Below are 124970 nucleotides of genomic sequence, written 5' to 3'. Positions count from 1 at the left end.
CGGAGCTTGTGCTGCTAATAGGTTTTTTCAGGGTTCTGTACAGCTGAACAAAAGCAGCTCTCAGATTGACTGACAGACCGCTGTTATCAAGCCTTCAGTTTAAAGGCAGCATTTCACTGTTTTTTTTGGAGCATAGGGGGGAAAAAAAGTGTTACTGCTAAGTGCAGGCATTCAAAGGAGAAACCCTTTGTTCTATAGAATTTAAATATGGTTATGATGCATTAGAAGCTTTTCTACTGGTAAGTTAGGTAACTTTAAGAGGTGCTCTAGCCACGTGCACCCATACAGGTTCTGTGGTTTTTGGCGTTGTCCGGACCTTAAGGGACATCATAAAAATAAAACATACCATTGTCACGCATGCTAGGTGTATCGTTAAGTAGTTGTAAGGATAATGTAAGTTGGACGCAGTTATGACGTGTGGATGATGCTGTTGTGCGGTGCTCAAGTCGTTAGTAAAGTGCGGTGCGAGTGCTGGCCCCTTATTGAACCCGTGTGAATGCTGCTCTCACCAGGTTTGCACGTTACATGCAAGTTTCTGTATGACGGCCACACAATTTAAGAGGACCTGGCTGCAAACATCAACGTCCAGAACAGGAAGTCCTCGACTGGAAGCAGAAGTACCCCCATATTGCTGGAAGAAATATATTGTTTTCCTGTTTTAAGGTGTAATAAAAGTTTTTCTACAATTCAGAACACTTTTGGGTTACAGCAGACTGCCCATATCCAGCCATAGGGACAATTGTGACAAAGGCTTTAAGTATCACATGTCTGCTGAAATGACAAACATTGGTCGTCTTTCCCCACCTTCTAAGGGTTGTAGAAACCTTGCATCATGGGTTCTGGGTCATCTGGGAATCCTTGTTCTGCACTGTCGGGTCACCAAGACATCTACTGGGACAGAACAGCCCCAAGACTTTCACTTCCAGCTCTGCTATCGATGTACCAGCTATGCCAATCAAGCCAGATTGCATGCAAAAGTGCTCACTTCCCAACAGTCTCTGTTATTTGCAGTGGGTTTTGCTGATGAAGCTCCTCGGATTCTCCTGTCTATAATTGGAGGTTTTAATGAGGACACCATGGACTCCAGTAAATCCCTTCAGGAAAACAAGGAAAAAAATTGGGGCTCAGATATACCATCTCATTTAAAATGACAGCATGCAATAAAGTGCACTACCTTACTTTTTCAAGGGTAATAAATAGGACAGATTTGAAAGTTTTGTTGTTTTAAACTAGCAAAAACACAACTTCTTTAAAAAAAAATACAGCGAGCAATTACTGAAAAAGAGGCAAAATACAAAAGGTGTGAGTGGATAAACTAGAAAACATTGTGCTGCTACGATTGTAGTTATGAGTAATTTTACTTTTCCACAGCTCTGTTTGGTCCCCCAAATGTAATTATCCTGGCAAAAGCAGCATTTGCAGGTGTGAAAGCTCACCCAAAGTCAGAATGAAACTATGATCACTTGCAAGTAAAGGCTGATGCGCTTTGCTACAGTGCGTATACTGGACAAAGCAGCAGATCCAATGAAATTATGAGAATAGTACGAAGCTTTACCAAGTATTTATAGATAAAATACTTTAGCAAAATCGTGAATGTATTTTTGGCAAAAAGGGTGTCATATGGAGATGACAGATTAACTTACCCACATGAAAGTGATTTGACTAGTGGGTCTAGACTTTTTTCATCCTTGTGCTGTTGTTCTTTTTACTGATTAGAGCTTGTTTCAGATTAAACTAACGCTGAACAACAGCTGAAGGGCTTTATTTCTTCAAGAAGGCTGATGTTGTTTGCACATATTTGTGTCCGACCAGCAAAAAAGTGATGGAAATTCATGTTGACCACACGTAATACGTGCCCATTTCTGCATTGCATGCATGTATTTTAAGTGCGTCCAAGGTTGCATTTTGTTGTTGGCCGAATATATTAAAAATTAAAGTTAAAGTCCCCATTATCTGTCACGTACCTAGGTCCGTGAAATGTGTCTCCACATTTGATCCATTTTCTGGAGGAGCGGTGAGCTGCAAAAACAGCCATGCTCAGGGACCATTTGGTGGTTTAACCCTAACCCCAACCATTATCTTAACCTTAACCCTTCCTGTAAGTCCGTTTGGCCAAAAAAAAGTTCTGGGCTGACCGCACGTATTTCAAAAATTATGTGTGAATAGACGAATTAAGTTAGAAGCAGATTTATTGATGAACTTGGTGGAGGAAGAGTTGATGGCCTTAAGGACGCTAGAGGAGGATGTTATGAGAAGAAACTCTGGAGCATCCGGTGCAAGGTGGAGACAATGAAGCAAGGAGGGGTGTCCAATACTGGGGAAGAATAATCCAGAATCTTGATCTGTGGTCCAAACCAAGTCTGAATCCATAGATCTATTATGTAAAATCCAAGAGGGAGAGCCAGTGGGCAGAAAGGGAGTCAAAAAGAGTCACAGACAGATGGAGGGGGGGGGGGGGGGGGGGGGTCTAGGAGTCAAATTGAGTTCTGTATCATAAAGTCAGATAGAGATAATCAGAGCTGGAGCGTTGATGCAGAGCAGACAATCTGGCAGATAGCAGGGAGACAGAGCTGCTTCAATAGGCAGGTGAAAACAATGCAATTAAGTAGAGAGGTAAGACTAAACACATTGGGAGAGGTGAAACAGGAAGTTTTAGGGGTCAAAATTAAAGCCGGGACAGGAAGTAGTGCCCAAGCCAGAACAAATGTGATCTATCTAAGTCCTGTTCACTCTGGAAAGAGCAGTGTTTAAACCACAACAAAAAACTAAGCTGTCAAATCATGTGACTCCCTCCCATTCAAACCAAAGCAGAAATAAACAAAAATAAATTGACGGTTGCGTATAATGGTTCATCTACAAACCATGAATCAGGCAAATATTTAAGTTTTCATCAGCATTGTGTCAGATGTTGTCATCCATCTGTGTTTACCTCATTTTAATGCCAGTTTGTTGTTCCTGCATCCTGACAGACCAAACAATAGAATTTAAAGACGTTTGTTTGCATGGATGTTGGAAAGTGTCCATTGTTTCCTCGTGTGTCTGTCGTGTCATCTGATTTTTCTTTACAGAGAGCATAAACCCACATTTGTAAATTTTTACATACTTACGGTACTCGACCTTTTCCTCGACAGGTCAACATGCTGCTACAGAGAACAACGATAGGTGGTCAAAGTTAAAGTCCTATTAGTCCTATTTGCATTTGACCCATCCCCTGGAGGAGCGGTGACATAACCAACCATTTGGTGGTTTATCCCCCTAATCCAATCCCTTAATTGTCATTTTCCTATCATCTTTCTGTATTTTACTAGTTCCAAAGACTTTGATATCTTAAAAAATCAACGATTTTGAACAGTTTTGTTGTCAAAGCAGCAGTCTCATGTTTTAAAAAAACAAATCTGCAGGTTAAGAGGAAAACGTGAAAGTTCAAAAAGTAGACTTTATGTTTGCACGTTCACAAAACACGCCGTTGACACTGAAAGTTAGATGGCGCTGGGCTGACAAAAGGGGGAGGATCTTTCACAGTCAGTCTCAGTTTGGTTTTTGCTGAGCTTTGTTTCAAAACAGACAGAGGACTGAGGGAATCTTTGAGGTTTCCAACAAACGAGGCTGTATGGACAGATGTGTTTCGCTGGGGCTCGCAGCACCAACCGCACACCAAAGAAGTCAAAGCCAAAGTGTTAGAGCCTTCTTACCAAACCGAGAGGTGGATTATGTGCATTAAACATTAAGAGCTGAGTAAATCAAAAGCATGAAAGTACACATCCTCATCATCAGGCACAAGCTCTAAAGTGCCTTTTTTTGGATCTAGGTTGCCGCACACATCCACAGCAGCTCACATTAGGAATACAAGCACAGCAGCGATCATATTTTCTCTTGGGAGGAAGGATTATTCCCAAATTGGCACCTGTGAAGGTTTCCAAAGAAGAATTCCTGTCACTCACAACGCCATTAACCCTTTGAGAGTTTTTAAGCTTCCATGACGAGCTTAAGTTTCTGTTTTTACTCAGACTTTTGCCCGATCAGGATTGTTTCTGCAGAGGAGATCAAACATTTGAGCGCTCAGAAGATTAAAATGACACTTTGATCGCTGGACACAGATCAAAAAAAAAAAGACACCAAGAAAAGTAAGAATTCATTCATCTTCACTTATCAACATTTCAGCCCTCAGGCCTTCCTCAAGATTAGTGTGCCTCACACATCAACATCACAGCGGACTTTTCAATGCAGTAGCATAGAAAAAGAAAAAATTGTTCTTATTTCAAAAATATAAAATGGTCTCGTTGACTCTGTCATTTTAGGAATGGATCAGAACATGAACAAAACTGTTTGCAGCCAGAAAAAAATGAAACAGAAAGGGAAAATAATCACAGAGAGAGAAAAATGGAAATGGTTATAAAAAAGTAAAAAAACGTGGAAAAGGTCAAATGACATCAAAAATGACCCTGGAGACTAATCAAAGAACAAAGGCTTTAGAAGATGCAGAACAAACAAGAGATAATGAGGCAATAATGTCTTATAGAGAGCACAAGAAATGACTGAATACATTCATTTTCATTTCTGCTATTGTTATTTATGGTCAAAGAGCACAGAAAGAGACAAAACTATCTTCATGAATTTGACCAAAAAAAGTCTTTGTTGTAAAGACTAGAAGTGAAAAACACAGTGGAGACAAGAAGAATCTTACTGAAAAGTGAAATGTGCAGAGAAAACCACAGATAAAGAATACAATCCTTTTATTGTTACTGTCCACATGTACAAAAGATTAAAAACATCACCATGTTAATGCAAAAACAAAATGCAGTAATGTAGGTAATGTGCAAACCACATGTGGAATATGGTAATGAAATGACAAATGTCTATTGCAAACAAATAAATAAAAAAGAGAATAAAAGCCATTTTTTCATTAAAATAAAGATATTGAAGTAAAACAAAAGTCAGATGACTGAATTCATCCGAAAGTAGTTTACTCTCCAAAACGGATCCAATGATTGAAGATGAATGCTTTAAAAAAAGATGGATGTTGAACAACATCCAGACGAGAAAACTTACCAAAAAATAAGTAGTAATCCTGGACTTAGACCAAATGTGGACCAAACTATCTCCGAGTGATTGGAAGAACTCAACAGTTTAGCTGCTCCAAGCTCAACCCAAAACATCCACTTAAATGTACTGACATGTTCTTCTCTATCAACCCAAAGTGAGCTCCTGACATAGAGGTAACAACAACCACAGCTGATAAAAAAAGGCAGCATTAAAACAATAGCAATGATTTAAATTTTTAAAAAAACAGAAGGCCTGAAGAAGACTGAGGAAGACTTAGTTTTTCCTGTTAAAGATCCTGCTGTTGTCATCATGTTTTCTGTGTGGATTTGACTCTTCAGTTTGCTGATTCTAACACCTGCTAGTGATGTGACGGCGACAGGATAATTGCACTGATCCTTTATAAGGATTTACTATAACACGGTTCACCTTTCGCAGCCTTGCCGTTTTTCAGGTTTTTTTGGTCCAATTTTGCATGATTTCTTTTTTTCTATAAAGTTTGGCATTTTGAGAGTTTAAACAAGAAATAAAAGTGTGAAAATGTTCACATCCAACAAAGGTGTCTAAAGTGTGTTTTTTGACAGGTTTTACAGCCTTAAAATACCTATAATAATTGTAGCAGACCACTTTGCAGATTTCGTCTATTGTGGGTTATTTTTAGAACTTAACTCCAACGACAAACGAGGAACCGCCGTTTTGAAATTATTTAATTGAAGAGAGTGTTTGCACAAAGACTGTCAGCATGGAGCCACAAAGCTGGACTAACTTGACAGTGGTTAAGTCATCCTACATCACTTTACTGCATTTCATTTGCCCTCGAGTACAGCTCTTCTTCCCATCTGTCATCTGACTAAAATAACCATTAAATCTGAAACATCACTAAAGTAAAGGGTAATTCCACCGCAGCATATTTAAAAGACACAGCAGATGTGATATGGAACAGCAACTGTGTGAGACACGAGCTCGTGGCATCAGCATGTGATATGAAATCCCTCTAATGTGATCGTTCGCTGATTTCTGAGAACAAAGAAGGAACCGGTTGGACAGTTTCCGGCTGATTTTGAGCCGACGTACCTCTGGTTGTGCTGAAAGACAAAGTCAGGGCAGAGTCTGATGGAGCACACCAAATGTGTCTGACTGGGCCACCTAATCAGTTTGTAACCTTTCATCTCTTGTTTTGGTGAAGCCACTTCTGAACTGCTTAACATAACCTGCAGCGGAAGTTGAATTGTTTGATTTTTCTTAATTTTGCAACTTATTTAACCATAAGTTTCACACACCGTGTGTTCAAAAAACAAACAAAAAACAAAAGAAAAAATCAAACTTTTGTCAACGTTTGGAAAAACTGGTTTAGCCCCCAAAGCGGCAAACACCAAGCGGTCAGGCAGGGAAACCCTTGGCATAGCCACCTTTCTGACCCAGCTCTCCACATGGAGTAATATCTGTGTGAGCACTCTGAGGTGAGCTGAGTGCAGAGCTCATTTCGAGCTAGAAATCCCAGATGTGGGCACGCTCAGGCAGCACAGCAGGATTAGAACTCTTCATCAAATTGTCTTATGTAACACACTGTAATGCAGACAGCAGTGGCAGTTATGCAATCCATCGTTGACCTGGAAAGGAAGAGGGGATCCTGCACGTGTGCGCTCACACACACAATCGAGTGCATGAAAACAATAAAGAAACAAATCTTCTAAGTCAAATGACAGCAGAGTAAAGCTAAATTCCAGTCTTTATTGTGTGATTTTGAGCAGAGATTATTTCAGTTGGTGCATCATCTAATCGTGGGCTGTAAAGTCATCAAAGATGAGTTGACTTGGACGAGTCTGAAAAAAGTAGCTTTTCTTTTTTTTTTTAAAGAGAAACATTTATTTCGGTTACGTTAAACACACAAACTTAAAACATCAACATAAACATTGACACTAAACAATGTCAACATAAACATTGAACAAAATTAACCGAAAAAGGTGTCGGGTGAAGCCAAGGCTTATTTCCGGTGACCCTGATTATAAACATCTACCTACAAATTGATAGAACCTTTAAAAAAAAACAAAAAAAGAAAAGGAAAAACCAAACAAAAACACTTCTCAAAATTACCTCACAACCGCAAGAACAGCTCTCAGTCAAGACGATATTTTTGATGCGTTTTAAATTTACACATTTTCTTAAAGTGATACATGGAAGTTTAGGGAAATGTATATATTTTGGCTGCTTTAACTGCATAGAAACTAAAAGGACTGAAGGGGAAGGTCAAGGTTGGCCAGCACAACTACTCCTCACTCAGGTAAAGACAGCTGCCAGGCTTTCAGAAAAGTTAAGCAAGGATTTATCATGAAAAGCGGTCTTTTATGCCATAAATGTTTAAAAACGGTTGAGATCATCTGTGATCAATTGTTTAAAAAAAAAAAGGCGGGGGCACTGACTCAATTTTTTCCTTCAACCTGGAAGTAGTTGATGACCTTGACTGGAGATGGGTTGAAGGCATACCTAGTCTGCAACAAGACGTCAACGGCTGAAACCTCTGGATTGGTAAACTGGGTAAGTAAGTCTTCTATTTTGAAAAGAAAGATTACAGCTTAGTGGTACTTGTAGTAGAGTGTTGGACCTCAAATTGGGAGGATATGGGTTTGAATTCACAGTCTATTCATGCCAAAGACTCAAAAAGTGAGGAGAGGTGTTGTTCAATCAAAAAAAGAGCTGCTCTGCCAGGGAGTCGGTCAAGTGCATAAAACAAATTCAGTCACACTTGGTTGTGCTTCCGTCCATCTATTTTCCAAACCTGCTCAGTCACTTTTGGGGTCACTAGGTTGCTGGAGCCTATCCCAGGTACTGTTGGGTGAAGGTGGGCTACGTCCTGAATGGTTCACCAGTCCATTGCAGCGCAACACAGCCACACACGCTCACATATACACCAAGGCACAAGATGGATTCACCAATAGACCTACGGTGCAAATTTTTGAGGGGAGAAAACTCACTTATCCAAGGGGAGGAAATGCACACACACACACACAAACACACACACACTTGCATACAATATATGTGACAATAAAAAAGTTAATTTTTACATGATATGTTCCAACAACTGGGGAAATAATTCTACCTGATAAAGCATTTTCCAAAGGTACTGGAAAAGATTATCAACAATAATCAAACCTCATTTTCAGGAGGAACAATGTGGATTCTGTTCCATGGAACACTGGATCTGTTACCTGTCCTAACCAAGATCCTTGAAGGATCGTGGGAGTTTGTACATCTGTTTAACATATGTTTTACAGTCATTTTGAAGGTATTTAACTATATCTCGGTATCTTAGGATTTTTTATGTTGATATTCTGGGAGTTCAGCTTGGTAGTGGGGTCATTGTAATGCCCCTTTCAACAGTCCAGGACTAGCATGGCTAGCAGGAAGTCAGAATCATCTCAGGTTGGATTTAGCCAGAATTGCCCTTTGTAACCAGAATAGTTCAGAACTGTCATGAATGGAATTGGCAGATGCAGCCAAATTGTTTAGAAGCTCAGAATTCCACTTGAGCTGTTTGCAGATGATGTGGTCATATTCTTCAGCTTCAGCTGGAGGCGTTTGTAGCTTAGCATAAAGGTAAGATTTTGCACCTCCAAGTTTGAGACTAAAGTTCCAAGCCAGAGCAAGGATAAAAACAGGTAATGTTGTTCATTTTGAAAATTGATTAGTTTTGATGATGGCTTCCAGAAAATTCTTCATTTTTTCAATTGAAAAAAAGGAAAAAAAAGATTAACCTTTTGTTAACCAATTTGTTGTCTTGATCAAATACATTTTCCCAGCCTGAGTTGGGAGTTTACACTGTCATGTTTTAGTTCCTAACAATGAGGCTGTGATTGTTATGTAAAGACTCATGAGGCTCAGGAAAAAAACAATTATATTTAATGGTTTTCTATACTTCAGCTGCAATCTTTAAAATCTTTTCCACAAAACCCTTTAAGCTGAAGACGACTTCTTCTTAAACTCCAGACCTTTTTGTCTCATTATGTAACAAATCTTATTGTCTGACTGACTAAGACGTCCTTGTCACTATTGTCGTTCTGACCCTATGCAGACGTTATGAAAGACTCAGCTGGTGCAGTGTTAACTTTTCAGACAGCCTCCTCCTCTATTTCATTTTTTTTAACGTAACTGTTGTAGGAGCTTCTAGTGATATTGCATATACGTCTATCAGACCACAAAACTGTTTTCCCCAAAAAGGTTAAGTTACTTAAATGGAAGTACAGCATCGACAAATAACAGAAGTCTTCAATCAAAACTCACTGCTTTGGGTCAATTTTGAATTTTAATTTTATTTAGTAACTACCATAACAACATTGAATTATTTGAAATGATCATCTCTTGATTTTTCTCCTGGGTTTGGAGCAATCAGATAAAACTTGAGTGGTTCACTTGGGTGCTTCCAAATGACGTGAATCCCACTGATCTTCCTGTTTGTGCTTTTAAATATATTGTCTTTATTTATGTCTATTGAAATTCTTACATAAAAAATATGTGCATTGTTTCCAATTCTTCTGTATTTTGTGTATATTCAGGGTCCTTTTGTTGCAATTTTTTTTCTTTTAAAGTGAAGGCTTTGCTGTAGATTTTTTTTTATTTCACCTTAATTTAAAAGTCCCACTCTAATTAAGATGGTGTTTTTAGTGTTTTTAACACGTTCTTGTGGGATTTTACTCGTGACGGAGGACATATATTAAGGAAAATTAGGTTTTCTATTTCACAGCTCATAGCTTTGACATAGGAGCAACAATCGGCAGACCACAAGCTCCTTTTACCACTCCATTCGGATGCATCCACTTGCAGATTTACGCTCCTCCAACAGTCCTTTTGTAGAAATTCACCTCTCACAAGTAAGAGATGAATTTCTAATGAACTACTGCCGCTCTGCAGAAACCATGTCCCAGAAAACGACACAGGTTTTTTTTGATTTTGCCTAGAAACAGCATCATCCTAATTACAAGACAACTGGAAACACTTTGAAAATAGATCAAAAGAGGATCGGAGTGGTGCTTTAAAAAAACAAAAGTCCAAAATAGGGCAAACATTTTTTGGATCATCATTTTCAGTCCCAAATCCTTTAAAGCAAAGATCAAATCTGGCAACAGCACAAACCCCTTCAACTGTCTTCTCAAAACCCCATGAATCACCACTGAGTCACAAATGGTTTACCTTTCTGGTTGAAATAATTTTGTTTCCATGTGTTTTGAAGTGAATTTGCTGCACTTAAAAAAGTACCTGCTGTGACTAAGCTTTCCATGCAGACATCTATATACCAGCAGTATTTCTGAGTTTTTCTGTCTGAAGTTGCAATCATCACTGACATGCCAGCTGTTGATGATGAAAAGGAATTATCTTTTAATAAGATCAGAGCTTCACATCTGTGTTCATATCATGATAACCCCCACCACCACTTTTGTTCCTCGTTTAGCCCTGTTATGTTTAATGCTTCAGATTGGATCTGTAATACGCTGAAACAAAGTTTAGCACAGATTTCATACAAATATCAATCCCAACATTTTACGGGATACATTTGAGAGGAACTCAATCACGACCTGAGTTGTTTTTGCAGCTCTATCATTTTGCTATCTGAATGTTTCTTGAGCTTGACAGGTATTAAATTCTGCCTTCCTCACATCTCCTCTGCAGTCTGCATTTACTGATGGAGGCTTACATGAGCTCCCGCCCTCTGAGCTGATGCTTCACCACATCTGGCATCCTCCCTGCCCATCTTCAATCGCCGAGCGACCCGCCTGCTGCTGCGGCATCTTCTGACACACAAACGCTGGTTTTAAAGGCTTGCTGGACTTCAACCAAGAGCACCTTTTGGCTGCAGAAAGTTCCCCCAGGCTCCGTGGAGGTTCAGGTAAAAGACATTCCTCTGAGTTGTTTTAGACTCAGCTTCACCTGGTATTTTTTTTTAATAAAGAGGTCACTGGCAGAAACACTGGGGCCTTTAAATGTACTTTAGTTTCCTTTTGTAATACTTTTGTATCCTGACTGTTAAACTTTTCAAGTCAAACAGACCAATAATTTTTAAATGTTAGGATTTTACAGTTTGTCATAGAAAAACTGTCATCACGTGTTTCAAGAAATTGAAATTAGACTGATGTTTTCTTCTTAACAGGTGGTATTTTACACATTTGGAGGTTGAAGAGGTTGGCAGTGGAACTGCATTCAAACGTCAAGTTGAAGAAGGTGAACCTACTCGCTGTAACTCGCTTTTACTCCTGACTTCTCAAAAAATGTGGCCTAAAAGGAGGCTACTTTCAAAAAGCAAAATTTCTTTTTTTTAGTAATGCAGCAAAGCTTTTCCAAAAGGAGGGTCTTACCCACATTTTCAGTCAGTTTCGTGGCACATCAAACTCAAAGAACTTGTGAAAATATTTTATGTTAAAGGGGGCAACTACACAAACACACATTTTAGGAGGAAATGTAGCTCAAATTCAAACCACCATTATCCCTTTAAGTCTCCTCTCTTTTATCTTTCTACAGAAAGATATAAACATTGCCCTCCTAAAAGTTACAGAAAACACATATTATAGTTTTGCAAATAAAATAGCTAATCTCATCTATTCACCTGTCACCATGGCAACTCTAGAGGTTTTTTTTTTTAAAATCTATTTTATTCTAAGCCCCCCAAAAAGTCCATCAAAGGATATAATCCCAATAAATTAATACCTGGATAATATTTACAAAGGCAAAGAGGTATTTAACATTGATTATTATAGACCTATCCCACTGTCATCTTAACCCTTGTGCTATCTTAGGCACTTTAACGTTGGGAGTTGGGTCATCTAGACCCACTAGACAGTGCACTGAACCTTTTTGTCTTTAATAAATTGTGATCTTCACTGGTGTCCATGGATTACATGAAATCTTTCCACCTTTATCCACCTTTGTCATGGTAGGGAGAACACGTCAATGTAAGGGTGGGGTCATCTAAGATAGCACAAGGGTTAAGGTTGAAATACATGAAAACCTTGGCATTGGTTTAACAACATGAGGGTTTTAAAATCTTACTGTTGTTTGGTTTCTTCTGTTAGGAATCAATCAATGGCTCCCATTTTGAGGCAAATGAAGAAAGGAAAAAATGTAATATAGCATTCAAGTTCACCTTTCAGTCATTTAAAGGGAGAAGAATAAATTAGAGGATAAAGGTTGAGCAAAAACCAATGATGTAGTTCTGTTTTTACACAGAAACCGAGCCTCAGTTTGAAGAAAAATGTCTGTAAACTGTGTGCTGTGCATTTGTTGCGTCTCTCCTAATAGGAAACAATATCCTCCACATTTGAGGAACCAGAATCAGACTTCAGCCTGGCTCTACACAGCCCCCCCCCCCCCCCCCCCCCCCCCCCCCCCCCGGCCCACGCATCAGATCAAAATGAAATTGCACACATCAATCCGGAGTGCGTTAGAAAAAGCAGAAAACAGCAACACTCAGCGACAGCGAGAAGCAGCAGCACTGAGGGATTAGAGAGGACACAGCCCTGCATGTGCACATGCTTCATGTACATGACTGTTGTATCCACAATGTAGATTAAAGGCAGCCCCCCCCCCCCCCCCCCCCAACCATGAAGCATAATCTGACCATCTGAGCTAATGCAGCCATCTTTTATCTCACATGCTGTCCCAGCAGCTTTTATGAGCCTGAACTTGGAGACACCACCAGTGTATATAGATTGTCTTACAGCATGAGCTGAGTGTTACTTTTACCCTTTTAATGCTACCAGGTGCCACCATTCTGCAGGAGAACCAGAGAGATCTTCTGAAATGGAAAACTTTGTCTGCAAGGTCAGTCCATCTGATTCACAGCACATTAAAATGATCCCCTTCAAAAGGCAATGTGTTGAAATAACCTGTTTGCAAAGATATGAGTGAAAAGAAGCATTAATCAAACATGTAAATGAAAGAAAAATCAAATAAACAAATGCCTTTCAATCCAAATGGAATAAAATCTTTGATTGAAGGTCGTTTTTTTTCTTTTTTAAAGCTTTTCTTAAGGTCTTCAAATGCAATATTAATTTTGAAATCCAGGTTATAAAGATACACAGAAACACCATAATTAAAAGCACACCCTGAATGTTATCGCCTCACGTTTGTGTCATGAAAAGGCTTTAGGAATGTGTCCATAGCTTTTCTTTAGGTTGACGCTTTAACTTCCTTCTGTTAGGCGTCTGTTTCTTTTTTTTTATCCTGTCTAGCAATTCAATTCAATTCAATTCAATTTTATTTGTATAGCCCAAATCCAAAACAACAGTCGTCTCGATGGGCTTCGTATCGGTAATTGAAAAAGTAAAACATAAAATCAAAAGGAACATGAATGCATAGAATTCAATAGGAAAATACAAAATTGAACTAACAAACTGACTAAACTAAACTGGACATCCCTGCCCTTAGACCCCCCTTCGTGGTAAGGAAAAACTCCTAAAAAAACGGATTCCGGAAAAAACGAAGAAAACTCAGGGGTGCCCACATGAAGGAGGGATCCTCCCCCAGGACGGACAGGCGATTTACCAGAACTCACAGAGAAGAATTAACTTATCTAACTCTACAACTGCAAATGAACACACCGTTTCCAGCTGAGTGCCTCTTGTGATGAACATGTTTTGCTTTTTTTTTTTTTGATTGTTAGTCTTCGTGTGTTAATATAAACTACTTGTGTAACAGATGTGAACTTTCATGAGTTTGAGCCACTCTGACAGGACGGGGGGGTAGGGTTAGGCGTCTATTCTAAAACCAAATAAAGCAGATAAAAAAGTCTTTGCTTCTTTCTACAGCTTTTTCAGAGAAATACTTTAGATGCTGACATCTTTTTTTAGTCCTCTAATTATCTGCATGGGTGTAGATTATAAAGACTTGCTTACTCCAAGTTTAGAACCGCTGCAGGATCTGCAAGTCTGCATCAGCAATGTTGGTTACAAGTAGGAGGTTTATAGTGAACTTATTTAAACAAACTTATTTTAAAATGACTTTTTATCAGTTATTAATTTTCCAGATATTCAAAAAAGGTGAAGGACTTACATCATTAACTTGTAGGGGCTGCAGATAATTGCTAATGGCTGAGATTTGTCTCTCAGCTTTAAAAAAAGGAACAAATTTCAACAATTTGTAGAGACCCATTATTCTAAAACACAAAGGTTAGGGCTTTTTCCCCCCGTACATTATTTTAAAACAATGTTGTTACTTATCCTATATTAACAGGTTTGTTTGTAAAACATTTAAAATACGTTTAAATGTGTTGAACATGAATGACAAACGAACAATCGGAATCTGATTTTTTCACCTGTGTGTTTCTATTCCAAAATGTGAGGAAAAATTACATATTTGATCAAATTGACATAACAATGTGTGTCCTGCATCCACTGACTGTATATGAGAACTGGACATAGTGAGTGTGACATCACCGATAGAACTGGTTCCATTGGAAATTAAGTCAATTCAGTTGCCATGTTTTGGCGGTATGGATGGCGCCATGTTGGAGCCCGAAAGCAACGATTGGTCCAAAGTCTGTCAAACAGGCTCTGATTGGCCGGTTTACAACTTGAATAACTTGTACAGAACAAAAAAATATATAATGGAAATAAACTAGGATTAACAAGAACATGTTAAAAAATTAAATCTCAACCTTATTTTAAGAGAGCTTTTACTGTTACAGAACACCTCAAAGTGCCTTAGATTAAATAAAAACATCATAGTGAAATTAGTTGTCTTAATAAAAGCCCCTCAGCACACATACATATGTAAAGAAAACAGGGGAAAACAGTCCAGAAAATCTAAAACACAAGGAAATTTGAAAACTACTTAAAAGCTGAGCAAAAAAGATTCGTTTAAAGTTCGTCCTCCTTCGTCCCAGTTTTCCTTAGTTTGTTTAGTTTAGTTTAGTTTAGTTTAGCAATCAGCTATTGTATTTTATATATGTTATGTTATGTATGTTATGTTTTTTACAATTATCGGTAAGCCTGTTGAGACAACTGTCTTGTGATATTAGGCTATATAAATAAAATGAAATTGAATTGAATTGAAAAAACCCCACAGTGGATGAAGCCCTCACATCCTCAGGCAGACCTTTCCACAGGCGAGGAGGCCTGTAGAAGCAAGAATAATTATTCAGAAAAATATGACTGAGTAAAGGCCCGTACACACCGGGACGAATTTCGCGCGCGATTTTCGCCGACGTTTAACGCCTCGTGACTAAACAAAGGGCACCAATGAGAGTGTGCACACCGACGCGAAAAAACGGCACGCGTCAAAGCGTCAAAAAAAAAAACACGCCTCGGGTTCGTTTTTTTTTTTTTTGACGCTTCGCGTCGAAATCTATTCGACCAATGAGAACGGCGCTTTTGCACACATGTCTGGAGCCTCTGAAGTTACAGTACAACACAACTTGGGGGCGCTCAAACACAAAACTGCCTTGCTGAGCACACATACCAGCGAAGAAGATAGACGCCGAGCCGCGAAGAAATAATGACGGACATTCTAAAATATCCCCGAACCAAGCACCAGTTGCTCCAACTGGTGCTTGAAATATTCATGTTTTCTTTGTATGATTCTGACAAGCGCGTAAATACTTGCTCTCTTCTTCTGAGTGAAAAGCGACTTCAAGAAGCGTAAAGTTGCGCAGCGCCACCTTGTGTACAGGAGTATTTCTGTACATTAAGCGCCATCTAATGTCAGGGAATGAAATTGCATGTTCGCTCGGCTCATCGTCAGCAAAAATCGCCTGGGTGTGAACACAAAAAACGCTGGCGAAAAACGCTGGCGAATAACGCCTGGCGAATATTCATCCCGGTGTGTACGGGCCTTAACAGCTGTTTTATTCTTTAAGTCTGTGGGATTTTTTTTGGATTTTTTTTTTTGGAGCCAGTGGGGACTTCCTGTTTGGAACGCCAAGGAGGAGGGCCACTCAGTCCTGTTCTCATATACAGTCAAGACATGTGTCTCATGAATTACCCCAGTTTTTACATGCTCATCTGGATCTTTGGAAGGACCATGAAAAACTTTTCTTTTGTGGTTTTTCTTATCAAAAATCTCTCTAGTATTGTCAAATATTCTCTCAGAAGCTCACATTAGCCTTTACTGAAGGTAGCCGGTGGCTTTTAAATGTTTAAACATGTTTTATACCTGAAACATCTAAAGATCCTCAGATAATGAGCATTTGCCTGACCCTGTGTCTGCCTGTGTGCAGCAGGGTTCAGGTCTGCAGACGGCGCTTCACCGCGCCACCAAGGTGGGCAATGCTCAAGCCGTGGCCGCTCTCATTAATGGAGGCTGTGCTGTGGATCTGCAGGACAGGGTGAGCGCTCCCCCCAATCACTCGTACAGTTACTGTATAGAGCCTGGTGTGAGAGTAAAACTGTTTGAAGGACGGAAACACGGCACTCCACGAGGCATCCTGGCATGGATTCTCCCCCTGTGTCAAACAGCTCATCAAGGCCGGAGCTGATGTGAAAGTGAGGAACAAGGTCAGGCGGCTCTCCAAGAAAACATTCCACTGATTCCACAGCAGGATCACAACCAAACATGAGCTCAAACATGCTACTTGTTTAGAAGTGTTTGATTTTTTTTTTCATTCAGGTGGGGAACGTGGCACTTCACCTGGCATGTCTTAACGCACACACTCAGACAGCTCGCCTCCTGCTGCTTGGAGGATCTAGCCCAGACTCTCAAAACGCCGTGAGTCTGAGATCAAACCTCTCTGACTGAAGGCAAATCATCAAAAAGTGTTTCAGTGATGCTTCACTCACCTGCTGACCAAGTTAGGAACCAAACAAAGCTGCTTGATTGATAGCTTGATGTTTCTGCAAAACTTTATCTAAGTGAGAGAAAGTTTCCCAGTGGCTAGATGACAACACCTCTGCACAAACCGCACCTCTCTCAGTCGGCAGAAATCCTAGTTGTTTCTGGAATTTCCAAAAGTAGAATAGGAGCGAGAGCCTTCCACCATCACACTCCTCTCTTAAAGCAACGGACACACCAGGCATGGGGCGCGACTTCAAGAACCCTGCGTTTAGCACGTTCTTGAACGCACATTTAGCCCATGGTGTTCACACAGGACAAGCAGGAAAAGGCTTCTTCTTCTTTTTCTACTATCGACTGTCACGTTTGACAGTGACAAACATGGCGGGAAGTCCAAAATGCCCAAGCGGTGCAAATTTCACAAAACTGGCAACAGGAGTTTTCTTTCACAGCACAGTTCTATGAAAGACTTGGTGCCAGACATAAACTGCAATAACTAAATTCTCCATCCATACGTCACTACCAAATAGTCCTTGGTTGGTCAAAGTTCAGTTGGTTTAACTTGCAACATGCATTCAATGGCCACCCATTTTGTACATAGAGCCCAAAAACGGCCATAAAAACCTGCAAAGCTACATGTGAACACAACAGTTTTGAACGTGGAAACCCAAAACAAACATTTATATAGACTTTTACTTAGAATTTGCCTCATGAGCACGTGTTACCAGGGGTGGTGTGAACATAGCTTTGCTTTGCCTCATGAGTACTCCATGTTTGTCATCAAATCAAGCTTTGCTTTTTGATAAAACTCACAGTGAAAGTTGGCCTGGTTCACTCCATACCTTTAGATATTCCTTTAGATATTGCTTTAGATTGGTTGATCAAAAAAGACAAATGAAGGAAAGCAGCATTCTTAACCTGATAATGATCTGAAGTTCAAAAAGTGAGATTGCAGACGCAGAGTTGTTTGAAGGATGTGATGTAAGAGACGGTAACAAGCAATTTTGTGTGCATGTGTGTGTGTGTGTTTTATTGTAGAAAGGGGAAACGCCTCTTCATGTTGCTGCCGCTCTCAACCACAAGAAAACCGTCCAGATTTTGCTGGAGGCCGGTGCCGACAGAACAATCCAGAACCATGTGAGTGCCGCTCTGGATCCACAGAATTTTTAGTTTAAAATAAAAAAAAGGTTTGCTTTGATTGACTATAGCTGCTCTGCTCCAGGTGGGAAAAACAGCCCTAGACAAAGCCAGAAACAACCGGCATAAAGAGGTGGCTCTTCTTCTGACGGATGCCCCACAGGTTCCTGAAAAGAAACAAAGTCTTTCACTGTTTTCTGTTAACATGGTTACAATCCTGAGGGATCCTGGCCTACGAGGAGAGAAAAAACAGACTCATGAATCAGAAAATGTTTTTGGTTCTGTTGGTACCAAGTCACAGTTTCAGCCTGAAGCCTTAGTCACAACTACCCTTATGTGAGGACAAAGGGCTAAAAATGGGTAAACCTGTATGGGGCACGCAAGTGGGCTGTAGGAAATATCAAGGTTGTAGACTGCTCACTGAGCAATTAGAGTAAAAACATGACACACTTTTTCTTTTGTGATCATGCTGTGGATGACAGGTTAACATTTAAACATGGGTGATTACATACTTCACAATACACTTACCACACGCACAACAATGGTATGTTGCCTCTTTGTATGAGTCTCTGGGGAATTGCAAGATATACCTGCACTCTCCTTAAGATGCGGCTGCTCCTCTCTACGACCTTCCACTGGCCAAATACTAACAGCTCATAAATTAATCTCTAACATTAGCTTCAAGACTTCAAACAAATAGATGTGCATCCTGAAGTTCAGCTGTGTCTTAGCTTTGATTCACAAGAAGTAAAAATAGGAAAACTAAAGATGGAGTATATGTCTTTCTGAATGGCCAAGTGGCCATCGTGTTAAACTAGAAGCAAAGGTTGTCTGTATCCGAATGCAGCGCTGAAAACAGGAAACAATGTCATCATGTTGTTTCTACCTGTAGTCCGGCTGTCTGAGCAAAAAGAAACTCAAACTGAGACCTCAAAGTGGCCCATCTGTTTGCAGAGCAGAAACGCAACCAATCAAAGTAAGAAGACGAGATGTTCCTAAACAATGCTACCAGTTTTTCACTCCTTTTGTAAAAAGGTGCAGCCTTCATTTGATTCTAGGACAGAAGCTCTGCGGTAGAAGATTCGCCCAGCAGTGGATCGACTGACTCCAAGACAGACGTACAGGTAAATATTCACCATCAACAGAACCTTAGAGCAACCTCCGGTCTCTGAGAACCACCTTTCAATTTGATCTTTTAGGGTGATTTTAACATCTACCCAGGGACTGCAGATGAAAAATAGCCCTTTGGATAACTCTGTCATATTGACAGAAATGTGTATTAATATGCGTTGTCCCTATATTGAAAAAATAAATAAATAATAAAAAGGTTATGTGACAGACCAGCGGCTGTGCAACAAAAAAATTCACTTGTGCTTCTTAGCTCTTGGAACAGCTGTCTGTCATTATTAAACCCTTCAAATGGTTGAACCTGTAATGTTGCATCAATAATCAATCATTGCAAGTTACCTCTGTGTCTGCTGACAGTTTCCTGAACATAGATGTGCAGGTTTTCTATAACCATGTGATGCTTTTGTTCCTTCAAGAACAGAACAATGTTGACATCATATTTGGTTTCATGAGGATAGATTAATAAAAATAAAAATAAACTTTACCCCAAATAATTCTTTTAAAAACCCGCTCAGATCATCTTCGGAGCTATTTTTCAAAACGCAGTTCTTGCTGAATAGTTTATTAAGGACACCTATTATAAAGCGTTACCATATATTTTTTTTTGGACACAGTTTATGCAAAGCAACAGTAGATCCTTAGAAATCTACCTCAGAGTGGGCAGGACTGTTAATGTGGAAGTAAGCCTCCGCTCATTTCCCATCATTTACACACACTCCCAGTAAGCTTACAGCCCCACACACCATCGAATCAAATGTTACAGGTGCATCGAAAATGGCAAGCAATGTATGAGCTATCCAGTCTTACAGTTTTGAACCAGATTCCAGCTCAGAAGACAAAAACAAATACATGTATGTATCTATTTGTCTGCCAGTGGTTTGGTATTGTACAAATACATCTACCACTTATGTTTGTTTAAAATATGACAACCAATCTAAATTTTGCTACAGAGTGCTGCACTGAACAAAGTGACAAGTAAATTGCTGTTTAATCAGGGATCCAGAGGGTTGTCGCCTGTTTCACACCTGGAACATTCCATTAACATCCCAGAGGCTGCTGTGCTTTTTCATTTCTGATCCCAACAGACAGCAGAGAGCAGTTAAGAGTCTTCAGAATGATTCTCAGTTTTCCCATGAAACTCCTGGCTGAATGCAAACTTGTTCTAGACAAATATTTTCCCGAAATAGCCCATTTAGTTTTAATAAGTAGCTGTGAAAAAAGTTAGGATTTGTTTTTGTTTTTTTGTCCTTCTAGGTAAAATATATTTCATGGATTTCAAGTGAAATTTATTTTTACTAATACAGTTTCTTGCGTCATATCTGTAGGCTGTAAAAGAAAACGACTCACCTGAATATCGGCGCTCTGCCCAAGGCCAGAGAGATGCCCTCAGTGATGAAGAAGATGCTGGTTCTGCTCCGATAGGAAGAGCCTTCCAGCTGTATACGCTGTACAGAGACAAAGATGGCAGGATCCAGCAGGTGGGTTTAGCTTGGGGCAGCGTGGTCGTGTTTACCGTGGATGTTTGCTGAGGGGTTGTTTCTAAAGGCTCCAGCCAGCAAGTGTCAGTGCGGGCCGCAGCTGAAGAAGCTGGAGGAGCAGCTGAAAGCCACACAGGAGGAGACCAGACTGAGGATCCTGAAGGTGCAGGAGCAGGTCACCAGACGGCTGGACAGGATGGAGCGCAAAAGCAGACACCAGGTCAGTCTGTGGCTCGCAGAGATGTTTTGGCAAAGATTCAGACTGAGTCACAACATTCCTCTCTGAGCAGTTGAAAGTGTTGGACGCGATAAACCAGGACAGAGCAGCTGCAGAGAGGAACAGCTTGATGTCCAGGATGGAGCAGAGTGCAGCGAAGATCCGAGCTGAGGCCAGAATGGCTCAGGTATGAAAACACCTGAGCCAGGAAAGAAAATGAAGATCTGTTTTAGCTGTTCTTGAGGAAGACTCTCCATTGTAAAACGGGTGACAGCTCAGGGTTGGTCTCACAGGCAACAGTGAGGCAGGAGCTGAGGAGGTGGTGTTTCTCCTGGGTGGAGGGGGTCCCAGCTGAAGGCCAGTATCAAAAACTGCTGCTTTCTCCATCGGTGGAACCATCTGAAGCAGACCTGGAGTCAGCCCCTCTGCTGTCTGGAGACAGCAGCCTGGTGCTGGAGACCCCCGTCAGCAGCCTGAACTCCAGATCTGCAGACAGCCACACAGAGGAAGCGGAGGGGGGGACGTACTTTGAGATGAAGGTGGACCGAGATTCAGGTTTGTCCCTAAACAGAACAAGTTAAATTTCAGTTGTTATTTCAGAGTTCAACTTTAAAAGGTTTTGACTTTCCATCCTGACTTATCATAGATGCTGAGCAGAACTCTGCACTCCCTTCTCCCGCTGAACACTCTTCTCACTTCCCACTGGACTCCTCTGACCCCTGCTGGCTGTCTGCAGAACTGCAGGACAGCATTGAGGGCAGGTCCAGTGTGAACAGCAGGGAGCGCCCTGACAGCTCCACAGTCCTGGAATTCTTCTCAAGCCGACCCCCTGAGCCCACGTTCAGCCAGGAGAGGAACAATCTGCACGCCATGGAGGTGAGATGAATGCCATACCTGCCTGTACGTCCACTTAACACTGATATATGAAGAATTCAGGCATTAAAAAGAGAAATTACACTCCCAGATAGACCAGAACTATGTGTAATTAATGTAAATGTGAAATATGTTTAACATTTACAAAATCCTCTGTAGGTATAGTTGAATAAATAAAAACATGATTAAAAAATCAGTGTGGCAGCTTGGAAGTAAGTTAGAATTTATGTCTTGCAAGTGAAAAGCAGCAGTCTGTAGATGGTTCTACTTGAACAAAAAGAAGTTGCATCAGTTTTCGTGGAACAAAGAATATAGGATAAGATTGACAAAAGCCAGAAGCACTGCTGACCAAAGACAGACAGTACAGCACCATACGCCAACAGAGACCGAGCAGAACTCAGGGGATCTGAAGAGCTGTCTTTACCAGATTGCAAAATGTTTCAGTGTCCCCTCCGACTACCTTGCAAAACAGCTTGGAGGTGTAATAACAGCAGTCACTTATGGTGTAAATGCACTTGAAAAAGGAAATTCTAAACACTTCTTTGTTTTTCTTGAACAGAAATCAGGTTTGCTGCTGCTGATATTGTTTATTTGCAGAGAAACTTTTCATTTTTCAGAAGGGTGAGGTACACCCTAAACAGGTTGTCAGTCTGTTGCAGGGACACACACTTAGCTACAGAGGCAATTTAGAAATACCAATTAATCTAAGAAGCATGTTTTCCCAGAGAAAAGCCATACATGCAAGAGGAGACCATCTAAACTCCACACAGAAATGTCACAACCAGTATCTGAACCAGGACTTTCTAAGAGTGAAGCAAGAGCGCTACTACTGTATTAACCCTTGCGCTATCTTAGATGACCCCACCCTTACATTGACGTGTTCTCCCTAGGTTCAGAACTCTGTCTAGTGGGTCTAGATGACCCAACTCCCAACGTTAAAGTGCCTAGGATAGCACAAGGGTTAAGCTAATTGATGGCATCGCTGCAGGTGACTCAGCGATTCTTTGATACCGTCTCGGCTCAGTTGGAGCTCTGGTGCCACAGAAAGATTCTGGAGGTGGAGCAGCAGGCGGAACTCAGAGCACAGGTAGACACGAAGGAACTGCTGCAGCAAATCAGTACACTGGAGGCGGAGCTAAAGAAGCTTAAGGCCAGCGAGAATGGTAAGAACTACAACATCGGCAAAGCCCCAGTATCTAAGCGTAACTGGTATTAAACAAGAAGATGTCTTTTAGATTCCAGTGGAGAACAAAAGAAGGAAATGGGTTCGACTGATTAAAGCAGCAGCAAGTCGTCTGTTTGGTTACGTTTCGTGACTTGGCACACACCGTGATGCAGGCGAGGTCTACAGAAGAAAATGCTTTCACTATTATTGTTAGTTGATGTTCCTAACATTTCCATTAAGACAAGACCACCATGTAAAATATAAATTACAGCTATTGATCCAAAGTCATGCTTCAGTGTGATGGGGTTATAGAGACATTTCTGCAGTGTTGAGATCACTCAGAGCCTTTATCTACAAACGAAGGGAGTTTGGAACAGGTGAAACTCTTTCCCAGATGGATCAACCAACCAAACGGACTCCATGAAAAGACTGAATTATTACGCTAGTCTAAAAATGGGAGAATAACAATGTAGTGATGTGCTCCAAATGACACCTGGACAGACAAATAGCAACAGTCAAACATGGTGACAGGAGTGTGATGGTGTGGACATGAAATGTACAATTTATGTTATTTGGCACAGACATCATCCATTTATGAGTTCAGACTCCAAACTAACAACAGAGAAAACACCAGCAGCTGTTTTGTAATTGAACTGCATGTCCAAAATATTTCTAATTAGTGTTTCAATCTTTTTTTACATTGTCTTCTTGTGAAAAAAGTGAGGGAAAATTTGTGAAAAAGAAGAAGTGAGTTAAAACTTAACTATCAGTCTTTAGACTAAATCTATACTTTAAATAGTAGTATTTTCCATTGGAAAAGGGATTATATTACAGAAGCCAAATTTGATTTTTTGTTTTTTTGTTTTTGCTTGTCAAACATCAAATTTTCCAGTTCTGCAAGTTTGTTGACAAATTGTGCTTGAGTTGGGCGTATCCTTTTGGTGAGTTCATCCAGTGGGCGGAGCTCTGATGAAGCTTCTGGTTGTGTAACCCAATGATCCTGGTGTGACATCTGGCTCTCGGCCTCAGCGACCAGTGGTTGCGCGGCAGCTTCTGAAGGGAAAATCAAATCAATGTTCCATCGATTGTGCGAGGGTGCGATGGAAATCTAATTAAAGCCCCGCAGGCACAGCTGGTTATTTCACGCAGCCGAGCAGAACAGCTCTAAAGTCCAGCCAATGGCATTTGGTGATTCTCTGACAGATGAACATGACCGCGTGCAAACACGAGCAGGTTCGCAAAGATAACATTTAAAGATAAAATTCAATCAGCTAAAACAGGGACAAATTCTATTCTATTCGATGCCAATCAATAAAACACTGACTGAACACTTACTGACTTCTTTATACTGAGTATATACAAGACAGGGGGCAATAAGGAGAACAAAAGGTCAGGAAGAAATCTCCAACAGAACCGGTACCTGGTAGGAAGCTCACCCAACTGAACCGGTTAGAGGATGAGGAGAGTGACAAAACTATGGAAGATATCAGCTAAGAGCAAAAAAATATATGACACTAGGATAAAAAAAAGTGGACGGTAAAACCCAGTGCATTGGATGTGGTACTGCACACTTGGGTTATGCCCGAATTCCCTACTAAGTGCATCAAAATTCCAAAGTCCAGTGCCCTGGAAATGTCTTAGAAGTTTCTAAAAAATGGATGCATTGATGTTCACTAGAATGGCGCATATAGACCACAATGCAATGTGTTTGAACAATCTGTCATTAAAGAAAATGTATTTTTTATGAATAATCCAAGTTTTCATCACCAGAACTCAGTGAATTTCTAAATAGTCTTCATGAAATGTTCATATTTATCATGGTGTATACTTCGCCAAAAAGTGGTGAGCATGTGCCCGAAGTGCGTTAAAATCCAGGGCACTGTATAGTTCCACACTTCATAGTCTTTTAGGGGTTGGAGAGTAGTGAGTAAATTTGGACTAGAGTAGCCAGTTTGTCATTGTTGTAGTTGCTAACTAATCCTATTTTCTCTTGCTTTTTGTCTTCAGAGCTGTTTCTCTCTACTGTCTGATGAGTCGTATTTTTGCAGTTTTTACCCGAGGTTTTTTTTTAAAACAGCAATGAAAATTTAGTTTGAAAGTCACTGAACACCTGCCAACTGAATCTTAACAGCTCAGACGTTTGCATTTTTTTCCTTTGTTTTTCGATATTTGTTTCTATGTTTTGTTGTGTGTAAAGTCAGATAATCTTTTTATTAAACTGACTTGGAGGAAGAATCTCACAAAAATACTGGATGACTCATGTTTATTACACAATTTCCGGTATGGAGCCCATTGAGATATTAATTGTTGTAAATTTTGGGCTATATAAATAAAGTTGAATTGAATTGTCTTTACAGTGTCTTTACATTAACACAATTTATATTAATATTGTTTCTTTAATATGTCTCGATGGTGAAATACAACTGTGAATGGGGATAGATCTCAAAGGGGTGAAAGAATTGTAGTAAAACAGTTGAGATTTGCTCCCGTATCAATATACCACAACTCTTTGGTTGAAATGTAAATGTGTTTCTATTACAGATAGGGTGAGATCTATATTTCCTTTTTTTTTACTCTGTAATTGTGGGATTTTTTGAGTAAAGCTTTGTATCATCAACACAGTAAGAGAATGCTTTGTTATATCTAAAAATCCTACCTTCCTAAAACATCTATTAACAGAAGAGTAGAGGTGCAAGTACGGTGTCCTGTGGGACTCCAGAAATAATTTTTGTGTGAACCATGAAGCATCTCTCTCTGCTCGTCTCAGATGTTTATCACATCTTCAGGTTAGCAAACATGTCATCTGTCCAAGACCTTGAAAAGCCAGGAGTGTCTTCACAGAGTTATAACTTCAAGTTAATCTTTCTGGATTAGTTCAGTTGTAGGTCCACAAATCAAACACATCCGAGCTTTATTTCAATGCCCTTCGGGGACCAGTACTGTTCAAACAAGTCATCAAATAAAATGCCAAATAATGGCTTGAAAACTGGAATTTGTCTGCTTTTTAGACTGTCAAAACTTTCTCTTGCCAAAGAGGCTCTTATAAAAATGTTCAACTCTGGATGTGAGGCTGTGCAGACACTGAATTCAAACAGCATGGAGCCCTTGATCTCATGAACACACTAGTAACAACCGTTCGACGTGATAAAACTGCAGACCTGACAGCAGCATGCCAGAAGACAAACCTCAGATTTTCCCAGTTTCACCTTCACTCTGAGTTTCAGCGGCTCAGGCTCACTCGGGCCCCATATTGACGGTCCCAGCTGGAGTTGGCCTCCTGGCGTGGGGGAGGTGTAGCGGCGGGAGTGGATCAATGCTCACATCCTGTGAACCCTGCATGTAACATAGGGGAATGTTCCCATCACGGACACACGCAGCAGAAGGGATGGGAATCGGCACACAACACGGGAACATTCAAACCCCTTGATGGGGTCAAACCATCCGCATGCAGACAGGAATCTTCAACAGGATGGCGTGCAGCGCTGGGCCTGGAGGGAAAATGCAGCTGTGACAGGTAAGAGGAACACAGCGGAAGAGATACAGGAAGGAACTCCAACCGGAAAAACATTTCTCCACATTTCAGTAACTGTATCACCAGAAATATTGTAGTAATAGCCGAACCGAACCTGATCAGACAACACTACAGAACTTCTCCAATAGCCAGAAAAAACAGCTTTCAGATGAACTGAGATGTTTCAAAGATTACCTGAAATTGAACCTTTTCATGCAAAAATAGTGTTTTTAAAGTTACATTTAAAAAATGCGTTTTTTTTCTTTTATGGGTTGCTTTGATATGGGTTTGCGTTTCTCTCTTTGTCCAGTAAGCTGACAATTTTGTCTTTTATGCATTATCTCTTCTCTTTGCTTCACATCTGCTTTTCTAGTTTTGCACTGTCATTACATTTTGAGCGTAGGACGTCAATCTACTGTAAAATCAAGCTGTTCAATAAAAAATTCTATAACCTGTTTGCATTTAGATAGGAGATCATCATGTTTTTCCAGACGGTGTTTCCTTGGTAGCTTGGGCAGCATTTCAGAAGCTTCTCTCAAACAGGATGATCCACAATTTTGCCAAACTTCTTGTCTGAAGTGTCTTGAAAAAGATTTCTGATCAGAAGCTGAAAAATTGGGTGTTTAACAGAAAATGGCTTGGAAATTCTGCTCTGAGGACAAGAGTAACTACCTGAAAACAGATTTTACTATTTTTTTGGTTCTCATTGGGAGTTGGGTCATCTAGACCCACTAACAGTGCGCTGATCCGTTTTTCTTCAATGATTTGTGATCTTCACTGGTGTCCTTGGATTACATGAAATCTTTCCACCTTTATCCACCTTTGTCATGGTAGGAATAACACATCAAAGTAAGGGTGGGGTCATTGAAGACAGCACAAGGGTTAAGCTTATGTAACCTATGAAATGTGAACAAACTGAAGGAAAAACCTTTAACTTTTATGATCTCAGTCTGGTGCTTTTCTATGCAAAGTTTGGGTCCAATAATCTCCACCGAGGCAGGTCATTGCAGGTCAGTACAAGCGAGCCCCTTTTCTAAGCTTTCTCTTTGAAAAAAAACACAACATTCTTTCTGAAAACAACAGGAATGGCAGGATTGATTTAACCAGATCTACAGATTCATACAGCTGTCAGCTTTTAAGCTTAAAGTATTTTAGAAAAAGTCTCGAACGAGAGTTCAAGACAATTCTAGTGGAAAGACTGACATGTGAGAGGGGTCAGGAGCTCATAATGCCAGCCTATTCATTTTTTGTTAATATGTTTTAAATTGCAATATAAGAGCTTTTTGGTCACTTTTGTTTAGCTTTTGTAAAATTCTTGCTACCTTATCCCATTTTACAACATGACAGTGGACTTCACCTTTGTGTTTGGGTCAAAGTTCAAGAATCCTTCTTGAACTGTGGTAGCAGCACCGTTCAGGTCCAGGCAATAAAACCTGGTGATGTAAGGACACTTCAATTTCACTGATGTTGCAAAAAGGTATAAATGGCTCAAAATGTTTTATTAGTCTTTAGAAATTGTTTAATCATCAACCATAATTAATTTACTTTATAAATCTTCATTTGATGAGTTGAAGAATATCCTCAACATTGTGCTTCCAATGATTTGTCACGGGGGGTCAGGGTAAATTTTGGGGACTCCAGATTTAGCTACTCGGGCGATTTCCCTTTATGTGTACTGTCAAACTTTATATTATGATTATAAATTCACACATTGTGTTTTCAGATAAACTCCTTCCTGGAATTTACAGTAAAACAAAAGGAAGATTAATTGTATGGTAAATGCTTTTTGCCATATTTTAAACTACTACCATGGATAAACAAGTAGATTGATTGGTGGTTGAGCCAGAAAAAAAAGTAAAGAGATAGAGTTGTTGATTATTGGGACTTGTGGATGTATTGGCATGCTTCAGCTGTGGTATTGTCTGTAAGAAATTTAGCACATTGGTAATCTTAAACAAAATAATATGGAGGGCATCAAATGCATTGTTGGCAACGTGTTTTACCTTATATCTGCTTTCCTTTCTAGAGATCACGTCAGGAAAGTTATTTTATATTTGAATGAATTTACACCGAATGCCCCTCTTGATGCATCAGGATTGTAATCATAATCAAAGCTTAAAACAAGTCTCTGACCTGCTGGTTACCATTTTTAACTACTATTCATAAATCCCATGCAGGGGTCGAAAAAGTGCTTTAGTTTGCACGGAGTTGGCTAAAATTAAAATTGCAACCTTTTCCTTTAAGGTGTCCATGTGTTTTTTTTCCCCTCCTGCAAGTCTTATGATGTGCATTTGTGTGTCCTCAGTTTTAGCATGCGGCACTGAAATGGTAGGAAGTTGACCATGGGGGACTGGAACCTGCTGGGAAGCATCCTAGAAGAGGTCCACATTCATTCCACCATTGTGGGAAAGATCTGGCTCACCATCCTCTTCATTTTCCGCATGCTGATCCTGGGAGCAGCCGCCGAGGATGTGTGGGATGATGAGCAGTCCGAGTTTGTTTGCAACACGGACCAGCCTGGCTGCAAGACAGTCTGTTACGACAGAGCCTTCCCCATCTCCCTCATTCGATACTGGGTTCTGCAGGTCATCTTTGTGTCCGCACCTTCCCTGCTGTACATGGGCCACGCTCTGTACTGCATTCGAATGCTGGAGAAGGAGCGCATCAGGCGTCGCATACACCTGAAAGAGGAGCTGGACGATACAGATCTGGATATTAGCGAGCACAAACGCGTGGAAAGGGAGCTGAGAAGGCTGGAAGAGCACAAGAAGGTGAAGAGGGCTCCTCTTAGAGGCTCTCTTTTGAGAACATACATCATTCATATCCTTGCTCGCTCCGTGGTGGAGGTCTGCTTTATTCTTGGCCAATACATTCTTTATGGGATTCATCTGGAGCCTCTATATAAATGTGAGAGGTTGCCTTGCCCCAACAGCGTGGACTGTTACATCTCCAGGCCCACAGAGAAGACAATCTTCATGGTCTTCATGATTGCGATTGCTGGAGTGTCACTTTTCTTGAACATTCTGGAAATATCCCACCTGGGTGTTCGTAAAATAAAACAGACTCTGTACGGAGAGCGATACACGGAGGACGACAGTTTGATTTACAGGTCTAAGAAAAAGGCGTCCTTACCACAGCTGTGTGTTATGAGCAGCATGTCGCCTCATAATGGGCCTTTGACCCAGACCTTTAAAGTGATACCAGAGGAAGAGATGAAATCTGTTCATTACAGCAGTGGACTCAAAGTCAACCAGGAAGTGCCAAGACACAACAGTTTGGTTCATTTTGGTCCAACTGGCTACACTTGCCCCCAAACAAGGATGTTACCCCGGTCTGGACATACATGTCCAACTCACGAAGGTCAAGAAGTACACACAGTATTTATGGAACATCATCCAGCCTGGGGCTCCGTCATGTCCCCAGTGGAAATGAATGCAACAAAACTTGTTGACATCCACGAGGAAGAGCGTCCTCCCAGCCATCAGGAACATTTGCAGTCTGGAAGCACTTTAAGGTCTGGAATAATCCGTGATCACACTGAAGACAAGAGGCGGGAGTCCTCAGTCAGTGAGCTCCTGTTCACCAACCCCAGGAAGACCAGTGTCATGATGAGACCTGCATCTGAGAGCTTATCCTCCATCAGCAACTCCACTGCTCCTTCAACACACAGCTCAGAGGAGTCAGACGAACTGGGCTCTCTGCAGGGAGACATGCCCATGATGCCACCTGCAGGCGGTCGAAGAATGTCCATGGCAAGTATTGATCAAGATCAGTTTATGTTGATTAATCTCAAACAACATCCTAAAGCTACAGACACACCTGACACACGTTTAAGAATGCAGTAAAAGCAGGTTCTTGAATGTGCATTTAGTCAATGGTGTTCAATCTGCGGAAACAGGGAGGGGGTTCTATTTCCATTTTCTACTGTTTACTAGCGCACCTACAGGTGGAAGAGTCTTGTTGTGAGATCTTGCAAGTCTTGCTCCAGGCTTTTTCTTTCCCATCTCAATTCTGATATATAAAAGCCTTGGCGTCAAACAATTCCGGCCAGGGACAAACCATATTTATTATTTTCTCCTTCATGATCCATTTTCAAACGGTTGCCGTTAATTAAAAGGGACGCCATCCATAGGTCACTACCAAATCCGAATCAAAGTTCGACCCGTTTTAACTTTCAACCGATGTTCAATGGCTGAAGGCGAGGTAGAGCCAAAAGAAACTTGCATAGCTACGTGTGAACGCAAACGTTTTAAACACGGAAGCCCGAAACGTGCATTGACGTGCGTTTAGAAAGACTTTTCATTGGACGTGGCCACTTGAACACGTGTTGGCACACAATCAAAAATAATTTCAGGAAACCTCGATGTCAATTTTTGTTCAAATCGGGTTTCCTCGACATTCCTGTAATACTTTTCTGTTATAATTAAGCAATAAATGTGCTACTATGTCTATATTTTTGCAACTTTGTGTACCCGAGATGTTGAAAGACATTTATTGGTACACAAATCTCATATGATTCACATTAATACTGGAATTGTCTTTAGAAATTCAAATCACAAGATGAAAACTGACCTTTTTTGCCATAAAAAAAGGAATATGTCTATGAAGACTCTCATTCATCCAGGTTGGTTCAATTGTAGTAGGTTTAGGGGCTGTCATCTGTCATGTTTGACAGCCCCTAAACCTACTACGATAAAAGGAAGATTTTAGGTTTTTGTCCATTGAAAAGTAAAACAAACTGCTTTTGGTATCAACTGGCACTCTACTTTCCTTTAATAATGTATAAACCATGCAAGGTCTTCAGTTCCTCCATGAACTATGATCGAATCTGCATTAGAACCATGTTGGCATCATAAATGTTGATCAGGATATTAGTCTTATAAGAAACTGTTAAATTCAATGCATGTTTTGTGATTCTGATTACACATTACTGATCTATTCTTAAATCAGCTTTATGTAAGACATAACATTCATGTTTGTGTGTTACAGAGCATGTTTCTGGACATCTCGTCCATCATGAAGAAGTAAGCAGGCAAGGCAAACATGGTAGGAGTTGAAATCCACAGAAAAGACAGAAACGGATGTGTCCATTGTCAACGCCAATCAAACTGGGCCCAAACGAGTCTGCAAGGCATCAAACTTCCCCAGGAACCTTCTAGAATCTGCAAAAGGTCATCAAGCGAAGGCGTCCTCACCCTTCTGGAATTGTGATAAGACATGGAGACTCAACTCAGAGGAACTGTTAGCCTCTGAAACGTACAATTTTTTCTTCAACAGATTCATGTCTGTGTAGAGTCAATTCTATGGCATCACTTCAAGATCCTTTCCGTTATAGTCACATGAAATACAGTAAACATTCTGAAGCAAGTGATTGGAACCATAACAGCAACTTCCTGTGGAGTCTTCATGCTTTTATTTCTCTACCAAAACTGAGTGTTCAACCCTTTTTCTTATCAAATAAATAAGATGTGACGCATTGCACGATATTTACAAAATCCAAACAGCTTGTTTCAAAGTACAGAGATAACAAAATTACAAATGTTGATTTCTGTGTAAAACAATAACTCTGCAAATACACATAAAACCTAAAAAAAAAAATCTACAAATCTTAATCTGTGGAGAAGGAGAGCTGATTTAAGATTTGTCATTGGAAGCATATTAACCTGCATTTTCACGGACAGCGACAGTTGTTTCCCCGGGTCGATCAGTTCAGATAAAAAAAGGTCACTTCTTTCCTAACTTCAGTCAGTTTAAACCTTAAACTGAATTCTGGGGTTACCTTTAACAAGTCCACTGTAAATCCATGGTTTTTATTTCTCAGAGTCGCCTTGTAAGAAGCACGCATCAGTGCACAGGTGGACAACTTTTGCACTGATTTGTATCAAAAGGATAAAGTAGAAGCAAAAAAAAAAAAAAAAGGTGTGTTTTTTAGTAAAATTTTTATGCTGAATTTGTTGCTTTTGTGTCCCAACTTTACATAGGAGTTGTATGATTTGAGAAAAAAAATATTTACACTTATGCATGACAAATTCATTTGAATAAACGCTGGGGAATATCTAATAAATGATTAGAGGTGTTTTTATATACATCTTTGCTTCCTTTTGTTTGTTTGTAGTTAGTTCCTGCTTTTTTTTTTTCAGTCTTAAAGGCGGAAAGTTGTAGCTGCACTTATGTGAGTTTTAAACTGGACTTGGTTTTTTTATGAAAAATGTACACAAGGAGAATTGTTGGAAAGAGTAAAATTGTGTGCCCTTGTTCCATCAGGATGCTGGTCTGCTGGCATGATGCTGAAGAGCCTTTCCTGCTGAGATGCTGATCATCTTTGCTAGGACACATTACAGTAGGAAAGTGACGGATCAGCAGCTGCACTCTCTGCAGCCGCGTGACGCTGCATTGACTTTTCAGCACATGAATTTGGCATCTCAAAGATCAATAATGTGCCGGCGTGTTTATCTGGAGCTTCAGCATCAAACTATATGCCATTAGAGAAACTGATCTGTCAGTCTGAACTGATCATAACACTCCAGACAAATTTACTCAATTTGGGGGTGGAAGGTGGGGGGTAAAAGTTTAGTACCAGCTGGTTTGTTTAGGAGAAGAACCCATGCTGTGGTTCTGACGGTGCACGACGGTGTTCATGCACATTGCAATGGAAAAGATTGTTCTGACCTCAGAATGATGGATCTCTGACCCCCAGGTCAGAACTGAAGTCCGCTAACCCCAGGAGGACAGGGGCCACAAGAGGTCAGAGTTTAGGCAGAGGTCACATCATTGGTGCAATCTTTACATAACACCGTTCACACTGCTTTAGCTAGTCATTTAACTTAAAACTAATTAGCCCTCTACTTTCTATACTAAATAACTACAATGGATGTAATAATATCTATGAATGATGCATGATGGACTCGATTGTTTGGTTTTATCGTTTCTCAGAACTGCTTTAGTTTCCTGGAAGTGGGTGAGAACTGTTTGAGCCCGTAACCCCGTTTGACCGCAGCTGTGCATCCGGGCTGGATATGGATTTTTATTCCTGAATAACAGCAGGGAAATGAAATAAGAACAGCCCTGAAAGTGGAAATGCAGCGCGTGTTGGTGTGGCCCACTGGCTGTTCAGAGGAGGCTTTGGCACCAAAGGCTTCTGCACATGCTCAGTTGAGGGGGAAAAAAAACACCAAACATTGGCTTCACATTACTTGAGTTGATAAATGTGCAGAGATTTTCATATCTCTATTGACAGATAGATTTATACATGTTTTCACTTGTCATCTTTGGACTTTAAGGTTTTATTTGCTTCATGTGTTTTGATCTGTTATGTACATTAACTGTATAAGAGAACTGGACTTGAGTGACCATTCCAAATGTAGGTGGTGCCTGCCTGGTGGCCCTCACATCCAACATTTGATTGTGTAACTTTCATTTGTTAGAGATGTGGACTTTCAACAAGCTTACTTCTGATTGGTGGGAGTAGTTGCCATAGAAGCTCTAACTGATTCCAAACAATCACTACCTACTGACAACATAAGGCTAAAAGTAAACCATTTTCTATGGGGGACATCAAAATCCCTCAGTCCAGTTCTCAGATACAGTCAATGGTTACTGGTATATATGATTTGACTTTGACTAATCATCACATGTTTCTTTTTGTTTTGACCAATCACCACCTTATTAGATTAATTAATTTCCCAGGCTTTTCAACTCCAACAAGTCTGTAAAAAACTGTTTTAATGTAAACAGTTCGAAAAATAATTTTTGCAGTTCATAAATGATAAACAAAAGTTCCATCATTGAAACTATTGAAAGACTATTGTAGCTGAATTGAATTATGAGCTTATAACATTCAGTCTGAGCTTAGCATTTATGTTCACACGGTGCTTTTTAGGCAGACTTCCTTTTTTGCTACTGGAAATACGCAGATCACTCATCATTTACTCTTCTGCAAGTGAATTCAGACCCCTGATCTCAAGTTGACCTCAGTTTGCCTGATCCACCCCAAAGGTCAGATGAGCGGTCACTCTTGCCAAACACAGCGCACCAATAAACCATGATGCAAATCCAACCTGCTGGTGTGAATGTGTCTTTAGAGACATAAAAAAAGTCAGGTGGCACCATGATGTAGATGTGGTACCATGAACAATCTGACCTGATCCTGTTTGTCAGATACATGTCCAAGAGGCAAATATAAATGTAAACACACCGTAATTGCCCCCATGTGTCAAGTTGTCAAATTCAAATCTCCATCTCTGCATTTTAGACAGCAGGTTGGTGTTTTGATGGAAACATTAAGGCTCTGGCCTCAGCGCTAAATAGGAAAGAAGTCTTCTTTCATGACTCTACCATAGACACAACTCTTTTCCAGTAGAATTGTACTGCAGGACAAAGGCTTCCTTTCATGAAAATGTTCTACTTAGAAAATTTCTTTTTGTCTGCTGAAATTAGTAAGCGATAAGACTGTGCATGCCATGAACTCAGGAGCATGAGACCCCACATTGTTTCGGCATAACATGTAAAAAAAAAACACCTGTAAACATCAGTGAAGTGTTGTAAACAGTAGTTAGCCTTGTAAACTAAGCCTGGGCTAAAGTTCAGGGCTTAGTGAGCTGCAGAAGGTCAGGGTTGTCTTCTGAGATTCTTATGAACCCTTATAGACAGTAGAACTGGTCCATAAAACCCAACATGAAGCCATTTTGGACTGAATTAGACCAAAGTGTGAGGACAATGAAGGCATAGAATAGTAAAGAATAAAGAAAGTGTACCAAGTATATGAAAGTATGAATAGTTCCTGAGTTTGATCCTCCATGAACAGAAGACAAGAAATGTAAATAGAGAAAGAAGCTGCCAGAGTGGTGGTTTCACAACCGTCCAAAGACCACCATCTCAACTGGATCCTGTTCAGAGAACAAGCGGCCATATAAACTGTCCAATGAGCACTGTGTCCATGGACTGTTGATTCAAGAAACATCTGTCCAACAACACGAGTTCCAACAGTATTGCTGATGACATGGAAGTCATCTGTGACAAAACAGAGAAACTACCTAAGCTTTTTTTTTAAGTATTCACAGGTTTGAAGAGTTTTTTTCTAAGAGGAGTCCTGTGCATTCTGCTCTTCTGTTGTACACTTCTCTGTCATCTGCTGGCAGAAATCTACAGTCACTGAGGGGCTACAAACAGCTCCCAACCCCACAGGACTCCCTGGGTTTCCCCTCCCTGTCCGACTGGATGCCACCTGAGCCTCTTCTTGTTGCGTTGCAGGCAACTCAGAGTCAGAAGAAGGCGACGACGGAGCAGACGTGAGATCGATACTGGCAGAGACTGGGGGTGGCTGGCCGCTCTGGGCCTCCCTACAAACCTGCTGGGAGAGGAAGGAGAGGTTGTGCCACAGCTCGGACATGCAGCTCTGCAGCTGGTCGCGCTCGCTCAGCAGCTTCTGCTTCTCACACACCTGGATCAGAAAACAAACGTGTTCAGTTTATTTGTACACCCAAACAGTGCTCCAGACATGGAGATGACAAAATGATTTTTGTCAGCATTGGTGGTGTAAATACAAACTGCTACAAACATCAACATGCAAAAGAAAAGATTGGGAACCCGTTGTTAATGAAATAAAAACACATGAGTGCTGTTTTTAACTCCTCACAGTAGTTAGGTTTCTGGGTAATGGAGTTCAACAACCTCACACGAAGTCCTGGCTTTCAGGACGTACCAGTTTGCGGATCTCATTTTCCAGGTTCTGGATGCAGTCCAGCTTCCTCTTGCGGCATCGCTGGGCGGCAATGCGGTTTTTGCTGCGGCGGCGGATGTCGTGGATGAACTCCAGCTGCTCTGAGGTTAGTCTGTGCATCTTGATGAGAACCTGAAAGTCGTTGCGGGGCAGGTTGGTGATCTGGTCAACAGGAAAGGGAAGCTTCACCTGAAGAAGTCAGACAAAAATGTAATTCAGAAATTCTCACAGGAAACAGAGACAGCCCAAAACAAGCATGAAAACAAATGCAAACAAGTTTTAATCTCAGTGTTTGATGAGTTTGAAGGTAACAGAGATATTGTGTTTTGAAGATTCCTCTAAGCTTCACACACCTCACACATAAAATAGCACAATGTTTTTTTGTTTTTCCCTTCTTTCCTAGACTTAGTCCTAAAATTTTGCTATTCTGGAATTTGTAACGTTCATAGGTTGTGCAAAAAGGGCAACAAGAGCTCAGCTGAGAGAAAAGTTAATATGGGGGCAAAAAAAAAAACTAACGAAAAAATTGCTTTTTGGGGCTTCAACAGTGTTCGCCCCTTTACTAATAATCTTCATCAACCTCATAAAGCCCAGCTGGATGGCTACTGTTCTAAAACATACATAGCTAAAACAGGAGTTACACAACCCCAATGTCACAATCACACAAAAGAGAAAACTACAGTACAGCAAACTAAGAGTAGACTACCGTAAGTCCTGATGACTTATTAAACTTATTCATTAAAGGACACCTGAAAGTCCCAAATGAACAACTCCACCTCTTCCACCTTTACAAGTTCTTGAAGATAGTATTCAGGTGGACATTTTTTGAAATATTACTTTTTTTACTCTCTTGACAAATACATTTGTTTTTATATGTGACCCAGTTCTAAGTACGTTTTATGAGGGATCTCTCTCAGAGACCCGTACTGCTCCTGCCATTGAATTTAACAGGAATTGCTTTGAAAAGTTGTGATTTGGTGAGATATTTGAGCACTTTAGAGTAGAATTATTTTTGACCATATATTATCAGTAATTCTGAAATTTATTTCTTTTTTCTTCTTCACACAGTTTATTAAATTGTTCAGGAGAGATTTTTTGGGTCTTGATTTTCCTCATTTACCAATCAGCATGTCTAGTAAGCTGCAGCTTTTTGATGTAAAAACTGATGACATGTAAAGCAACATCCACTAGATGGCAGCATCAGCCTGAGCTATCAGACACAAAGAGACCACATGCTGAAGCATTCAGATCACACTTTGTTGTTTACATCTCCTGCTTCTTACAAGATTTCAGTTAGATGTCTTCACCGATTAGAAAACAGTTCATGTAATCCATGGCTGCACGGACACCAGGCACAACCGCCTGTTCCCACCATGACGCGTTGCATCGGCCTCCTTTCCTTCACAGCAGCAGTGTGAAGCAGCTCACAGCATGACATCATTCACTGCTCCGAGTGTGGGATGTGTTTAGGTGCCTCTCTGCTCAATAGACGTCTAAATATAGGTCCATCTCTCTGGAGTCACATGGCGACGCCGGGCCGATGGTTACCAGTTTATCTCCTGTTCTGGTTTCCATTTTTGACTCTGGTTTGACCCACATTGGTGCACAGCTGCACATCAGAACCCATTTGACCCGTTTTTTCATCGTCTGAAATGTCCCACAGTGAGAGAATTAACCTGTGGTGTTCCTCAGAGCTCTGCCCTGCATCTTTATACTGTTGTTATGAAAAAACGGGGAAGTCATGTCTCTTATCATAACAATAAACTTTAGTTTTTTTCCGCCTATGAAGTAGAATCCACTAAATTGGTCAATCTAGGTGATCATTTGTGTAGAATTAGAAAACGTTTCCAAGAAATGTTTTACAATTAAACAAGAAGGAGACAGAAACTCGGATTTATTTGTCTCCAAACTACAAATTAAACAACTTTCTGCTTCAGTGTCCAGTTTGGAATGACAAATTTTATAGATTAAACAATTTTATTTGAAAAGCCATTTAGGGGATTGAGTTAAATTACTTAAAACTTCTAATATAAGGAGGAGTATATTTTTCCTCAATTTTTGTCTTTAATAAAAAGTGTAATTTGGACATTGTTTTATTTCATAAATAATGTTATTTATTTTATTGAAAGGATCATGAATGAATAAAACTTTATTCAACTCTTTGAAGGTACCTAAGGGCTTCACAATAAAAAAGAGATCTAACATGGAAACAAAGGTTTGAAACTAAAAACTCTACAATATTCTGTTTTAGAATATAATTTTCAATCCAAATGTTTTCATCTACATTCCATGTTATATTCTCACTCCACACATCTGCTCCAGGTCCGGCCCTTCTATCGAATTTTAGAACCCAATGTGGCCCGCGAGTTAAAATAATTGCCCACCCCTGCCTTAGACCGTGAACATGTAGTTTAGGAGGTATACTAACTTGGTACTCATTTAGACTAAATTGGAACATTTTAAGTTTAAAATATATAGATAGTAACAGTAAACTTCAAGAATACGGCCTCACTTTTAGTAAAGACTATAAGTACTTGTAGCACACTTAAGGAAAATGCAGCTAATATTTTAGTATTGAGAGGATTTCCTTCTAATTGTGATTTAAGTTTATTCCATTTATTAAAAGCCTATTTATGTGATAGATTATTGTTGTAAGAAAATTAACTGCATCACAGTGAAACATATTTTTGTGTTCGTAAATTTGTAAGATAAATGAGATAATACTAGGTAAAGTAAAAAAACAATAATTACTAGAAAATAAATGTCTTTTCGTCTGATTTTAGGACTATAGTTTCAATCATAGCAAACACGTTTCGATTAGCAGCTAAAAATTGTGTTTCTGACTTTTGTAAATGATTTATATCTTTAAAATAGAGTTGGGCTCGTGAAAGTTGACATTTTTAGATGTAGTGGACTGGCCCGGTTGGATCAAACACTTCTGAGGTCAGATGGAGCAGATGGTGGAGGGAATGAGGACAGAGCACCTTCTACCTGCCTGCAGGGAACCAGAGTGTTTGGAGGTCCACTTGATGTGCAGCAGAATTGGGTCTGGGAGAAGAAGTGGGGCAGACGCTGCGACAATAAACCTACATTTGACTGAACTAAAACAATGCAGGAAGCTAAATCCAGACTCAAATATGTTTTTTAGATTCCTGTGAACAGGAAGAACCTGCACAATGGCGATAGACGGCTCTACTTACCTCAGGAGCCGAGGCTCTGGAGCCGCTCTCACTGTCCCCGTCTGAGAAGGAGTCGGACTCGTCGCTGGAGTTTCCTCCACTGGCCCCAAATCCATGCTCGCTTTTGACCTTGGTGTGACTCTGAGAGATAAGCACCTCTCTGCTCAGAGGAGTCCCAGGCTCCACCACCCCAGCCAGGAAGCGAGGCAGGGCCAAGGCAGAGCTGGTCCGAGTGGGCGAGGAGAAATCCAAGTCTAGACTGGGGGGCGAGCTGCCTCCTGCTGCGTCCTCAGGGTATGAGAACGAGGAGTGGGATGTCGGGGTTTGGGTGGAGGCTGGTAGATCTGAGTCTGCTGATGTCTGGATAGAAACAGGACCACAGCTGGTGAGGCATTTCAGACCAGAGGAGACTATTTCTTCTTTACTCCTGGGCTTCTCTTCCTCTAGTTGGCGTGAATGCTGGTCACCAGCTGGGGAAGAGAAGATAACGCTACGTCTGTCAAGCTCACTTTCCCGCTGCAAAGTGGAGGCCTTCGACCTCTCAATGTTGCCGAATGCATCGTTGTCCTTGAGATCAGTCTGTCCCAAAGGGTCGCTCTTACTCCTCTGCCGGTCCCTTAGCAGCTCTCTGGAGTGGCTGAGGGAAAACTGGTTGGTGAGGAGCTGCTGAATGGTGGTGCTGGGAATGCTACAGAGATCCAGACCTCCTCGCTCGAGGTAGGAACGCAGGCAGGATGAGGGTAGATCATGGCCTGCAGAGTGCTCAGCTGCCATTGGAACCCCTTCTACTTCTAGCTCCATCTCCAGAACCTCTTCAGCTCCCAAGTCTGGGTGGCAACCATTCCTGTCATCCACTACATCCTCAAACACAAAAGCTTCCTCCTTAATCCTGGAGGGGGTAAGAAGAGTCTGTGGAGCACAGCTGCTGTCTTCGAGCTGAGAGCTCACCAAGGTTTCTCCATTGTGCTTGACATCACAGACCTGGTGCTGATAGTTCCTGTATTTGGAACATTGTGGAGGGTCTATGGCGGGTGAAGCAGCATTCTCTTGCCTGGCATCAGAACAGCTATCGAAGGACAAGTCATCAGAAAACGCTTTTTCATCGTTAGCATAATCCAGCTCGCCATTGCTGGAGTGCTGTCCATCATTCTGTAGCTGAGCCTGAAGAAACCGGAAGCATGAGTCCTCCAGATTGTGCACGCCCAGAGCGTCGGCACACAGAATGACCTCGTGGATGTTTTCTCGACTCAATACCAGCTTGGCAGTGTAGGCAAACTGGAGCAGAGGGGCAAAGCCTTTGGCTGTGACCTGCAAAAAAAAAAAGAACTTGGTTATTCTTCAAAGTCAAATGAATTTCCAAACTAAATAGTCCAAGATGTTTTTATTTAAGAGGGAAAACAACATATAAACATTCTGTTTTTGAGTTTCTTCACATCATCTGTATTCTCTGTTTCAAGGCAGGCAGATCCTGCAGGATTAATGTGGCATTAAATCATGTTTGCCGAAATATTTTCTTCCTGCTGTTTTTTATGTGTTAAAGTAGAGTTGGGCTTCCTTTATTTTAAATTAAACCTATTGTAATGTTGGCATTTTTTTGTTAAACCTTCTGCTATGATGCTATTTATCCATAACAAACATGCCCCCCCATACATCCCCACACTTCCTTAGTTCTGATTTAAATAAATAAGTGAATTAATGTATTTATGTAGCACTTTAAAACACCACCACGGTGCTAAAGTGCCTTACAATTATAGATATTAAAAAATAATCGAGAATAATTAAGAACAAAAATTAAAAACATGCAGCATTAAATCATAAAGGGCAGTAAAACATCTAAAACAAGTTAAAGATAATAAGATGTAACCAAATACAGAGTATTCAAAACCATTCTAAAATGGGAAGACTTTCGTCGATATTTAAAACGTTTTAGGTCTGATATGCACAGCTCTATTAAAGTAGGGGTTGAAAACTGCACAAGCTCAAACCTCTGATCCTGTGATGTCAGAAAATATCAAACAGCCGCAGAGGCAGGACATTGTAGTCTTGGTCTCATCGTGATGCACAAACAGTTGTTTTAGACTTTGATGAATCTTTATAATCAGATTTATTGATCTGTGTTTAATGAAAGTAAAGTGTGGGTGCTTTGCTTTGATACTATTCTACTTTCAAACATAAATGACTTTTAGGAAGTTTGCCATAAAGAAATAGTTTTGCCTGAAGCCAGTGAACAAATACCTTCCACATTCCCTGTTTGTTAAGAAATCTATAACAAATCTTTATATATGAAGGGAGCATGGAATCCAAATTCTAAACAGTAGGAATAATTAACAGCAGCCAGTTTGGACGCAGCGGTTTGACTGTGGTCAACTTATCGATCGAAACTTGTCTGAAAGCATTTGAAACTGTTTTTTGATAAACAGGGAGACTCGAGACAAAAAAAAAACAAAATAGTTTCAGAAGAAGAGCTTTAGAAAAAAAACATATGAATTCCATGGTTTAAAATAAATAAAATTAGACAACTAAAAACAGTTATTTTATGACACCCATAATCTAAATTATTTTCTTTAATGATTAAAAAATACAAAAAATAAACTGGCTGATTAGTCGCTGAAGAATCCACAGGGACAAATTTGGCCGCTTTTTAAATTGTATTTATTTATTTATTTCATTTTTGGTTGCTCTTAATCGCTGCTCCCCATAATAAACAAACATGTACAGGGCATTGTTCAGGTTTTACCTGTGTTAAAGCGTTTGTAAAGATGATGATGATGATGAAACAAACAAAAAATAAAGTCAAATTAAATCTTCAGGGTTAACATAAGACCTGTGATTTGCATAAACTGTGTGATTTCTTCAAATCTCAGAGTCTTCATTCCATCTCCTTCGTCCTTCAGTTTCATGAGAGCTCATGAGTGTGTGTGATGTGGCGTTTGCACTGCAATGTAAGCCTGTTTTCTGCTAACATCAGCAGCCCACATGCTTGCGACCACACAGCAGTCACGCAGGCTTCACTGCAGCATCGGGTGATGATCACAGCCGGTAGGATCATGGACGGCTTCTCATCCACACCTCCACCTTTCACCACCTGGCGCGTCGCCGCCAGGTCAAACATGCAGGAGGTTTAAAGAAGGTGCTAACGGAGCATGCACATCCTGTCATGCTGAAGCTTTTTTCTAAGATGCGATGCTGACAGACGGAAGCTTCACTTAAAGACTGCTTGGCCTGCGTCTGTTTTAACCACAGAGGCTGAAGTCCCATTTGTGTTTGTATGAATGGACAGCTGTGACTCAGCTTGCTCACAACTCAATATGTGTTGTATTTTTCTAGACATGCAAAATCTAAAACAAACAAAAAGGGAAGCCATAACACTTCTATCTAAACAACATAAGGAGGAAAATGGCTTCCAGATGCTGCTAATTACAAGCATTTTATTGGTTAATCTTCAGTACGAGCAACTCAGTAGAAACACAGACGTTTTGTCAGTTTGCTGCTCTGCAGAATTTGAGTTCATCAGAGCAGGAAAACACATATAAAGATCCTAAAGAACCAGTTATTGATACACAGAGAGTGTTACCAAAGGATCTGCAGACATAAAGGGTCTATTATTCCCCAGTGAGAAAGTAATAAGCGGAAAACGTTCAAAACAGATCTCCCCTGGAGCGGTTGAGCCAGCATGTTTGGGTCAAAGTAACAGCAAGAAACCCAGAACTCTAACTGTAAATGTTAAAGTTATTTACAGGCCAGGTGGAGAAAGACTTAACAAGTTTGGTTCAGGTGGACTGCAAGAAAAAATGATTCTACTTCGGGACAGGAAAAACCAAAGGTAAAAGTGTTTGGTCAAGAACCAAATTTGGTGAAAATAAGGCCAATAAGGAACTTGTCTGAACATCCAAGATTTCAGAGCCAAAAGTAGGAACATCTATCAGTAGGAGAACTCAGGAAACTGCAGGAGAATAAAATCTCATCTTAATAAAGTGATTCTGGGTACTGGCGGTCGAGGCTGGCTGGCCCGATACCGCACTCAAGGGAAAATTCTATCAGTCATTAAATGAAAGCATTATGGATCATTTATGTTCTCAACCTGAAGCTAACAATTTTGAGGATCTTGTTTCCGCAGCCCTCCGATCAGACGTCCGGCTACGAGAACGTCAAACTGAGTGAAACCGTAAGCAAACATCCAACACTCCCTCTCGTAATTCCATGATGAATGTTTTTTCACAATCTGGACATGAACCACCAGGACTTTCCACTGAAAAACCCATGCAAGTCGGTCATTCTAAAGTCACGGCTGAAGAAAGACAGAAACATAGGGAAGAGGGGTTATGCTTTTACTGCAGGAACTCTGGTCACTTAGTATCACAATGTAACCTCAGTTTAAACTCCAGAATCCACCGTTAGATGACAGGCCACGGGGGGATAATTCAGAAAACTCCAAAGAAAAGAAATTCCTTTTTGTTCCTGTCAAGATCTTGCATCAAAGTCTTATTCACGAATATAGGGCTCTTATTGACACTGGTGCTGAACACAGCCTCATCGATCAGCATCTTGTTAAACAACTTATGTTACCCACTCGACTCTCCTATCAACGCTGCCGGGTTAGGTGGTCAACAACTTTCCCGCATCACGAATCGTACTAAACCTATTCTCATTCTCACCTCCGGTAACCACAGAGAATATCATAGATTTTTTGTCACTCAATGTCCTCAGACCCCTATAATTCTGTGGTTCTCCTGGCTCCAACTTCATAACCCTCATGCTGACTTGTTTACTCCCCGTATTTCCAATTGGAGTACTTTTTGTATGGCTAATTGCCTTCATTCACCTATTCCTTCCACCACTACTTCCGTACCTGATTCTGAAGAAAACATAGATTTGTCTAAGGTTCCTCCCTGCTATCATAATCTTAAGTCTGTATTTTGTAAGACCAAACCTAGCGCCTTACCGCCCCACAGGCCTTATGACTGCGCGATCGAACTCCATAACGGCGCTACTCTCCCTAAAGGTAAATTATTCAATCTGTCAGGTTCTGAAAAAAAACGCCATGGAGAATTATATCCAGGAAGCTTTCTCCTTGAGTCGCATCCGTCCCTCCTCCTCTCCGGTAGGTGCAGGTTTCTTCTTCGTGGAGAATAAAGACAAATCCTTAAGACCCTGCATTGCCTATCGTGAGTTAAACCAAATAACCGTTAAAGACAAGTATTCTCTTCCACTCATTAATTCTGTTTTCGATTCAGTCCAAGAAGCACGTATTTTTCCAAGCTAGACCTCTGTAACACCTATTATCTTGTTCGCATCCCAGAAGGCGACGAATGGAAAACGGCCTTTAATACACCTTTAGGCAACTACGAAAACCTCGTCACTTACTAACGCCCCCGCAGTATTCCAAAGGCTTGTTAACGATGTCCTCCGTGATTTTCTCAATAGATGTGTCTTTGTCTACCTTATGATATTCTCATCTACTCCAACAACCAAACTCAACACGAATGTCCGTCTCATTTTGGAGAGGCTATTAGAAAATCACTTATTTGTTAAATCGGAAAAATGTGAATTTTATGTCTCCACCATCCCCTTTTTGTGTTATATCTAGGGCTGCAGCTATCGATTCTTTTTGTAATCGATTAATCTAGCACTTAATCGATCGATTAATCGAGTAATCGGATAAAACGATTTGTGTGTGTTTTTGAACGACCAAAACAAATAATGCAGAACAAAAATGATGTGGTTGTAAAATGAACAAGCATTTTATTTTAAAGATCCGCTCTAATGCAAATGTTACTTTTGGTGTTTTTAAGTGGCGGAGCTAGAACATTTTGTATGGGGGGGGGGGGACAGAAGACTTTGAAAGGGTGGCACAACACCAAAATGGAAGGCCATTAAAAATAAAAGAATCAAAAAAACATATTTGATCATTATCATTGTTTATATTTCGTGTAAAAATAATGCTTTTGTTATTTTTGCAATGCTTAAAGAAGCCTCGCGGTCCGCCGAAAGGCGAGCTACCGCCTGTCCCAGCCCCTGCCTCTCGGCGCCCCCTCGATGCTCTTAGCTGAGTGTCCCGCGGGGTCCAAAACGTTTACTTTGAAAAGTGTTCAAAGCAGGCCCGGTCGCCTGAATACCGCAGCTAGGGGCTCTTGCCGCCCGCCGAGGCGGCCCGCGCTGGTCGCCGCGGAGGGGGCGCGGAGCGGCTGACGCCGCCCCTCGCTCGCTGCTGGCGGCACGCGCTGGTTCCGTGCCTAAGGCGTCGGGGTTCTAGCGGTCGCGCAGATGTCTTCTGTTCAGATGCTGAATCATGGAAGATGTGCTGTTGTGGTATGCCAGCTCTATTTTGCAGTAGAGACACTGCACCTTGTTCTCTTTTTATTAAGTGTGTAATGATCCCACACTTTAGACAATTTCTGCTGTTTATTTATAGATCTATTCTCCGCCATCGCGGCAACTAAATTCAAAAGGTCCGTGTGAATAAACGGTCCGTGTGACACAATCAAATCCCTGCGCCGCGCGTATAATGCGCGTCATAGGAATTTAACGAGGCTTCGAGGCAGAGTTTTTGCCTCGAGGAATTTTTGTAATCGAGTAACTCGAGTAACTCGAGGAATCGTTTCAGCCCTAGTTATATCATTGAGGCTGGTAACATCCGACCTGACCCAGCCAAGATCGAAGCTGTTACCAGTTGGGAGATCCCTGAGACACGCAAAAAAAATTACAACAATTCCTGGGCTTCTCCAACTTCTATAAAACATTTATTCGCAATTACAGCAGTATTGCAGCACCACTCACTCAACTCACCTCTGTCAATAGACCTTACGTTTGAACTCCTGCAGCTGACACTGCTTTTGCAAAATAATTTTTCGTCTCTGCCCCGACACTCATCCAACCTGACATTCAGAAACAATTTATTGTCGAGGTCGACGCCTCCGATTCCGGAGTTGGGGCTGTACTCTCTCAACGTGAGGATTCATCTGGAAAACTCAAGCCATGTGCTTTCTATTCCCGCAAAATCAACCCCGCCGAGCAAACCTATGATGTCGGGAACCGTGAACTGTTGGCAATAAAGCTCACATTAGAAGGATGGCGTCATTGGCTATTGTTTGGACAGAGCATAAAAATCTTGCCTATTTACGAACTGCTAAACGACTAAACTCCCGTCAGGCCCGCTGGTACCTGTTCGTTGATCATTTTAACTTTACCATTACCTACCGCCCGAAAGCCGCAGTGTCAAGGTGGATGCGCTTTCCAGGAAATACAATACCACAGGATCCACCACGGAGTCTACCATCATCCCTACCTCATGTTTTGTGGGCAGTCTCACCTGGGACATCGAAACCTAGGTCCAACAAGCCCAAGGTGAGGCACCCGATTATGCACCATGCCCTCCTGGAACTTTGTTAGTACTCGGTTCTCTTAGGAATGAAGTACTCACCTGGGGACTTGCGTCCCAGATTGCCTGCCATGGAGGGGTCCATAGGACTATTAGTCTCCTCAAGAGATATTTTTATTGGCCCTCCTTGGAGAAGGACGTTCACGAATACATTGCGGCCTGTACCACTTGTGCTCGCTCCAAGGCCTCCAACTCTCCCCCTACTGGACATTTGTTGCCCCTTCCTACTCCCAGTCATCCCTGGTCCCACATCGCTGTGGATTTTGTGACTGGACTACCACCATCCCAAGGCAATGCGGTAATCTTCACCGTCACTGACCGTTTCTCTAAAGCTGTCCAATTCATCCCTCTTTCTCAGCTCCCCTCCACTACCAAAATCGCTGACATCCTGGTTAACCAAATTTTCGCCATCACGGCATTACCAGTGAGATTGTGTCGGACCGCGGACCTCAGTTTATTTCACAGGTGTGGAAAGCTTTTTGTTCCGCCCTCGGAGCCACAGTCAGTCTCTCGTCAGGTTATCACCCGAAGTGCAACGGCCAAGCGGAAAAGGCGAACCAGGAGTTGGAGGGGGCACTCAAGTGACTGGCAGCTCAAAACAATGCTGACTGGTACCCGGTGTGGGTAGAATATGCCCATAATACTCACCCCTCTGCTGCCACGGGGATGTCTCCTTTCGAAGCCTCCTTAGGGTACTCACCACCTCTGTTTCCGTCACAGGAACTCGATCTCCAGCGGTGCCAAAGGATTTGACACCAGGCCAGGGTAGCTCTCCTCCACACCAAGGAGAGCAACTGCCAGATGGCAAATTGTCACAGGGTGGTGGGCCCAATTACCAACCTGGGCAGAAGGTATGGCTTTCGTCGAAGAACATCCCCATCCAGGCTTCCTCCCGTAAGTTGGCACCTCGCTACATCGGTCCTTACGTCACTGACCACATCATCAATCCCTCATGTGTCCGCCTATGTCTACCAGCAAAACTCCGCATCATCGACGGCACCCCGGCGTTCACTGTTAGTCAGGTGTTGGACGTCCGGCGCCGTGGTCGTGGCCCCCAGTTCCTGGTGGATTGGGAGGGTAAGGGCCAGAGGAACGCTCTTGGATCTCCCGTTCCCTCATCCTGGACCATACCCTCATCGATGATTTCTACTGTGCCCACCCGGACCGGCGTCCTGGACCGCCAGGTGGCGGTCGTTGAGGGGGGGATACTGTCATGATGCCTCTGTCAGCTCTCCAGCTCTCCTCCCCCTCCCCTCTCTGCTCTGCTCCTGACGCGACCAGCTGGTTCCACTCACCTCATCAGCCTGCAGCCTCTTAAGGAGATCCAGTGCCAGCATTCATCGCCAGTTCGTTGTTCCTCTACGGTGTATAGTCTGGGCGCCTTATGTTCTCGTTCATGCCTGCTTACCTCTAGCTAAATCTTCAACTTATCTACAGGAAAGATCACCACGAGTGCTCCTCTGGTCGCTGTTGTCTGTCCATGCTCCTCGTCCAAACCTCGCATCCTGTTCAAGCCAAGTCATCCGGTTACTTCCGCCGACCCTCCAGCCCGCCTCGCCTCAGAGTCAAGATTCCAGTTCCTCATCTGCCATCATATTCACTGAATGTGAACTTAAATAATTTCTCCTTACCTGACACCTCTCTGGGTTTTCTTCCGGGTTCCAGCATTTGGGTCTGCCAAGTCTTGTGAGATCATGACATTTTTCTTTGTTTTTGTTGCTGAAAATACCTTGAAATAAACCAATAAATCGGTCAATCAATAATGTGATACATAAAAAAAATATATTTTTAGGTTGTTGTTGAGAAAGTTGCATCTAGAAGCTGTTCAATCATAGGTGGGGCCTTAACGCTTTTGCATTTTGACCATTTATGTTATAGAAAATCTGTATTATGTGTTAATTCTATAAAGATCTGGATAGTAAAAGAGAAAATCATGTTCAGATTATCAAGGTGAGGATTCGTCCCGGGTTGTGAACTGCTCACAGAGGTTCTCTCTGGGGTTGGGGGGGCACACGTAGAGCAGGTTGGGAGTCAATCTTAGTTCCGCCCCAGGACAAACAACAGACACAACAGCATGCTGACTCACAGACATATTTATCAGTACGACAGATCTGGGCCAGTGTGAACAGCAGCAGACAGGAGGAAGAAAAGCGGCTCCCTCATCAGCCTCAGAGGCGACTGGAGGTGAATAAAATGACAAATTCATTAATATTGTGCTCAACCCCAGGTTCATAAATAGATCCCTTCTTTTCTGACCTAATTCTTTAAATGAAGCTCCTAAATTTACCCTACTCTGCAGCCTTACAAAGACCGTTTGAAAAGCCTGTGCCTTTGGAAAACTCACGGTGAGCTTGATTCTCTGCAGCAGGAACTTTCCAACCAGGATAGTCCTGCAGGCTTGTTTCAATTAAAAAAGAGGATGCAGAGAACTTAAACACCATTTGGTTTGGATGGTTTCACATTGCACTTCTTGGAAAGGCTTCACAGTCACAACAGCTCATACGGGGGATGTTTTGACCAAAAGTAGACAGCAAGAAAATAGAGTAAAGAAAACACAAAACCTGGCTTTCACATCAATAAACACCTGCAGTCCCTCAGTTCTCAATGTCTGCCCTTCAGATTTTTTCCAATTGTTTGTTGATTTGAACTTCTTCTGGCAAATATTTTCTGTACACCTTTCAGGTCGCCATTGCATATCAGCTTTCACTTTATCGCACAGGTGATTTGGCTGAGGTTTTTATGCCGGATGCCCTTCCTGACAACTCTGCATGTTATCCAGCCTGGGGGAGTCCAGACTAGGACCCCTTTTTGGCCACATAATTAGGCAGTTGTGCGAAAAGTCTTGCCCAAGGACCCACTCTGGATGAAGCCCATTGGGAATGGATCCTTGATTTCCTGTGTGCCATTGACGCACTAAAGCAATTGAGCATGGCATCCCGGAGTAAAATTAAGGTAAAATTAAGGTAAATCACAGAAGAGTGAGGGTCTGATTGGATGTACAGTATTAGCTTTGAAAACCCCCAAGGTGTAAAGTAGAGCCCACTTTCAACAAGACTGCAGGGTAAAAGTGTCTGAAGTGTGAGACACAAAATACTGTCCAGAAGAAACTTAGGGGTTCTCCAAGAATATTAAAACATTTAAAATCATTAGACAGTTTTACTAATGCAGCTAGAAAGGACAAAGCAAAGTTTATACCAGTGGTGTCAGACTTTTTTCTTTAGAGGTTTGTCAACGAACTGGACCTATACTTACGGACAGTGGCCCGTGAGTATAAATAGTACAGATGCTGGTTCCATCGTGCATTGTACACAATGATGCATTGTGTTTCTTTTCTAAAAAATAAATGCTTGAGAACGACCAAAAGTTCCTACCTTGTCTGGGAGTGTGATGATGGGCTCAGCATCACCTGCTGACCCATCGTTTCCCAGCAGCGCCTGCAGAAAGTAGCGGCTGCTGGCAGCGAGGACGGCCCTGTGCGCTCGCACCTCCCTGCCCTCCACCAACACGGTCACGTCGCAGAGAATCCCCCTCTGCCGCTGCTCGTCCATGCTCAACAGCACGTTGGCACAGTGCACTTTGGATTCGTACACATACAGGGGCGCTGCCGCCTCACCGTCCCGCTGCTCCGACATCACTCCACCGACACCCTCTGCAGAAGGGAGATCAGGTGAAGGGAGCATAAGCAATCCATGCATTTACAACCCATTTCAGTTTTTCTACAAGCTATGACAAAACAGCAACATGTGCACACAAATACATGTAATACTGTAATTGCCAATAGAATATCCTGTAGGAAGAAATAACTGACATCATGACTGCACTGGGCTTCACTGATGACAAAGCATATACGCTGTATACATATAAGCCCACGGCAAGTTGAGGATTCCAGTCCAAAAATGTTTGAAATAATGGGGCAGCTTTTAGAAAACCCAAAAATAATCGATAGTCAATCAAGATCAAGGCTCAACAGGAAAGCCAGAAAAATTGAAACCAACACCATCCAGATGTCAAATGAAGAAAAGAGAGGTTAGATGTTGGCATTAGGATGAAAAACCTCATTAGCGCCAGCTAAAACAAAATTAACGTTACTATCATATGGTGTTTGACAATGAAACTACACCACAATAAAAACATCAGCACTAAAGGAGGGTTCATCAAAGGTCCTATTCAGGACAGTCTATAAACGTTATTTCTTCAATTTTTACCCGCATGTAAAATATAAAGAATATTTTCCTGGTCTAAACAGTGGACATAATGAAGGGTTACTGGATGAGGTTTAACCATTTCCAGGAAAACAACAGTGTTTGCCTTTTCACTTTTGAAAAAAATGGATGTAAAAAATATTGTATAAATTTTTTCCACCTGTTACGGCACAGTCTGATGTTCCCTTTTTAAACAGTGGGTTTACTTCCACAAGCTTGGTCCACACCTTGAGACATCAGTACTTTTAGTTCCACTCATAAAAAGTCTGTATGCCGTTTGCAGAGGTGAATAAAGAAGCAGAGAAGCTGTTTCTTTGTGTGCCGTTCAGGTCTGTAGTTCATAATGGGTGACGGAGACAGCTGAGCATGCAGTCTGCCTGTCTCATCAGCCAACACTGTGTGTGTGTATGTGTGTGTGTGTCAGCAGGAACTCAGCGGAGCTCTCTGCTGAGTCAGAGCTTTAAAATGGCAGCACTGGGGGCTGGCAATGAGACACTCCCCAAGGCTGATGGACCAAATGTCTCATGGCTGCAGGTGGATCCTTCACCTCGTCTCATCAGCTCTTAATCTTTACTACACTAAAACATCCCCCACATGAGCTGTTATAGTGCTTGGTTCAAAAAGAATTAAAAGACCAAAGAGCTTCAACTTCCCTTTGATATTTTTTATTTCTCTGAACAACCAATCAGTTGGATTCAGTTTGGTTGGTAAGAACAGATAATAGATTTACTCATCCTGAGATATGAGGAGATTTCGGTGTTTCTCTTTATTAGAGAACTTCACAATGTTTTTGTATGCATTGTTCCTTTATTAGATAAATAAAAATACAAATTTAAAGACCCACTTTAATGAAAATTGTGTTTTTAACCTTTTTTCGTTTATTTTTCCGATGAAGGAGGACATTTGTTAAGAAAATTAAGATAAAAAAACACTACAGAGTATGTCTTTATTAAAAATGGTTGTGAAACAGGAGCAGACAAAAAAAGTGCTGTTTAAAAAATACACATTATGATGTAGAAAATACACTGGGCAGCCACAAGCTGGGTCTCAGGTATAAAGAGCTAGACAGCATCGGGCCCTGACATGATACATGTCTACTGGCTAAAGAAACGCACTGCACTCCATGAGCGCCTGGCAGCACAAATGAACCAGCTGCTAAGAGAACCCTGAACGGCTAATGGTAGGGCGAACATTCCTGATAAAGAAGGATCCCTCAAAGGGTGCAGTCCCATCCAACTACCGGCCAATGACCTGTCTCTCCACAACATGGAAGCTCATATCAGGCATCATTGCAACCAAGATAAATAGGCACATGGATCAATATATGAGCAACACACAGAAGGGCATTGGTAGAGACTCCAGAGGAGCCAAACACCAACTCGCTCAAGACTGCAGGTCATGTCACACCAACCTGTGAACAGCCTAGATTGATTACAAGAAAGCCTATGACTCAATGCCACACACCGAAAGAGTTCAATAGTGCTAGATCAGTCCATGTTTCAGTCCCAGAGAAATGCGTTAATTTCTTTGGTTTGTTTCAGTGTGCTCTGCTCGTTCAGTTCCATTAACATGTACACCAGTAAATGAGAAGTGGAAACCTGCTGGAATGCAGAGTTAGAACCGTGCAAACAATTTCTTCAAATGCCTAAAACCATTTCAACAACTGCATGAACAAGTTCCACGTTGAGTTTTCTCCCTTTAGGGTAAAACCATTCAGGAACAATGGGGAGCTTTTCTGCACAACACGTTTCGGCTGGTTTCATCATCCTGTCTGCAGTGTGATGAGAGGACAGTGTGTTTAAGCAGCTTGTTGGGCTGACAGGCAGCTCACTGATATGTGTCTAATGACAGCTGGGCAAAGGAACATCCCAAAACTGTTCCAGAGTCTAAGTCTACAAGGGGCAACACATCTATTTTAATCAGCTGTAATCTAAATTGGTACTTTTGTTGAACAGTGCAAATTCAGCTCTAATGTTTTCTAAAAGTTTGCCGTTTCTACCTAATCGTAGAGCACAGTCTTTGTAAAAAGTACTTTTATAGGTAACAGGCTTTGATTTTAAAAACATTTCTGTATTTAGATGACCTTCTTGATCAATATGGTTTCTCCTGACATGTCCCCGCCCTCAAATCAGGTGGTACTAAACCAAAACCAAACCAAATATCGGTACACAGAAGAATCAAGAGAGTTCAAATTTTTTTTGACTCCAACTTCCCTGATCAAACACACAAAGAATCCTACAGCTGTTAATAATTCAACTCAGCAGCAGCTTCATCAAACACAAAGGTTTCCCCAAAGCTACAAACACCAGCAAATAATATTCATCAACAAACTGTAGTAATTCATCCGTTGGCCTCACTATGTGAGGATGTGTATAGCAGCACGTAGGGCTATGACCTACTTTCTTCCTGCCCTGATTATGTCTGATGTTCATCTGAAGGTATTTGTAGGATATAGTTGTCTATACAGACCATCTGTCCACACAGTGCTGTCCCATGTTCGCTCATAGATCAACCTGTTTGTCCCGTAACTGCAGGTAAACTGAACTGAATAGAAAGAAACCTGATGAATGTTGGAGAAGAACATTTGGTCTGCTGAAAAACCAGCACGAGCATAATACCAGGTTACCTGGAGGACCAGCATACCGTTCCGGTACACCACCATGCCCCCACATGTAAATTCTGCCCAACAAACTGTTCAAATCCCAAATGAGAGCTCTTTTTGTTGATGCCAACTACCATCAAGCTAATGCAGATGCTGGTACAGCCAGTATGTGCTCTGCTGGTCACAGTCCCGGGTCATCAGGTACAGTAAATTAATTTGGCTATAATGGATCTTAAATTGAATTTGTGAACCTCCATTGTTTTTGTTGTAGTTGGAGCTGACATAACACTAGTGTTGTGGACGCCTAGAGCTGCTGAGATTGCCTGAAGACAGTATATTCATAGTTCAGCTGAAGTGTTGAGCTTCATATTCAGGTGTGTCATGCTTTTATTTATTTTTTTAGGATAAAAATTGCACCAAAATAGTATTTTTTTTTTAATCTAATCCATTGAAGCAGATAACATGTTGGTGTAGCTGTGATCTCTTTGTTTTTGAACCACTTTTGTGTCAAAGCACTATCAGAAACACATCAGTGGCAGGCAGGGGCGGAGCTACCCCCTGCTTTGCAAGGGGTGGCAAAGCAGCCCCCCCCCCACAGCAAAAAGCTTTGCCTCCCGAACTGCCCCCCCCCAATTTTTGAGTCAATATTAGCATAATTATTGATAAAGTTTAATAAATCACTAACAAGTTTATGTGAGCATTGCAAAAACAACAAAAGCCATATTTTTAAATGAAATCTTGAGCCTCTCAATTTATTTGCTTGGGCCCTATGCCGGCCCACCTGGTCTTCCACTCTGCTGACCCCCACCCCCCCACACTACAACAGTAAATATGGGCCACTCCAATCACAATGTCGAAACACAGAGGTAGTAGAATTACTATTAGAAGAACTCAATAAATGTACAAGGACCCAAGAAAATAACAATAAAAATAAATTATCTCTGCAGATGAGAAGCAATTCAGCACAACGAGGATCCAAATTATTATCGGGGCAAACAGGAAAGACACTGAATATTTCACTAGCCTTAACAATGTTTGAGTCATTTGTCAAGAAGAGGGATCCACTTCTGAGAGCTGGGATATCTTCAGGCAACATGTAAGAAAATGCTGAGAGCTGTGGTGGTGAAAACCAAACAAATGTTGACACTGTCATGTAAACAGCAATATTGCACAGGTACGAGTGTTTTTCAAATCCAAACCAATAGCTTCTCATTTTAGCTCCTTAATAAACCAAAATCTAACCAACAACATTTTGGAGGAAGACTTTAAAAAACAATTGTGAAAAAAAAAATCCAAAAATGTCAAATATCTCTGTATATTCTCTGGTACAGCTTTCTGTTTGAAAGACATAAACCTGTGTTTAAAGGTAGGTTCACCGGTAAATTCTGGTTAATTCCATCCCTTTAAAAGATGTGTGGTTGTCTTGCTTTCTGTTGCACAACAAGTTTACTACAAACAGAGATGAAACACAATCTCAGATGAAGATATCCTTGGGTTAGGCTCCATTAGCAGCTCCACCCTCAAGGAGCTCCTGAGCTCCGGAAATATCCCCCATGACATCAGTGCCTCCTCGATTTCACGTCTTTGTTCGGGGAAGCTCTCACTTTCACCGCACTCATTCAGATTCTCCGAGGTCAGAGTGATCTGCCTACAGCCTCGTTAAGGCAGATCTATTTTAAAAGCGTTCCCAGAGGTCTTTTACTTAGGATGTTTTTAGCAACAATCAGAAAACCTGTGTTGTTTGGACATAGTTTCTGCAGAGCAGCAGGAGTTCTTTAGTAATCCCCATGTGATTTGTGGGCGGTGCAATTGGAGCAGAGCAACTGCCCCCCCTTCCCATCAGCCAGAACTGAGCTGACTTTACGCTCTCTTATGCTAGTTTACAGCTCCTCACACCCCCAACTATACATTTCCAACTATACAACAAAAATGTTGAGCAATATGCAGCCGCACAGTAGTCAGACGAGGAAAACAAAGACGTACATGGATCTATTTGTCTGCAAGGATGCATCAGAATGGAGCAGAGCAGGGATTTTGTGCCCCGCCCAGTGGATTTTCTACATCACAAATACATTCTTTTTCAAACTCCATTTTTCATTTGCTCCTGGTTCATAATTTAAATAAATACTCAGAAATGCAATTTTGAGCTTAATTTTCTTTATATATGTCCTCCATCATCAGAAAAATGCCACAAGAACAAGTTAAAAACACCATAAACACTTTTTTTTGTCTGAGTGGGTCTTTAACACCTTCATATCGGCTTTACATGCTGCTTTAAAAATGTGTCTTCACTCACTAAAATTGTTCTTAGCAGTAGAAATACACAGAAGAAAGCATCAGGAAGACGAAAGGAATTTGTGATTGTCCAATCAGCACATTTCCTTTGACAGGGAGATTTGGATGCATTACAACTACAGTCAGGTAGACTTTGATCAATGGGAAGGAGAATCTTTAAAAATTAAAAAAAATTAAAATGATTGTTTTCTTTGTTTGTTAAGTTTTTCAACATTTCGCCGATTTGGGGGCTGAAATAAGCTCTCACAACTTGGTACCATTTCAAACAGCGGAATTTTCCGGGTTAAGTTGATTTTCTTTTACATCTAATATCTATTTTTTCTTTAATAAAAACCAAGTGCGTTGTTGGCCTCTTTAGGAGGAGTTTTGTTCGGATTAGTCGGGTCCAGAAGACTTGGCTTCAGATCTGCGGGATTTTCCGCGTCAGCGGTAAACATCTGGGAGCATCACTGCAGACTGATTCAGATAAACCTGCTGCACGCCTGCGCAGTGACGGTGACCAAACTGACAGCTGATCACTTCAGACGGATCGATAATGGAGCGAATCTGCCGGCAGAAAAGCCTTAAGGTGAAAGGTGAGCGTGGAGAAGTTGGAAGACGGACGGGAGCCCGCTGCTTTACGGACACAAAGAGCTCATCTGTTCGCGGGGCGCGTGCGCACAACAATTAAAGCCCATCCAGCTTTCATGCACGACGTGAACGTGGAAAAGCCGCGAGCAGCCGCATCCCCGACGGTTCCGGTGGACTCTGCTGAACGGAGCGACTCCCCCTGGGCCGCGGCGGCCGCGGTCGGGGCTTTGTTCGGCGGCAGGGCGGCAGCCGCGGCGGTGGGTGGGCTGCCTCCTTTGTCCGTGGCTCGCGCGCGGGTTTGTCTGCCTCGTCTGCCGTTGGAGCGTGCGGGGCTCGTTTTTTACTCGCGAACAAATACAAACTTTACAAAGTTAAGTCCCGCGAGGGCGGGCGCAGCTCCCGCGCGCCAGCCTGAGCTGGTCTCACTGGTGTCACAGCATGCAGCCCGCGCGCACTGACAAAGCGCCGCACGCAGCGCGGACTCCCGCAGCCCTACGCCGGAGGCGGCGGAGGGGCTCCATCCCGCGCGGGGCCGCCGCCTCACTCACCCGCTATCCCTGCACGTCCGCGGTCCGCGCGCGCCTCAGAGGTAACGGAGCCTCCGCAGCTTCATGCTGGATGAACGCCCGCTCTTCTCCAGGAGCTGCATTGTTGACATTGGCTTCATGACGTCACGCTTCCCCTCATTCACAACAATGGCAGACCCCCTCCCCTCCCCTCCCCTCCCACCACACTCACGGCGTGAACAGTGGAAGCATGCGGACTTCAGCCGGTCAGCTGTCAACCTGCAGACGTCTGCGTGCAGAGGCGGAGGCTGTCTGAGCGTTTCACTGCAAGCACGCGGCCGCCTGCGAAGCGCGAGCCGTCTTTCATCTGTTCACCAGAGTCAGCAGATCTCTGCAGCAAGCTCTCATCACGCCAAGAGACAAAGGCTCGGCCATGTCTTCGCAGCTCTGTTAACAGCAGCTTGCTTGCAGTGGGCGGGGCCAGGACCAGGACTCCGCCCCCTTCCTCTGTATTTGAAAGCCAAAGAAGCGTCAATTTAAAATTAAATAAACCTCATTAACAGCTTTAACAGACAGTTTTTCATTGTGATTTTATGCTTTGAGTGATTGAATAAAATATATTTTCTATCTGTAAAAACAGAAAAAATAAAGTCTGGCAGATAAAACTGCTCTTTGAAAGATATAAACTGTAAAAACATAATAGAAATTTATTTTTAGTGTGTTTTGTTTATTTTTCACAATTTACAAAGCAAAAAAATATTTCATTATTTCATAAGTTTCTTTGTGCCAAACATTCAAAGCTTTTACATTGACACAACAATTGCACGCGGTCTGTAGTAAAAGCATTTTACTTTTACTATTTTTTTTATTTTGAATTTAACGTGTTTTATTTTATTTTTAATACATGTCTTTCATATATTCATTGTATTCATTATTACTGTACTTTTAATCAAAACTTGCAAGGGTTTCTCTAACTTCCACCTAATTTTTTTTCCATTTTCGTCTTTGACTTTTCAGTGGAAAGAGCTAATAAGATGACATTTTAATCAGTAATTAGAGCATCGTTTAATCTGAGAGCTATTTAAATGTTTGCACACATAATAATTGTTCATCACCATTTTTCTAAATAGGGTTTTTATAATTGCCCCCTCTCCATCACCTCAACTTTAATTATTCAATGTTTGTGAGTTTCACCTCTTGTACCTCTGGCTCTATCTTTAGGTATGAATAATGAAGGTATATGGAGGTTGTTGCCGTGGAAACAGCTCTATGAGCATCTGCGCTAAAGTAAATCTTTTAGTTTAGGTGTTGTTGTTTTTTTGGTTTGGTAGAGTGTCCTGCTTTTCCTGTCTTTGCCTTTATGGAAGGATGAAGCTGAAATCCTGAGCATCATCATCCTAATTGTCAGGAAAAAGCTGAGATCAAACATGTGCTTGTGCCACTGAGAAGACTGCTGGGGTAGATGGGAAACCGTCTCATCGCTATGGAAACAGCAGCCCTGCATGGAGGTGGCACTGACAGTGGCGTCCCAAACACCCCTACAAATCTGTTTACCGTTCTCGAGTCCGTTTGTTTAAACTTCAGAGGATCTGGATGTGGATTCAGACTCTGATCTGCAGCTCCTCAACGTGCAAAGGTTTCCTAGTCTGAAGATGTTCCGGTTTCTAGGAGGTCCAAAGACATCCATGCAAAGGTTTATACTAGCTACCTATTTGTTCACTAATTTGCAGATTAAATAAATAGTATCACCAACCAATTAGAAAAGTACTTTGGTTTTTTGGTAACTTTGTACTTCACACCATCACAACACCTCCTTTTGTTTGTAAGATTTTTGCTGCTTTGCTTTCATCACATGACCTCATATAAGACAGGCTGTACTGCTGCACAGATGGAGTCATGTTTAAATAGAATACTCTGGTTTATGGAACTCATGTTCCACTCTGAGTACAAAATAAAAGTTTGTCTCAATCATGATGTTACCACCACCATGCATGGAAGTCGGTGCAACATTTGCGCAGAAATTGTAATCGACATTTTTTAACAAAACTGTATTTTATGGATCTCACCATTTTCTCGTCAGTGTGGTCGATGATGGACCCAAATGTTGTTAGACATCCTATGACCAAGAACTTAAACTCTAGTCGTGAAACAAAAAAAACACGATCAACCGTGTAGTAAGCCGCATATGAAATTGAGAGGACTTGATGAAGAAACTCTGCAACCAGATTCTTAAATACACAAATGTTATTTAAATAAACTGAAACAGCTATGTACACAAACAAAAACAAAATTAACTTGATAGTGACCAAGAAAACGAAAAAAACAATAAAAAGCACTAAACCTCATATTTTCAGATTATTCAATGAGAAGAGGGCTATCATCTGGATTTTATCTTCAATGGCAGTTTGAAGCTTTTGCTTCATTGTAAAGCATTGACGTTGTACTTACACTAAAAGACCACAAGGGGGCATCATCTTTTGCATGGGTGTTGTTGACGGGCATAAAAGGCGGTTGCTGACATCTGGTCTGTAGTTGGAGATTATGACCACTAGAGGGCAACATAGAGACAGATTTGAATTTTTCGCCCCAATAAACTTTATTGCACATTTTCAATTTAGAGTAATTCACGTTCAGTTGCACAATAAAGAAATTATTGCTAATATCAAACACACATATAAGACCAAACAACAATAATAGTAATAGGCCCTTTGTGTGTCGTTAATATTTTTTTTAAATGCTCATATACAAACCAAGTTAGGGTGAACAAACGTTATAAATGCGCATACAGAAAAAAACAAAACAAAATTTTTAAAAATAGGCAAAGGCAAGGCAAAAAACAATTCAAAATAATGATCCTTTTGATATATTTTTATATATTTGTGTAGTTTTCTTGTTGTTTTGAATGCTACAGATTTGAAACTTGTAGTAAAAAAAATATCAGACTTTCACTTCCGGTAAAATCGAACAAAATAAAAGTTTAAAGAAAGTTTCTGTTAGTCAGACCTAATTTAAATATAGCTTTCAAAGTTTCTGACCGCATTTTTTTAAATAGTCAAATATACATAAAAATTTGTTGTTAAATATTCTGTTTATTTATTTTATAATACAATACAAGATCCAAATAAAAACATCTGTTTCTCATAGTTCGGAAAGAAATATTCAAGTATACATGATTTTATTTTATATATTTCACCACCTAATATTGATTGGAGTGCTGACTATGATGCAGTTAGGAAGCCTTGGTAAATTTCTCTGGTTCTATGTTGTGCCATTAGAACCAAAACTGCTAAGTGGGAGATTCTGCCTCAGCCAAAGCACAGTGGTGGACAAAATTGTTGGTACCCCTCAGTTAAAGAAAGAAAGTCCACAATGTTCATTGAAATGACTTGAAACGTTCAAAAGTAATAATAAATTAAAATTTATTGAAAATTAAACAATCAAAATCAGCCATTACTTTTGAGTTGATAACAGAATTGTTTTTTTTTCTTCTCTATTTTTTTTATTTTATCTGTTAACCTATTAATACTAAAATAAGCCTTATTGTATTTTTATTCATTATACATTGTGTGGAATCATTGAAAGCGTTTGTGGATAGCCTTTTCACTTGTTTATGTTTAAATAAAATATAAAATTTGTTTCGTGTGTCAAGCTGTTTGTGCACTTACGCAATGTGGCCACTAGATGGCAACGTCTGTTAGTGCTTCAAATCTTAATTCTGCAGTTATACAATGTGACCACTAGAGGGCAGTATGACAACTCTAACTGGTAAAGTTGGAAAGATTTGACCGGACTTCCAGTTCCGGTCAAATCTAAAAAATGTTTTGTTGCAAAAACTTACAGATAACCACTTATTGTTAATTTTTGTGTAAATATCAAAATACACCACTGTTTACATTTGCTGCATTTCTGAAGATACCAATAACCTTTAAATTAACATACATGTTGTTTATTTTTTTAAACAGGTTTAAACAGTAGGTCTAAACAGTCCATAGAGACTTCTAGCAGAAGTTGTAGGACAAACTACACTCAAAAAATGCAATATTATAAATACTAAGATTTTAAAGCAGTTTACATACATTTATATAAATAAGAAAGGATTAAAAACAGAAAGCAGAATCTTTTGGATTTTCCCTTAGTGTAACCACCACAAATTGTCGACAACCTTTTTGTATATTGTATTATTGCTATCCAATGTGTTAAATAATAAAAAGGCAGAAGGAAAGGAAGAAGTTTTATTATGCGGAAAACATTGCTACACTTTTGTGTCTTTGCATCAAACCAAGTTGACCACAAACAGGAGTCTTGAGGGCGGAAATAAAGAGCAAAGTGTAACTTTACTGGAGTTAATACAAGCAGCACACTGCAATAACTGCTTTTTATTTTTCATAGCTGTGGATGGTGGGCATAGTTCTTCAGATCAGAGGGGGTTTAACTAAACACCAAAAAGTAAAGGATTAGAGACATAAATAGATGAAAATAAGTCAGTGTGGTGTGAACCAGTAAAGCAGCTTTTTTCTCCCTGTGCTTTCAGTTTGAAAGCATCAACATTTAAAAGATAAAACTGATCTGACCTCCAGGCGGGGAAACCTGAATGATAAAGAGGCCACAAAGTGGTTTGTTTTTAAACTTTATTAAAGCAAATCAGTAACCGCAAAGAAAAAATCCACGTCAGAGAACTCCTGGCACTCCTGATGACAAAATGAGTTTGTCATCATTTATTAACAAATGTGACTCATTAGTGGCTAAAATCTTCCAAAGATTATCATGTTGAGCTGGTGGAAGGGTCAGTGAGAGGTAAAAAGAGAATATTTTAGATGTGTGGAAAAACTTTACAGTGTAAAATATGTCAGCTTTTTGAAAGCACATTGTAGTCTAAAACATAAAGGGACAATCATAAAAACATATCTTATAAAAAAAAACATTGAACAAAAATAAACAGAAAACCAGTTTTGGATGCCAGTTATGCAGTACCTCTTGCATCCATAAGGTGGCACTGGTGCGCTGCAAGAAACCACAGACTGTTTTGTTGCAGGGATTTACTGCAGTGATCTCACAAGTTTCTCCTGCCAGCAGACCATAGAAGAAGAAGAAGAAGTTTTTACACCATTTTCAGAAACAGCAACACATGAAAAACACATCTGTACAATCATTTATAATCTTTAAACACAATATATAAACGTTTTCCTCTAAAACCTGGTTGATTTTTGGAAAAGTAACAAAAATGTCATAGATTATCTTGTTTTTCTTTTTAGCCTCTATGGGTTGTTTCTGCACTAGTAAGAATAGAAATGTCTGCGTGTTGTTTATGGGGTGAACATGTAAAGGAAAGGAGTTTCCATGTTGTCACTGATGTTTGCAAATTTAAAATTATAGACATTCCTGCCAGCAACACTTTCAGAAAGAACAGTGCAGTGAGAAAGGAGGTATGAAGATGAACTTCATGTTTGACAATTTATTTATTATTATTGTTTCTAATTTTGTTCTATAAACCACTTTCTTGTCACCAGAAAAAGTGTAAACAAAATTCACACTTTTGTTTTTATTTTATAACATAAAAATAACATTTTTACAAATTAATTAAAAAGTTATACTTATTCATTTGTCACATTAGTGTCAAAGCTTCTTTTTCTCAATTTACTCTTTAAATTTAACTTGCTAGAATGGTTTTGATAAATCTATTCTGCCTCTATTGGAGATTTTTTCTTGAACTACCCCTATTTCCAATTAAATTCCACTTTTTTCTACTCTGTCCACCTCTGGATTATGGTCATCCAAAAAGAAAAACATTTCAACTTTATGCTTAAAATGTAAAGTTGCACTTATGAAATAAAACTTTTCATGTCACTTTAATGATCAAATCAAAATAGAATTGAACATTTGTGCATAAAGTCTAATAAATGTGGAATTTTTCCTTTTGAATAAAACTTTCACCAGACTTCACGGTAGAAACTTGAAGGTTTTAATAAATAAACTTGAACATGAACAAACTTTAAACCCAAAGAAAACGTAAACAAAGAGAGCTGTGGATGATCATCAAATGAAGCCAGGTGAGGCTGTGACAGGTGGAAAACAACCAAGAAAACCAACAGAATCCTCAATATCTGTGCCAGAAATGTGTCCATTTCTGCCTGAGCCGTTCACCAACATGTTTTAACTCATAAATGTAGCCTCCGAAATGTCAACATCACTCTCAAAACTTTAACCTGAACTTGTTTTGCTTAATATTCTAAACACAGTCTTTCAAATCTTAAAAATAGTAAAGAAAAGTATTGGTAACAAGTGAGGATGCCTTTCAAAGTAAAGGACTTCTCAGTTCCCAGAGATATTTGCAAAAGGTAGACTACTACATAAAAGCACGAAAGCACAAAACCATCGAGCCAGGATGATCAAGATTCTCGCATGAAACCAAAAGTACAAAAACATTTTTAGTAAAACAGCTGGATGAAGAAAAAAATGAAACGCAGACTCTGATTAGGTTGTCTGAGAAGCTTGAATCTTATTTTGTGAGTACGACACGAGCTTTTAGAAAAAAATCTGAGCTGCAAAGCATCATCAGTGATGCATGGCGGTACGGTAAGCTTTCACTTTAAATCCTATTTAAATAAACCTCCTTTAAACAGAGTCTTAACCAGTGAAAACCTGTTTACACATTTCACTTTAAAACTTGAAAAAACAGATTTACTTATTAAATAACAAATTTTTTAAATTTCTCATAGTGTCTCTTTACGTTGGAAATATTATTGGCATGTAGTTTGTTTTATGTTTTCTATGAATTTATGTGAGATTTCCATCTAAGCTTTTCAGGAAAAATGACGTCTTTTTCTGTGAATTGAACACCTGTAGGTTCTCTGAATTACTTGAATCACCGCAGAGGAATGTGGTTCAGCAGGTGAGCTTGGCGGGTTTTGTCAGACCCAATCGGACTGCGGTTTCCCTTCTTCACTCTCTCTAGGTTTTGTTTGAGAAGTTAAGACAAAGCAGAAGGGTTGGGTTGATAAAATCGATGAACGGATCCGAATCCATCCAAGCTTGATAGATCAATAATTGATCCATAAAAGTAGAGATCGATCTTTTATGCCTTTCCTTTACCGCTGACCTAACGAATAACAGCAGTAAAGCCAAAGTCTGCTAGCTCGATGCTAACGTATAATGGAATTTCCCATTGGACGGCTAATGCTAACACTCGTTTGACTTAATAGCTGAATTTTTCAAAGGCTTTTAAGGAAACTTAAACTGAAACCTCCTCCAGAGAGACATTTATTTTTGTGTCAGTTTGGAGCTTGTTAATAATCTGCACATTTTCATTGGAGCTTCTACATTTGAAAAACCATGGAACACTGTACAGTGTTAACAATTTCCCTTGTTTATTATTTCACACATACATTTTACAGTATGTGAACTGTATCAGAATAATATGCATATCTTCAAAACTTACATAGATTATCAATGTATTTCTATACAAATATGTCTAAATGTGTAAACCATGCAAATCCAAATTTGAACTGAATCGAGTAGATTGAAAGAATCGTGAATCGAATTGATCTAGACTCTGGTGAATCGAATAGAATCGATTCTGGAAATGATTGGTGATACCCAAACCTTACAAAGCAGGAGATGAAAAAACACAGTGACATGAGGTCACACACAAACCCAAAAAACTGAAGCTGTTGCAAAGTCAGCCAGGTTATTCCATTCAATAAAAAAACAACAACTGAATGTCATCATTTTTCTGTTTTGTATTTTCAAATCCATCTGATCAAGCCCAAATGTGATCTTACAGGAACAAAGAGTACTTCAGGATGTTCTCGGTCTAGTAAAAGTTACTTCATCGTCCTCTCATTGTGCTGCATTACAAGGATTCAGATGATAGCAGTCATGCATGAGTCACATTACCAAGAACGCTGATGTGATAACTTCCTGAATAAAAGATGAACGACATATCTGGTGTGGGGACACCTCTAAGGGATGGAGTTTCTCCCTGAGCAATTTGGGTTTATGGTGGTAAAGTAAGTTAAATTCTAATATCAGTAATGTGTGAAAGCTCCAGTCATTAAGCCTTTTCTTTCATGGCGTCATCAATTATGGATGTCATCTTAATTGGGATATTTTTGAAAAGGTGCACTTTCTTTTCCAACTTTTGCTCCCAGTTCCTCTAACTTTGAGAATCTGAAGAAACCCAAATGTTTAAGTTGAGATCTGAATACAGGATGGTGTTTGGACGCTGACATCAGCTCAGAATGACTTTCAAATGTGCAGAAGGAGACGTCTTTTCAATGAAACCAGTGAGAGATAAGCTTGAAGGCATATGCATGTCATTTCAACCCCATTACGTGCCTCCACCGCAGAATGCATTGTTAAGACATTAGGCTCCTTTCATGTGTTGCTTTGTGCTGTCAAAAAAGAGCCAGCATGCAGCCCTGATGTCAGGTAGGTCTGTCAGAAATTATGAAACCAGCTCAAAGTCAAATGAATAAAAATGAACTTATCAAGTTGACTGTCACTTTTCAGCTCCCGGAGCCAAACGGTTAAATTGCGTAACTTCAGCAGAGTCATTTGATGCGGGAATATGTGAAACCAAGGCCAGATGTTCCTTTTTGTTAATGGATTCTGCCTGATAGGAACTTGGCTCGCGTTGGCTGCTTTCTCACTTCATCAGTTGACGGTAAAATATGCCACAATGACATTGAGAATGCCTCCAAACATAAACTATGTTCACTTTTAAACCAAACACAGAGGGACGAAAAGTTGAACCTGTTTTACATACGAATAACATTTGGATAACTGGGAGTTACTGGATTTATGCAAAACTGACTATGGAAATGTGACCGTTGGGAAATCCTCACCTGTCGAGATGTTTAAAATACAGTTGTCCACTGGTCTCTGCTTTAGATGCAATTTTTGTACAATTCCAATGGATTTGTGCATTTTAACAATCAAAATCTTTACTTTTATTGGTATTACCTGTTCAATTTCAACGTAGGCTGCAGGTGAGGCATCACAGAGCTCAGCTTCACTGCAGATTGAGCAATCATCTAAAATAAAGTGAGACAACAGCTAAGGTGTTTCTTTTACTTTTGGAAAGGTAAAGGCTTATTTGAGATAGAAAGTTGTTCTTTTCAGCATCTGAGCAAACAGAGAAAGTCTCTTGCTTTGGACTGAGTTTATTGTTAAAACCGAGGTTAAGAAAGTGTGTGGTTGTGTTTGTGGCCCTGGGGGGTATTCCAGGAAGCATGTTTAAACTAGCCTGACTTTAACCCTGAACTCTGGCTGAAATCTGCCTGAACTTGCTTACTCTGGGTATGTCGGTTCCAAAAGACTGGATATGAGTTGGCGTAATTATGCTCGACTGGGTAACCCTGGGTTAATGCACGTGCACAGCAAGTACATAAAGACATTCTCAATTGATCGCCGATTTCCGGAGTCACCATGGAAACATGTGGTGAAAAAAATAGAGCCCTATACTTCAGTGAGACGGAGTCTGAGATTAATGACGGGGTATGAAGATTATAAGTCCATCAATAAAGTAACACGGCTGCATCAGCAAAAGAAAGAGTTTCTGCTTGTAGTAGAACAGAGAAAGTAAACGCACAAGTTTCTGATCTTATTTCCATTTTCCTTGTGATATATATATAAAACTTATCCAATTTTTCCAACTTAAATGAATTACTTCTATTGGTAACAATTTATTGAGTTAAATGTATTCAACCTAATTTCTTACGTCTATAAAACTCAATAATTGTTTATACAACTGAAATTTACATATTTATTTAACTAAATGTCATATTACTCCAGTTCAATTAATATTTTTTTCATCTTAATGAATTACAATTCTTGAACTCTCATTTGTCTAAGTTTGAGCAAATATACTAATTTTAATAGCGATAAAAAAAACTAAATAACAGATAAAAAAAACTAAATAATGTGCACTGAGCACATATATTCATTTAGAAATTTTCCAACATTGTCATTATGCAGTGTGATAGCAGTGGTGCTATATAAACTCATCCTCTTCTCCCTCCCTCTCAGTCATGGTGCAAAGGCTTAAGCAAAGTAGGAAAAAATAACTCGGCAAAACACAATAAAACAGCTAAACAACTAAAAACATTTGGTCAAAAAGCCACACTTAAACCCAAATCCGTCCAGACAGGCAAAGGGAATGATATCCCACAATCCCTTGCTTTGCCGATCTAACAGCAGCACCAAAGTTACACCTACTTAATTGAATTAATTTGAATGAAAGTAAAATAACTGTCTGAAAACTATGTGTTATTTTTAAACCGACTTAACAAAAAACATGATTTTTAATGATCTTAACTGAAGCAAATAATTAAGTTAGATAAACAAAGTAAAAAAGTATATTTTCCCAACATCCATATGTGGTCTTATCACCCTCTCACACTGGAAAATGTATTATCTGAGCATCTTCATCCACTCATCATCTTCAAATGGACACTCCATGCTGCTTCACCTCTCTGAAAACAAACTAACCTTCAACTAAACCTGCTCCAGACCGGGTTATGTTCAGAGCATGAGTTGCCATGGCAACTTGACATACCCTGAAACATACCTCCATTTCTGGAACCGAAAGCTGAGGTTATCAACTTCCTTATCCTCAAACTTACCGTGGGTGCTAGCATAACCTGCTTTCTGGAATACCCCCCTGAAAAGATGCCCCCTGCATTCGTCCCATGGATGTTGGTAAAGGTGAAAAACCTGGTGGCCATGGTGGTTGTGTTACAAGTGCTTCTGGGGATTTTGGATATATTGAAGACAGGCACATTCATACAAATAATCATATTTATTGAACACAAAAAAAGTGTATTCTGGTCTCATATCTGTTCGTCTTTTTTCAGCAAGCTGTCACAGAGCAAAGTAAGACTTCCCACACCAGTAAGGCAGACAAAGCTGCTGTAAACACTGCACACGGGTAACCAAAAAACAGAGAACGGTCACAACAAAACACTGCAAAAATCACCTCACGTGCTCATAGAACACAACTGAGTGTAGAAACAGAAACAAAAAACAAAACTAAAAAAATCAATCATCCGTTAAAATACACAATTATCACCCACACCCAGTCATTCACACACGATTATTAAAATAAAATCATATTTACCAGATTGGCTCAAACAACTGACACACATGCAGTTGTCCTGGCCACCCACAAGAATCTGGCACTGGACCAGGTAGCTCCGCCCCTTCCTGTTTAAAAACAATTGATGCCAGAGCCACACCCCACAGGTGTCACCCATCACAGTTGGATCAATATTTTTCTCTGAGATCATGACAGGAAAATTGCTGAGCATACTTATAATATGAAGACACAAAAAAATGTATTTAAAATGAACCTACAAATCTAAGCTTGGGCTTTAAAACAATATTTCGTCTTAAAAGCCATCACCATTGGAGCTAAAGACCATTTGGAACTTCTTGCAACTTCAATTTACATTTTTAGGAGATGTAAATGAGAACGTTGGGGGGATTTAATTGTAAGCATTCACTTTCAGTAATTCTTATGTCTGTTTTACAGACAGAAACAGCCTTACTGTGATGAGCAGCTCCTTGTGTTTGTGTGATGTCATCTGAAGAAAGATGTAGCTGTTATTTTTCCAGCATCCTAACATCTCCATAAGCTAGTTCAGCCTCCGCTCTCCCTCTTTTCTCATTTCGGTAAATGAAAGAGTAAGTGGGCTCAGGTTGTAATTACACTAATCAATGATTATACTCTGCCTTTCCGCCCGTTTAAAATGTTTTAAAGCGCTCTGAAGCCCTTTCTACTCTTTTCCGCTGGATGTGAGCTGGCTGCTGAAGGCTTTTTTGTGTTTGGTGAGGAGATCCCCTGTTTACATGGAGGTGGGTCTTCCTTTTTTTAACCACATTTTCTTTGATCCCGCCTCCTCTTCCCAAAAGTGCCCAGGTTCATACACGTACCTGTGATTACAGCATCCTTGTTTAGTAACTTTTTATGATTTCAGTCCCTTGAAAGGGGACTAAGGACAAATTTTAATGTAAAGTTTGACACTTAAAAAACCCCTTCTTCTGTTTAGTACATAAAATCCATGTTCTGGACTGAAATGCTTCGAATACCCTGTGTACTGTAGACACTGTGCTTTCTTTACTATACCTACAGTACAATCATAAGTTAGTGATGGCCTATCTGATCATTTCCTATTTTGTAAATGATTTTTTTGTCTTGTCAAATATTTTGATGCATTTCTTTTTTTTTTTTTAACTTGTCCTGTCCAACAGCTAGGCAGGCAGATGAGAGCTGAGGGCCTCTTGTGTTGGACATATTTTACTTTAACAAGAGGGGTTATTAATCTTCAGACAAACCAAAGGTATGACTGAATAAACCCCTTTTGTAATTGAGGCCAAACTTTATTCATTTCAACCATGATTGAAAATCTTTGGTGTTGGACCGGACGGAAAAGGAAAGAGGGGAAGAAGAGGGAGGGATGTCAGAGGGGGGGGGGGGGGGGGGGGTGATAGTGAGAGGGGGGGTAAGACCATGAAGCAGCATAGAGCAGACAGGTTTACTGGTTGTTTATCGTTACGGTACGGTTCAAATGTAGTACAAAAAGGGCGGGGCCTGTTCACACACACACTCAAATGTTATCAACACACCTGCTAGCTGCAAAAAATGTTCACATGTCAACATGTACACAAAACAGATAGTGTTCACACACGCATACTTATGCCTTTAAACCAACTAGTGTGAAATCTTTCATTCATTCAATCATGCAAACTATAAGTGCAAAGGTGAGCTAACACCTGTGCTCAGGTGAGTGTTTATGTTCTTCTAAAATGGATGGTGGAATGTGAAAAGAAGGAGGAGGAGCGCCCAGCCACCCCCACACCCAGACCCCTGCCGCAGCAGCAGCGGCAGCCGGAATTCCCCCAACGCCACATGGGAACAGGCAGGGAACAACCGCCCCCCGGGCGACCAAGACCGCCACCCAGGCCAGGGCCAGCAGGACCGCCCCGAGGCCCCCAGAGCCAGAGAGCAGGGAGGCGCGGAGGGAAAGAGAGCGCCGCCCCAGCCCAGCCAGGAAAGCAGCCCCCCCGCCGCGCCGGAAGAGCCCAACGCAGGGCCCCACCGGAGAAGGACGCCCACAGCCCCAAACGAGCACCCCACCACCACCCAGGAGTTCCAGGCATCCCCCCGCCCCAACCCCAGGTACGAGCCAGGACCCCCCAAGGAAGACCCGCTCCGCACTCCAGGCAGCCACCCACCCGGCCCACGGTTGGTCCAGGGAGGAGCAAGGCAGGGGCCCGCCGCCCCCGCCCAGGAGGGGGGAACCCCGGGGAAAAAAGGGTGGCCCACAAGGGGTGTTATAAATATGGCCCGACCAGGCTCGGCCATGTTGGAAGTTTGGCGGGGCCCAGCGCTCAGGGGCAAGGACCAGGACACACCCCCCAGGGACACGAACACCCCCGGCTCAGGTGTAATATGAACCCCCCCACCGTCATCTAAGATAGCACAAGGGTTAAACATGACTACCAAGGGAGGTTTGAGGATTAAGTTCGCTAGATTTCCACACAATATTCAAAATTCTTCTAATCGTAAAGGCTGAGGCTGCTGACTTTCATCTGTGAAGCTCATATGTTTGCAGGCTGGGATGCTGCGGCCTCAGGCGTCCACACTGGAAAGACCTGATGAATTTCCACTGAAGCTGCTCTGTGGAAATTTGGTTCAAATTCTTTTGTGGGTTTGGAGACAAAAGCAGAACGAGTGAAATAACCAAAGCTGATCTAGATTCCCACATCTGCAACTATGGGGGTCGATCTGTTGCATAATGGTGCCTTTGTCTCCACCAGGTTTTAATGAACAGACAAGATGGACAAACATCTCCAATAATTAGAATCAGAGTTTCTAACAATCCAGTAAAAAAAAAAAAAACTCAAAAGGAGTTCCACATGAAGCAATAAAATCCTCCCATCATTTATCTCCTCTCTTTACTGCACAAGCAAACGCTGGTCCAAAACCTGTTGTAGCAGCTCCACAAATCCATTGAAGAAGATGGAAGGAAGGAGAGGAAAATAAAAGACAGAAGGAGCAATCATGAAGGTCACTGTGATTGTTTGAGGCAGCAGAAACAGAGAAAACAAACGGAACAAAGAGCAAAAAAAATTACAGAGTTGCACTTTCAAGACACCACCTTGTATTATAGTCCCACTTCACTCATCTTTTGATCTATTGTAAAAGCTTTCCCAGTGATTTCTTAAATTCTGATTGTATCGTTTATAGCCCCCCTCCCCCCTTCTCCCCCGCTAGCTTATAGCCCCTCACAATCCCAACCTAACGTTAGAGGTGCAACAAAAATGGCGAGCCACATTAGAGCGATCCAGTTACGAGCCAGATTCCAGCTCAGATGAGGAAAATGAAAACGTACATGGATCCATTTGTCTGCAAGTGAATGCTTCGGAATGGAGCAGAGCAGGGAGGTTTTATTTTATTTATTTATTTTTTTTTTTGTAAAGTATAGATTGGGGGAGCTGTACAGTGGTGCAGTGGTTAGCGCTCTTGCCTCACAGAAAGAAGGCCCCCAGTTCAAGTCCCCGGCTGGGGACCCAAAACAGAACACCAGTGGGGGACCTTTCTGTGTGGAGTTTGCATGTTCTCCCCATGCATGCGTGGGTTTGCTCCAGGACTCTGGCTTCCTCCCTCCATCCAAAAACATGCTTCTTAGGTTAACTGGTTACTCCAAATTGTCCCTAGGTGTGAATGTGAGTGTACATAGTGGCGACTTGTCCAGGATGTCCCCTGCCTCCGCCCACAAGTGGCCGGGATAGGCTCCAGCAGCCCCATGACCCCGAAAGAGACAAAACGACTTAGTAGATAAATGAATGAATGAATAATAAAGTAAGATTAGGGGAGCATACCTAAATGTTGCAAGTACTTGACCTCCATCATCAGAAAAAAGCTACAAGTATATGATAAAAATCACCAAAAACACAATTTTCAGTGGGTCTTTAAAAGGTTTACGTGGCTTATTTACCAGTGAGTAAGATTTGAAATTTCAAAACCTAAGCACTGCAACCAAAATCATAGCCAAATAGATTAGATGAATAGATTAAATGCAATCCCTGCAAATTATTGGATCATATAATTCAATTCAATTCAATGTTATTTGTATAGCCCAAATCACAACAACAGTTGTCTCGATGGGCTTTGTGCGGATGGATGTAGGGTAAAACATAAAATCAAAAGGATCGTGAACACACACACAATTCAGTAGAAAGATTTTAAACTGAACTAACTAAACTAAACTGGATATCCCTGCCCTAAGACCCTAATACGCATATAAACATAAATCATAGTTTGAGGGAACTCAAACTGTTTGTCTTTTTCCATTTTTGGTCACAGTAGATGCAGCTTCTTCTTTTTGAACCATGATTTTCTGTTGTGTGAAGAGCTGATCCAGCAAATTCGAGCCTCTTGACTGGCATCAAATTGTAGAATAGAGAAATGAAACTGACTGTTCCCCCAGCTTGCATTCAGGATTGACCCACAACTTCTGCGAAACACTCCAAGTTGGGGCATTTAGACAGAAGCTAACTAAAAAAAAATCCTAAAACTTTTCCACTGTGGTTTAATTCTTTGTCACCAAATCATTACCCACTTTTCAGCCTCTCATCTTCTCACTTTTTAGGGTTGCATCTGGCCATGTATTGTGAGCGTCTGCAGTGCAAATTATCAAACAGTGCGAACTCAGGGGATCAGGGACTCTGGGGGTTCCTCCCTCCTCAGGACCTCCTAAATGCACCCCCAGCCAGAACAGCAGAGGAACGCAGGGGGAAGACAATTTAATACCCAGAGGTGTTGGCCCCCATCCCACAGGCAAATCACCAAGAAGGCTGCTAAATAATTCTCCTCTTCCTCAGTGGGATCCGATGTGAGCTCTCAAAGGTTTGATCCTCTTCAACAGCACATAAAGTACAAAACGGGGAGAGGGCGGAAATCCTTTTTTAAATGAGAATAAAGTCAGCTTTTGGATGTAAAATGAACAGCTGGTTTCTTTAGATTGTCTTTGCTCAGAGGGGAAAATCTGACGCTAGTGTTTGACTTTAATCCACCTATACTGTAAAAGCTCAAACTGTAGGATCAGTAAAAACGGGTTTTTTGGTTTCTGCCTATCAAACAAACACGCAGATTACATGGACCCACATATTTTTCCCTTCACCCTGTGACAGCCCATAGTGATTTTCCCTCACCAGAGCAGCAGTTAAAAAAAAAAAGTTGAAAATTGTCAAAAATGGCTAATTGCTTTACACTTAAGGACAGTCAGTGGTCCAAAAATCCATTTGGCAGCAGCGAAGAAAAAAAAAAAAGACATTCCTCACAAATAAGACACCAAGGGAAACAAGGCAGGACTTCTCTATTAAATTTAGTGTAAGAGAACAAATCTAACATTTCCTCATTTTGATGCAACTTTACATTAAAAAACAGTGGTTAATCTATCAAGAAGCCAAAATAATTGAATAAATGAACAAACAGTTTTTTAAATAAGATGAGCATGAATGCCACAAAGGTCTCAACAATGGTAAAATCAAACAAAAGGAAACCATGGACTTATATGTACTGAGGGGTTGTCAGCAAACACAAAGCAGCTATGGTGATTGCTAACTAAAACCTGGTGTGAACACGCTTAGCAAAACCTCTTAACCCTTATGCTATCCTATGACCCCACCCTTACATTGACGTGTTCTCCCTACCATGACAAAGGTGGATGAAGGTGAATAGGATTTCATGTAATCCATGGACACCAGTGAAGATAACAAATCATTAAAGAACAAAGTTTCAGAGCACTGTCTAGTGGGGTCTAGATGACCCAACTCCCATTGTTAAAGTGCCTAGGATAGCACAAGGGTTAAAAAAAAACCTAACATGCCTCAAAGGGATTGAAAGAAATCAGGAAAATCAAGAAAGAAATCAAGAAAACTGCAAAAACGGAATCTTAAAAAAGTAAAAAGAGCCTTCTTTCAATGTCTTATTTTCTGTCTTGCAAGAAAAATCATCTTATCAAGAAAATGTTTTATTAGCAAAATAGCTTTAGTGTGAGATAACATGTCTAAGTGACAATAATTTATTTATCAAAATATGAATTCTTGGTAAGACCATTTTCTTACCCCATTATTTATTCATTTATTTTTTCCTATTTAAAAAAATCTGCAGATGGGGGTCCGAATTTTGGGTTGGGGCCAGTTTTAGCAGTGTATAGTGGCCCCGATCAAAACTGGAGCTTGTTTACACTAGAAACCTCTGGTTACTCAGACACGTATTTCACTTCCTCTAAAACTAGTTTAGTAAGAAATTTCCTATAAGTTTGGCATAAATAAGCTTTTTGTCTTACGCAATAAATCCTGCAGATCTGGCAAAATAAGAAAATCGCTTTTTCTGTTTTTTCAGCATAAATGTAACGGTAGTCTAATCAGAAACCACACATCTGCATAGGTCATGTGAGGTTAAAAAAAGTTTACGTAATTTCTGTAATCTAAAATAGGCACAAATTATTTGTTTGAACAATTATTTCCAAATCTTCCGTAATTGTTAATATTGAATCTACACTTCACATTACATGACTAATCATAGTGACTACAAACGTTTCTTCCAAATGTTGAATTACTTCAACATGACTTCATACCAAAACGCTTTGTGAAAAAGAATATTTGAACGTTCATTTTTTTTGCCTTTATTTAGTTTTAACCATTTTATTACCATAAATGGTATAATAATATTCAGATAGTTTTTTTTTAAGTCATACTCTTAGAAAAACTTGTTCTGAGACAGTCTACAAAGGATATGTCGCGACACGTATCGTATCGTGAGGAGTACATCGCCATATGTATAGTGTCCCCAGACTCTCACCAATACACACCCCTGCTAGAAAGTACCAAATGTTGCAGTTCCTCAAAAGACTGGCTGGCGTCAGATAGTTGCAATTTCTTATTGTCCCTCAAGTTTAATTTATTTGATTTTACACAACAAACATATGTATATCTTGGAGTAAAAGTATGATTGACATACATTGATTCCTTATTTATCACAGTGGTATGTTCTAAAAATAACCCACGATTGGTGAAATCCAAAAAGTAGTCTTATAGACGTTTAAAAGTCCTCACCACACACACTTTTCTTACACGTTAAAATTTTCACACTTTTCTCTCTTGTTTAAATTCTTAAAGTTCAAACCTGAATAGAAAAATAATTACAGTATAATGGAATGAAACCAAGTATCTGCACACAATCTAAGATTTATGTAGATTTGGCAACTGAACACATTCTGTGCAGCAGAACAGACTTACAGCACGCTGTAAAAAAACTAACAAGCATTCATAAAATTGCACTAAAAAAATACACAACACAGTGAGACCTTGAAAGGTGTATAGCAATGGAACACAGTACATTGTTACATAGTTTTATTTTTCTCTCAATTACATTTTTGTGGGAGGTTGCATTTCAATCAACCATTTGAGTCCAGATTTTAGCATTTTTAGAAGGCGTGTTTTTGATTGATAGGTAGGTGGACCAAACAGTTTCAAACATGACTTTGCCCAACTGCTGTATTTTAGGATGTTTTTGAAGTGGGCGGAGCAAACTCTGCTCAGCATGCATTAAAAAGGTTATATCTCTCTTTACGTCTGTCATAATGCGTCATTATAGAGGGCAAACAATGAGAGTTGAATAAATGCACCATTTTTGTAACAGGAACTGTTACATTTTGCATAAAGTCAGCCTTTTCTTTTAGCTTTGAATTAATTATATATGCAACTTCTTTTTTACTTTACTGAAAAAAAACACCTCGGTGGATTTGAGCATGGAATTAGATTTAGCTAAGGTTGGTAAATTTAGTACAATTTGATGCCATTAAAGAAAAAAATGAAACAAACTCTTTTTAAATTATCCTGTATCTTTATTGAAGAGATTTTGAAACAAAGGAAATGCTTTTTCTTGTACTCTTACCTATAACAACAAAGCAAAAAAAAAAAAAGAGACATAAAAAATTTTCGCGGTTGGATTATGATTTTAAAAGCATTTTGAAAGTGCAGCTGTAGCATTTTGGAATTAGACAACAGGGTTTTGTTGTCCCTGGCCATTTTGCAACTAAAAACTATGGATGGGGTCACATCAAGAAATAAACATGCATCTTAACAGAGGCTGCAGGGAGTAAAATCACTGATTCATTGGTTCACATCAACACAGAGGAATAAAATGACAGCTTTCCCTGTCAGGGGATGGACTGCTTCTTATTAAGCGGGCAGGCTGGTAAGCAGTAATGCTCCATCAGGACATGTGATTGTTAAAACAACAAACAAAATCTCTGTAACCCCATCACCTCCTTAACCTGCAGATGGCCTCCAACAAGTCCCCTTAGCCCAGTCGTCCCATCCACAGCCACCCCCCAGCTGAGCTCGGGGGGCAGTAGAGGGAGAGGTCCGTAAATCTGGCAGCCTTTGAGCAAGCACCCGGCTCTGGAGAAAATAAATCTGCAAAGGTTCACGGTGAGTTCAGCCAAACTGCAGCTCCAAACCTTCTGCCCTCTCTCCTCTGAAACTTTCAGGCCAAAGTGACTGTCGCTCGTCCGTTATCTCCAATCACCAACAAAACCCTCTGTGCAGATTTGCCTTACATGTCTCCACACTGATGTCATTGTTCAGATAACAACCTCAGGGCTCAAAGGAGGACAGTCATCTCACATGTGTGGTGTCTGCTCGGGTTTGGTGTCTGATTAAATTTAGTCCAATCCACACTTAACCGGGTTAAACACTCCAGCAGAGGCTCCTGAAATCTGCATTAGAATCGGATCGTTTTTTTCTATAGCGAGCGCCACATGACAGACTTGATCATATTTCGCTAAATTAGTCGGAAAAAATATTTTATTAAAGTTTGAGGTAAGTGAATTGAGATGACTGTTTAGATTTTTTTTTAATAAGAGAATGTGTATTTAGTTTAATTTTGAAAAGCAGATGATGCTATGTTTAGTGACAACGTGGGATTTGCAGCACTTGATTATTTGAATAGGACTGCATTATTACATTATTCAACTTGTTTGCTTTTCTTTTATAAAACCCTGAAGATGACTTTACCGATAAACTCTTGCTATTTAAATAAACTGGATTTTATTAAATCAAATCAGTTGCTGGAACCTTTAAAATTCTGTTTAACTTCCCCCCTACTACTTTTTTCATAACAAAAGTCCTTCAAATTGTTTATTCACTGAAAATAGACATTAATGTCCTAATTAATGGAGTAATTGTTTAGATTTGTGAACCTTTTTACCCCAGAAATTCTAGCAACAATAAAGATCAACCAGAAAACGTTCGTTTAGTTTACAACACATGAATAAATAACCTCCTTTAAACAGAAAATAAGATAAAATAAAAACTACTTTATGTAAGTATATATAGGCACAAGATGTATGGGAAAAGATAAAAGATACATAATTCAATATAAGGTATATGACTTGATTTTGTTGCATTTAGGATTTTATCTGCTTTAAAGACCCGCTGATTTGAAAATTGTGTTTTTGGTGTATTTAACATGTTCTTGTATAAACATTTTTTAGGGAAAATTAAACTTAAAACTGCATTTCTGAGTTTTTCTTTATCCAAATCATTGTGAATCAGGAGCAGACATAAACAAATGTTTGACATAAAAGGGAAGGGAAGGTGGGGTGGGGTTGCTCTGCTCTGAACCAGCGGTCCCGCCCACGGAAAAGCGAATTTCTAATTAACTTCTTCCGCTCTGCAGAAACTTTGTCCTAGAAGATGACACCGATTTTTTTAAGTTTGGCTAAAAACAGTATAATGATAATTAAAAGACCACTGGGAACACTTTAAATATCAAAAGATGACTGGAGTGGGTCTGCAAAATGAAAAACAAAAGTTTATCACCTACAGTATCAACAGCAAAATTAATAGTTTCTATTTTGAGTTCATAATCTCACAGAAACTGTGTTCATATCAGTTTTTACTGACATGGAGACTGCTGGCTGTGTGACGATAACTGACCTAATGCTTGTCAAAGTTCCCTAAAGTGCCAGATTCCACACAAGTAAGGTATCTTGAATGCTTACCCCCAAACAATTTACTTTCATTAGAGCTTTCTAAACAATTGCCCACAAATTTGCCTTTTTTCTTATTCTGAGATGAAATCTTTCAGCAAGCGGACCTTGTTTCTTAAAGAGAGCAAACCACCGGTGGATCATGTCAGGCTGTGCTGCCTTGACACGGCTGAAACTTCTCTTCTGCTGTTGCTGTTTATCAGAAATGGACAGAGAGTTTGTAGAAGGATCAGAAGAAGGAGGTCTGGCCACTGAGTGCTTCCAGACGTCTAATGAATGAAGATGGATACAAGGGCGCAGTGTCCGCCCTGACCCGGCAAACTTTGACCTGTGACACAGAGCGGCACCAACGTGCAGTTTAAGATTAGGAGGGCAAGAAACTGCGGCTTCATCTGCAGGAGGAAATGTTTTCACACCGTAAACCAGCTCAAATTGTGGAAAATATCTGCTTGCTGTCGACAAGCAAGAGAACAAAGGCCACATTGTGGCCTGTAAGCTCTTTCAAATCAAATATGTGAAAGGAGCTTCTGAGCATGCATGTGCACACGGTGTCTATGTTACACTGATACAAAATACAGCCCATTATTTCTAATCAGAGGTCCCCTGTTTAGGCTTTCATGACAAATTAAGTGATTGAAGGTAACCTCTCTTCGTCTGTCATTAACTGCACCGCCCCCCTGTCTTTGCCCCCTAATATTATTGATGTCTCCCTTGACAAAAGCTGTCTCAAAGTAGCATGGAGGATCTCATCCTTAATCTCTGACCTGAGAGAGGGAAGACTCCGGTTATGCGGGGAGGGGTGGGAGTATTAGATTACACCAAGACTGTAATTATGAGGCTCCTGGGCTGATAAACACAAGGGAATGCAAGCACATGAATGCAAGGCCATGTGCAATCATGCATAAGCATGGGTACCGTTTCGATCCAATCTTGTTCCAGCGCCAAACAGGTACTTGTGAAACGGTTCCAGTGCCTAAACTGTGCTTGAATTGCTGTTGTCACAGGAACACTTTGGAGCACTTGTTGCCGGTCGCTACTTTAGAATCTCTTGCTGGACAGTACAGCCAAACTTTCGTTCGCTTCATCTTTGGCATTTTGACTGAAGCTCCGTGCACCTTCATGACCACATCCGTTCTGATATGAACCCACCCACAATGACTGAAAAGGTAAACTGATTGAGTAGAACTGTACAGCAAAACTGAATGGAATACAAGTGATTCACATGTCAGAAACAGAGCACCAAAAATGAAACAGAAATCTGCGGTTTTATACCGTACTGATTGTACCGCATAAGTCAGCATCGGTGCCAACTTGGCTCAGAGTTTCAGTGTCGATCCCTGATAATGAACATTAATGCATGCACTCTAAAGGCCTGTTCACACCGGGACGAATTTCGACGGCGATTTTCGCCGACGTTTAACGCCTCGTGACTAAACAAAGGGCACCAATGAGAGTGTGCACACCGACGCGAAAAAACGCCACGCGCCAAAGCGTCAAAAAAAAAAACGCCTCGGGTTCGTTTTTTTTTTTCGACGCGTCGCGTCGAAATCTATTCGACCAATGAGAACGGCGCTTTTGCACACGTGTCTGGAGCCTCTGAAGTTACAGTAAAACACAACTTGGGGGCGCTCAAACACAAAACTGCCTTGCTGAGCACACATGCCAGCGAAGAAGATAGACGCCAAGTAGCGTCTATACTGCCGCAAAGAAATATTGACGGACATTCTAAAATATCCCCGAACCAAGCACCAGTTGGAGCTACTGATGCTTGAAATATTCATGTTTTCTTTGTATTATTCTGACAAGCGCGTAAATACTTGCTCTCTTCTTCTGAGTGAAAAGCGACTTTAAGAATCGTAAAGTTGCGCAGCGCCACCTTGTGTACAGGAGTATTTCTGTTTACATTAAGCGCCATCTAATGTCAGGGAAGGTAATTGCATGTTCGCTCGGCTCGCCGTCAGCGAAAATCGCCTGGGTGTGAACACAAAAAACGTGGCGAAAAACGCTGGCGAATAACGCCTGGCGAATATTCGTCCCGGTGTGTACGGGCCTTAACACATGTATTCAGCCCTAAGCCCAGCTCACTTTGGTCAGGATATCTGAATCAAGCTACCCCCTTCAGGGGATTCCTCAGCTTTGTCCTGACCCTTTTACTTGCAAACCTCATATCCTGGATAAACAGACTCATGAATCAATTTTTCTCATGAAGACATGGTCATCATACTTGGATGGGGCTCAAAAAACCTGACTGATAAGAAGTGGTATCAGTCTGGTCGAAATATGAGACGTTGTCTCTTGCAGCCGGTTGATGAAGATACCAATAAGTGAAATCAACCGTTGACCCGTATGCTCAGTGGATCTGTCGCTTTTGCACCAATTAGTGCAAGCATTCTTGACTGCTTTCATTGACTGATGTCTTCATGAAAAAAATAATATGGGTTAAAATAACCTCGTCCAAGCAGTGAGACAAAAAGGAAAAATGGAGTGTGGTCCACCAAAGCCACAGGGGTTGGAATTTAAAGGAAAAATGAAACAAAACTGTGTCGATCTTAAACAATCACTAATTTCATGTTGCATTTTTGAGCATGAATGCCCAGCTGTGTCTCGCCTGTGTGCACTCTGACCCCTGGCCCTCAGCCTTGCAACCCCCTCCTGATCCTGCTCCACTCAGCCCAGCTTAGACTGGCCCACTCATCAGGACAAGCTGCAGGACCCCTAATCAGCTCATTTGGAACAGATCAATGGTGCTGATGACAGGAGCCTTAACGGACCGCATGAGGGACAACAAAAAAGCTGTGTCAAACGATGGCCTTGGAGCAAATACCCCCCCCACACACACACACACAGAGTCCGGGAGGTTGGTGACCAGGGTGGGAGTGGTGCTGGAGGTGTCTGACCAGACAAAGGAGAGGGTGGCGTTGGAGTCCCCCTGAGTCCTTGCTGGAGGGCCAGCTGAACCGACAGCTGGAAAAAAGGTCAGTCTTCAGCCTGAAGAGACACTGATGTCCAGCCTCGCGGACCTGGTTTCAGACCAGAGCAGGCAACATGATGGACCCGGGACAAGGGCAAGACAGTAAGGGGCTTTCTTCTCTGGAGGAAAGGCCACATGGACACACGTGCACAGAGATGGTCGCACACATCCTCTGTCACAGAGTCCCTCTCTCATGTGTAGCACAAAAGGCCAGTGTCTTTCTGGTTCCAGCTCAAAATAACTCTCCTCTATCTCCAACCAATTGATCTTCATTCATCCGCTTCTCCACAGGACCACCACTGTTTTTGCGTGCTGCTTCTAAAAATCTGCCTGTTGACACCCCCTCCCCCTACAATGGCAGCAACTTTCCTTGTTAAGACGCCATTTTTCAACATGTGCATTCTTCGCCAAAACGTATTATGTAAAAGGCTTGAAAAACCCAAATAGACAGGACTAAAAATGCTGGCTGGTGAGGTTACAGGTCTGGGAAAGGCGGGGGTCATTCATACTCTAGTGCTGGTCACATCAACACGGCACAAGATTTAAGGAGCGTACAGCCTCCCAGTGGTCCCCACAGACGACCTTACTGGGGGAGGGCGTGAGGGGTGAACATGAAAAGGGTGGCTCCTCCTGAAAAACAAACTTCACCGCTGGAGTCGTTGTTAGCGAGCAGACCTCTGAACTTCTCTGTGGGCACACTGGCCTCTGAAGGATTGTCTTTGACAGTATGCCACTCAGCTCGTTTCTCTGTGTCGACCAAGCAGACACAACCTCTGTCACCCTCCCATGGAAAATTCCGCCCACTCAGGGGATTTGAACATTTTTGTTTTATTTTTTTGTTTTTGTTTCCTTTTTAGTTGAAAAGAAAAAAATGAATTAAATGAGACAAACTCCTTGAATGAATTTACTCACAAATCCATCCATCCATTTTCTAAACCAGTTTTGTTCCTTTTGGGGTCACGGGGCTGCTGGAGCCTATCATGCCCACTCGTGGGCGAAGGCAGGGTACACCCTGGACACGTCACAAGTCTGTCGCAGGGTCACATCCACACACACTCGCATTCACACTTTGGGACAATTTAGAGAAACCAGTTAACCTGTAAAGCATGTTTTTGGATGGTGAGAGGAACCCGGAGTCTCCGCAGAATGCACAGGGAGAACACTCAACACAGAAATGTCCCCCATGATTCTAATTCTGTCACAATCTTCAGTTGTGTTTTGTTTTACCTGTTCTTGTGTCTTGTGCACAGGTTGGTTGTGGGTTCTCCTGGAGGGCTCCGTCCCGTCTCCTGTGGCTCTTCATGAGGGGGGCACAGCTGCCTGCACTTCAGGTTAATTTGTTTGAGCTTTATTTAAGTATCTCCGTTCCTGCTCTCTGTGTTGCTTTAGTTCAGCATGTCCTGCTGTTTTCGAGTCATGTTACATTTGTGGAGTTTTTCCCCACCCAGAGTGGTGTTTTCTGTTATTGAAAGAACTCTGAATCTTCCTTCCACCTTGTTGTCTAGTCCTGCCTCTGTTCACCCGACAGTTTCAGGTCCCTCGGCCGGAACATGAACCCGGGCCATCTTGCTGTGAGGCAAGAGCACTGACCACTGTTGGACAGGACAAGTTAAGAAAAAATAAAGAAAAAGAGCCTGAACTGCACCACTGTGCAGCCATTATTTAAAATACCTGCATTATAAAATATGAGCCCATGCTGAGCCAGAAAATACAAAAAATATTCTTTTAGGTGAACCTGCAGGTCATAACCTAATAATAATTGAGTAATTTAACAGGAAGTAAATAAAGTAAATAAATAAAAATAAAGATAGACAACTACAGGAAAAATAAGACTTTGAAAAGGCTGTTGGAATAAAAAACAGGATGGGTAATGAAATTATTTGAATCCTGCTACAATGAAGAAACATATTAATGCATTGATCATCAGTTACAATTTTTTTGAAATGATTAATATCATAAAGTTTAAGATTTGCCTGAAGTACAGAATACATGTTGACTGCTTTGATTAAATCCTACCACATTTTTTTCTGTGACTTTCTGCTCCAAGGGTTTGGCATTCAAGACAAATTACTGGTGTAAGGATTGTATTTTGAGTTAGAGACATATGGCGTTGCATTGTATTTTTTTAATCCGGTGATTTTTAGAGCAGATATCTGCAACTCAATCTTCTAATCAGTTTTTTCTTGCTGTTTCAATTATGTCAAAACATGGGAGTTATTGCAGAATGAAGAAAATTGAAAAATGAAAATTGGTTGTTTTGGATTTGAAACTGCAAGGTAGCATTGAATGACTGCAAAGCTGTACACAACTAAATTCAACTATGAGTTAACACAAATAAAAAATTAAAGAAAGACTCATTTTGTCACCAGATAAACCTAAATCTAACAAATAATCCACATCATTTCATATTTAGGTATGACATTAGTTAATTGCTAATAGTAATTTAGGGCATTTTAAATTAAAGATTACTTGAGACTGGAGCCCACTTGAACCCAGTCTATGCTTTAATTTGCTGATGTGTTTGTGTAAAGAAATCATAAGATATATTTTGTAGTTGAACAATGGCGACGTTGGTAAACAGTGATGTGTGGTGGACAAAAGGAGTGACCATCGACACTTACTGTACTGCTGCACATACCAACTGTGTCTAACCATGAAAAGGAAATGAAGGACGGCTAGGCCCCCTGTTCCATTTCACCGCAGTTAGGAGTTGCCGTGACAAGGCCCTTATAGCAATGTCATGCCAGGTAGAGTTACCTGGTATGAGAGAGCCCTTATAGCGCACTCATTCCAAGTAACTCTACCATCCCAAGTAGATTTAGACCCTGAAGTATGGTTCATTGGGCTTCTGGGAGTACTCCGTTTGAGCTGTTTGGGCACAGTGATAGGAACCGGGCTTTGTCTGCTTTGCAGAGGGTTTAGCATGATAGTTTAGTATGATCAACAAACATGCTTAAAGTTATATTGGTTAGGTAAAGCCTCATGTTGAGGGCTAACTTTTCAAAAGTGTAAAACTGCCTCATAAACCAAACAGCCAGCAATGTTCAAGACGAGGTTGATTATAAACAGATTATATACAAAAAATAATGCTTAACATCTCTGTAAAGACTTCTTTTTTTTTAGCTATTCTTTATTACTGTCATTTGGTTTCTTTGAATTACTCTTCAACCATTTTTGCAATTAACGTGATTCAAATGAATTTCGAAGCTGAGAAAAGGAGCTTTGCGCTGATTTGCAACACTTTACAGTAGTTAAGTGTTTACAAGATAAATGTGAGTCAATGAAAGGAGCTTTTCTGCTTCCAGCTTTAAAATTCGATGTAAACAGTCGAAGAGTTATGGAGGTTCAAAAAGAGTGTATTTTGCCACCTACAAAACGAGCTGTGTAAAATGGATTTAGTACGGTTTGAATATGGCTTTCCAATTCTGAGTACATCTGTTGTAATATGGAAGAACAGTACAATGAAGACAATGATTAAATGCAAATAAAAACAAGCATCATAAGCTCAGAGTAAGCCCCCCACACAAAAAAGCTACAAAACACTGTCCATATAGCCAGAGGAGCTTCATGCAGAATCTCACCGGGGATGTGACACGCGATTGAGAACATGCATCTACCACAGTTTCAAATGTGAGTGGTGTTCACACTGGACAAGCAGGGAGGGGTTTCTTCTTCTTTTTCTTTTTCCACTGCTTACTAGGTCATGTCCACCCGCTACAGTTGAAAGAAGCCTTTTGCAAAATGTCAAAGCGTTATAAATTGCACAAATTTTGCTTCAGGCTTTTTCTTACACAGCTGTATTACGATATATGAAAGGCTCTGTATCACAAATCGGACTAAATCATTTATCCTTCAGGATCAATTTTTAAATGGCGGGCACTTCCGTGAATTGAAAGGGATGCTACCCATACGCCTCTACTAAATCAGAGTCCCTGATTGGTCAACATTAAACCTAGTTTAAAATGTTCAACGTTCCGTCCGTATAGCCTGAAAACGGTCGTGAAAACCTGCGTTGTTTTGAATGCAGAGGCCTGAAACACACATTTATACGTATTAACATAGAGTGCTCATTGGAAGCGGCTGCTTGAACGAGCGTTGCTGAGGGCGATGTGAACGTAGCTTTAGGTGTTGCAGCTCAGTGTGTCACTACACATTGTAGGCAGACAAAGGACAGGGAGTGGAGGTTCTCTCCTGCTGACCGTGTCTCAAGTTTCAGGTCTCCTCAGACTGGCTGTTGCTGCGCATTGGGAAGGAGGGGCAGGTGGGCTCTGTTTGTTCTGAACTCTGCATTCTGGATTTTCACACATCAGAAACCCAGCTACAAGCATCTTTGTGGATCCTGAGGCACGCGGCGCCGGCGCCCGCTCGGCCTTAGACAAGCACGCTTTCCCTCCTCTCGCCTGTCATCACCTCGGTGCAGCAGAGACGGATAAGGAAAATCATGTGGGTTCTGGTTTTCCTCAATAAACATCTGAAAGATGAGATACCAGCTGTGATTTGACCATAAGGGAGTCAAATTACCTGGTTTTTGTTTTTCATTCAATCCATCAGAAAGCGTTAAACACAAATATTTTCGTCCAGTCTTCACACATGTTTATTTGATCATTTAAAGCCTTACTTATACTTTGTGTTTGTGGGTTTCTCCACTCATTTTCCTCTTGTATACAAAACCTTAATGTACACAAACACCGTTCTTCACTGTCAAGCAAGAAAAATAAGATCTCCATGGAGCCCATTCAGTGGAAGATGCGAGTTTCCTGTTGGAACTATTGTATGTGGAGCAGCTGCAGACAATCGCCTGCTCTGGCCGGTTCCGGCCAACTTCTTCCTGACCTCTCACTTCCCCGTTCAGGAGCAGAGACTTCCTTCATTTCTTAACAACAAGTCCTCTCAGTCCGCTCAGCGGCGGCGAGTCTTCGACCTCGGATCCAGCTGAGTCTGAGCAGAGAAGAAGCCTCCTCGGCGCTGATGGCAGATAAGTGCCTTTGTGTCTGCCCCCCATTGTCTTGTTACCTTATAAATCTTCCACGCCGACACCTGATAGCCGATATTGTGGCCCATTTGTCATCCGTGTTTACGTCTAGGATGTAGAGTGCTGTCGGGGATGGGATGCCCCCACCTCTGTGCAGCCACAAGGATAGGTGACACTGTCAGCCAGAGAGAGGAGGGGTTGAAGAGAGAGGCCAGGAGAGTTAACTCCAGGCCATTCTCAGGAAACACCCGATTGATCTTGTCCCAGAGAGAGAAGATTTAGAGCGAATTAACGAGCGCTTCAACAAGGGGCTAAAGTCATGTTAAGGAGGGGAAAGAACTTTTTAAGTGAAAGGTTTGTCAGCATTTCTGTATTGCCATCATGTATGAGTTGGTTGTCTTTATTAGAATAAAAGACAAAAAACTGTAAAAAGAAAGACGAAATAGTGTTTTATGCTGTCAAAAAAACATCAATTTAATTTTTTTTCCCTGTAAGCCAAAAAAATTAAACAGTGGCAGACAGGAAGAGCTAAGAGCTGCTGACTTACTGTTGAAGGTGTGGCTCTTCACAAACACCAGAAACACTTATATTCACAATCTTTTTATTTCCATGTGATGATTTGATTTTTTCTGTGAAGAGGCTTACAGGGAAACGGAACAGAACTTCAGTGTTCTTGAACTAGCTATCCCTTAAAGCGGAAATCCGTATCTTTTTTTTAAATTTAGAAACTCTTTTGTGAAGTCAGTTACACGTCATGAACAATTTTATGTATTTATTTACAGACAGGAGAAAAAAACTGCAAAAAATGCACACAAAGAATAATAAAAATGATGCTATAGCACTTTAGAAACAGAAAGCTGACTGACTTCATGGTAATAGTGCATGCAGTAATTTAAAAGCCTCATCTGGTAGATCAATGAGCCGGTTTAGCTCGTGCTGGTTTGCGGCGCCTTCCGTCCGTGAAACCCAGGTTCAAATCCGGGCTGCTCCCTGTTCCCTTCTCTACCTCTGTGCCGGTCCCAAGCCCGGTTGCTTTGAGAAGGTTGCGTCAGGAAGGGCATCCGGCGTAAAACATTGCCAAATTTACCATGCGACTTGTTCGCTGTGGCGACCCCTGATGGGAAAAAGCCGAAAGAGAAACAACATCTGGTAGATCAATGAGCTTAAAATAAGATGTCATCAAATTAAGTTTCATTTTATTGATTTAGATTTTATCTAGTTCATATTTTGTTTGCATAAGCTCCAAATCTCTAAGCTTTTTCTGTTTGTATAAAGTCCTGCAGCTTAAGCTCCAGTCTTCAGGCCACCAGTAGATTTCGCTCGTCTGTTGGTGTGTATCTTTCTGTCTCTTGTGGTGTAAAAATGGGCAGATTTTTTACTATCTTTAGTTAAAAAAAAACACGTGTCTGTTTAAACATGATAGTTTTTTAAAGACTTTTCCCTCTTCCCCAAAGTTTACGTCCAGTTTTTGCAGCTGATGATCCTGGATCATGCAAAAAAAAAAAAAACATTTAAAAGAGAACATTTTTTTAAGTACTAAAAAGGGATTCAAACATTTTACGACTGAGGTTTAACTTTTCCACCTATTATTGCAAAGACAATTTGTGGTAAAGACAAGAATTTAAGTTGTAGATACATGAACAATGTGGGGATTTGTTGTCCAACCAATGTTATTTGTCTCCCATTTAACATTCAATGACATATAAATATATTGAGGTGGAACCTTTGAATGTAAAAAAAAGCAGAGGTAACCTGAGGTGGCAATCTAGATATTTACCTCTGCGGTTTTCTCCATCTAGATGTCTAATATCACAGAACACTGGCTTTAGAAAAAGAAAAAAGAAAAGGGGGCATCATGAAAAACAGAGAAGCCTAAACCGTTAGAGTATTTTCGATACAGGCAATGTAGAGCTGAGGATTGGAAGGTTACCTGTCATTCACTAAACCAAAATCTGTTTGTGCTTGAAAAAATTTAGTTTGCAAAAAAAATTACCACAAGAAAGTTTCTATCAAAAGTCAATTGTAACCACACATTTATAAGATTTAACTATGTTTGTTTCAGATTTCAAATGTGACTAATTACCTATGAATGAATAGAAACTTTGGGGCTTCATGGTGGTGTGGCGATTAAAACTCACAGTAAGGAGGCCCTGGTTCGAGTCCCAGCTGACTCCTTCCTCGTGCATGTGCGGGTTTTCTCTCCAGTTTCCTTCCACAGTCCAAGAACATGCTTCCCAGGGTAATTAGTGACTTTAACTTGTTTTAAGTGCGTATATGTGGTTGTGTGGCCGTCTTCACCTGACAGCTCCATACATTCATAACTAAACCCACATTCCTGTTCAAGGTCACAAGGTTGCTGGAGCCTATCCAGCTCTCTTGAGTACAACAAACCCTCTAGTGGTTACTTGGTAGACTAATTTTGCACAATTTTTCATACAAGCTTTAATATGAAAGTCTGAAGGCTTCTCCTTTGGTGAAACAGCCCAACAATCTACACCTTCAACAAAATGTATAAAATAAATGTTTCGATTGTGCTCATTCAGTCTCATTTTTGAAGTTCTGTCCACAATAAGAAAAATCAAAATCCTTTGGTGCTGAAGTTCTATGATCTCCTCTACCCTCCTTCAGACTCCAACACTGGTGTACTCTATTCCATGAAACCATTCTTGGTGTGCTTTTAGAAAGACCTCACACACTTCAATAACTGAAAGTCATTGATACCTGTTTGTATGCATTGTGTATCACGTGATGTTCACAAGATTTAAAACTGTCCATGTGTCTTACATAATCTCTTTGAAAAAAAAAGAAAAGACCAAACAAACATCAGCTACAGAAATATATGGATTATAACTGATGGATTATTACTCTAGGTGTTAATATGGTCTTGATCAAGGTAGACTTTATAAAAAGAAGAGTTTATCAAACTCTGTAATATGTGTGTTTAATAACTGCCATCAACATGCTAGAAAAGTGACATTTAGAAAACCTTTTGTTTGTAATTATTGGATGGTGAGAACTTTCACAAAAGTTTAACGGAAAAAAAACATGAAGGTCTTAAACTATTTAAGGATTAGCAAAACCAGAATCTAGTGTCCTGATCTTTGTCTGTAAGGATGTCTATCAGGGAAAGATCTACAGAGCTTGGAATTATGGGTCATTATTGTTTCCATTGCGTCATAGGACTGATGCACTAAAGACATTTGGCCTCCTCATGCATTTGACGTTTCGTTTACTGGAGAGCAGCGGCTCCAAAGATGATGGCTTTCTTTTCCTGGGAGTGATGTGATCCCTGGAAAACCTTCCCCAGGAGACTCCAATAAAAGAGTTTCCTGTTTTCTGAAAAAAAAGGAACGCATGCCTTTATATAGCTCTGTCATTATAAATAGATTTGATTCTGGGAGTCAATCAACTTATTTTTTCCAAAACCTCACTAAAAATGTTTTTAGCTTAGATGAAGATCTGCATTTCAACCACATTATTGTTACTTTAATTGGGAATCTTCATACTAATGGACTTTTATGATTAATTAGACTGCTAAGCATGATTTTCATCTTAACAGAGAAAGATGTTACCTAAGTTACTTTTTAAAAAATGTAATATTGCTCATATTGTTAGTTTGTATTTTCTGTTCTTGACCAAAACTGTTTGAGAGGTGCATTGGAAGACTCCAGACTCCAGGATAGATAACGTGGTAAATACCGGACTACAGTTTAAACTGTTCAGAGACTGACAGAGCTCATACTAATGTAATGCTAACAATAAACCCGTTCCCGGGGAGCTGAATGGTAACAAGTCGGAACAGGTCGAGGCTTTTCTTAATTATATATATATATAACATTTATTTTCTACCGTTTTGTCCCTTTCTGGGTCACGGGGCTGCCGGAGCCTATCCCAGCCACTTGTGGGCGAAGGCAGAGTACACCCTGGACTGTTCGCCAATCTGTCACAGGGCCACAATCACACACACATTCACTCTCACACTAACACCTAGGGACAATTTAGAGTTTCCAATTGACCTATGAAGCATGTTTTTGGACAGTGGGGGGAAGCTGGAGACCCCGGAGAGAACCTATGCATGCACGGGGAGAACATGCAAACTTCACACAGAAACATATATACATAAAACATATGTATATATGTATGTGTTTGTGTGTGTGTGCGTGCATGCGTGTTTGTGTGTGCGCGTAAATATCACTACCGGTAATCATCTTAACTAAGTTTGAGATTTCTTCAGTTTTTCTTTACTTTTTTTGTTTTGTTTTGATTACTTGAAATAAAACCAATTCCAACTTAGTTTCCAATGAAACATTTTAACCACAGCAGTATTTTTTCAACTGGAAGGCTCTTATCTACTGTATTTACTTAGTTTGATCCATTTGCTGTTTGGTCTGGCAGCAGATCTAAACTGTATTTGCTTAACATCGTGGACACCACTACCTCCCGTCCAACCTCAGCCCTTCATCTATTGAGGACAGAATAATTGTTCGTGCCTCTGCATCTCGAAGTAGTGGCGGGTGGGAAGAAGAAAACAAATCGTTGGGTGAGCAAGGGAACAGAGAGGATCAGAGCTTGGTGAAGTGCAGCTTTTGAAAATCCTGACTCGGTTCTGGCAGGCGGCCAGAAAAAGGAAGACAATACAACGCTGTGCAGATCCTATGATAGGCGCATGCTCACTGGACGTTGCAGAACTGTTCTGAAGTTGAAAAAACATGTTGCATATAGTTCACTCAGGTAAGCTATGCTGCAGTCAACATAAAAATAGAAGTCTATCTGTTTTGCATTAAGGGGTGGAAGGGGAACAGTACACCACAAACAATCAGTTAGAGCTGTCTCAGTTTGTCCCTCAGGCTTTGTAATAAGGAAGGAATAACAAGGGATTTTTTTTTCTCTGCCTGCTTGGTTTTATAATATTTTCATTTATTTTAACTTGTGCTTCATTTCCTTTTTTGCTTTTTGCTGTCAGCCCTCTCAGCAGTCTGTGAAGGGTCAAAGCTGAAAGGGAAGGAGAGGGGAGGGAAATGAGGAGGAGGAGGAGGAAGAAAATTAAAGGGGCATTATGCCCCTCTAAGATCAAAGCCTTGTTTCTATTGTGAGGATTGCACAATAGATCACCACAACCCCCTCGTCTTCTGCAAGCCAACCGACATTGCAGCCGAGAGGAGAAAAGCATGGAGCCACGCAGCTAAGGACCGTTATCTTAGCGCTCATTCAGACCGGAATGATCCTGCAGACTCCACTGGATTGGGCGGGAAAGACACAAAAAAAACATCTTCATTTGTTTTGGGGTTTGTATTGTTCAAGGCTACATTTCACCGAGTGGATCCTACAGCCTAGGATGATATCATGATGAAACTGCTTGTCTGGAGGCTGTACAACCTAAAACTGGTTCTGATTTAAAAGAAATAATATTAGGATAAAAAAATACTATGATGGAAGTTGTTTGTACTTATTGCTAAGTTATATCTGGTGCAGACTAAAACTCTGGTCTAACTGACAACCAGAGCCCAAAACAAAAAAATAAGGTATGTATGTATTAAAAAGGGAATTTACTGGTAGATAACCAGTGGCAACACTAATCATTAAAGTTTAGGAAAATTGTGTTAATAACAGTTACAATATTATAGTTTATCACTAAATGATCAGAATCAGAATCAGAAAGCCTTTATTGTCATTGTAACACAAGAAACTTGTGACAACGAAATTTCTGGTGCTCTCCAGCTGCTTAAACAATAAAATAGATAATCTTCTAAAGAACAATAAAATTGAGTTTAACTGAAAATATACATATGTACAAAGCTACATAACTATTCTAAATTGCATTATATTGCACTGGATTTGTTAATATTGCACATTGGCTTCAGATATTGCACGAGTTACAGTTTTTGTGGGATTCACATTTATTTAGGAGGTTGACTGCTCTGGGAAAAAAACTGTTCTTTAGTCTATTTGTGCGAGCCTTGTGGGATCTGTACCGTCGGCCTGACGGTAGCAGTTGGAACAGGTGGTGGTTTGGATGGTGGGAGTCCTTGATGATTTGCCTGGCTCTGCTCGTGTAGCGAGAGCTAGCAATGTCCTCTAGGCTGGGCAGGGGGGAGCCGGTGATTTTCTGGGCCGTGTTGATCACCCTCTGCAGCGCCTTCCTGTCTGCGGCCGAGCATCCTGCATACCAGGCTGTGATGCAGTACGTGAGGATGCTCTCGATGGTGGCTCTGTAGAAGGTCACCAGCAGCTTCTTGTCCAGGTTGTTCCTCCTGAGTATTCTCAGAAAGTGGAGACGCTGCTGGGCCTTCCCTACTGCCGCAGTGGTGTTTGCAGTCCAGCAAATGATAGCACAAACACAAGCAGAAATAGTCTTTTCCCCCCAAAAACAAACAGCTGTTGGTCAAAAGTAGATGTGCTTGTACAGCACTTTTCTACTTTCCTTGAAGGCCCAAAGCACTTCACAATCACAGTCCCATTCACGCACAAAAACACATTCAAAAACTGATGGCGGCTCCACTGGCGAACACTGGCGCCAACCTGTTACCACCAGGAGCAATTTGGGCTTAGGTTTTTGTCCAAGTACACTTCTACAAATTGGCTGGCTAGGCAGGAACTAAGCCTCTTCGCCACAGCTGCCCCAGTTGGTACACTGTGATGTTTCCTGTCCTGAGTGGTGTAAAAGTGAACCAAACCAAAAGAAGGTGTGAATGTGTTCAGCGTTTTGGACCCGTTCAAACCAAATCCCAGGGTACCATTCCAGTCAGGGTCCCATTCCAAGCAAACTGAGGCCCACATAGGTGGACCAAAGTTTGTTTGCTTGGTTTTGCACCAATGTATGGGTGAGCTTTCACACCTGCCCAAATAAAGAGATCCAAAAAAAATCAACTCTTTGACCAAATGGTCCTGCTGTGAATCCACCATTAGATATTCTGAACTGAAATAGGCACAACGTCTTGCAGTTTAAAAACACAGCGTGATGTAGAGGTGAAGGATGACAAATCAATTTTATTTTTCCACAAGAACATTGTTGTCGGTCTATTCCTGTATTTAAAAAAATCATCAATTATGATAAGCAGGAGCAAAATTAAAAAAGATCCGACACTAATTTTGAGAAAATGTTTCTGCAAACTAAAATGTACACAGTTTGTCTTCTTCTGCTCATGCAGACGAAGAACAAACATACACTACAACTATTTCAAACTTTGGCTTTCTGACAAGAAAATGTCCGTCTGCAACTGATCTCCACCGTCAACCCATGGTATGTTATTTTTCAAACTGTAGTGTTGTCCCAAATTTTTTTTCAAATTCCAATGCAATAAATCACATCATTGGCTGCAAGTCCACACATCTGCATCTTCACTTCCATTCACGTGACTCTGACCTGAATGCATCTAAAACAATCAAAAACTGGACTAAATGGAAAAAACATGCATCTAAGTGCACAAACCATGCAGCAATCTTGTTTGGCACAGATTGTGGTAAACATGTAACCACCGATTTAAAGCTCAGCAGTGAAATGACAGGCAATATCCTGTCTACCCTGCTTTAGGATATAAATGGGGCTATCCCCTCATGTTTGTGATACAAACAGAGATAAACTGTAGTGTTAAGACTTCTTAACAGAAAAGTCCCCTTCGATCCCCCAGAGAAGAGCTGACAGTTTGTGCTCCTGCAGCTGTAACCAGTGAATGACCTCTGCATCCACACAGCAACACAAAAAACATTTTCTCCTTGTGTTTACTTCTCGTTAAGTCCTATTCTCCAAGTAAAACTCCTCCTTTACTTTTTTCTTAAGTCCTCCTCTATTCGCTCCCCCCCTCCTCCCTCAGCAGGCCTGCAGGGCTTAAACACAGGGATGAAGTAGGGAGAAGAATTGGGAAGACAGGCACTTTCATGGCTGAGTTGGAAGCTATTAGCCCCCTGTGTGTTCAGCCCTGTTACAGCTCCCCTCAGTATTAATCTGCAGTGACAGCTTCACTGTTTACCAAATCCACCCAAAGATTCTGGGGGATGACCGAGCGGCGCCACTCTGTTCCATTAACCTCTGACCTCTGGCGCTACGGCACAAGGGCCAGGCTCGCGGCTCGAGGTCGGGCAGCCCAAGCAACGGTTGCACACCTGTCTGATGTCCAAGGAAGGGCTGTTGTCACACAATTTGTGCATGAAGACGTTTCTCAGCTGTGCTGGGGAATTCACTTCTGTCTGGTCGTGATTTACAATCACGTTAGAAAGATATGAAGATGACAATAAGATTTGTTTTAAAATAAGAGAGAACTCAGAAGCAACAAGCAAGATGGAAGTGAAAGCAAACTGCTCCCACAAGACTTGCTGCTGCTCATGAAGCATTGAGGTTGCAGTTTTTTCCAAAATAACCATTGGTCCCACAACAGGGCAGTCAACCTCTGATTGGAGTGAACCCTTCATTGCTCCTGATAACCTGGTTAGCACCTTGTAGGCAGCTCTGACCCCGTTGATGTGTAATCGGGTCAACGAGACTGTCTGTAAAGCCTCAACAAGACTGTCTGCAAAGCCTTTGGGTATTAAAGCAGGTAAGGAAACGTTCATCTAGTGAACGTTTCCTTACCTGCTTTTGCCCATTAGCTTCTTTAGATTTGATTTCGGGTGGAACCGCTTAGCTTGTTTTATGTACAGACTACTTCAGATTTGTGGCATAATATAATTGTTTTCATATGTCAATGATCTTCTGCTTATCAGAATGGTCTGCTAAATTGTCTTTCTGCATCCACACTGTACTGAACTGCAGCTGAGCTCACTTGCAAATGAACCAAAACCACAGTTTGCTTGTTTGGTCTGCAGCAGAGTTCAGATAAGCATTCACACCTGTTCAAACAAGCGGATGATCAGGGGAAGGAAACCCGGTTCAGGACCAAACAGTCCTCCAGTGAATGTGCCCGTGTGGAGAATAATAAAACCAATTTAAACAAGGAATTTCCAGCCAAAGATAAATACCCGCAGTATGAAGTTTGCATATTAAAATGTTGCATTACTGAGCTTTATGACCAAACATCGTGTGTGGTCTGTTGTTTGTCTGAGTGTGGCTTTGCAAATCGCCAAAAGAGAAAGAACTTTTATGCTTTTAACCTTTCACTTCCTACCTGCTCCAATCTTTTCTCATTGAACCATCATAGCCAGATAGACTCTTGTTTTCAAAGTTTGAGCTATTTCCTGATGTTTCATCCCATAATAACCAGTTTTATTTTTCATATGTTTTATTTAAAGGTTTAAAGGATCTTCAACCTTACCTGAACTTTCATCATCTTGTATCTCATTTGATCCGAACTTGTGGTTTCTTGCTGATTTTTATGCATAAATTAATCCCAGGGCAGTGGAATATGGTGGACTAACAGGCCCAGTAAATGAAATAGAGGGTGATACTGATGCACATCAGATGAAAACAAGATGAAAGGTTTGGTACCTTAAAAAAAAAACTAAAGTCAAAAATGCAGTTTAAAGAGCATCTCCCCTCAAAAACCTCTGTAAAATCCATCTACTACCTAACGAGAAGACATATGTCTGTGGTAGAATGTGATGACAAGTTAAAGAGCTAACTTCTAAAAAAAGTTGTCACTCCACGTATTTCAAATTTTTATTACAGAAATCCTCGTTTAGACTTAAGATTTTGTAAGAATCTCTAAACTAGATCACTCTGGCCCTTTGACATGCTACACCAGCTCCAGCTACATCAAATCAATGTGTTCCACAACCAAACGTTTTGCGGTTTTTAAATAGGGAGTAAATATAAACAAAAACAAAGCACAAACCCACACAACAGTAAGTGGTGTTGGTTCTGGAGAACCCAGCAAAAATTTTCTTAAGGGCTTTTAAAGTTCCTTGAACAATTTTTTTTTGTTATTATTTTGTTTTTGTTTATTTGTGGAAAGAACAATTAACAGTAGCCAACATAAACTGAAGGACAAATTTGACAGTTTTAAGTGAACATTATTAACATAATCAACTTCTGCATGAACAGTCTAAACTGAGATATATCACTAGTTGCATAATAATATCCTTGTGTAAACATTTCATAATAGCTTCCTCTGCTTATCTTTGGATTCTGCTCATCCTATCATGAACATCTGAAGTTGCTAACCAGTGGAGGAAGATTCAGAAAAAAGTAGTTAAACTTTTCATTTTAATTCTCAGTAAGCCACCAAACATCAAGAATTTCAGACCGAACTATTTTATCTCAAAATCTTCCAGCTGCTTTGACATTTTACCTCAGAAAAGACAGTTTTCTTCCTCCTCGCCACATTTTCTCTGACTAAGCTGCCCTCTCTCATCACACAATGTTTAACTTGAGGTTTTACACAAGCTTGTTATGGACCGAAGCAGGCCTCCGGACAACTGACTACGCACTAGTTCAACAGTGTGACACCATAATGTTGATACAAAGCTCCACTGTGTGAGTTTCAAGCACTAGTGCTCAAGAAAGGGTGGTTAGGTTCAGATCAGGACAAACGTTTTTTCGCTCACCAAACCATTCTTTATTTTGATTTGCTTGAAATTATTATTTTTTTTATTTCAAGTTGAAATTGTCTCCTATTGTGTGTTTTTTTTAAACCACCAACACAATCAGAGACATGAATGTGCTCATGCTGATGCTGCAGATCTGTAACTATGCGGCCTGTACAGTCATAAATGTGCACACGTTTCCCAGCAATGTGTTGCTTACCAGAGAAAATACTCATATGTGTTCAAATGTATAAAACCAAACACACTTAAACCAGACATGACAAACCAAGCAGGTCTCTCCATCAGCAGCCGGCAGACTCACTCCCTCTCCCCAGCTGACCTCTGACCCTGACGACAGCAGACTGTCATCACCGTCACTCCTGTTAAATAAACACTGCATCCTAAGAAAACTCGCAGACACACAGAATGACAGAGCACTCCTCTTTTTGAGTGTGTTCTTTCCTCCTGCCCAACCCAAAATTTCCCTGAGCGGGTTTCAACTTTGCTCTAAATCCGGCCCACCTGCAGCCCTGACCAAAGCCAGCCACCTTCGATTTTTCTGCTGAACATTCATGGAAAAGCTTGGTTTCAGGTGCACAATCATTGCCAAGAAGAGAAATATTTACTCTGCGATGCAGACCGCCCTCCGCCCACCCCCACTGCTTTGGAAACACACAGATATATTTAGAAGTTCCTCCCCACCAGACCAAAGTACTGCCCTCATCAAGATAACATGAAAGACAGTAAATGAATCTTCTTAAGCAGAACCCACCCCCCCTCCTCTTGGCCTCTCTGCCTACACTAGTTAACCCCATAAACACCTTTCCACTGATGCGTCATCCCCTCTGACATGTCACACTCTCACCTCAGAAATGCAGTCTTCAAACACGAAGATCATAAAAGGATTTTTACAAGATTTCTTGCCGGAAATAAAACAAACAAAAACATGGATGCACGTTTTTTTGATCAACGCTTTTGGGCTCCACCTCTCCACAAAGAACCGTCATACCACAGCCAGCTGGAAGCCATTGACAGAAGTTTTGGAGCAAAACAGGAGACGGACTTCAAGGAGGAGATCACAAGTTTGTCAGTAATGGCGAATCCACAATCTGTGACCAGAACAGGAACCCAAAGAGGAGATGAGACAGTATGTGTCACACAGTGCTCAAAGCTATTTTTCCTCAAATTAAAGGAAGAGCTTTTCTCCTCAAGAGTGATCCATTCAGTGAAAAAAGCTAAACCTAAAGGTTTCATTAAAAAAAGGGGTAGGTTGTCTTAACTCTTTGTATGACACCAAACCAACCTCTGCCAACCTACAGAATGAAGATCTTCTGCAGATATGAATCATCAAAGAGTTCTGACTAAAACAAGCCCTGGTTTTTATTCTTAAAAAGACCAAAAGGCGTCTTTAAACTCATTTTTTTATGTCTGCAACAAAAGGAGAGACAAACGTGGGTGATTTCAGTTCATTTGACATTTTTACTGCTGGATTAAATAACCAACCTTTATGTTTTTTTTTTGTTTTTTTGTTTTTTATTGTCGTAAAGCTGTAGAGGAGATAAAAATGGAATGGAAAGACTACCAGCCTTTGACAAAAAAAACAGCCTGAAGGCAAAGTTATTACACAAAACATGGCACAAACATCCTCCATCTGCACCACTTCAGACCTCCACCACAGCAGGACACAATCCAGGGAGCAGCTTGATCATGTCGTCTGTGTGATTACCACATAAACACAAGAAAACAGAGCAGTCTCCCATGACATCACCCCGTCGCATTTACCATTTATTCACTGAGAGCAAGGAATGAGAGTAATGAAAACCAAAAGTATTTGAAATTCCCTCAAAAATATATCTATATTCTTACAAAGCTGCCCCCATTGGGATCTTAATCAACAATTACAGGACAGGCGAAATAAAAGGTGTGGTCATGTGACTTCCTGGATAGACAAATTGAAGTTTAAGCTCTGATTTTATAACAAACTTGTGTTACGGTTAGCTGGTGGAAAGAAACTCAGGAGCATTAAATCTCAAACAAGTCCAGATCAATACTCACCAAGCATCTTAGTTCTGCAAGCAAAGATTTCCCAGTCAATCTGTCTGTCAATTATAAAACAAAAAGTATACAAACTCTAAGTATGTTTATTTCTGTTGTAAAGTTTGACTTTTTTTCCATTCAATTTATATTTGTCATAGTTAATCCTTTAACACCGGAGCATTAGTGCTATTGTTGACGTTCTTTGGAGTACCTGTACTCTTCAACCGTTTCCCCCATTAACGTAATTCCAGCGGATTCTGAAGTGTAAAAAAGCAGCTTTGTGCTAACATGCAACACTTTACGTCTGTAACGTGCTTTCTCAATCAATTTTTTCAATTTTTTTTTGCATCCGAATCAGTTGGTATTACATTAACTATTTAAACTGGTGTTTTTCAACCTGTGTGCTGCAGTACACTAGTATACCCATGTGCTATGGGAAATTTTTCAATGTCACGTACGTGGTCTAAAAAAACATTTGCCATTTCAAGGATTTCAGCTCAGGTTTGACACTGAGTGGTTAGAAATATGAAATACTTTTTTTTTCTTTGTATTTATTTAATTCCTATTCAAGACACCGGTGTGCCTTGTCATTTTGTTAGGGGAAAAGTTAGGTTGGGCTCACAAAAGGTTCAAAAACACTGGGGTGACTGGTCGAAGAGTTACAGTAGTTCAAGGAGCATGTGTGATTTACTGTCGCTGGCGACAGCTGCAGTGTTAGAGGGTTAATAGAACTGTTGTGGTGCTGTAACAAAACACATTTTAATAATAATAATGGATTAGATTAGATTTATCTGCGCTTTTCCAGAAGCTCAAAGCGCTTACAATAGCCGCGGTTACATGTGTAAAATATCTTTGATCGGATCAAAGATCGGATTAGAATTGAACTGTGCACACAGAAAAACGTTTTCCGATTATAACAGACGTCTACCTACGCCACACTTTCGGTTGCAATAAATCGTATGGTAATACACAGAACTCTATAAAATACCAGAAATGACATGGAAGAAGAAATGAGTTCCGTTGTAAACAAACAGAGCTGCTACAAAGAGCGAGATGATCTTCTAAACGTGCTTTTATTATTGTTATGATTATTATAAAGTGCCTTTTCAAAGCCTCATCTGAAGCGCTGTAGTAGTAGTAGTAGTAGTAGTAATAGTAGTAGTGACTCATGATCTGTATAAACTGTTTTCATGCACCACGATCGGGTCAACAATTGGCATAACCCACCTATTTCAATCGGAAAGAAGTTTTGATCTGAATGCGTCTGATCAGGGCAGAGTTTTCCGAACGGCGTGTTTACGTGACGCATTTTTCTTCCGATCAGAAGTTCATTCTGATAACTTTTTCTCCATGTAACCGCAGCTATTGTGTCCATTATTCATTCACTCTTCACTCACACGTGGTGGTGGTGGTCATTACTGATGTAGCCGCCCTGGGGCAGACTGACAAGAGGCGTAGCTGCCAGTTCGCACCTACAGCCCCTCTGACATCACCGGAACATTCATACGCATTCACACAACAGTGGAGTGTCTTGCCAAAGGACACGACAGACGACTTTCGATCATTGGACGACCTTCACCCAACAGTACCCCGTTTTCATTTAGCACCAAGTCTTAGTTGTAACCCATAGAAAATCAGCACCGACATTTCTGATTCACCAAACAGTTTTTTGGTGCCATCAGCAGCAAATGGCTCCCACAACCGCAACAACGTAATACCCACTGATTACTGTTCAAAATGTACAAATTTAAAGCACTTTGCACCCTGAGAGTTCAAGATCTAAAAAATATTTTCTCTGATGGTCTGCTCTGTGAGCTTTTTCTCACCATTTCAGATGGGCTAAAGGTTAGACAAACTTTTCATGTCACCACAGGAACAGAATGCAGCAAACCAAACAGCTCAGTGTTAACGTGTCCATAAAAGGGACATCAAACATATTCTTGGTGGCAAAATGGAGGAAGATTGTTTTCTTTTAGGATAGCATGTAAAGAAGGTACATGTGAGGAATCCTTCTTAACAGTCCAAATAATGTTCTAGTTCCACATGTGATTGGGATAATGCATTGATAAACTTTTTTTTATAAAGGTAACATAAACTGTCTTAAAACATCTAAATCTTTCTAACATTTTTTTCAATTGAATTGTTTTTTTCCCCAATTTTTCATTTTCAACAGTTCATGGACACGGTTTTGTGTTCACAAGTACCATATTGAAGGCGTAAAGAATGATGTGGAGGTGGATCTAGGTCAGGTAGCACCTGTAGGAGGGCATTTCTTTCTTTCCATCCTGCTTAGGGGAAAATAAAACAACTGTTTTTCACTTTTTGTGCTTAAGACTAGTGCAAACCAGGAAATCGTGTCTCTGCACCATGCTGTACAGCAGTTGCACGTGTGCACGTGCATGTGCACGTGCAGCTGAACATTGATGCAGCATCTGCAGATGGGTGGAAAAACACCTCGCAGTGATGTCACGAGTATGTGAGGAAACCATTAAGGCTTGTCAGCAGACTGATTTTGTTTTACAACTTTAGTTTGAATTTTGCAACAATTTCAAAAGTTGGTGCAAAGTGTTTTAATCTGTCTTTTCCCACAGAGTGAGGGATGCTATTGTCACACCATGAGGTTTAACCATACAGCATCATAAATGAGAACAATGCCCTTGAATCAGATGAAGATGTGAAAGACTTGGTCAGGGCAGCCTTCAGGGACCTGAATGATCCTGGAGGATAAAGATAAGTGTCATCTTGCAACTCTCGGCCTCATTCATCCAAATAGATTTCAGAGAACATTGGACAGGAAGCCAAGAAACAAAAGAACAGCACGTAGATAAAAGGGAGGTGTTTTTCCATCCTCACAAGTGTGATACATCAGTGAAGAAGAGCTGCAGATACTGACGTATTAGAACAGGCAGATGTTTCTGTTAAGAATCACAAATGTGCTTAGATCTGACCTTATGTCTACAAGTGTTTATCTTCCCCAATTAAAACATTTACACAGACTGAGTCAGGCTTCCAAATAAATGTCCTTCTCTTCAAAACTCTCTCAGTTTGAGAAAAAATGATAGAACACCAAAGGGCTTTCTATGCCTGTAAACGCAAACATGATTTTAGGTGTGATTGTTGAGCACTTTTTGTGGGGGGTTTTATGCCAAGTGACTTAAAAAACAGATTTTACTGACAGAAATTCATGATTCACACTGAAGGATTGTGGGTAAAGTTAGGGAAGATTAAAGCCTGAATGCACTGGGACAAACAATGTACTCATTAAGAGCCTAATACTCAGTTTCCTGTGTTATCCCTAAACACGCTCTATTGTCTCAAGTCCATCTGTTGATATTGTGTCCTTTTAAACTGGAGGAGTCCGCAGGCGCACGAGCCGCCGCTCCAACCTGAAGTGCAGCACGTATGGAGGAAACCGCTCTAGCCGGAGAAATCGGATCCATCTGTGGGGAATATCCCAAAATAAACCCCTCTGTTCTCCCATATCAGGCCTTGTGTAAATAAGATAGCACTGCAGGCACACTGCACCATGGGAATTAGCCAATCCAGTCCTGTAAACATCAGCCAATGACTTCTGGAAGGCCGGCGAGCTCTCAGGAGGGGAGGTTCTGCACTGGAATTCATAAATAAATCACTTTTGTGGGAGGATTATGGGTCCACAGCCTCCCTCCTTCTAACCCCCCTCCCAACAAAAAATAAACAGGGCAAAGCAGAAATAGCAGAGTTTAAGCACCACTACAGGAAATTATCTGGCCCCTTTGCTATAATTTAAGGACATTATTATGGTAGGATTTGCATTTTAGGAAAACATTAACTTTTTTTCAGAAAATGTTACACAACCTGTGTTAGTGCAGTCTCCTGAAAAAACAAAAACATTTGCCCAAACAGAACAAAAAATCCTCTTACGTGTGTTTTAATCAACTTTCTCCAAACAGCCGGGTCAACCTGTGGCTGTAATGCCACTTCATCTACTTCCAGAGGCTGTTCTTGAGGTTTTTAACAGGTTTTCAGTGGAAGTAATGCAGCACAATTAAAATCTGCTTACCCCGATCCTGTTTCGGCCTACATTTAATCACCTCCTTTGACAAACACTAGGGTTGGAAACAGATGCAGTGGAAACTATTTGAAAGTTAGAAATCTGCCACCATCATGCCCCTTCTGATAACCCTTGAAGAAAGTGGAGTTCGTGGAAGCTGCCTTTGCCAGAGAAGAGTGATTTGTGAGAACAATTTAATTGCACTGAGTGGTGGGGTTAAGCAAAAGATTGCCGCTTCCAAATAAAAGACAGATTTTTGGATGTTGACAGAGCTTGGATTGAAGGAATGACATGATGAGCAGAATTAAGATGAGCTAAAATCAAGAGACCTTTGCACATTAGGGGGCCTTTATTCTTCATTAAGATCTCAAACTGATGATGGATGGTCATAATTGTTTTTTTTTATGGGGTTACAGTCTTAACTCTGGGAGTTAATCCATTTGGAGAAGATAGTATCTTCTGAACCCCTCCCTCACAATTTGATGTCAATTCCTGTGTCATTCAACCAAAGCAGCTCCAAATCATGGTACTCCCACCACAGTATCTGAAAGACTTGGTGTCATATAATTCCGTCTGGGAACAAACAACAATTATTACTCCTTCTTGATCACTTTATAAACATTTGGCACTTCCATGAATTGAAAAAGACGCTACCCATACGTCACTACCAAGTCTAAGTCCCTGATTGGTCAAAGTTCAACCGGTTTAATTTTCAACACTTAAATGCAAGAGTTTTGAACACGGAAGCCCGCAACGCACATACATGCGCTTTTACATAGACCTTTCATTAAAAGTGGCTGCATAACCCTTGTGCTATCCTAGGCACTTTAACATTGGGAGTTCGGTCATCTAGACCCACTAGACAGTGCTCTGAACCTTTTTTCATCAATGAATTGTCATCTTCACCGGTGTCCATGGATTACATGAAATCTTTCCACCTTCATCCACCTTTGTCATGGTAGGGAGAACACGTCAATGTAAAGGTGGGGTCATAGGATAGCACAAGGGTTAAATGCGCATTGTCGATGGCAGTGTGAACGTAGCATAACAGTGGTCTGGCCTCTTTAAGGCCAAAGACTAGTTTATTGTCTTACACATTTATACAGACCAGCCTGTACGAGGCAGAAGTTGGCAATCGGTTTCTAGAAAATATATTTATCATGTTAAAATGGTCCTTCATCAAATCTAATTAAAAAAATAGTCTCAAAGTTTTTACTTGTAAAAGTTTTTTTTCTAATTGGTAAAAATTCACTAAAAGCAAAATTACAGTTTTTTCATAGAATGCTAACTTAACACTAAGTCCACACTCAGAATATCCTTCAGGGCAAAAAGATTAATCACTTTTTTTTAACTTTTTCTTATATCAAATCTTGACCCATTGTTTATTTATCTTTTACACACAAGAGTACTTTCTGTGCTAAAGTTTCCTAACTTCTTTCCTAATTTAGCTTTTGCTGTGGGAACATTTTTAAATGTCCCTTTCACAAGTTTTCATGGGGTCTGGGGACCACAGCTTTAAACCATAAGACCTTTACTGCTCTATGATCCAACTACCTCTATTTAGAAACTCTGACCTAAACTAAGTCAATGGAAGCACAAAGGTTTTTCAATGTCGTGTCAATTTTATGCCCTCCTGTATGAGTCAGTAGTGTGTTTTGAGTCACTTTCACAGATCAAAACTGTTACAAAATCATTTCATCCCACTTCAAATGGTGCTTTTTTTCTACAGGAATTAGAGGTATTTCTGCAAATGTGACTCCTGGTAAAAATGCAGGCTCAAAATTATCCAGTATTTACATGGTTGTTCATCAACACTTATTACTCTATGAAGTTTGCACAAATACTACTCAAAATTTTCTTCCATAAAAACATTATGTACTGTGGGGCAAAAAGTATTTAGTCAGCCACCAATTGTGCAAGTTCTCCAACTTAAAAAGATGAGAGAGGCCCGCGATTTATAACAAAGGTATACCTCAGAGACAATATGAGAAAGAAAGAAAAAATCACAAAATCAAATTCTTTGATATTTAAAGAATTTATTTGTAAATTATGGTGGAAAATAAGTATTTGGACACCGACAAACAAACAAGATTTCTGCCTCTCACAGACCTGTAACTTCTTCTGTTTGAGGATCCTCTGTCCTGCACTCATTACGTGTATTAATGGCACTTATTTGAACTGGATGTCTATATATGACACCTGTCCACAACCCCAAACACTCACACTCCAAACCCCACTACGCCCAAGACCAAAGAACTGTCTAAGGACACTAAAAACCAAATTGTTGACCTGCACCAGGTTGGGAAGACTGAATCTGCAATAGGTACGCAGCTTGGTGTGAAGAAATCAACTGTGGGAGCCAGTATTAAGAACTGGAAGAGATACAAGACCACTGATTATCTTATAATCTCCCTCCATCTGGGGCAAGATCTCACCCCGTGGGGTCAAAATGATGAACGTTGAGCTAAAATCCCAGAACCACAAGGGGGATCTAGTGAATGACCTGCAGAGAGCTGGGACCAAAGTAACAAAGGCTACCATCAGTAAGACACGACGCAGCCAGGGACTCAAACCCTGCAGTGCCAGACGTGTCCCCCTGCTAAAGGCAGTACATGTGCAGGCCCGTGGTCAGATGAAACCAAACTAGAACTTTTTGGTAAGAACTCCACTCATCGTGTTTGGAGGAGAACGAATGCTGAGTTGCATCCAAAGAACTCAATACCTACTGTAAAGCTTGGGGGTGGAAACATCATGCTTTGGGGATGTTTTTCAGCAAAGGCACCAGGACGACTGATCCATGTAAAGGAAAGAATGAATGGGGCCGTGTATTGTCAGATTTTGAGTGAAAATCTCCTTCCATCAGAAAGGGCATTGAAGATGAAACATGGCTGGGTCTCTCAGCATGAAAATGATCCCAAATACACTGCCCGGGTAACGAAGGAGTGGCTTCGTATAAACCATTTCAAGGTCCTGGAGTGGCCTAGCCAGTCTCCAGATCTCAAACCCATAGAAAATCCTTGGAGGGAGTTGAAAGTCTGCGTTGCCCAGCGACAGCCCCAAATCATCACTGCTCTAGAGGAGATCTGCATGGAGGAATGGGCCAAAATACCAACAACAGTTTCTGAAAACCTTGTAAAGACTAACAGAAAACATTTGACTGCCGTCATTGCCAACATACTGTATGTGACAAAATATTGAGTTGAACTTGTGTTATTGACCAAATACTTATTTTAAAAAAATCAGACAATGTGATCTTCTGGATTTTTTTCTCATTTTGTCTCTCATAGTTGAGGTATACCTATGATAAAAATCACAGGCCTCTCTCTTTTTAATCACAGGCCTCTCTCTTTTTTTCAGTGGGAGAACCTGCTCAATTGGTGGTGTCTAAATACTTTTTTGCATTTTTTTCATTAATAAATGGGTTCCAGCCTGGAGCTCCTGGAGTTGTCAGGATAGTTGAAGTACTTTTTTCCCCTGTAAATATGAACTTCTCATTTAAAAACACTGGTTTATCATTTATTAAATTATCTGGATTATTTAAGCATGATAGATGTGCAACAAAAAAAACAATCAAGAAGAGGTCAAAACCATTTTCAAAGGCTCCCACTCAACAGATGCTGTTCAGGACTAAAGACAAAACTCAGGAGAAATGGGAATAAATTCTTGGTGGATCCAGAAACATTTTTCACTTGACACTTGCAGTTGACATTAAAATTATGACAGGATTAACCTTTGGTTACATTCTGAGTTGTTTATGGCGTACTTTCTTCCAGGTCTTATGATAAACACATGGAGCTCTTTTTGCTGTGGCATTTCTGCAGAAAGAAATTCTGTCTCAGGTCCAAATGAAGCCACAGGGACATCATGGAAATAAGAACCCAGCTTCATGAATAGATGTAAGGCAGCATGAGAGCCAATGTTGGGCCTTCCATTGGAGGAGGTTGTTGTTCTGGAGTTTTTACGTGGGTTCGAATGGGTTAATCGACTGAGACGTTTTGTGCCCTTAGATAAAGAAAGAAGCATCAAAGAGTGGAGCACTGCTCGCCTCCTCTGCATGTTCCATACAGTCTGCAGCTTGAGTTTTACTCATACAGTATAAGGCTAAGAAAAGCCTTTTGAGTGGGACAAGACGCCTGTAAAAAGAGACACAAATCTCCCCCTCCCCGCATCCTGTTCAAAACACAATGCACACAGGTGCTGCAACCCCGCAGTCCACGAAAAAAGTACAGCCACGCATTTGAGATGGCAGTTACACGTCAGGACATAATGTGAATTTGCAAAAAAATAGGTTATTTCAACTCTAAAAAAGCTTCACCACGTTTTTTTTTTAAACTGTGTGGGGAAAGTAAGGGGGCTTCCTCTTTCCACATCAGTGAGATGAGAGAGGAAGTGACATAAGTTCCTGCAGTGGCTGTGCAGCAGCAGCACAAGGCTGAGGAAGTGCTGCAAGTGTTTTGCTTCAAAAGAAAAGAAAAAACAACAAGCTGACATGTTAGATCAAAAGAAATATCTAGAGCTAAACTACTTACCTTAACTTAGCAGAAATTTCGTATTCAGTAATTGCTGTCCTGTCCAACTGATTCTGATCTGCTGATAAGAAACAACGGACAGTTTGGAAACATTTTATTACTTGATTACATCCAAAACTTGTGAGTTTCTGGATGTAAATCAAGTGACTGCTAATGTCAATATTAACCTTATACAATGAGCATCTATCCTTTTTAATGATTAGTAAATCTCTCATTGTATAACTTTTGTAGACTGATCATCCCAAAAGACAAACCTTGACTCATTGAAGAAGTAAAAACTGACATGAAAACGTGACCCGTACAGGGAGTTTGGATTTTTTTTAAAAACAACAACAACAAAAAAAACACATTACGCCAACTAGTGTGACCGTGGCCAAAGAGAACACATTGAGCAACGTTGTTGGTAAACTGAACCTTGAACTTGCAGGGATCACAAAATGAGTCATGACCCGAGGTGACAGCAGGGATCAGTAACTTGGTAAACATTTCACCAGACATTTGACCAGACATTTTACTCTTCAGTGCTCTGGAAAGTACCTGAAGCACCGCACTAAGGGAGAAAGTGCCTTCAGCCTCAACTCTCTGATAAGGTGCAATGTGACACCTAATCCCAGTGGAAGAAAGTATGAATTAAAAATGATGGTGGAAGTCAAGCCATAATTTAACAAGCAAGACTGAAAGAAAAAGAAGAGAAAGCTATGAAATTATACATTCACAAAAAGAATTGAGTCTTTTCCCTCAACATGGTGACATTTGACTCAACATTCGGAGGGGGTTTTTAGACATCATTCAACCCAGACATTGTCTCACCTTTTGGTCTGTGACCGAGACTGTGGTGACTCATAATACAATCATGCAAAGAAGAGAATAACAAAGGAAGAAACCTTTGTCCTCCGCTGGTCTCAAATTTTGGTAAATGCAGCCTTGAATGAACAAAAGCGTGTGGCGTAGAAACATGCAAAAAGAGGTAAAAACTTGAAGGTTGGTTCACGTCATTAACTGTCATTGTGAGGGAAACATTCAGTAAACTTTGTTGAAATTCACAGCTTTCTTTAGCTAGCCTTTTATCGCACAAATCAGAATGAAATCTCAATTCTGTAACTCAGCGGCAAAGTCCATGGTCTTTAACGTTTGAGCTTGAAGGCCCAGAGACCTCGCACACCGCAACAAATGGCACAGAACTATTTTCATCATGTCAGGTCAAATCGTTGAGGCAGAGACCACAAAAAAATTACAAATCGGAAAGCTCAAAGAAACATCATCTGATCTAGCAAAATATTACAAATGTAAAGGTAATTATTGGGTTGAAAGTTTTCAAACAAAAGAGGCTTGTAAAGTGTGAGGTTTAGATCTTTTGAATTATTAAACAGCTCAGTATTGCAGACTCAAGTGTTTCATGTTCATGTGTGTTGTTTCTTAAACAGTGAATCTGCTGCGCAGGATGTCCGTTTTCACAATGACCCAACACCTTAAACCTTTGGTGGCCTTACACTAAAAGTCAGAGCCATCGTGGTTCTACCATGATAAATGAAGGCAGAGTTTAAGTCTCAGTCACGTGCAACCAAACGGGGGGGGGGGGTTTGACCTGTACGGATCCTAGGGTTTTTGGATGGTTTGGGCCTATGGCAGATCATAGAGAGGAGTGAGGAGCATGGGTGGGCCTTGCAGTTCCCTGGAGTCTTGTTGATATTCCCTGCCTTTATGTGTTAGTATTGGTAGTTTTTCCGTGTTTGTCAGATCCGTTTTTTCCACTGTTTGTTGTTGTTTTGTTTTGTTTTTTTGCTGTCTAACTTATATAAAATAAAAAAGAAAATGGTTGTCCTGTGTGTGGTAAGTTTATTCTGAAGTATTCCTAAGGCTAATGAAAGTTTGATAGTTATTAATAAGGTGCAAATACTGGCTCCTAACTGACCTAGTGCAAATGCTGCACATCTATCTGCTACACCCCCAGGGATAGCAGTTAGAAGAAATCCCCCACAGGGTAATCATGTCCACCTCCCTGACCAGTGCCAAAAGGACTGCCACAGGGACCCCAACGCCAGAGAGCAGAGAGACACAGGAGCACAGAGAGTGCAAGCTCCAGCCCAGCAAGAAGAATAGCCCCCCACCGAATTCGGAGGACCAGAGTGGGACCCCACCCCGGGAAGGCACCCTCAGCCCCAGACGAGCAGCCCACCACCACCCAGGAATTCTGAGCATCCCCCAACCCCAGGAACGAGCCAAAGTCACCCATGGAAGACCCGCCCCATACCCCAGACATCCGCCAACCCATCCCACGGGGGTGCCAGAAGAGAGCAAGGCGGGGGCTGCCCACCCCCACCCAGGAGGAGGATGCCTACATCGTCCAACCAGGCTCACCCCAACTGCTGGGTATGGACCAGAACCCCCACCACAGGGACACGGACACCCCCAGGCTAAGATTTGATTTGATCCCTGGCCAAGTAGCCCAGCTGACACCCCCCCCCCCCCCCCCCAGTTGTGTAAAAAGTTACACAAATATAATGAACATGAATAAAATTAAGCCCACAATTTAAAAGGGGTTTATATAGATATACACTTTGTGTATATCTGTCAACCAAAGCTGTCAAACATAAACATTTCCAAAGTGTTAAACTTTAATGCACCTATCATTCATCCTTCTGTGCTCTTTGCAATAATCAGATAATATTTTATTGAACTGGAGCAAATGGGAGGGCCTGCAGGTGAAATCCATTCAAAAAGCCTCGGCTCCTTCAGGTCCTCTCTTTTAAAACGGTCAAGTTAATTTACTTCAACTCACTCGGAAAGAAAGACATCAGGGTTGCAGCTGCAAACTTCATTAACCAGTGACACTATTTCTTCAAAGTCTCGGGTGTAGCACCTAATTCAGAGACAAGTTCTGCATTCAACAGGTCACCTCTTTTACTGCAATGAATCACCTGTAAATCAACAAGCCAGGTTGCCCCAACTGGAGATTTTTTTTCTTTACCGAATTGTACCTGGGGTCATATAAAATATAGGCTCATAAAAAAAAAACCTCACCACAGCACTTGAACCTTTATACCTTAACCTACTTCTGGGATGTCTGTGTAATATTTCATCTCAGATTTATTGCTGTTTCCACACCGTTTAAGAGTGAAACTGTTATTGTTTTCACATTGTCGTCAAAACTTTCTGAATTATTTATTGCATTCTGGTTCATGGATGCTCACACACCAGCCTCCCGTGTAGTAAATTTTCATGCAGCACTTTGGACATAAACATGAAGATGCATAAATTTGCATTAGGAGCGGAAGGGCTTCACCAGCACTGGCCACAGCATAAACACAGTTACATGTGTGCAAAGGACAGCAATTTAAGAGGATCTGTTTCTAATCTGTGATCATGCTCAGAATAAATAGCTTTGTGCCTGTTTTCTGTATGTGCTCCTGGGATTGAACACACTCCATCCAAATAGTCCAGGGTATCTTAAAGCTTCTGCTTTGTCATTTTTAGTGTGGGGTTAAGTCTCTGAAACAGCAGGAAGACAGGAAGCTCCACCTTAACCCCCCCCCCCACAAGGCTCCTTAACCCACCTCAGACGGCAGCTGTGCCGAGTCAAGGCAGCCACTCCCCTCTCCTCCTTCCGCACCTACTTTTGTTTCTGCCCTTTTCCTGAAGCTTTTGTTTATTTAAAGGGAAGTAAATGAGGCTCCTGAAAATTCGAGACAACTTTCTCCAGTCCCTCCACGCTCGGAAACCCCAAACTCCCTCTGTTCCTGTCTTTCCGTCTTCTCTTGCGCCGCTCATCCCTCCCTGCCTTCATCACTGACAGCTGGCTCTGATTATGGCTGTGAAAAATGGGGCAGTCACGCCAGCGACCCCCCCCCCTCCCCGCCAGCATTCCTTCAGCATGACTCTGCACTTTCTCCCTATTGGTGCAAGGTCTGCCTTTGACTCCCTCCCTCTGCTTTCTATCAGCCTTTTTTCCTTTCTTTCTGGTTGTTTTGCTGTTTTCTGTGTTTTCTTCTTTAACAAAGAGCAAGCAGCTGCACCTTCGAGGGGGGATTTGAGTCCAACAAAAGTTGGAGAACGGAAAAGAAAAAAAGAAATTAGCAAATTTTTCAGTTGGGGGAGACAGATGGGGGAGTCCTTGAGGAACCAGTGCACATCTTTTTCACAGATGGAGCCCAACTTTAAAACACAACTGGCCCTCAAAAGAACAAACATGCTCCATCACTGCCTTATGCTATGGCATTTATGGTACATTACACGCCTGTGTAATGATTCCAGCATGCGACAGAGCACACGGCTTAGGCAGATGTTTTTCTATACATTTCCCAGCGTTTGTGTTGCCAGAATAAATGCCAATCAGGATAATTCTGCAAACGCTGCAGCTTTTCTCAGATCGTATAACAAAGTCTGGACAGCAAATCTAAAGATCTGTTGTCTTTACACTGAAAAACGTTTTGGAGATTTAAAAAACAATAAGCTTGCTTCAGCTCAAACAGGTAACTAATACTTTGGAGGATCATCTGCAGAAGAAGGCAACGCCATCACCGTGACGAGAATTATGCACGTCTCCTTTTTGCACATGTTTTGGTGTTTAGCAGGGCGCTTCTTCGCCAAAAGATTTGGCTCCAAGACAGGTAATAAATTCAGGCTACTCCCTGCTTGAAAGCTTTATTCCAAAATGAGTCCAGATCAGATATGAGCTCAAACTCTGCCTTCAATCTGCTGACATAAGACCTCAATTTTAGCCAGAAAAGCTTTAAGCGCTGGAAACTGTTGTTGGAAAATAACAAAAACCTGACAAATGTGGGCCGTTGTTCATACAATTTCCACCAAATACTACACCAAAGTGGATCATCTGAAAAATTTCAAATCTGTTCGGTGTTAGGCCTTCCTTAAAATAGAGTCCCTTAGAATATCTGCATCTGTTGAGAGACAAATTGAGACACTTGATGTCAGAAATCTAACATTTAATCTACTAAAAAAAAGAAAAGAAAGTTTTAAAATATTGAGAAAAAGCTAGTAAAAACAGAAATTGGCTAGTTGATAAATCAAATTAAATAAATTGATGGGAAAACAAACTGACATAGCTGCAGAACAATAGAAGGTTGAAAGAAGATGGAGCCAGCAAACATGAAAACACTCAATTTAACAAACTAAACATGAACTAGAATAACTAGAATGACAATAAAAGAATAAAAAATAAACCAAAAGCCACAAATCCACACACAATCATTTAAACATGAATGCATTTGAACAGCATTATCACTATTATAAATTCACATAATGGCCTTTTTTACCAATCTAAACGAAACCAAGTGGGTTGTGAGCCAATATTTATGCTATAAAATAAAATTTTTCAGCTTGATCGTTTTGTAACTTTTAAGTTTTATTTCATTTTGCATTTAACCAAACTGTTCATTTCTTTAGACTTAAGTCTAGTGTTTCAGTTCGTATCCGTAAAATCTTTCAATATTTTTTGTACATGAAGGTTTTTGTCTCATCAGGAAAAAAAATAAAAAGGCATAAATATATTGTACTTTCATAGCTGAAAAAGAAAAATGGCCAAAAGTCAGTTGACTAAATCTGTCTTGGAACAGTTTGTCTTTTTACCCCAAATACTTTAAGGAATTGTGCATTTAAAGTAGGGGTAAAATGTAATACTTTAAAAAAAGCGATGATGTAACTTGTTAGCAGCATTTTGTTTACAGCGTTGGCCGCATTCCGTGCATATGACTTCCCTCAGATAATCCTCTTTTTTTTAGAAGAAACTGAGAGCTTTGGAGGCCAGCAGATGCCTCTTGTCAGGCTGCATAAACAACTCAGAGCACTTTCATCCATCATGCTGTAAAACTGGGAGCTTTCTTATCCGTCTGAAGGCATCTAGTTGCAGCAAAGACTTTTTCAGGGCGATGACCTTCATATTAGCCCAGCAGAAATAAATCCTGCCTTAATACGGTCTTCTACAAGCAGCGTCTTTATAGTTCGCCTTTTTTACCAGCCGAGGAAAAGATGTCAACATTTTAGTTTCGCAGCTCGTCATCCTCTGTGTTAAAGTCTTTATTTACTGGCATGTAAGCTAAAATAGCATAGAGGTGGGCTTAAGTGATACCAGTGACAAAAGATGATTATTGTCAGCTAGTATAAAAATATCCTGTGAAGTTGTCCGGTTATTAATTACAGTCTAACGTCACCACTTTCATCAAGGCCCCCTTCAAGACAAACAAAGTTGCGTGTGTGTTGTTGGAGACATCACTCTGCATTGTTTTTGTACGTGTGACACTGTGCATACGGAGATGATGACAGTTTTCTGTGGTATTTTAATGGTACAGCGGCATCTTGAATGAGTCATGCAGAGAGAAAGTGGCCCACAGTGGAAGCTCCAGTACTGTACCATGATCCCACCCACATCTCCCCTGCTGTACATCTAGTGCTATTAGTCAACATCTTGCCATCTTTTTGACAGCACTCAAAGTTCTTGATAGTTTTAGATGATTAAAGCAAATTTTTGTTTTTTCTCTGCAGGTCAAGGAGCAAAAACTATAATTTTTAAATAAAAAGATGCTCATAAGGAATCAATTTTATCTTATCTTTGGTTGTAATGGATCATGTAGAATGTAACTTGCTGTTGTCAAAAGGTTTTACCTAATTTAATTTTTGGGAAATTTGGATTTTGTGTGCACTTAGGAGTTTTTCCTGGTGGTTTATAAATGTTTTTATGGTCTTGGGCCTTCTTATTTAAATGATATTCTTTTAAAATATGAGGTCCTCCGGTGCTGGCCTCTTAGTTGTTCCTAAGGTGAGAACCACAACTTATGGTGAGGCTTCGCTCTGCCATTACGGTCCTCGCCTGTGGAACAGCCTGCCGTAGAACCTCAGGGCCGCAGAGACTGAAGGAGTTTTTAAGAAGAGGCTCAAGACCCACCTTTTTAGTCTGGCTTTTAGTTGATTTTAACTGCTAATTTATTCTATTAGTCTTAGTATAGGCTATTTTATGTATTTAATTTCATTTTTTTGCATCTTATTCTCAATTTTATGTTTTCATATACATCTTATGTCTTTAATTTTAGTATCTTATCATGAGTTTAGCCCCAGTGTTTTTCTTTTCTTCCAGGGCTTGGCGGCTTGGTCGGTGGTTGTTGCCGCGGTTGTCGCCCTTGCTGGGGCGGCTGAAGTCTAACTTTGCAGCTTCACGGCTGTGAAGTGGACCCCGTTGTCCCAGTCTGGGTGGGCGCTGTGGTGATGCTCCAATGGCCAGGCTGGCTCCTGGTATGGAGAGATTCCCATATACTGTTTCCTCACGGCAGAGCCAAGCCTTACTTGTTTGTTTGTGTGTTTGTTTGTTTATTTATTTGTTTTTTTTACAGTTACATAGTCATTATTCATTGTACGTGGGGGTCTTGGGTCATATGTTTTAACGGAGGTGAGTGGGAAGGGTGAAGGGTGGGTTGGGTTTTTACTGTAATATTGTGTGTTTTCTGTTTTTACTGTTAAAGTGCTTCAAGCTGCACAACTGCATGAGAAGCGCTATTTTATAAATAAAGTTTGATTGATTGATTGATCATACCTGCTTTTACCTTAAGCAGTGACTGGTGGAGTCAGCTCTTATTAAGACAGCTCAATGAGGATAAAGGACGGTTGGGTTTACTCTGGCAGAAAATTTGGTCTTCCATTGCCAGTACTGGCAGTGGTCTATAAGTGGGGGTTGCTGGCTTTGAATTTTTGGTAAATGTGAGTCTGGTGGGCTGGGGGGTGGACAATAAACTTGGATTTCTGGAAAACCATTCCCTTTTTATTGGACTTTATAGAACCTAAGAGAGCATGAGGCAAAAGGAGAAAAAACAGAAAGCATTTAACAAGTTTAAAAAGTAGTTCCACATTCAGCTGTCACACAACCCTGGGTTAGTGGAGTCACATGGGCGAGCGATGATGTGACACTAACGAAGCTTACTGGAAATACAAGCAGCGCTGTGTGTGTGTCAGAGCACATGCTAACAACATTAACCCACGGAGAAACACCAAATGAGTTGATACCGCCTCGTTATGGTTTTGAACTTGCCAACACATATTCTGCCTGTAAAATTACAATGAACATCCATCTCAGCATTTCAGTTAGTCCCATAAACAGACACATAAACACCTGAGAGTTTCTGAATCTAAAAAGTATGCAGACGAAAATTGTGTTTTTAACATGCTGTCCATGTAGCATTTTTCTGATGATGGAGGACCTATATAAAGAAATTTTAGCTTAAAATTGAATTTCAGAGTATTTCTTTATTCGAATTGTTGTGAATCAGGGACAGAAAAAAACAGACTGTATTTGTAACAAAGAAAATACGTTGGGCAGGTCACAAGCTCGTTGCTCTGTTACAATCTGATGCAGACAAAGTGATCCATGTACATCATTATCTTCCTTGTCTGAGCTGGCATCCTGCTCAAAACTGTATGACTGGATACCAGTAATATTGTTTGCAATTTTTGTTGCACCGCTAACGTTAGGTTGGGGTTGTGAGGGGCTTTAAGCTAGCAGGAGAGCATGTAAACAGACAATTCTCAGCAAAGGGGAGGAGAAGAGGGGGGCGGTGTTGCTCCGCGGCATCGGTCCCGCCCACAACTCAAGAGGTGAATTTTTTTAATTAACTACAGCCGCTCTGCAGAAATTATGTCCATTCATTTCGGCTATTGACAGCATAATTTTTATTAAAAGACCACTGGGAATGCTTTTAGAATCCCTTAAAAAATCATCGCAGTGGGTCTTTTTAAGTTGTTCTTTTTTGTGTTTATAAAATCTTCAGCTTCATAGTCGGATGAAAAAGCAAATCTGACCTCTTTTAGTTCTGAAAAACTGGTGAGTTGGGTAGAACATACTGTAGCACCATCAGACCTAGACCTGCTCCTGCTTCAACACTCCGGCACACAAGCAAAGGGATCTTGGTGTGTTATTTGGCTGAAGGACAATCCCCATTGTCCTGTTGAATGCATGTGGCAGGAGCCAAAGAACTGCTCTGGACTTCACGCAGGCTCTGGCCGCAGCGAATTATAGTTTGCCAGGAAAGTCAACCGAATGGGGCGATTGCTCAAATTCAGCCAAAGGGACTCCACACAGCAGTACTGTTTTTCACTGCAAGGGACAAAGACAGTTGAAGAGACAGAAAGGGAGGTGGAGAGGGTAACAGTCGGAGGCAGTTGTGTTGGAAAAGCCTCAAAGACTAACAGGGTTCTTTTTCTGTGAAGAAGACAAACAAAGGAAGGGGAAAAAAAGCTGTTCATTCCCATCTTGGACATTAACATTTTTGGCTAAGGTGCTTGGACTGTAAGCAATAGCATGAAAATCCCTACAAGTCATTTTAGGAGATTGGAAACAGTTTGGAAATATCACTAACAAAAAGGTAGCAATGTATTCTGCCGCCTCTAAAAAAAAACCCATAAAACTGTCTGATTCTGTTTGTCTTTATTTCCATGAGCTCCTTCATCTTTATCCACACTGCCTGAACTTTGTTCATTTTGTAATTGTTTTCCATTAAACTGGAAGCAAAAGACTTCATGAGCTCATGCAACCCTGTGGGAGTCACAGAAGGTCACAGAGAAATAAAATCCGACTGCAGAAACTTTGTGTCTAAGAAGGATTATCAGAGGAGGACCTTAACCTGTAAGGCTGGAAAATTTATACAGATTGCACGTTATTTACTGCTAAACAGGTGGTTTCCTGAAGCCATGATCTCAGGATCTCCTCAAGAACAATGGGAACAATTGAAGTCAAGCAAGAAAACAAAAGACAGCCTGGATGGATGGATGGATGGAAGGATGGATGGATGGATGGATGGATGAAGGGCCCCCAACTCAAACATTTAATTGACAGACTCTCCTGAACCTGCTTTCAGTGGAAAGGGTGTGGACTTCAAAAAAGCTTACTCCTGATTGGCAACAGTAGTTGCCACAGAAAAATTGAGTTAGACCGACTTAGACCAATCAGTATTGTCTGGCTCCAATATGGTGATGTCTGTGTCGCAGAAAAATAAATGAATTGGCTTCCTTTCGCTGGAGCCAGGCATTTTCTATGTCTGACGTCACACTAGCTCAGTCCAGTTCTTACACAATCAATGGGTTTTAGCAATATTAATGTCATATTAACCACAAGTGCAATTCCTTAGTCACAACTGCCCTTATGGGTGGATTTGGGCTCTATGCAGAAGAAAAATGGGCAAACCTGTATGGGGTTTACAGGTGGCCTGCATGACATACCAAAGTCTTAGACCCCTTGGTGAGCTTGTGGAGCAAAAATTTATTTCTGTGAGCATGTCAGGTCTACTGAGCACTTATACAGCCCCCAAGGGTAAGTAATGGTGAGGAGGTAAGATGCAGCTGTGTCATACGGACTTCCCATTTTTTCAACCCCACTCGAAAATCCTCTGCACTGCCAAGGGGCTTGTAAGTGCTGTTCATGTAATAAGTGTGTGCTCCTTGTGTGGCCTGTAAAGATGTGCCCATTTTTTGTGTAGTGACTAATGTTTTACTAATGACTAGAGTGTGGCGTAAGGGCACAGTAAAACAGCATCACCCTGATGTCATTAGTGCATACACTCACCTTAATTTTACAAATGCTTCATGGTAACTTACCTCATATATGACAAGAACCTCAAGGAAATAGCAAGACACACATGCACTCCCCTTAAGATCAAGACAACCCAAGAACCTGCAGCACCCCTACTGATCAACACCCTGTAAAGGTGCATTTAGCTATACCTTAGCATTACACCAAAAAGACATTTCACTGCCCTTTAATTAGTTTTCCTACTATTATCTGCCTTGTCTTGAGGCATGTGGCAAAGTTTTCAAAAGCTATCACAAAACTCAAAACCCAACTGAAACAACTCATTATAAGTGCCATGGGGTTGATGGGAGGTGTAGTGAATTTGGGCTGTGGTACATAGATATTCAAAGGGTCAATTCTCTAGAGTTATATAAAACACTCTATGTTTAATAAAGTTTATGCACCAATAATATAGAATATCATTCCTTAAAAAAGATAACAGTCATGCTTTCAGTACATTTTTGAAAGATTTGATGCTAAGCAAAAATGTAAACAGTTTATTAAAGATGATGTCTTTGTCATTAAACGTTTATAATAAATGTTTTTTCCTCCATCTTAGTTCATATAGTTTTGTAGATTGAATAATCTTTGTCATTAGGGATTCAGTCAAATACAGAATGCAGTCATGCCACATGCTTAAAACTGTCAGCAGCATCTGGAGGAACATCAATACCTGAAGGGGAAACATATCCAATTCAGTAAATGTGCAGGGATTAAGTGTGAGAAAAGTGGGCAGAGTCACATGGATGGTTAACTCTCTGCATTGTATGAGGCTAGACACATGGACTGTGTAATTCTAGTCCAGAACTGACCACACAAGGCCGGTTGTGAGGTCTGGGGGAGCTTCTGAATTGAAACAGATGGGATAGGGACAAGGTTTTTGTTAGAAAATGCTTTCCACTGTTCCAATGCTACACAAAGCCCATTGATTTTCTCCCTGTGTTGAGTGAGCAGTGGAAGAATATCTTGTTTCAGCGTCGGCCGGGACGGTTGTGACACCTGGACCGGGGTCAGGCCAGTCCGGTCCCTAGCGGAGGAGCCGCTGAGCTCAGGGGTAACTGGACACAACATGCCGCAGTTCTCCTCTACGTCCTAACCTGGCTCTCCACACAAAGCATTTGCCGCATTAGGACTGCAATGACTTGTGATTCAGAGAAGCGACCATCTCCTCATTTCTACAGCCAGATGGTTTTGACCTCTGATTTGCAAAGGGATATGCAAACTCTCCCTTCCCTTGAGGCCACTGGACATACAGAATGATTATTCCTCAGGAAAGCAGGTCAGGAAGTCATAAGAGGAAGCCGGCCTTCTGATCTAAAGACACCCCCTCCTCTAGAGACTGTGATGCTAACAGTGTTCAGTAAATCTTCTTATGCGTCACAAACTATTTTGTTTCTATTTTTTGTAACCTTGCATCAAACAAAAACATCATTATTCTTCTTGTATTTCTCTGCAAAGTGGCACCAAAAGAGCCGCAAGTCAAGATAGTGTTAGTTTTGAACTCAGCCCATGATTACGAGGCTGTGAAGTGTCAACGAGCCGGGGCTCGCACTGACGCCACATCCCACCCAGCGTGAGATGAAGGGCAGTGGACGGGCATGTTGGAGCGATTCGTGGGAACAACATCAGCAAGAGCAGTTGGTGGTTCACCACTAACAGAGCTGTGGCTTCTCTTATGGACAATTAATTGCTGCAAGTTCTTGTTTTCTCTCTTTCTACCATCTTTCCCTCCCCCTCAAACTCTCCTCCATGAGGTTAGTTTCACCCTGAGAGATGACCACAGCGCTCCCACATGAACTCTGCCTTCCACCAGACATGAAAGGATGCCATCGTGGTGCGCTTGGCCGTCAAAGCTTACACAGACAAGAACCAGATCACACAGACAAGCCGGGATGTTGGAGATGGAGGAATGAGGCGCATGCAGTTTGAGTGTGAACACAGGCTCAAACAGGCAGGAAATCAAACTCTGCTCAGACTTGGCTGTCCTTGACCGGTGATTGCTCAACTCGATGTGCTGTCCTGTCACTGTTTCGAAAGATGTGCTCAGACAAACAGGAAGTAATGGAAAAGTTTATGGAGTTTATGGGACTCATAACAACACAGATTAAAGAGAATACTTTATTCAAACTCTACTTCAAAACAGCTGAGAGGAGGATTTTTCACTTTTAAAGAGTAAATTTTTGATTTATTTTCTTTGTGATTAAAAGTTCTTGCATGTTTCTGAAACATGTCAAATCACTCAAGTAACATTTAAAAATAAAAATTCTCATTTTTTGCAACATATTAAGAAAAGTAGGTGTTTAAAAAACATGTAGAAATGTCTCACCAAAAACTTGAGTTGGTGTATGCTTGTTACACAACATATACCAGAAAAGTATATCAACTTTAAGTATAGTTGTGCTAAAAACAAACATTAACTTCCTTTTAAAAAATAAAGGATTGAGAATGGGGAAGAACTCCGCCCTCTACTGGCCTAAATGTAGCACTGCAGCAGATTTTAATAATCCCCCAGCAAGCATTTGTGTTTTCTCCCCCTGACTTCTTTCATCTCCTGTTGAGTTAGATAAAAATTAAACATCCTGTCATCCCCCCTAAATGTTATCTGTGACCTCAAGCTCCAACCCCATCCTCCCTTCTGAAGAGTCTGTGTGTGTGTTGGAGTGGGGAGGGGAGCAGAAAAGTCAGAAATCTAAACCACTCAGAAAAAAAACGGAGTTCAGCCTTGACCCCAGGCTGCACAAACGCTTGGAAATCAACTTTACAGAGGGAGAACTGCATGCTGTCAACAGCAGGGGAATGGGACCAATAAAAACACAAGGTTTTAAAGAACTTTTGGGTGTCGTACAACATTTCCAAATATGTATGAACAAACAAAGGGACTGAAAACGTCGACCTTTCGGGAGGAAACTTTCCCTAACTTCCATCTTTTGAACTATGCTTCACAGTGGCGTCACAAAGAATTGTCACTTCAAGCAGATTTACTGAGGAAGTCCACAGATGCTCTTTCCTGCAATCACAACCTCAGCAGAGCAACAAGTCACGGGGCAAACTGTCGCAACACACTGTGTCAAAGTTATGTCAGCAGTCGTTCAGGAGGTTAACTGCTTGCATGTGAAAAGCAAGCGTGCATCTGACTTCATCCCTTAAGAGAACAAACTAGCTTTTTTTTTTTTCATTTATATTTTCATTCAGGCAGGAAACAGGTGCCTCTTCCTGAGCCTAGAGAAACATCTGAGTCGAACAAAATTGAGCACAGAAACACATTTGCAAGAGGAAAAGACAACGTTCAAGCCTGAGCAGCAGCTCCACTCCAGTCGTAAAAGCGGCCACAGTGGGCTTTTGATTATGATTATGCCATTTTTAGCCCAAATAAATAATGTGCAATTTTTAGGAAATCGTTTCTGCAGAGCAGCAGGAGTTCATTAGAAATTTGCCTCTGAGTGTAGGTGGGTGGGACCAACAGTGAGCCCGCCCCTACTTTCCGTCATCAATCTGTTTACACTCCTGTGTTTCGAGGCAGATGCCAGCTCGTACATGGAAAACGTACATGGATCCAGTCGTCTACAAGCGGATGCATCAGAATAGAGCTTGGAGCTTCTGACTTACCGTTGTAGGTTTTATGTCACACATACAAGCTTTTTCCAACTGCATTTTTTTTGTCTGCTCCTAAATGTGTCCTCCATCATGAGAAAAATGCTACAAGAACATGTTAAAAACGTCCAAAACACGATTATGATTGGAGAGGGTTTTAACCCTTGTGCTATCTTAGATGACCCCACCCTTACATTGACGTGTTCTCCCTACCATGACAAAGGTGGATAAAGGTGGAAAGATTTCATGTAATCCATGGACACCAGTGAAGATCACAAATCATTGAAGAAAGAAGTTTTAACGCACTGTCTAGTGGGTCTAGATGACCCAACTCCCCAATGTTAAAGTGCCTAGGATAGCACAAGGGTTACATGGTAGTGAAATATCCTACTGGCAGGAGAATGTAACTGCAGAAAATGCACACAGAGTATTATAAAAACATACTATTGCACATTAGAAATAGGGTGATTTTTGTAGTAATAAAGGTTCCAGAAAGCTCCCAAGTGTTTGTGTTCCCTGGGAAATAAAGACTACTCCCCCTCTCCCCCTGCTGTATTTATTCCTCAAACACTCTATCAGATCCTCAGATGATCCATCTGATCAATCAGTTACCAGGCCTTTGAACTGCAGACGTGATTTCTAGCAAGTGTGTCATCCCGGCCTGTCGTCTGTGAAAACACTGCAGGGGGAGATGGCTCCACAAGGCCCGGCTTGTTGTAAAACTCAAACACGCCCTGCCTGCCTGCCTGCCCGCCTCCCTGCCTGCAAAAGCAGCTGAAAACCAAAAAGGTTTCATCTACTTTTCTTGCTGCATTAGTTGGACTCTCCTTTCTTTGCAAAAACAAGCTTCCCTGCCTCCTCCAGGGAGACAAAGCTCTCCCCCCACCACCTCCTCCTGCTTGGCTCCTGGATAGGCAAAAAGGAGGAAGGGGAAAGGGAATGTTCTGCCTCCTCTATCCCCACCAGCCTCATTCACCTCCCTGGGGCAGTGCTGTGTAGTAATAAACGTCCACCATAAATCTCCTCCTCATCCCCTCCTCCAACTTTTTTTTTTTTTTTTTTTGTTAACAACACGCTCCCCCAACTTTTCTTTTCTTTTTTTTTCTTTTTTGCCGCCTCCTGTGTTCTGAGGCAAACTCTGCCTGCTGCACTCTCATGGATTTTCAAAGGTCTGTCATGGATTTGCAGCTTGTGAGATTTTATATCACACGCTAGGGCTGCAAAAAAAAAAAAAAAAAGAAAAGAAACTGTGGAAAAAAAAGGGAAGACCAGGAATAAAAACAAGTCAGTAATGGTTATTTAACTGCAGCAGGGAAGGAGTTAAAACTGCTTAAACACATGGAAAGTCCCACAAGAGTTCAGCAATTAGGAGTAAATTAATTACAGAGGAGCAGATCCTGGATCAAATCCTGTGCTTCCTGGTAAACAACCTCAGAAAAGAAAAGAAAAACAGGAGGAAAGTCTTCAGACTTCAATGTTCTCTCTTTCTTTGAGAGAAATCCAGAATCTGAGCTCTGTTAAAGGTTTGATTCCTTTACATGAAAACCTGTTGAATATCCACTAACACAGCGGAGAGGGAGGGGGGTAAAAAAAAAAAGTTTCTGAAAGTTGACGCCCTAAAGAGAGCTGCAGGCTCCTCCTGCTTGAGATTATAAAAGCAAATGTGAGCCGGAGACGCGCAGAGGGGGAGTCTGCGAAAAACACACGGGAGCAGCGAACCAGAGGCTCTGCGCAGCTGCGTAACTTTCCAAACAACAGTCGTTTGGGCTTTTTTTTTTTTTTTCTTCGCATATTACCTTTTTGAATTGATCTGTGCAGCCATGACCACAGCTGTGGTTTCTCCCTTCTTCGACTTCGAAGTAATGAACAAGGTAGCTGGGAAACTTTAAAAGTTTTCTTCTCTTCCTCTTCTTTCTTGCTGGTTAGCCTGTTAGCCGCTGTGGAGGAATGAGGAGCCGCCATTTTTGCGGACTCCGATTCCCTTTCCTACGTGTGTTTGGCTTTAATCTTCCTTTTTCCCCCGTTCTAATTCTGTCCGTTTACGTTCTCCTCTCCATAATGTGTGATAAGTAAAATGCCTCGCGGGCTTTTAGCTAGAGCTAGCATGAGTTTGAATCAGCTTTTCAACATGTGCCACATCAGCTAACTTTTTGAAGGCCGTAAAACAAAAGTTAAAGTCGTAAAGTTAAAGTCTCACGCGGGGTTTTGTGCTTTGCTAATAATTGACCACGCTGGCCTGGCTATAGCCCCTGGAAAGCATTTAACGTGATCGGGTTAACCTGGATGTTTGCTTAGCGGGGACCTGTTTACGCGTGGGTTTTTGCTGCTTTTCTTTTTTTTTTTTTTTTGCATACACGCCACGGATCGTTTATTTCACCGCCGCCGTTTTCCCGCTCTGCCCCCCCTGATCTGTTGCATTTATGTAAATCGGCTAACCGGTGATCTCCGCTGGTTTTGCACGTGCTTTGTAACGCAGATCAGGTTCCTCTTGTCATGCAGCAGAGAATGCTTTCATTAACTTTCAAATGATGCAATGGCCCCTGCAGCACAGAGCTCTGGTGTGCTGCTTCTCCTTTTTACTGAGCAGGCGCACATTCCTAACCGAGGCAACCTGCCAAACCAGCTGCTGGCCTATCGACCTGCATCCGAGCTTCTAACCTGCAGCTTCTGCATTCATGTTTTTCTCTAATGCAGCGTTGTTTATTCTTGCAGAACAACAAGCTGATGAGCTACAACAACAACCTGAGTCTCCCCCACCCCATGTCTGTCCCTTGCACTGGCACCAACGTGCCCCTCTCCAGTCCCACCGGGGTCCTGCTGGACAGGAAGGCGGTGGGATCTCCCTCGGTGGGAAGCGTGTACCAGCGGCGGCACTCTGTCAGCAGCACAAAGTTCAACCAGAACCAGTTTCTGAACAGCCTGAAGGCAGCGGACCACTCCTCGCTCATCTCAGGGGTTGGCAACGCCAGCAGCAACAAGGAGAACCGCCTGCGAGACCGCTCCTTCTCAGAGACGGGGGAAAGGCTCATCAACAAGTGCCCTGCCAGCCCCACCTGCGGGGGCAGCCAGGTCAACTCCAGCCGTTACAAGACAGAGCTCTGCAGGCCCTTCGAGGAGAACGGCTCCTGCAAGTACGGTGACAAATGCCAGTTTGCCCACGGCATCCACGAACTCCGCAGCCTGAGCCGCCATCCCAAATACAAGACAGAGCTCTGCCGCACCTTTCACACCATCGGGTTCTGCCCCTACGGGCCTCGCTGCCATTTCATCCACAATGCAGAGGAGCGCCGTGGACCCCCACAGCAGTCCTCCCCCCTAAACTCTTCCAACAAGATGGAAAGGCCTCGCCTGCAGCACAGCTACAGCTTCGCCGGTTTCTCCAGCTCAGCCGGCCTGCGGGACAGCCCCACCTCCGTCACCCCGCCGCCCATCTTCTTCCCCGATGAGGTCCCAGACTGGCCCAGCAGCAACCCCTTCACCTATTCCAGCCAGGAGCTGGCCAGCCTGTTTGGACCCAGCCTCAGCACCGGTGCTGTGGAGTCCAACACCCCTGCTCCTCCTTCCCCCACAAGCAGATCCTTCTTCATCAGATCCATGTCCCCTCAGATGTTCGAGTCTCCATCCAGCCCCCCAGACTCCCTGTCAGACCAGGAAGGCTATCAGAGCAGCTCCGGGGGGAGCCTGAGCGGCTCGGAGTCCCCAACCCTCGACACCACACGCCGCCTTCCCATCTTCAGCCGCCTCTCCATCTCTGATGACTAGACCCCCCCCCCCCCCCCCCCTACACCTGGCAAGTCGCCTTTATCGCAGAAAACATGGCACTCCCCTCTACCTCTGCCCCCTCCCCATGAAGCTTCTCTGGCCTGCTTTACTCAAACTCTGGGTAATCATTTAAGGGAACTTTCTTAACTCCAGTTGTCATTTCACCCCCCCCCCCCAATTCCTTTATTCTGCACATCAGCCCTCACAGATGATGCGGCCGGCGTGTCGTGGTGCCAAACCCGGA

At 41.1% G+C, this 124970-nt stretch overlaps 4 protein-coding genes across 10 annotated transcripts in view; 3 read left to right on the top strand and 1 right to left on the bottom strand.

Annotated features, from left to right (window-relative positions):
- Positions 1-8426: 8426 nt before the first annotated feature.
- LOC105356955 (ankyrin repeat domain-containing protein 6-like) lies at positions 8427-25213 on the top strand. 4 transcript variants are annotated; one of them, XM_078941106.1, is made up of 18 exons: positions 8427-8696; positions 10702-10918; positions 11180-11250; positions 12786-12846; positions 16244-16348; positions 16419-16517; positions 16630-16728; positions 17830-17928; positions 18014-18091; positions 18821-18904; positions 18987-19052; positions 20382-20534; positions 20602-20754; positions 20825-20938; positions 21045-21306; positions 21398-21627; positions 22613-22787; positions 22860-25213. In XM_078941106.1, the coding sequence occupies exons 4-18, from the start codon at positions 12826-12828 to the stop codon at positions 22901-22903; spliced, it is 1782 nt and encodes a 593-aa protein (XP_078797232.1). In that variant the 5' UTR covers positions 8427-8696; positions 10702-10918; positions 11180-11250; positions 12786-12825; the 3' UTR covers positions 22904-25213. The 4 variants fall into 4 exon arrangements, with proteins under 4 accessions (XP_078797232.1, XP_078797231.1, XP_023807555.1 ...); XM_078941105.1 differs by having other exon boundaries at positions 22613-22920; XM_023951787.2 differs by lacking the exon at positions 8427-8696 and having other exon boundaries at positions 10781-10918; positions 16241-16348.
- Positions 25214-26162: 949 nt separating this feature from the next.
- On the top strand, positions 26163-31694 carry gja10a (gap junction protein alpha 10 a). 2 transcript variants are annotated; one of them, XM_004082433.4, is made up of 3 exons: positions 26163-26303; positions 28606-30052; positions 31290-31694. In XM_004082433.4, exons 2-3 carry the CDS (start codon positions 28643-28645, stop codon positions 31326-31328), a joined length of 1449 nt encoding a protein of 482 aa, XP_004082481.1. In that variant the 5' UTR covers positions 26163-26303; positions 28606-28642; the 3' UTR covers positions 31329-31694. The 2 variants fall into 2 exon arrangements, with proteins under 2 accessions (XP_004082481.1, XP_078797233.1); XM_078941107.1 differs by having other exon boundaries at positions 28606-30056; positions 31290-31499.
- On the bottom strand, positions 31691-57222 carry bach2a (BACH transcriptional regulator 2a). 3 transcript variants are annotated; one of them, XM_078941103.1, is made up of 6 exons: positions 56983-57217; positions 56793-56887; positions 49947-50224; positions 39219-40505; positions 36001-36207; positions 31691-35739 (listed from the first exon to the last, which is right to left on the bottom strand). In XM_078941103.1, the coding sequence occupies exons 3-6, from the start codon at positions 50205-50207 to the stop codon at positions 35377-35379; spliced, it is 2118 nt and encodes a 705-aa protein (XP_078797229.1). In that variant the 5' UTR covers positions 50208-50224; positions 56793-56887; positions 56983-57217; the 3' UTR covers positions 31691-35376. The 3 variants fall into 3 exon arrangements, with proteins under 3 accessions (XP_078797229.1, XP_023807551.1, XP_023807550.1); XM_023951783.2 differs by lacking the exon at positions 56793-56887 and having other exon boundaries at positions 56983-57222; XM_023951782.2 differs by having other exon boundaries at positions 56793-57214.
- A 65386-nt stretch (positions 57223-122608) lies between these two features.
- The window catches only part of zfp36l1a (ZFP36 like 1 zinc finger CCCH-type a), a 4148-nt gene continuing 1786 nt past the window's right edge, over positions 122609-124970 (top strand). Inside the window, exons 1-2 of the mRNA XM_023951385.2 lie at positions 122609-122835; positions 123677-124970. The exon at positions 123677-124970 is cut by the window's right edge and continues 1786 nt beyond it. Coding sequence (XP_023807153.1) covers positions 122785-122835; positions 123677-124726 — 1101 coding nt within the window. The 5' untranslated portion in view covers positions 122609-122784 and the 3' untranslated portion in view covers positions 124727-124970. The remainder of the gene's footprint in view (positions 122836-123676) is intronic.

This window comes from Oryzias latipes, chromosome 22 (genome assembly GCF_053564925.1).
Source record: "Oryzias latipes strain Hd-rR chromosome 22, Olatipes_Hd-rR_3.1".
Taxonomy (NCBI): domain Eukaryota; kingdom Metazoa; phylum Chordata; class Actinopteri; order Beloniformes; family Adrianichthyidae; genus Oryzias; species Oryzias latipes.
The sequence above is the reverse complement of the archived record's forward strand: the minus strand, read 5'-3'. Positions and strand labels throughout refer to the sequence as shown.

What these genes read in the sequence shown, in the direction of transcription:
- gja10a (XM_078941107.1), top strand. Translation starts at nt 28,643, where the DNA reads ATGGGGGACTGGAACCTGCTGGGAAGCATCCTAGAAGAGGTCCACATT. An exon ending in TCGAAGAATGTCCATGGCAA is followed by an intron (nt 30,057 to 31,289) that starts GTATTGATCAAG and finishes TGTGTGTTACAG; the next exon opens with AGCATGTTTCTGGACATCTC.
- bach2a (XM_023951783.2), bottom strand. Translation starts at nt 50,207, where the DNA reads ATGTCGGAGCAGCGGGACGGTGAGGCGGCAGCGCCCCTGTATGTGTAC. An exon ending in CCAGAGCCTCGGCTCCTGAG is followed by an intron (nt 36,208 to 39,218) that starts GTAAGTAGAGCC and finishes TGACTTCTTCAG; the next exon opens with GTGAAGCTTCCCTTTCCTGT. An exon ending in AAAATGAGATCCGCAAACTG is followed by an intron (nt 35,740 to 36,000) that starts GTACGTCCTGAA and finishes TTTCTGATCCAG; the next exon opens with GTGTGTGAGAAGCAGAAGCT.
- LOC105356955 (XM_023951785.2), top strand. Translation starts at nt 12,826, where the DNA reads ATGGAAAACTTTGTCTGCAAG. An exon ending in TGGAAAACTTTGTCTGCAAG is followed by an intron (nt 12,847 to 16,240) that starts GTCAGTCCATCT and finishes GCCTGTGTGCAG; the next exon opens with CAGGGTTCAGGTCTGCAGAC. An exon ending in GCCCAGACTCTCAAAACGCC is followed by an intron (nt 16,729 to 17,829) that starts GTGAGTCTGAGA and finishes GTTTTATTGTAG; the next exon opens with AAAGGGGAAACGCCTCTTCA.